At 40.1% G+C, this 111,124-nt stretch overlaps 1 protein-coding gene and 1 pseudogene across 1 annotated transcript; both read right to left on the minus strand.

The window, feature by feature from the left end:
- Positions 1-10,829: 10,829 nt before the first annotated feature.
- LOC132357059 (protein archease-like) lies at positions 10,830-15,008 on the minus strand (annotated as a pseudogene).
- ZNF41 (zinc finger protein 41) lies at positions 10,830-67,203 on the minus strand. Its single transcript, XM_059910892.1, has 5 exons — positions 67,115-67,203; positions 39,339-39,582; positions 25,233-25,353; positions 24,872-24,967; positions 10,830-17,093 (listed from the first exon to the last, which is right to left on the minus strand). Exons 2-5 carry the CDS (start codon positions 39,408-39,410, stop codon positions 15,040-15,042), a joined length of 2,343 nt encoding a protein of 780 aa, XP_059766875.1. The 5' UTR covers positions 39,411-39,582; positions 67,115-67,203; the 3' UTR covers positions 10,830-15,039.
- Between the last annotated feature and the right edge of the window lie 43,921 nt (positions 67,204-111,124).

A 111,124-nucleotide genomic window follows, 5' to 3' on the forward strand; every position in this document is an offset into this window, starting at 1 on the left:
AATGAGCCTTCACCTATATGATGTCAGTGGAAACCATACAGGGAGCCTATACTTCCTTTCTCACATATCAGCATCAAGGCACCCCTCCCTTTTCCCCTAGGGTGGTGTCATTGGAGGCCATGTGGAAAACAGTAGGGAGGCACTGCTACCCTTTCCAGCCAGGGAAATAGTGGAGCCCTACTTGGTTGTGGAACTCCCAGTCTTGCCCAGCAGTAGCAAGGAGCCTCCCAACTCTGTTATTAACAGAGGCTGAGTGGGGAAACTAGACTTCTCCCCATAGCTGGCATTAACAAACTGGCACCCTCCACTTCTTTTCCCTGCTGGAGTGGTGTCAGAAAAAGCCAGCTTAGAAAGAAGGTTTAGGGAATTCCCTGGTGGTCCAGTGGTTAGCACTCAGCACTTTTACTGCCGTGGGCCTGGGTTCAATCCCTGGTTGGAGAACTAAGATCCCACAAGCCCCGTGGTGTGGCCATAAATAAGAACCAGGATCTTACAACATAATATCGAAAATGTTCATCTTTCTTTTTTTTTGGCTGTGCAGCTTGTGGGATTTTAGTTCCCTGACCAGGGATTGAACCCAGGCCATGGCAGTGAGAACGTAAAGTCCTAACCACTGGACCCCCAGGGAATTCCATGAAAATGTTCATCTTTCAATTGAAAATCACTTACCACACCAAGAATCAGGAATACATGTGAACACCAAGATGACAGAGATGTTAGAATTATCTGACAAAGATTTTAAAGTAGCCATAATAAAAATGCTTCAATGATCAATTATGAACACACTTGAAACAGATGCCAAAATAGAGTCACAGAAGAGAAATAGAAGGTCTCAGCAAAGATATAGAAGATAGAAATAAAAACCAAATGGAAATTTAGAACTGAAAAATAGAATAACCATAATAAAAAACTCAAAAGATGAGCTCAGTGGAGAAACAGATGAAGGAATCAGTGGGTTGGAAGATAGAAGAACAGAAATTACCCAGTTTGAACAACAGAGAGGAAATAAAATTTTAAAATGAATGGGGGGCTTCCCTGGTGGAGCAGTGGTTAAGACTCCACACTCTCAATGCAGGGGGCCCGGGTTCTATCTCTGGTCAGGGAACTAGATCCCACATGCATGCGCAACCAAGAGTTTGCATGCCACAACTAAGGAGCCCGCATGCCACAACTAAGGAGTCCACCTGCTGCAACTAAAATCTGGTGCAACCAAATAAATAAAGAAACAAATATTTTCAAAAAATGAATGGATCCTCAGGGACTTGTGGGACTATAACAAAATATTTAATAGTCCTGGAGGAGAGGAGAAATAGGGCATGACTGAAGAACTGCTCAAAGAATTAATTGCTGAAGACTTCCTAAATTTGGTAAAAGACAAACCTACAGATTCAAGAAGCTGAGTGTTTATCTGGGAATGTGTTTATTCTTCCTTCATTTTTAAAAGATATTTTTGCTGGATATGAGATTCTTGGTTGGTAGGTTTTTTCTTTCAGTACTTTGGATATGTCATTCCATTGCCTTCTGGCCTCTGTTGTTTTTGAAGAGAAGTCAGTTGTGAATGTTATTGGGGTTCTCTTCTATATGATGAGTCATTTTTCTCTTGCTGCTTTCAAGATTTTCTCTTTGTAGTTGCCCTTCTGCATTTTTTTTCACACACACACTGTATTTTATTTTTACAAGAGATAAATAGCCTGACACCAAGCATTGTACATGGATGACCACAACAAAAGCAACAATGATTGCAATTACCAAACATGAAACACACTCATACTATGTCATAATATTGACATTCAGTCCAGTAATTCTCCACTGTAACAGCTCTTTTACTTTGCAGTGAAAATTGATTTGTATATTCTTTGCCTCTGAGTCCTTGTGGGATTTTTTTTTTAATTCAAACAGAAAGTCACAAAAATTATACTCATCCTCATCAGTTCACTCAGTCCCATGTAATTAATTTTTTTTCATCTTGATCTTTTGTTAGCACTTTTATGAGTTCATCAGTTTTTCATTAGAGTTCTGAAAATGCTTATTCATTCAGTTCAGCAGTACAGTCAGTTACCAGAAACCTGTACTTGTCAGAGTCTTTTCCATGAATTTCTTGAAGATGAAACCCTTTTATAGGAACATATTTGCAAAAGCATCAGAGTACACCCAGAACTGTCTGTAAATGACAAAAAGACTTAAAAATGACCACGGTTAAAGATTTGATGAAAGTTCATAATAATGCAGTTGACAAGAAAATTAGTTATTTCTGAGATATACATTTTAAAGTAATAACTAGGATTATGACTTATAACATTATACCAGAACATATAAGATTTTTAGAAATTTCATGTAATGTCTGAAACATTTATATTAACATATTTCCATACAAATAACCCAATGAAAGTTTAGTATTAGTTGTTTTGTTTGTTTTTTTATACTGCAGGTTCTTATTAGTCATCAATTTTATACACATCAGTGTATGCATGTCAATCCCAATCGCCCAATTCAGCACACCACCATCCCCACCCCACCGCAGTTTTCCCCCCTTGGTGTCCATATGTCTGTTCTCCACATCTGTGTCTCAACTTCTGCCCTGCAAACCGGCTCATCTGTACCATTTTTCTAGGTTCCACATACATGCGTTAATATATGATATTTGTTTTTCTCTTTCTGACTTACTTCACTCTGTATGACAGTCTCTAGATCCATCCACGTCTCAACAAATGACTCAATTTCGTTCCTTTTTATGGCAGAGAAATGTTCCATTGTTTATATGTACCACAACTTCTTTATCCATTCGTCTGTTGATGGGCATTTAGGTTGTTTCCATGACCTGGCTATTGTAAATAGTGCTGCAATGAACATTCAGGTGCATGTGTCTTTTTGAATTACAGTTTTCTCTGGGTATGTGCCCAGTAGTGGGATTGCTGGGTCATATGGTAATTCTATTTTTAGTTTCTTAAGGAACCGCCATATTGTTCTCCATAGTGGCTGTATCAATTTACATTCTTACCAACAGTGCAAGAGGGTTCCCTTTTCTCCACACCCTCTCCAGCATTTGTTGTTTGTAGATTTTCTGATGATGCCCATTCTAACTGGTGTGAGGTGATACCTCATTGTAGTTTTGATTTGCATTTCTCTAATAATTAGTGATGTTGAGCATATTTTCATGTGCTTCGTGGCTGTCTGTATGTCTTCTTTGGAGAAATGTCTATTTAGGTCTTCTGCCCATTTTTGGATTGGGGTGTTTGTTTCTTTAATATTGAGCTGAATGAGCTGTTTATATATTTTGGAGATTAATCCTTTGTCCATTGATTCGTCTGCAAATATTTTCTCCCATTCTGAGGGTTGTCTTTTCGTCTTGTTTATGGTTTCCTTTGCTGTGCAAAAGCTTTGAAGTTTCATTAGGTCCCATTTGTTTATTTTTGTTTTTATTTCCATTACTCTAGGAGGTGGATCAAAAAAGATCTTGCTGTGATTTATGTCAAAGAGTGTTCTTCCTATGTTTTCCTCTAAGAGTTTTATAGTGTCCAGTCTTACATTTAGGTCTCTAATCCATTTTGAGCTTATTTTTGTGTATGGTGTTAGGGAGTATTCTAATTTTATTCTTTTACATGTAGCTGTCCAGTTTTCCCAGCACCACTTATTGAAGAGACAGTCTTTTCTCCATTGTATATCTTTGTCTCCTTTGTCATAGATTAGTTGACCATAGATGCGTGGGTTTATCTCTGGGCTTTCTATCTTGTTCCGTTGATCTATGTTTCTGTTTTTGTGCCAGGACCATATTGTCTTGATTACTGTAGCTTTGCAGTATAGTCTGAAGTCAGGGAGTCTGATTCCTCCAGCTCCGTTTTTTTCCCTCAAGACTGCTTTGGCTATTCGGGGTCTTTTGTGTCTCCATACAAATTTTAAGATGATTTATTCTAGCTCTGTAAAAAATGCCATTGGTAATTTGATAGGGATTGCATTGAATCTGTAGATTGCTTTGGGTAGTATAGTCATTTTCACAATGTTGATTCTTCCAATCCTAGAACATGGTATATCTCTCCATCTGTTGGTATCATCTTTAATTTCTTCCATCAGTGTCTTATAGTTTTCTGCATACAGGTCTTTTGTCTCTCTAGGTAGGTTTATTCCTAGGTATTTTATTCTTTTTGTTGCAATGGTAAATGGGAGTGTTTCCTTAATTTTCCTTTCAGGGTTTTCATCATTAGTGTATAGGAATGCAAGAGATTTCTGTGCATTAATTTTGTATCCTGCAACTTTACCATATTCATTAATTAGCTCTAGCAGTTTTCTGGTGGCAGTTTTAGGATTCTCTATGTATAGTATCATGTCATCTGCAAACAGTGACAGTTTTACTTCTTCTTTTCCAATTTGTATCCCTTTTATTTCTTTTTCTTCTCTGATTGCCGTGGCTAGGACTTCCAGAACTATGTTGAATAATAGTGGCGAGAGTGGACATCCTCATCTCGTTCCTGATCTTAGAGGAAATGTTTTCAGTTTTTCACCGTTGAGAATGATGTTTGCTGTGGGTTTGTCATATATGGCCTTTATTATGTTGAGGTAGGTTCCCTCTATGCCCACTTTCTAGAGAGTTTTTATCATAAATGGGTGTTGAATTTTGTCAAAAGCTTTTTCTGCATCTATTGAGATGATCATATGGTTTTTATACTTCAATTTGTTAATATGGTGTATCACATTGATTGATTTGCATATATTGAAGAATCCTTGCATCCCTGTGATATATCCCACTTGATCGTGGTGTATGATCCTTTTAATGTGTTGTTGGATTCTGTTTGCTAGTATTTTGTTGAGGATTTTTGCATCTATATTCATCAGTGATATTGGTCTGTAATTTTCTTTTTTTGTAGTGTCTTTGTCTGGTTTTGGTATCAGGGTGATGGTGGCCTCATAGAATGAGTTTGGGAGTGTTCCTTCCTCTGCAATTATTTGGAAGAGTTTGAGAAGGATAGGTGTTAGCTCTTCTCTAAAAGTTTGATAGAATTCACCTGTGAAGCCATCTGGTCCTGGACTTTTGTCTGTTGGAAGATTTTTAATCACAGTTTCAATTTCATTACTTGTGATTGGTCTGTTCATATTTTCTATTTCTTCCTGGTTCAGTCTTGGAAGGTTATACCTTTCTAAGAATTTGTCCATTTCTTCCAGGTTGTCCATTTTATTGGCATAGAGTTGCTTGCAGTAGTCTCTTAGGATGCTTTTTATTTCTGCGGCGTCTGTTGTAACTTCTCCTTTTTCATTTCTGGTTTTATTGATTTGAGTCCTCTCCCTCTTTTTCTTGATGAGTCTGGCTAATGGCTTATCAATTTTGTTTATCTTCTCAAAGAACCAGCTTTTAGTCTTATTGACCTTTGCTATTGTTTTCTTTGTTTCTATTTCATTTATTTCTTCTCTGGTCTTTATGATTTCTTTCCTTCTGCTAACTTTGGGTTTTGTTTGTTCTTCTTTCTCTAGTTTCTCTAGGTGTAAGGTTAGATTGTTTACTTGAGATTTTTCTTGTTTCTTTAGGTAGGCTTGTATAGCTATAAACTTCCCTCTTAGAACTGCTTTTGCTGCATCCCATAGGTTTTGGGTCGTCGTGTTTTCATTGTCATTTGTCTCTCGGTATTTGTTGATTTCCTCTTTGATTTCTTCAGTGATCTCTTGGTTATTTAGTAACGTATTGTTTAGCCTCCATGTGTTTGTGTTTTTTACGTTTTTTTCCCTGTAATTCATTTCTAATCTCATAGCGTTGTGGCCAGAAAAGATGCTTGATATGATTTCAATTTTCTTAAATTTACTGAGGCTTGATTTGTGACCCAAGATGTGATCTATCCTGGAGAATGTTCCGTGCGCACTTGAGAAGAAAGTGTAATCTGCTGTTTTTGGGTGGAATGTCCTATAAATATCAATTAAATCTATCTGGTCTATTGTGTCATTTAAAGCTTCTGTTTCCTTATTTATTTTCATTTTGGATGATCTGTCCATTGGTGTAAGTGAGGTGTTAAAGTCCCCCACTATTATTGTGTTACTGTCGATTTCCTCTTTTATAGCTGTTAGCAGTTGCCTTATGTATTGAGGTGCTCCTATGTTGGGTGCATATATATTTATAATTGTTATATCTTCTTCTTGGATTGATCCCTTGATCATTATGTAGTGTCCTTCCTTGTCTCTTGTAACATTCTTTATTTTAAAGTCTATTTATCTGATATGTGTATAGCTACTCCAGCTTTCTTTTGATTTCCATTTGCATGGAATATCTTTTTCCATCCCCTCACTTTCAGTCTGTATGTGTCCCTAGGTCTAAAGTGGGTCTCTTGTAGACAGCATATATATGGGTCTTGTTTTTGTATCCATTCAGCAAGCCTGTGTCTTTTGGTTGGAGTATTTAATCCATTCACGTTTAAGGTAATTATCGATATGTATGTTCCTATGACCATTTTCTTAATTGTTTTGGGTTTGTTTTTGTAGGTCCTTTTCTTCTCTTGTGTTTCCCACTTAGAGAAGTTCCTTTAGCATTTGTTGTAGAGCTGGTTTGGTGGTGCTGAATTCTCTTAGCTTTTGCTTGTCTATAAAGCTTTTGATTTCTCCATCAAATCTAAATGAGATCCTTGCCGGGTAATCTTGGTTGTAGGTTCTTCCCTTTCATCAGTTTAAGTATATCATACCACTCCCTTCTGGCTTGAAGAGTTTCTGCTGAGAAATCAGCTGTTAACCTTATGGGAGTTCCCTTGTATGTTATTTGCCGTTTTTCCCTTGCTGCTTTCAATAATTTTTCTTTGTCTTTAATTTTTGCCACTTTGATTACTATGTGTCTCGGCGTGTTTCTCCTTGGGTTTATCCTGTATGGGACTCTCTGCGCTTCCTGGACTTGGGTGGCTATTTCCTTTCCCATGTTAGGGAAGTTTTCGACTATAATCTCTTCAAATATTTTCTCGGGTCCTTTCTCTCCCTCTTCTCCTTCTGGGACCCCTATAATGTGAATGTTGTTGCATTTAATGTTGTCCCAGAGGTCTCTTAGGCTGTCTTCATTTCTTTTCATTCTTTTTTCTTTATTCTGTTCCGCAGCAGTGAATTCCACCATTCTGTCTTCCAGGTCACTTATCCGTTCTTCTGCCTCAGTTATTCTGCTATTGATTCCTTCTAGTGTAGTTTTCATTTCAGTTATTGTATTGGTCATCTCTGTTTGTTTGTTCTTTAATTCTTCTAGGTCTTTGTTAATCATTTCTTGCATCTTCTCAATCTTTGCCTCCGTTCTTATTCCGAGGTCCTGGATCATCTTCACTATCATTATTCTGAATTCTTTTTCTGGAAGGTTGCCTATCTCCACTTCATTTAGTTGTTTTTCTGGGTTTTTTTCTTGTTCCTTCATGTGGTATGTAGCCCTCTGCCTTTTCATCTTGTCTATCTTTCTGTAAATGTGGTTTTTGTTCCCCAGGCTGCAGGATTGTAGTTTTTCTTGCTTCTGCTGTCTGCCCTCTGGTGGTTGAGGCTATCTAAGAGGCTTGATGGGAGGCTCTGGTGGTGGGTAGAGCTGACTGTTGCTGTGGTGGTCAGAGCTCCATAAAACTTTAATCCACTTGACTGTTGATGGGTGGGGCTGGGTTCCCTCCCTGTTGGTTGTTTTGCCTGAGGCAACCCAACACTGGAGCCTACCTGGGCTCTTTGGTGGGGCTAATGGCAGACTCTGGGAGGGCTCACGCCAATGAGTACTTCCCAGGACCTCCACTGCCAGTGTCCTTGTCCCCACGGTGAAACAGAGCCAGCCCCCACCTCTGCAGGAGACCCTCCAACACCAGCAGGTAGGTCTGGTTCAGTCTCCCCCAGGGTCACTGCTCCTTCCCCCGGGTCCTGATGTGCACACTATTCCATGTGTGCCCTCCAAGAGTGGGGTCTCTGTTTCCCCCAGTCCTGTCAAAGTCCTGCAATCAATTCCCACTAGGCTTCAAACTCTGATTCTCTAGGAATTCCTCCTCCCGTTGCCGGACCCCCAGGTTGGGAAGCCTGATGTGGGGCTCAGAACCTTCACTCCAGCGGGTGGACTTCTGTGGTATAAGTGTTCGCCAGTCTGTGAGTCACCCACCCAGCAGTTATGGGATTTGATTTTATTCTGATTGCACCCCTCCTACCGTCTCACTGTGGCTTCTCCTCTGTCCTTGGACTTGGGGTATCCTCCTTGGTGAAGTCCAGTGTCTTCCTGTCGATGATTGTCCAGCAGCCAGTTGTGATTCTGGTGCTCTCGCAAGAGGGAGTGAGAGCACGTCCTTCTACTCCACCATCTTGGTTAATCCCCACCCTTCTGCATTTTTACTATGATGTGTCTGGGTAATGATCTTTTTGAATTTATCCTGCTTGGAGTTTGTTGAGCTCCTGGATGTGTAGATTAATGTTTTTCAGCAAATTGGGAGAGGCTACAAATGGGTCCTGACAGGAATAGACACACTGAACTGAGCTGTGCATACCTGGAGGGAGATGCAAATGCTCAGAGTACTATAAAACGACCAGAACAGAAGACATTGTACCAATTTGGACCACCAAGTTACATTCTTCAGACCAAGGAACACACTTTACAACTGTATTGGTCTGCTTGGGCTACCATAACAAGATACCACAGACTGGGTGACTTAAACAACAGAAATTTATTTCTTCACAGTCTGGAGACTGAGAGTCCAAGATCAAGCTGCCAGTAGGGTTGGTTTCTGGTGAGACCTCTCTTCCCAATTTATAGATGACCACCTTCTCACTGTGTCCTCACATGGCATTTTCTCTGTGCATGCACACCACTGGTGTTGCTTCCTCTTTTCATAAGGATATTAGTCCTTTTGGATTAGGGCTCTACCCTTATGACCTCATTTAACTTTAATTACCTCCTCGAAGGACCCATCTCCAAATATAACCTCATTGAGGGTTAGGGCTTCCAAATATAAATTTTGAGGGAACACAATTCAGTCCACAATAACAATCTATAGTGTCCAACAATGAGCAAAGAGGTATCCTAGGAGTAGTGCTTTGATAGAGACTTAGAACAGGTAACTGAAATATTTGTTGTCTAAAACTGGGGGAGATAAGGGCATGCAGGGCTGACTTACACGTCTTCACAGTGTGTGCTCACACTCAACATGAGGGTGGCCAAGAGAGGGTCTCCAATAGATAGATTCCTTCACTTTTCAGAAGAATCTGGGGAAGAGGAAGTGGGAGAAGATGCTGGTACGACTATACAGTTTCTCCCCACAACACTTCAATGTTCTTTTATTCCTACCTGATTCAGTGGTCCCAGGACCAGGGCTGCAATTGCAGGGGCCAGAAGCAGGGATGATTCCTAGGCAAGAAACTTTAATTGTACTTTCAAACTTTTGCATCAGAATCCCTAAAGGCATAACGTGATTGATAGACTGTGCCTTCACCCAACTTGGCAAACTTGGGGTTGACAGTGAATACAGCTGTATTACCTAGTGGTTGAGATAGACCACTAGTTCTGTACTTGTGATGATACCCTACATAAATGGGAGTAGACTGAAGGGGAAGCATTTTCTAGACTGGTATTGCTGCTGGCAATCTGGACCAGCACAGTGGCCAAACCTATTGTCCCTTCCAAAGGTGGTAAAATTTGGGTCAAATTCAATGATAAATGGAGAGAAGAAGGAATATAGCTGAGAGTAAAAGAATGAATAAATAGGTTATGCAACAAGGGAAATCCATTACATTGGTGCCCGAAAGGCTCAGAGTCAGAGGTGATATTGCCTCTTAACTCAATTAAACCAAATGCCAGAAAGAACGAAGCCATATGTTGCCAAGACTACTCCTACTTTTGGAACCTGAGAAGGTCAAATAGAAGTCTGCAAACCTGAGTGATATTGTTCTGGGAGATGAATGTGCCAGTATCTTTTGAGTATTTTATTTTGGAAAGAACACTTAACAAGACATCTACTCTCTTGACAAATTTTAAATGTACAGTATATTATGTTGACTATACGTACGGTGTTGTATGCAGATTACATCTACTATCATGTTATGATATGGTGTAACACTGCCATTGTTGCTAAGACTATATTTATATTGATGGTCAAGTATATGGAGAAATTGAGTTAAAGACTTTTCAGGATATAACACTGATGGCAAATGACTAGCTTGAGGAAGAACTGGATTTAGCTAACCATCAGCTAATCTCTATGCTAAATAGTTCCGCACAAGTTTATCATAAGGTATAAATAGATGTAGATCAGAGAGGAAGAGTAATCAAATTGGTATAAAAATGTGAAAATGCATGTAATGGCTTTACAGGATGGATTTGAATTATTGAAACTGAGGGTGAACCCTTGAACTTGCAACTGGTGTCAGAAGTGAGGGCAGTCTTGTGTGGGGACTGTTCCAGCTTCTGCCCAAGATAAGCATACAAACATCAATTGCTTTTCTATATACTAGTAATTAACAATAAGTAATTGAAATGAAAAATGAATACTACACAATAAAGTGGAAATAAGACAACACCAAGTAAAATAGCATCAAAATGTGAAATACTTAGGGAATAATTTGTCAGATGTGAAAGACCTGTACACTGAAAATTACAAAATATTGTTGAGAGAAATTAAATGGAGAGATATACCTTATTTATGGGTCAGAAAACTCAATATTGTTAACATTTCAATTCTCCCCAAATTGATCTATAGATTCAAACCAACCTCGATAAAAATCACAGCACCTTTTTTTGTTGAAATGAACAAACTTATTCTACAATGTATATGGAAATGTAAAGGACCTAGAATAGTCAAAACAACTCTGAAAAAGAAACAACTTTATTGAGGTATAATTTAGGATCCATATTTAAATTGTACAGTTCAATGACCTTTTTGAAAAAAACAAAAGTTTATTCTTAAATGTACAACAGGCTCCAAGACAACACTTCATTCTAGATATGGGTGGCAATAGATGTTATGGCAGGGAACCCAGATGTTTAAACAGGAATGGAATTAAGGATCACCTCAATGACCTTTATTAAATTTACCTAGTTGTGCAACCATCATCACAATCAAGTTCTATAACATTTTAATCACCCCAATAAGATTCCTTGTACTAATTAACAGTTAATGACGATTCCCATTCTCACACCCAGACAACCACTAATCTACAGATCTCTGTAAATTTTACTTTTGCGGACATTTCATATAAATAGGCAAATACAATCCTAGATCTTTTGTGTCTCACTTCTTTCACTTAGCATATTTTTGAAGTTCATCCATAGTTGAACAGTTCATGCTGTAGTATTTATTAGTATTTGTTCTTTTTTATTGCTGAATATACCACATTTTGTTTATCTACTTGCTGGTTGATGGACATTTGGATTGTCTCCACTTTTTGTCTTGTATGAATAATGCTGTTATGAATATTCAAGTGTAAGTGTTTGCATGAAAACATTACATATCTTTTGGGTAGATAATGGGAATGGCAGTACTGGGTCCTCTGGTAAATTTATCATCAACTTTTTAAGAAACTGCCAAACTTCTCCAAAATGGCTATACCATTTTAATGCAGTCACACCAGAAATGTAGGAAAGTTCCTGATTCTCCATATCCTTGCCAACATTTGTTATAATTGTTTTTTTTTAATTTTAGCCATTTTAGTACATATAAAGTGGTATTTCATTGTGGTTTTAATTAGAATTTCTCTATTGACTAATGATGTTGGGCATCTCTTCATGTGCTTATTTGTATATATTTTTTGGTGAAATATCTCTTCAAATCTTCAGCCTAATTTTAAACTGGGTTGCTTGTCCTCTTTTTATTGAGTTGTAAGTGTTCTGTATATATTCTGGATACAAGTCCTTTATCAGGTAAATGATTTACAAGTGTTTTCTCCCTGTCTGTGCTTTGTCTTTTCATTTTCTTAATGGTACCTTTTGAAGTTTAAACCTTTTTCATTTTAATGAAGTCTAATTTATCATTTTTTCTTTATGGATCATGCTCTTGGTGTCCTACTTAAGAATTCCTTGCCTAATACAAGGTCACAGAGATTTTTCTCCTATGTTTTCTGCTAAAACTTTTATAGTTTTAGCTTTTATATTTACATATCTGATCCATTTTTTGGTTAATTTTTAGTATGGTGTGAAGTAAGATTTAAATTCATCTTTTTGCATGTGGATATGTAATTATTCTTGCATCAAATGTTGAAAAGACTTTTCTTTCCCCAATGAATTGCCTTCACACTTTTGTAAAAAATATTTTTACCATAAGTATCAGGGTTTATTCCTAGACTCTCTGTTCTGTTCCATTGATCTATGTCTCTATCCCCATGCCAGTACCATACTGTCATGATTACTGTAGTTTTATAGTTTTGAAATTGGGAGGTTACTGTCCTTCCACTTTGCTTTTTGGCAAATTCCTGTTTGCTAATCTTGGTCTTTTCTATTTCTATATAAATATTAGGATTAGCTTATCAATTTCTGGGGAAGAAAGTCTGCTGGAAATTTGATAAAGTTGTATTGAATTTGTAGATCATGTGATCTTTCTTCTTTACCTTGTATATATAATATGGTAGATTGCGTTGACTGATTTTTGAATGTTGAAGCAGCCTTATATCACTGGAATAAACCCCACTTGGTCATGATGTATAGTCCTTTCATATGTTGCTGGATTCAATTTGCTAATATTTTGTTGAAGATTTTTACATCTATGTTCATGAGGAATGTTGGTCTGTAGTTTTATTTTCTTGTGATGTGTTTGTATGGCTTAAGTATCAGGGTAATACTGGCCTCATAGAGTTGGGGAGTGTTCCTTCCTCCTCTATTTTCTGAAAGATTTTGTGGAGTGTTGATATTATTTCTCCTCAAATGTTTAATGCAATTAAGCAGTTAAACCATCAAGCTTTGGGCATTTTTGTGTGGAAAGATTTAAAGTTACTAATTGCTTACTATTGCTGGTGAGATGTAAAATGGTACAGTCACATGAGAGCCATGCCTGGGTTTCAGATCTGAGATATCAGTCAACTGTCTTGGGAAGATGGTGGGATTGGAGGATAAGGAAATAAAAATTAAATCACACTGAGATATCACTGTACATGCACCATAATGGCTACAGTAAAAATGATGGAAAATACCAAGTGTTGACAAGGATGTGGAGCAAATAGAACTCATATACTGTGCTGGTGGGAGTGTACATTGGCGAAACCACTTTGGAAAACTAGTTTTATAAACTAGCTGAGCATGGACACCATATAGCCTGGCAGTTCAACTCCTAGATATATACCTAACAGAAGTTCATAAATATGTTCACCAATAGATAGGTACTAAAGTATTTATAGTAGCACTATTCCCAATAGCCCCAAGCTGCAAACAACACAAATGTCCATTAACAATAGAATGGATAAATATATTGTAGAGTATTCACAGAATGGAATATAACATGACAATAAGAATGAATTATCCATAACTACATTTAACAATATGGACGAATCTCATATTTATAATGTGAATGAAAGAAGATAGACACTTGAGTATATTACCAACATATGAAATATAATTGTTTGACTCAATTTATATAATAAAATACCAACCAGACAAAGCTATTTAAGTCAGGGTAGTGTTTACCTGGCGGGGTAGGTGGACAGTAAGGCCTGGAAGGGAGCACAGGGAGTTTTTCTGGGGTGCTGGTCATGTTCTGTTTCTTGATCAGTGTTCAGTTTGTGAGAATTCATTGAGCTGTATGCTTATGATATATGCAATTTCTGTATGCATTATACTTTAATAAAAAGGTTTAAAAACAAAATAAAACTACATGCTAGAAAGAAAGCCCCTTTCTTATGAGTATTCCAAAAAACATTTAATTGAAAACAAGAAAGCGTTTATATATCAGTGCTTTAAAAAAAAGCAGTGTTCTCAGAGAAGTCTTCCAGTTATTCAACTATAATAAACTATAATCATATCTTAGGCTAAAAAACTACAATGCAACATGACTTTATCCCATAGCAATCTACACAAAATTACTCTTAATGTGCATGTAGAAAATAAATATATCAAATTAACTAAATTGGAAGAAAAACCACCAAAGTTTTATGTATTGAAATCCAATTTCTTAACCATTGTTTTTCAAACAGAAATCCCAAAGAAAGCAGAAGCTTCAGTGGATGAGACTGGAAGTCCAGAGTGCTGTGGCTCAGTTTCATTGTCTTAGGGGCAGTTACTAAGGGGATAAGAAGTTTATGGTCTGCAGCTTATATAATGATAGCTTTTGGGGTACAGGTTAGAAGGTATGCCTACCATTTTCGAGTGCGAATCACCTGCTGCCACAGCATAGAATTAATGAGGGAACAATTGCCACCTTTAGGTGTGTGTAACATTTAATAACTCTATTCCTGTAACATAGGCTAGAGCTATGCTTAATTTGCCAATGCATAAAGTCAGACTTTAAGTTTAAAAATTGTATTTAATTTTTAAAAAATATACCATGGTGACTTCTCAAAGGGAAGAGAAAGAACGGTTCCTCAGGGCAATATTTTCTGTGTCTTAAATGTCAATGATAACAAAAACTTCTGGCTTCTACTCATAGATCTATTATACATTCCCAAATTGGTTTTTGCCTTGACTTCAGTGCCCTGGAGGTGTTTGAACAATGAATACTCTTCTCCCCACCCTAGAAATTTGAAAAAAAAAATTGGCCAGTATTGAGGACTTTTACATCCCAAGGTATGAAGGACAAATCAGTGCTGAATTTATAAAGTCCTTTATCCAAAAAGTGAAACACAGGAGATTACAAGTCATCTCCTGGGGTCTCTATTTCTACCATTTGCAGGAGATTGAGAGTACCTGTGTGAATCATAAAACCAAACAGGGCTATTGCTCAAATGCTTTATCGAAGTATCTCCCTATGCATATAATTGCTTATCAACTTGTATTCCACCTGACTGAAGGATACTTGACTTTGTTTGCCCTCTGTTCACTTAGGCTGTTTGTAGTCTGTCATATCTACTCCCCCTGTACAATGATTGATGCATCAGGCACTCCTCGTCTCTCCACTATGAGACAGCTGATGCATATCCAGTTGTGATTTCCAGCTGAAGGCATTTTCAGTCACTGGCTTTATAGAGTTTTTCTCCACTATGAGTTTTCTGGTGTTTAATGAGATTTGACCTGTCAGTGAAGGCCTTCTGACATTCTGTACAAGCATAAGGTTTCTTCCCTGTATGAATTATCTGATGCATACTTAGTGTTGCTTTCTGGATGAAAGCTTTCCCACATTTACTGCATTCATAGTGTCTCTCTCCAGTATGAGATTTCTGATGGATAGTGAGGCGTGACTTCCAGGTGAAGGTTTTTCCACAGTCACTGCATTTATAGGGTTTCTCTCTAGTATGGATTTTCTGGTGTGTTATGAGATTTGACCTGTCAGTGAAGGCCTTTCCACATTCAGCACATATATTGGGTTTCTCTCCTGTGTGAATCTTCTGATGCACCCGGAGTTGTGACTTCTTCGTGAAGCATTTTCCACAGTCACTGCATTCATAAGGCTTCTCTCCAGTATGAATTCTATGATGTGCAATGAAGTGTGATTTCTGGATGAAGGCCTTCCCACATTCAGGACAAGCATAGGGTTTCTCTCCTGTATGGATTCTCTGATGCACACTGAGTGTTGATTTCTGGATAAAGGCTTTCCCGCATTCATTGCATTCATAGTGTCTCTCTCCAATATGAGATTTCTGATGTATTTTAAGGCGTGACTTCCATATGAAGGCCTTTCCACAGCCATTGCATTTATAGGGTTTCTCTCCAGTATGAGTTTTCTGGTGTTTAATGAGATTTGACTGATCACTGAAAGCCTTTCCACATTCGGCACACATATACGGTTTCTCTCCAGTATGAGTTTTCTGATGTGTAGTGAGATTTGTCCTATGAGTAAAGACCTTTCCACATTCTGTACATATATAAGGTTTTTCTCCTGTATGAATTCTTTGATGCACATGGAGTTGTGATTTCTTAATGAACGATTTCCCACAGTCACCGCATTCATAAGGTTTTTCTCCAGTATGAATTCTCTGATGTGTATTGAAATGGGATTTCTGGATGAAGGCCTTCCCACATTCAGTGCATACATAAGGTTTCTCTCCTGTGTGAATTCTTTGATGCATCCTGAGTGCTGATTTTCTTGTGAAGGCTTTCCCGCATTCACTGCATGCATAGTGTTTCTCTCCAGTATGAGTTTTCTGATGTATATTGAGGTCAGAATTCTGGGAGAAGCCTCTTCCACATTCACTGCATTCATAAGGTTTTTCTCCTGTATGAATTCTCATATGTCTAAAGAGATATGATCTGTGGAAAAAGGCTTTTCCACATTCACTGCATTTATAGGGTTTCTGCCCAGTATGAATTTTCTGATGTGTAATGAGGTTTGACCTGAGCGTAAAGGCCTTCCCACATTGAGTACATATAAAAGGTTTCTCTCTTGTGTAAACACTTTGAGGTACCTCAGTTTGCGGCTTCTGAGTGAAGACGTTCTCACGCTTGTTGCATTCATGGGATTTTTCTCCAGCATGAATTCTCTGATGCTCAAAAAGATGTGACTTTTGGGTGAACGTCTGTACGTATTGAGTACACACATAAAGTTTCTCTTCAGTATGAATTTTCTGACGGTGGGTGAGAACTTGTTTGTGGCCAAGATATTTTTCACATTGATTAAGTTCACAGGAGTTTGCTCCTGTATTAGCATTCTCATTCTTAGTAAAGGAAGAGCTATGGGCAAAATTGTTACCATTTCTAAAAATCTTATCAAAGTTCTTTGTTGCATTGCTTTTATTATGATTATGTAAATTTAAAGTATGCTTCAAACTCTTTCCAATTGTGTCATAGTTATGGAGTCTTTTAATGGAAGGAACAAGCCTGGTACTCACGTGAATTATTTTTTCAATGTTTTTACATTCATAGCCCCTCTCCTTAATCAATACTTTCACATGACTTAAAGGGTTATTTTGGTTTTCTTGATATCTCTCTAGCCGGTCATTATCTTGCCACAGTTCTTCTAAAATGGAACACAATGAATCTTTTCCTATGGATTGACCAAATTTCTCACAGTGTAATGAAACTTCTCCAGAAATTCTCTGTTGTTGGGTTTGCCCATTATCCTCATCTAAAAAGAAAGAGAAAAAAATGAAAATGACTCCAGAACAATTATCAGAGAATAGAGGGTACATGGAGTTTGGACAGGATGAACAGAGAAATGGAAGAGTCCTTATGACAATAATGAAAATAGTAATAATGTAGTAATATGAAATTCTTCTAGAACACTTACTCTATGCAAAACAATTATATATCACTTATGATGCACCAGGCACTTCCAAGTGCTTTACACAAAGTAGCTCATTTAATCTTCACTAAACCCTAAGAGGTAGCTATCATTATCAATCATGTTTCACAGATGCAAAAACAGAAGCACAGAGAAGTTATGTAACTTGCTGAAGATCAAATAGCTAAATAAATAAGAGATGGAATTTGAACCTGGGAATCCATATCCACTATGTAGGAAGTCAGGACAGTGAGTAGAGTAACCAGAAGAAGAAACTGAAGTCTGTTAAAGGTAAGCCTGCATGGAAGAAATATTTCAGAATGCATGTCCTTATTACATATTAGGTCTAAAACATTAATAATCTCTCTGCTTCCTCTTGCTTTTCCCTCTGAACCATTACGAGCATCTACGTTAAATTTATAGTCCTCAAATACCAATTCCTCTATATCTATAAGAAAAATATATGCTTTCAACAAGTGTCAAATAGGAGAGGGCAAACCATCTATGGTAGAAACTGCAAGCTGTCCACCAAAATCTATTCACCTCTTCTTTTATAGTAATAGAACATAGCTGGGCATTACGTTTACCAGTCTCACTTTGTCCTCACCAGTGGAATATGAGCAGAAATGATATGTACCACTCCTAGGCCAGGCTTTAAGACAGTGGGCAAATCTCCCCCATTCTCCCTTCCCCAGCCCAGAGGACTCAACAATGACCCAACATCAACCACCCAGCTGACAACAATACTCTAGGAGATGGCAGAGCAATAACTTGGAACATGGTCCTTGAATGACCCAACAAGATCAGAGTTGATTTGTTGAATGCACCCATTCACCTGAGAATGCTTATGTAAGAGAGGATACAGTTACATTAAGCTTGTTGCTTTGCTCCTCTGTGCATATTCAAAAGGTATTGTCCTTGATATCGGCTCTAATTTTAGTACACCTCTAGGGAGTTTATATCTGCTATGAATGTATAAAGCAGACACAGTACCACTCATATTGATACTAAATTTGGCACAGTTTTGTGTGATAACAGAGAGAATTAACACATAAAGCCTGAAATTATTAACATTTCATGCAATTATCTTCCCTTTCCAAATATAATCTATGGTCTTTTGAATTCCTCTGATCAGATATTTGAAGGATCCTTCTGAAAGAGAGCAAAATATCCTCCTCTGCCTATCTCCCCAAATTCAATAAATTTAAGTTTACTAAATATTTTCCATGCTTGGTTTCAGAAAACTGAAGAATAAGTGTTACAGTTATCAATTTTTTGTCTTTCAACCCCCAATTCACCCTTCCTTGCCCGCTCTACAAAAATGGATCTGAGTCTTTTTTCCTTTTCTATCTGGCATGATGTTGAACCTTGTCAATACAGGGTGATGGGGAAACACTGGAGGAAGGGGTTTTGCTTCCTGGTTCTAGTGAGCTCACCCAGCAGGCTCCTCCAGCAAGGGCAGCTTGTCTATTACCAGGCTTCAGCAGTGTGGTGGCTTCAGCAGCATCTGGCTCCTGATGCACATGCAGCTTCCGAGGCACCCAGCTTCTGCAGTGCATTGCAGCCAGCAGCACCCAGCACCCAGCAGTTTACCCTGGCACCCCTCTCAGATGGCTTGTAGTGGAATATTTGCAATGAGACACTTCCCTATGATCAGCTTTTTCTGGAACCGCAGAGGGCAGATTTCCAGTAAGTTCAACCAGTGTGGCACGACAGCTGCCTTGCCATGAGCCATGGATATGCCCTCCCTATAAGGTCTGGATTCATCCCTGGGAAGCAGGGGAGGCGCTTCCTTGGGTGTTCCTTCACAGCCTTAGAGATACTCTCCCACACTAATTTGCTATTCCTTTATTCTTTAGAGTTCTCTTTACTTTTACTGGCTAATCCCTTGTTACCTCAATCCCACAATAGCTAATAATTATTTTTTTTTAAATTTATTTATTTATTTTTGGCTGCATTGGGTCTTCGTTGCTGCACGTGGGCTTTCTCTAGTTGCAGCGAGCGGGGGCTACTCTTCGTTGCGATGTGTGGGCTTCTCATTGCAGTGGCACTAATAATTCTTTGTTAAACTTTCCATGTTCAAATTAGTATGTGGTTTCTCTCTCCTGATTAGGCCCCAAGTTATACAATAAGAAACAGGCTCTTTTTTTTCAGTGTAAGAATGGATCTTTTTTAAAATTCTTTTTCATTATGGTTTATCACAGAATACTGAATATAGTTCCCTGTGCTATACAGTTGGACCTTGTTGTTTATCCATTCTATATATAATAGTTTGCATCTGTTAATCCCAAACTCCCAGTCCACCCCTCCCTCACTTGGCAACCACAAGTATGTTCTCTATGTCTGTGAATCTGAGAAATAGGCTCTTAATTCTGGGAGCTTTCTAAAAACTTAGAGGTAAAAAAAAGCCTTAGTTACTACACAGTCTAAAATCCTATGTTTTTCTGGGAGTTCCTGTGGGATGGAGGATGAGAAAAAAGAAAGCCATATATTCTGGAGTAATTAAGAGCCATTTCATGAAATAGTGAAATCTGATCACAAGGTGAAAATGTATCATCTAAATAGATAGAGCACAGAATAAAGAGTCAGATTAGGGGAACACTATCACATATGGCAGACATCAAGAAAACATTAAAAATGCACAACAAAGGAAACAATCAACAAAATGAAAAGGCAACCTATGGAATGGGAGAAGATATTTACAAGTCATATATCTGATAAGGAGTTAATATGCAAAATATATAAGGAACATATACAGCTCAATAGCAAAAAACAAACCGATTAAAAAATGGGCAGAAGAATTGAACAGTTTTCCAAAGAAGACATACAAATGGCAAACAGGTACATGAAAAGGTGCTTGATATCAGTAATCCCCAGGGAAATGCAAGTCAAAACCACAACGAGATATCACCTCACACCTGTTAGAATGGCTTTCATCAAAAAGACAAGAGATAACAAATGCTGATGAGGGTGTGGAGAAAAGGGAACACTTGTGCACTGTTGGTGGGAGTGTAAATTGGTGCTGCTACTATGGAAAACAGTATGGAGTTTCCCCCCAAAATTCAAAAGAGACCTATCGTATGATCCAGCAATTCCACTTCTGGGTATATATCTAAAGGAATTGAAATCAGGATCTCTTAGAGATATCTGCACTCCCATGTTCATTGCAGCATTATTCACAATAGCAAGATATGAAAACATCCCAAGTGTCTGTCCACACTGAATGGATAAAGATGTGGTATATATACACAATGGAATATTATTCAGCCATGAGAAAGAAGGACATTGTGCCATTTGCTACAACTTGTCTGAAAGTTGAGGGCATCATGCTAAGTGAAATAAGTCAGAGAAAGACAAATACTGCATGGTATTATCACTTGTATGTGGAATCTAAGAAAGCCAAACTCAGAGAAACAGAGAGTAGAGTGGTGGTTCCCGGGGACTGGAGGGTGGAGGGAATGGAGAGCTACTGGTCAAAGGGTACAGACTTCCAGTTATAAGATGAACAAGTTCTGGGAATCTAATGTGCAGCATGGTGACTATAGATAATGATACTGTGTCATATACTTGAATGTTGCCTAGAGAGTAGACCTTAAATGTTCTCACCACAAAAAAGAAATGGTAACTATGTGATGGGATGGAGGTGTTGGCTAATGCTATGGTGGTAATCAGTTTGCAATATATAAATTATCAAATCATTTATATATTTGGATTGGAAGAGTTGATAATGTTAAGATGTTAATTCTCTCCAAACTGACTTATAGATTCAATGTAATCACAATCAAAATTCACTTTCATAGAAATTGAAAAATTGACTGTAAAATTCAAATGGATACACAAAGTACTTAGAATAGCCAAAACAATTTGAAAGAGAAGAACAAAGTTGGAGGACTAATATGACATGATTTCAAATTTATTACATAGCTACACTAATCAAGACAGTGTGGGAATGGTGTAAAGATACATGAATAGATCAGTGGAACAGAATGAAGAGTCCAGAAAGAGACCCACATACATATGACAACTGATCTTCAATAAAGGTGCAAAGGCAATTCAATTGAGAGGAGGATAGCTTTTTTTTTTAAAATAAATGATGCTGAAATGATTGGCTAGCCATGTGCAAAAACGAACAAACACAAAACTCTGATCCATACTTTAAATCATATATAAAAATTAATGCAAAATGCATCACAGAACTAAATGTAAGACCTAATTTTTGGGGAGACCTTGGATCAGGTAAAGATTTCTTAGATACAACACCAAAAGCACAATCCATAAAATAAGAAAAAAGATAAGTTAGACTTTGTCAAAATTTTAAATGCCTCGTGAAAGACACTGATAAGCAAATAAAAAAATTCACAAAACACATATCTGATAAATAACTTGTGTCCATAATATATAATGAACTTTCAAAACTCAACAATAAGAAAACAATGTTCCCTATAGAAAACTGGGCAAAAGATCTGTACAAACACTTCACCAAAGAAGATATATAGATGTCAAATATTAGATATTATGGAAATGCCAAATAAAACCACAGTAAGATACAACTATCTTACTATTAGAATGGCTAAAAGTTTTTAAAATGGACAATTCAAAGTGCTGGTGAGAATGAAAATCAACTGGAACTGTCATACATAGCTGGTTAGAATTTAAAATTGTATAACCACTTTGGAAAAGTTTGGCAGTTTCTAATAAAGTTAAACATATACTTACCATACAGCCCAGCAATCTGACTCCTAGGTATTTACCCAAGTGAATGAAATCTTATCATCACACAAAATATGGAAACAAATATATAAACATAGCACCTTTATTCATAAACACCAAAACTGGAAACCATCCAAATATCCTTCAGCTGGTGAATGGATAAACTGTGATACATCCATACTATGGAATACTACTCAGCAATAAAAAAGGAACAAACTATGGAAAACACAACAGTAGGAATGAGTTTTGAATGCTTTATGCTAAGTGAAAGAAGCCAGGCTCAAAAAGCTTCATACTGTATGATTCCATTTATATGACATTCTGGAAAAGGCAAAACTATAGAGACAGAAAAGAGATAAGTATTTTCCAGGTCTGGAAGTGGTGGGAAGAAGTGACAGTAAAGGGACCTGAGGTAATTTTTGTTCTATATCTTGATTGTGGTGGTGGTTACATGACTGTATGCATTTGTCAAAACTCATAGTGTTATTATTATTATTATTATTATTATTATTGCCACACCACGTGGCTTACAGGATTTTTGTTCCCTGACCAGGGATCAAACCCAGGCCCCGGCAGTGAAAGCGCTGGGTCCTAACCACTGGACCGCCAGGGAATTCCCCAAAACTCATAGGACTATTAACATAAATAAACCTCATAGAATCATAAAATATGTTAAAAATGGACTTGAGCATAGGTTATACAAAATATACAGATACACGTTTGAATTGGAAATACATGGCCATGTTGTTTGCCTCTCTGAATGAAGAGTTTGTCACATGCTAAGTCATGGGGAATAATTGTAGGTTTTTTCATAAAGCTAATGTCAAGATAAATAGAACATTTTAGGCAATGAAATTTATCGTTAGCTTTTGAAGTGAACTAATAAAAAGAATGGAATCAGCAAATACAATCAGTAATAGAAAAATTATAATCCAGGCATAAGAAAATATGGAGCTGGTTTTGGGTGATATTACTGGGAACTAAGAAGATGAACTGAGAACTGAAAATGATATTCTCAGAAATGGAAAAGCAGTAGGAACTGTAGAGTGATTAACTTAAAAATGACAGAAAGATTTAAGAAACACTGACAAATGTGAGAAAAGTTGGAAGGTGACAAGGGTTTCTGATACATGAGGTAATGATTCCAATTTCTGATGTAGTGAGGAGCAAGAGAAACATCTCAATGGAACTTTCTGGGTAGCTAAATGTAGTACTAAAGTACCAGGGAAGAACAGACTGGAGACATCAAAAACAGAGTCATCAGAATTTCAGGATGGATGAATCCTTGCATGTATATGAAGAAAATACTGGTGAACAGTAGACAGGGTCCGTAGGGCAACCTCATTTATGGGGATAATGAGGAGAAGGCTGGAAAAGGGGGCAAATAATAAATTGGATGCAAATCAGTACGAAACAGACAGGAAACAAATCAAAACTAGGGGAACATGAGCAAGGTCACTCATAGGAGAGAAACTCAAAGAGACCACAACAGGTCAATAATGAAATGCTCAAACTAGGTATTGGAGAAATAAGAAATAAAAAATGAGATGCCACTTTATACCCATAGTTAGCCCAAAAATGAGAAACTCTGGTAATACTAATTGTTGGCAGAAACTCGAGGAAAGCAAGAACCCTGTGCCCTATTGCTGGGAGAGTAGATTAGTGCAGCCAATTCAAGAAGAATACGGTGGTGCTCAAATTCAATATGAGAATATGCAATGATCAGGCAAACCCTCTCTTCTATATACATCCCTGAGAAATTCTCACACTCTGTAAGAGAACATTTGTGTAGAAATTCATTGTAGAGTTGTTTGTCTTAAATGGGAGTTAACAAAAACCTAGGTTCCACCACTGGGTGTATGGTTCAATAAGATGTGGCGCTAGCACACTGTGGAATACTATGCAGCAATTTGAAGGAATGAAGCCAGATGAGCACTGCAATATGGACAGACCTTAGGGGTGAGTAAAAAAAAGGAACATAATTAAGACATGTAGCACAGGGACTTCCCTGGTGGTCCAGTGGTAAAGAATCTGCCTTCCAATGCAGGGGATGCGGGTTCAATCCCTGGTCGGGGAACTAAGATCCCACATGGCCGTGGGGCAACTAAGCCCACGCACCACAACTACTGAGCCTGTGCACCCTGGACCCCATGTGCCACAACTAGAGAGAGAAAACCCAAACGTCACAACTAGAGAGAAGCCCACGAGCCACAGCTAGAAAGAAGCATGAGCGCTCCAACAAAGAGACCTTGGGCCGTAACAAAACATCCCGCATGCCTCAATGAAGATCCTGTGTGCTGCAACTAAGACCTGACACAGCCAAAAAAATAAGGAAAATAAATAAATTTAAAAAGTGTATAAACAAAGAGTGTTTAACAAAAAAGACATGTAGCACAATATAATTTATATACACTAAAAATACATACTTATAAACCAATACTTCAGGCTTTAAGAGAATATCATACAAATTCAAAGATCAAACACATTAGATCTGTTGCCTGTGGGAGGAGGCATAAGGGATGGATATGAGGAATTGGAATAAAAGGGAAGAAAATTTAAAATACCTAATGTACAAGGAAAGAACCTAAGATAAGGGGGTGGGAGTGAAGTAGGAAGAATAAAAAGTCCCTAGGTAAGACAGGGTGGTATGTATGTGATCCAGGGTACAGAGATTAGAGACAGCTTTCTTGTCAAAAAAGCCAAGCAAAGAAGACAATGGATATTGGCAAGGGTCATACTTGGAGATAGCATTCAGATATTGGAGGGGCTCTGTCAGCTCTCTCCAAGCAACTCCAAACGCTTAGAGCCTTCAAGATAGGATATCTTCAGAGCCTTTCAAAGGTATCAGCCTCTTCTAGAGAAACTGAGATCTATTTCCATGTCCCCCATCTGCCTAGGTCACACTCACTCACCTGAGCAGCTCTGATGTGGGGTTTCCTCCTCCAACGTCCATGGCCCCTCTCCTTGCTCCATCTTGAAGATGACCTCTGGTTTGGGAACTTGGTACCCTGTTAACAGGACATGATACAGGATTGGGTCCAGCTAATTGGGTTTCGGGGCCTTTCAATGACACTTCCATTTGCTCTTCAGGAAAGTAATCCCATTTCACTGGGAGTAGAGTAATAATCACAGACGTGAAAAAGGACTGAAGAATCTCGGGCAAATCAAGGATGACACCATCACACACTTCAGATGTCGCAGAGCACTCAGCAGCTGAGAATGGAAACAGCCTCTCTGAGGCCCCTGGCGGGCACATAGGATGGCTGTGCTTACCCACTGAGCACAGGTGGCTATAGTTCTCCAGTGTCACATCCCGGTACAGGCGCCTCTGAGCAGGGTCCAAGTGCTGCCACTCCTCCCTGCTGAAGTCCACAGTCACATCCTCGAATGACACCTGTAACAACACAGTCCTGTTCAAGGTGACATGGTCAGCACTGGAGTATGGAAGGAAGAGGAATAGGAGGTTGTTTTTAATGACTTTTACCATAATGTATCATGTAGGGTTTTCACCCAGCACCCAGTTTTGCATTTTATTTTGTGAGAGAAAAACACATGGAAGTATCTTGACATTCACTGTGTATTAAATTCATTCATTTATTCATTCAGTCCCTCTTTTTTCAAAAATGAGGATTAAAATAGGCTCTCTTTAAGTCCTCGAGTTAACGTAGGAACTACATACAATACATTTACTGGTTGATTATGTGCCAGGCAATGGCAATATAGAATTGACTAAAATATAAAACAACTTGGACAACCAACGTAAGAAGATACAGAGGGGGAAGGCATTTGGAAGAAATGTACTGGGGTAAAGGCCAAACAATAAAGCCTTTAAAAGATAACATAGAAAAAACCATAGTAGAGATGAATATCTTCATCATCTTGGATTATGAAAATAATTCTCAAACAGGATGCAAAAAACATTAACCATAAAGAAAAAGATTGATGTCTGTCTCCAATGAAGTTTAAAACTTCTATTCATTGAAAAGACAGCATTATAAAAGAAAAAAAAAGAAAAGCCACCAAATAGAAGATATCTGCAACACATTATTGACAAAGGGCTCATATCTAGAGAATGTAAAGAACACTTACAAACCATTTTTTTTTAAAAAGAGAGAGATCACCAGTAGAAAAGTGGGCAAAAGGTCTGAACAGGCATTTTACAAAAGAGGAAATCCAAGGCATTAATAAACACAAAAAGGGCTTAACTTCCTTAGTAACCAGGCAATGCATATTCAAACCATAATGAGTTACCATTACACAACCCCTACAATGTCTTCAATGAAAAACACTGGCAATATCAAGGATGTGGAGAAAAAGGTACCCTTGTACACTGTTGTTGGGAATGTAAATTGGTGCAGCCACTGTGGTAAACAGTTCCTCAAAACATTAAAAACAGAACTACCATATGATTCAGCAATTCCACCCCTGGGTATATATCCAAAGAAAACGAAAATGCTAATTTGAAAAGATACATGCACCCCAATGTTCAAAGCAGCACTATTTACAATAGCCAAGACATGGAAGCAACCTAAATGTCCATCAACAGATGAATGGATAAAGAAGATGTGGTATATATATACAATGGAATACTACTCAGCCATAAAAAGAATGGAATTCTGCCATTTGCAACAACATGGGTGGACTTGGAGGGTATTATGCTAAGTGAAATAAGTCAGATGGACAAAGCCAAATACTATATGATATCACTTATATGTGGAATCTAAAAAATAAAACAAACTAGTGAATATAACAAAAAACAGGAACAGACTCACAGACATAGAGAACAAACTAGTGGTTACCAGTGGGGAGAGGATAAGGGCGAGAGGCGAGGTAGGGGTAGGGGATTAAGAGGTACAAACTACTATGCATAAAATAAATAAGCAACAAGGACATATTGTACAGCACAGGGAATATAGCCAATATTTTATAATAACTATAAATGGAGTATAATCTTTAGAAACTGTGAATCACTATGTTGTACACCTGAAACTTATATAATATTATAAATCAACTATACCTCAATAAAAAATTTTTTTGAAGAATGGCAATATGAAGTGTTGAAGAGAACATGGTGCAATGAAAACTCTCATATGTCTAATGGAGCAGTAAATTGGACGACCATATTGGAAAACCTTTTCGCTTTACCTGGTAATGTTGAAACATGCACACACAAGGACACAGTGATTCCATCCATGGAAATATGCTCAATTGGAATCTGTGGTCATGCGCAACAAGAGGCATGTTCAAGAGTATTTACAGCAGCATTATTCAAAATGTGTGTAATATTTCATGATAAAAAAGTTTAAAATTAACAGTAATTTTAAAAATCAGTGTTCAGCATAACAGTAACAGTATCTACTATCTTTGTGGAAAAATATGAAGGATATTTTCTTAGTTGCTTTTATTTGCATAATCTATAAGCATATACCACCCATCCACCCACCCACCCACCAACTAATCAAGACTGGTTTCTTGGTTAGGGAAATCTGTGGGACTGGGGGAAAGAACCATGTGAATGTATTACCTATTAAAAAATTAAGTTTAAAAGTTACCAATGGGTTCAAGGTGGAATAGATACAATTCTCCCTATTTCTCCTGCTAAGTAGCTAGAAACCCTGGACATTATATATTAAAAAAAAAAGGATAAGAAGACTGTCAGTTGGAGAGAAGGAGGCTAACTGGCTAGGGACCTTGGAACCTGAGGAGTGACACAGCAGTGATTTCCCTGAGTTTCCTTTTCACCCCATATATCTTGGACTGGGTGGTGGAGAAGCTGGCAACCCAGAACGCCAACTGGTGCAGATAAAAACAATCCCAAGAAAGCCTGCTCTCTCTAGCCAAAATACCAGGAAAGGGCCAATGTAGCAAGAGAGAAAAATTTAGATAATTACTGCCCTACTCCAGCCAAGCATCACAGAAAAAAGCTGCAGCTCCCATCCCAATTCTCATCAGCAAAGGCTGAGTGGGGAGCCTAGGTTTTCATCCCTGCCTGGGGATAATGAGGCCCCTCCCACACAGTGTCAATTTAGGCTATGTGGGGATCTTGAACTTCTACCCCCAACACAGTAATGAGGTACCTTTTTGTCTCCCCACCAGGGTGGTGTCAGAGGTGGTCTGGTGGGGAGCATGAAATTCCACCTCCAGCCAGGATCAACAAGGTGCTTGTTCCCTCTGGGGTGTCAAAGGAGGCTAATTAGGGACCTGAACTTCCACCTCCACCTGGCAGTAAGAAGGAGATTCTCCTTTTTTAGCAGAACAGTGTTGGAGGGAGACTGCTAAACACAAGATTTAAATAATATCCAGAGTCCCCAAAATATCCAGGACATAACTGAAAATCAGGCATCATGTGAAGAAGCAAGAAAATCTTAACTGGAATGAGAAAAGACAATCAACTGACACTGACACTGAGATGACACAGATGTTAGAATTATCAAGGATTTTAAAGCAGCCATTATAAAAATGTTTCAGGGATTTCCCTGGTGGCACAGTGGTTAAGACTCCACGCTCCCAATGCAGGGGGCCTGGGTTTGATCTCTGGTCAGGGAACTAGATCTCACATGCATGCCACAACTAAGAGTTCACATGCCACAACTAAGGAGCTGGTGAGTCACAACTAAGGAGCATGTGAGCTGCAACAAAGGAGCTCACATGCTGCAACTAAGACCTGGAGCAACCAAACAAATAAATAAATATTAAAAAAAAAAAGCCTGGCTACACATTAGAGTCGTCAGGGGAACATTTTGTCCCTGTTCTAACAGTACTTTGTTATTATTTTTAAAAAATGCGGGGGCTTCCCTGGTGGCGCAGTGGTTGAGAATCTGCCTACCAATGCAGGGGACACGGGTTCGAGCCCTGGTCTGGGAAGATCCCACATGCCGCGGAGCAACTAAGCCCATGTGCCACAACTACTGAGCTTGCGCATCTGGAGCCTGTGCTCCGCAACAAGAGAGGCCGCGATGGTGAGAGGCCCGCGCACCGCGATGAAGAGTGGCCCCCACTTGCCGCAACTAGAGAAGGCCCTCGCACAGAAACGAAGACCCAACACAGCCATAAATAAATAAATAAATAAATAATTTTAAAAAATGCTTCAATATGCTTCAATGCAAAAATAGAAAGTCTCAGAAAAAAAGATATAAAGAAGAACAGAATGGAAATTTTAGAACTGAAAAATAGAATAACTAAAATTTTAATATCAGTGGAAGAGCTCAATAGCAGAATAGAGAGGACAGAGGAAAGAATTAGAGAACTTGATGATAGAACAATAGAAATGATCCAATCTGAACAACAGAAAGAAAATTGACTGGAAAAAAAATGAGCAGAGCCTCAGGGACCTCTGAGACTATAATAAAAGATCTGGCATTCGTGCCATCAGAGTTCCAGAAAGAGAGGAGAAAGTGTGGGGCTGAAAAGTATTTGAAGAAATTATAGCTGAAAATTTCTCAAATTTGGCAAAAGATATCAACTTAGAGTTTCAAGAAACTGAGCAAACCCCAAAAGGATAAACCAAAGAAATTATACGAAGACACATTATAGTCAAACTTCAGAAAACTAAAGACAAAGAAAAAATCTTGAAATCAGCAAGAGAGAAATGACACCTTACCTATAGGGGAAAAACAATTAAAGTGACAGCAGATTTCTCACCCAAAACCATGGTGGAGAGAAGGAAGTGGCACAACATTTTTCAAGTGCAGAAAGAAAAGAACTGTCAACCCTGAATTCCATATCTGGCAAAATTATCCTTAAGAAATGAAGCGGCCATGGCCATTAAGTACATGAAAAGATGCTTAACATCATTAATTATCTGGGAAATGAAAATCAAAACTACAATGAGATACTACCTCACACTCACTAGGATGGCTAGAATCAAAAAGTCAGATAATAACAAGTGCTGGTGAGGATTTGGAGAAATTGGAAACTTCATACATACACCGCTGGTGGGAATGTAAACTGGTGCAGCTGCTTTAGAAAACAGTCTGGCAGTTCCTCAAATTATTAAACATAGAGTTATCATTTGATCTAGCAATTCCACTCCTAGGTGTATATATATACTTGAGATAAATGAAAATATATATCTGCATAAAAACATGTACACAAATGTTTACAGCAGCATTACTTATAATAGCCAAAAGGTGGAAACAACCCAAATGTACATCAGCTGACAAATGAATAAACAAAATGTGATACACCTGCACAATGGAATATTATTCAGCCACGAAAAGGAAGGAAATACTGATACATGTTACTACATGTACATGCTACACTTCTTCCCTATCTATTTGCCTACCTACATATATACCTGCTGACCTATTATGGACTGGTGACTTCCTACTTTATTCAGTGGGTTATAACCTATTACTATCATTATTTCTTTTGCTACTCAAATTGCCCCAGGTTTGGCCAGAGGGAGCTCCTTAAAAACATTATGCTGAGTGAAAGAAGCCAGACAAAAAGATCACATGTTATGTGATTCCATTCATGTGAAATGTCCAGAATAGTAAAGTCTATAGAGACAGAAAGCATATTAATGTTTGCTTAGGGTTGGAGGAGGCAGGGAGGTGAGGCGGGGCAGAGTGATGGCTTAAGGGTATGGGGTTTCTTTTTGAGGTGATGAAAATGTTCTAAAATTGATTGTAGTGATGGTTGCACATATCCATAAACATACAAAAAACATTGAATTGGACACTTTATTTTAAAAATAAATTTATTTATTTATTTTTATATTTGGCTGCTTTGGGTCTTTGTTGGTGCACGTGGGCTTTCTCTTGTTGTGGAGCATGGGCTCTAGGCACATGGGCTTCAGTGGTTGTAGCACACGGGCTCAGCAGTTGTGGCTTGTGGGCTCCAGAGCGCAGGCTCAGTAGTTGTGGCTCATGTTGCTCGGCGGCACGTGGGATCTTCCTGGACCAGGGCTTGAACCCGTGTCCCCTGCATTGGCAGGCGGATTTTTAACCACTGCGCCACCAGGGAAGTCCCTGAATTGGACACTTTAAATGGGTAAACCATGGTATGTGAATTATATCTAAATAAAGCTGTTACTAAGAAAGAAGAAATGAAGGAGAAATCAAGATATTCTCAGAAGAAGGAGAACTAAGAAAATCTGTTGTCAGCAGACCTACCCTAAAAGAATGGCTTAAAGGAAGTTCTCTAAACAGAAAGGAGATGGTAAAAGAAGTCTTGGAATATCAGGAAAGAAGAAAAATGGAAAGAGAAAAAATATGGGTAAATACAATAGACTTTCCTTTTCCTCTTGAGTTTTCTAAATTATATTTGAAGGTCAAAGTAAAAAGTATAACATTTTTATGATGTGGATCTCCATGTATGTACAGGAAATATTTAAGACAATTGTAATTGGTGAGGGTAAAGGGACTTAAAGGGAGCTAAGTTTTCTACACTTCACTCTAACTGGTAAAATGTCAACACCAGTAGAGACCTATGTGGTGATGGAATAGTTCTGTATCTGGATTATTGTACAGGAATCTACACATGTGTAAAATGGCAGAGAACGACATGCACACCGCAGAAATGTCAATTTCCTGTTTGTGATAATTGTACTCTAGTGATGCAGGATGTAATCATTAGGGGAAACTGGGTAAAGAGTTACATGAGACCTCTCTGTACCATCTTTGCAACTTCCTATAAATTTATAATTATTTCCAAATAAAAAGTTTTAACAAACTACTAAATTATCCTCAGAAAGATCAGAGTAGGGGACACAGCAAAAAAGATCAAGATGCTATTAAAAAGGAGCACTCACAGGAGTTCCCTGGTGGTCCAGTGGTTAGGATTCGGCACTTTCACTGCTGTGGCCAGGGTTCAATCCCTGGTCAGGGAACTGAGACCCCGCAAGCCGTGCAGCACAGCCAAAAAAAAAAAAAAAAGAAAAAAGAAAAAAAAAGGGGGGCCATTCACTTCTTCCTCTCTATCTGCCTACCTATGTACCTACCTACCTATTATAGGGTCTGGTCACTTCCTACTTTATTCAGTAGATGATAATCTATTACTATTATGATTTCTTTTGCTACTCAAATTGTCCCAGATTTGACCAGAGGGAGCTCCTTCAAAGTGGCTCCTGTGTCATTTTGACATGTTCCCATCTTTTGAGTGCTTCATTACTTCCCAGCACAATGAGTTCTTCCAGAATCATTTTGTACTTTCTCTGTTCCAACCCTGGAGTCAGTCATATCTCCAAGAAGCTCTAGTTCCTATTAGTGACAAATGGTAAATCAAGGTGTGCTCATTGTGCCTGGCATATAATTGTCATTTCAGCAGTCAGAGAAAGGAATGTTTTTCCTTATAGGAGAATGCCAACTAATCAATATAGAAGAAATGATGGAATTAGAAAAACACCATTAGGGAAGTAGCACCGTAATTAATTGTTACAGGCAAGAATCATCGCTAGATGCTACAATCAGTGGACAAAAGCATGAGAAATAGTCTCAATGTATACATAGTCTCATTGTATCTCCCCACAACCTAGTTGTTAATTACAAAGAGAAATATAGTAACTTTACAGTACCTGACAGATGCCATCTTAGCCAGGCGATCAAAGTTAACATTATCAATAAAGGACAAATTGGTATTGAATGCTTGCCAACGTGAGGCACTGAGAAGAACACAGCATCATTTCTGTGATATTTGACAAAAATGAAAAACCTGAATCTAATTATGAGGAAGCAGGGAAAAAACCCAAATTGAGGGACATTCTTCCAAATGGTGTCATGAAAGTCAAGGAAAGTGTTTCAGATTAGACGGTAAAGGGACATGACAACTAAACATAATACATGAGCCTGGATTGGATCCTGGATCAGGGGGAAATGCTATAAAGGATGTTATCGTGACAACTGGGAAAACTATTTACAAATTGTATGTTAGTGAAACCGAGCAGGACCCTGTGGGGCTCCTGGGCATGGAAGCCTTTCTGTCCCCTGTTCTTTATTTGTAAGGTTTTTGTCTTTATTTACTTATTTATTTGGCTATGCTGCATGGCTTGTGGGATCTCAGTTCCCCGACCAGGGATTGAACCTGGGCCCTGGCAGTGAAAGCCTGGAATCCTAACCACTGGACCGCCAGGGAACTCCCTGTCCCCCAATTCTTGTTTGTAGGGAATAGATTCCAGCCTCCATGACCTTCCCTGACTTCCAAAGGGCAGATTTGAACAGTTGCTAATCAGGTAAGGGAGGGGATGCAGAGACAAGGGAGGAGCAGCCAAGAAACAATAGTGCAGCCTTGGGGCAGGGTCCTGGTTCCTCCTCAAGGGATACACATAACAGTATCTCTGAGCTCTTCTGAAGAACTAAAACCCCCAACAAATGGAAGGTGTTAGCATTCCTCATTCCAGAGAAGACCACATGAGGCCAGATTAAAGGAACCAGAGAAGCTCATCAAGAGACTACCTGAGGCCAAATTAAAGGAGTGCAGGCCCTGCACACACTCTAATACTTATCAGCAAGCCCGCCCTTGAACCATTGTTATAAAACTCCTCATCAAATCCTCCCGGGTTGGGACACACAGTTTTTTGGGGCAGGAGCCTACTGTGTCCCCATTTGTCTGGCAAAGCAATAAAGCTACTCTTCTCTGCTTCACCCAAAACTCTGTCTCTGAGATTCGATTTGGCACTGGTGCACAGAGGCCGAGTTTTTGGCCTCATTAGGTAATTAGATAATACACATCAAATATTAGATAGTACTAGATCAATGTGCAATTTCTTGATTTTGATAACTGTACTGTGATTATGTAAGAGAATGTCCTTGTTCTTAAGAGATACACATTAAGTATTTAAGGGTAAAGGGGAATTATGTCTGCAAACTACTCTCAAGTGGTTCAGAAAATAAAGTTTTAAATATATCTGTGTGTATACACATACATACATACATATATACATAAATTGGGAAGAGAAAGCAAATGTGGCAAAATGTTAACAGTTAGTGGATTTGGGTGAAGGGCAAAAGAATCAAACGTTTCAAAAGAATTAATGCTTTAAAACTCTTAGTAGAAAATATAGGTAAATATTTGTTTAGGCCTTGGGGTAGGTGAGGATTTCCTAAACAACACAGAAAATGCACTAAGTATCAAAGACAAGATCTAGTGATTCAACTGTGAGGAAATGAGGAACCTTTATTCATTGAAAGACCTTTGTTCTTTGGGGGCCCTTATTAGTGAGTGTTCAGGGGCACAGAGCAGGCATGGAACTCACAGTACCTGCTCCACCACCAGCAGCTCCGGGGGCAGATCCGCAAGCACTGGGCAGTGCCCAGCACTTCTCCATCCACCAGCTCTCCTGAGCACAGCCCCAAGGGTTGCTGAGAGCAGGACCTCCACCTGAGTCTCTAGCAGCATGTCTGACCTACTCCCCTTCACTGCGCAAGGGCACTCACCCAGGGAAAGCCCTGGGGTCAGGCTTGAGGGAAGCTCTCATTCTGCCTGCCCATCCTCCTGATCCTTGCTCTCTTGCCGGTGACCCCAGGACAGACCGGCCGGTGTGTAGGTGACACAGGGGAGGAGCCTCAGGTGGCGGGGAGGAGTGGCTATTTGCCAACCAGTATGGGAAAATTAAAATATTCTATCATTTGGCACTGGTAAACATTTTTTAAAAACTTTCTTTACCATTTTTAAAAATTGAAGCAGGCTTCCCTGGTGGCGCAGTGGTTAAGAATCTTCCTGTCAAAGCAGGGGACACGGGTTCGAGCCCTGATCTGGGAAGATCCCACATGCCGCAGAGCAACTAAGCCCATGCGCCACAACTACTGAGCCTGTGCTCTAGAGCCTGTGAGCCACAACTACTGAGCCCACGTGCTGAGAGCCCGTGCACCACAACAAAGAGTAGCTCCCGCTTGCCGCAACTAGAGAAAGCCCGCGCACAGCAACGAAGACCTAACACAGCCAAAAACAAATAAATAAGTAAATTTAAAAATAAAAATAAAAAATAAAATAAAAATAAAAATTGAAGCACAGTTAATTTACAATGTTGTGTTAGTTTCAGATGTACAGCAAAGTGATTCAGATATTATATATATATATATATATATATATATATATATATATATATATATATATATACTTTTTCAGACATTGTTAAACATTTTAACAACTCTGACAGCCCAAGCTGGTGGACAAAAGACCACCCTCATCTGTCTCTCCCTCCCTGGGAGTCACACAGGGAAAGGGTACAAAGACCATGCCAGGCACAGATGCCCCCTCTGATCCCTTTCCCCACCAAAACAGACACTTTGGACTCCACCCTGGCTGGGCAGGCTTATGTGATGTGATGGAGAGGGATTTTGGAGCTAGTGATTTGGATACAAAGTTGCTAATATAGAACCACCCAGATTCTAGCCTCAGCAGCCACGTACAAAAAGGTTTGGTTTTATGGCCCATTTCTACCATGGAGGATGGCCTGTGTCTCTGCCACGACCAGGACGCTTGCAAGGACTCCCTCATCCTAGGTGAGGATCCCCACTCCAGCTCTTGACGGCTCGCCAGTGAACCACACAGCAATGTCTCAGTCCCAAAACATTCTGCACTCTCACCCCCAGGGAACGCTGTGCTGCCAGGACTGGCCACTCACTGCCCATTCTGTCCCTGGCCATCTGCTCTGTCCCACCCTGCAGCTGGCTTGGGGCTCAGTCCCCAAGGGCTGCTCTCACTCCTGCTCCAGCACACTTCTCCATCACCTCCTGTGATATGACCCTGCCCTTCTAAACCCCATCCCAGCCTAGCAGGAGGGCTCCCAGGGCACTTACTAGGCTGTCTGAAAGTATGCAGTGTAGCTCACTGCGCCCTCGCCTGGGGCTGGGGGTACCCTAGTCTTTCCTGCTCCCATGCTCCTCCCTCTGGCTTTCCCTGCTTACCCTACCTACTCCTGTCCCCTAACTTCTCCCTGCTCCCTCTCCTGGTTCTTCTTCCCTCTGCATGGTCCCCATCTGACTCTTCCTTGGTCCCTCTGTTTACTGTTCCTTCTAAATGTTTCTTGTTATTTCTGACTGTCCCCTGGTCTGTTTCCTGATGCCTCTGTTTATTGCTTCCTCTGATTGTCCCTTGTTCCATTGTTTCATGCCTCCTGTTTCTTCTTCCCTCTGACTGATCCCTGATGTCTCTGACTGTCCCGTGTTCCCTTTGACAGCTATTCCTCTAGCTGATCCTTAGTCTGTGGCACCATTCTGGTTGCGCCCCAGTCCATCTGGCTGCTCCCTGGTCCTGATGAGGCTTTCTCATTCCTTCTAGTTGACACAGACTGACTGCCCTTTGACTCCTCTGACTTCTTTGTAGACCCAATTCTTCCCTGCTCCTTGGGCAGTCCTGGAATGCATTTCTAATATGCTCTCATCTGGTGCTCTGCATCTGGTCCATGGACCACTCTCTGTGAAGTGCTGGTCTACCTGGCTCCTAGCCTAGGCTCTTGATCATCAACATATACTACTTCTGTGTGCTTTGTGCCACAGCTGGGTTCTATACTTTCACCTCTCCATCACTTGCATTACATCTGACCTTTGACTGGCTCCTTTGGCTGTTTCTTGGGCAGGGTGACCAACTGTCCCAGTTTGCCTAGGACTTTCCCTGTTGTAGCAGTGAAGTTCCACATCCCATGAAGCCCCTATTGCCCTATCTCAGGGAACTATGGATGCTCCCCAGACTCTCTCTGGCTTCTGCAACTGTCCCTTAACCCCAGTGCCCACTACATGGGGCCTCTGGCTTCGGGAATGGATACTATGCCTTCCAGCTGTTCTCTAGTCCCTCTAGTTGTTCCCAGGTCAGACAGGCTGCTATCCAAACCAGATATACCTTTGATGTCCACTTTGCTTTTCCCTCTGGCTATTCCCCAACCTCAGCGACTGTTCCTTGTTGCCCCTGGTGCCCTTGGCTACTCCTCATCCTCAGAGGTCCTTTTGTCTCTCCAACTGTCCCATGGGTCTGTCCCCTTCCTGCCCCTCCAACCTGTTCTACAGCCTCAGCAGCTGGTCCCTGCTTCCTCTGGCTGCTGCCTATCCCAGGCTCATCTTTCCCATTTCCCATTTCTGTTCCCCAATATCTCCGCCTTTCCCCATCCCCTCAGATTCTCCTCTGACTCCTGGCACCTCTTGAAGTGGCTTGTCTGGCAGGCTTTTACCCAAGTGGCTTGTCTGGCAGGCTCTTACCCACCAAACCTTTTTGCTTTTTCCTTTTAGCTGAGTCTTCTGTTTCCTTGTCCCTCTGGATGGTCCCTGATCCCTTTGGTTGATATCTGGTTCCTCTATTTCCTGGTCCCTCCTCCCATTTTGAGATCCTTCTAATTGTTCTCATATCCTCTGGCTCTTCCTTGCTCCCCACTATTAACACTTCTCCAGCCCCGACTACTGTTTCTTGGTCTCTCTGCTGCTCCCTGGCCTCTGGCTCTTGTTTCCCATTTCCTCTGTTTGTTCCACTGATTTCCCACCTGTCCCCTGGGCCCCTTGGTTATCCTCTATTTCCAATAAGTGCAACATGGTCCCTCCAGCTGTTCCCTGTGGCTATTCCTCATCCCTCTTTCTCTTACTGACCCCTCTGCCTGTTTTCCAGCTTCAGCCACTATTTCTTAGCCCAACTGGCTGTTCCTCACCGCTGGGGACATTTTTATTGGTTCCTTGGTATCTCTGCCCATTCCCTGCTCTCTGACATCTAATGAAAAAACTAAGAACCTAACAAATAAATACGTGAATAAATAATATTTACCAGGGTCTTGGTCATTTCCATCTCTTCTTGCAAATGGGCAGAGGTCTATGGTTGGGAAGGAAGACATGAGTGGAGAAATGTGCCTTGCAGAGATCAGAATCATTCGTCTAGAAATTCCCACACATTGGCTGGGCAAGAGGCCATGTGCAGAAGGACTGGGGAGGACCACATTGTTGTGGCCCCAACCTGTGGGTCTGTGACTGATATGATGGAGAAGACCCTGGACAAGGACAATTTTCCAAGAGTGGAAGTGCCCTACTGTTAGGCAGCAATTCATTTACCATTCAATGTCCCTATACCTTTGACTCAAAATATAATTTCAGTGACTTGGGCAAAAAGATTTAAGTGTAAGAATTTCATCATAGCAGTTTTTATCACAACAGAAAACCTGGAACACCCTAAATTCACATATAGTGGATTGGTTAAATTAAATATAGTTTATCCAAAGGATATAAAGCTATGCATCATGTGTGTGTGAAGAAAAATATTTACTGCCTAGAAAATTATATTAAACTGCCAAGTTAAAAAGGAGACAACCAAATACTATGATTTCATTTTTAAACTTGAGCTATACAATGTATATGTGTGTGGTATGTATGTACACTCACAGGCCCACATGTATACCCACATACATGCACATACAAAGGGAAAAAAAACTGTAAGGAACTATAGCTAAATGTTAACAATGATTAACTTTGGCTAATGTTGGAATTATAAGTAATGTTTTAGTCTCTTGTATTTGCTTATCTGTATTTTCTAACATTATATTGTGAAATAATGAAATTATGAAATAGTAAACATCAAAATAATTTTTTAAAGTTTAATATTATCCTAATGACCACATGACCCTGAGCCCCTGTGACAACGAGCCTGTCCCCAGAGGTGACAGCATCCACAGGACAGTCGGAAAGAGGGAGCTGTGGGGCAAGGTCTGGCTCCCTCATCATGTTCCTCTGTTTACAGAATCTCAAGGGGAACTTTTAGTGGGAAACTTGGTCTTGGCTATTGTGTGGTGAGGGTGGAAGACACGGTCAGGAGACAAGCTTCCAGTCCACTGATGTCACTCACAATCCCAGAGGCCTGGACAAGTCATGTACCTTCTCAGGCCACTTTACTCATCTTTGAGAGGAGGAGGAAGAAGCAGAAGGGCCCTAGACACTGTGGTCACCCTACTACCCTGCCTTTCTCTAAGTTCCAAAGAAAAGGGATTTTTCTGCCCTAGATCAGGGTAGAGGAGAAATCAGCAAATCCCCAAGGATCAGGGGAAAGCAGGCTCTGGTAGGGATCAGCTGAGTGTGTGCACAGAGCCAGTGAGGACTGAAGGGCCTGTGCTGGGCGTCAGGGGGTAGCGTCTCCCTGGCTGGGGCCGGTGGTCACCCCGACCCAGACCTCGCTTGCAGACACCCTGCAGGGAGCTGCCTCCCCCTCCTCTAGGCTGTGGGGCTGACCCTCCCATCCCACCTTTCCTCCATTGGCTGCATCACATTTTCCACTGAAACAGGAAGGGCTCTGGATGTGGGACACCAGCCACGTGGTGCTCACGCAGCAGGAGGATGGTGACCTGTCTCAGGGACTCCAAGTCTGGAATTTGCCCCTCCTCTGACACACTTGCCCCTGCCCTGAGTCCCTACTGACAGGTCGGGGCCATCTCCTCACTGAATAAACTCCTGCCCCTTGAGCCCTGTCCCTCCTCACCTCACACACACTGCCACGTCCCTCTGCAGCCAGGGCTGGGGACCACTGGGGAGAGCTCCGGTTGGCTGGCATTGTCCCGCTGAGCCTCAACCCTCAGGCTCTCCTGCTGACAACTCCGCTCTTCCCAGTACCCTGAGGCCAGGCGGGTCCGTGGACTCAACCAGAGCTTCTGGGGCTGGAAGGAAGATCCTGCAGCCTTCACTACGGGGTCTGGCCCAGGGGCTCTGCAGAGACTCCAAGAAACCTGGAAAGACAGTGTCCACGTGGTCAGTCATTCAGCATTCACCCCAAAAATGCTTCCTGGGGGCACCAAAGTACAGTTTACAGCACTGGATACTGTGGAAGAGAAAAGTTCAGTAATCAACACCAAGTATTAGCATACAATATGGAAAAAAACTCATGAGATTTGGTGTAAAACGAATGAGAGCTTGAATTCCAGCCCTTCTGCATTCTAGCTGGAATCTGGCAAAGTCACTTTAGTCTGAGTTTCTTCACCTTAACACTGAGGATGAAAACACCCATTTCAGGGCTGTTAGAGTTAAATGACATGATGCTTCAAAAGCACTCCTATTTGGCACCAGGAGCACGCTCCATTGATATTAAATATTGCTGTTATTATAAGGTGCAAGGAATGTTTTATTCGGTACCTCATTTAATTTTCACATTCATCCTATGAACTAGGTATTACTTTTGCTATTATTCCCATTTACCATCAGATAGAACTGTTCATAAATATTAAGAAATTTGCCCCAAGATCTCTTAGATTAGGGGGAAGGACAGGGATTCAAACCCAGGTCTGCCTAGCTCCAAAGTACATTTTCTTAACTACTGTGCCATATGGTATTCTATATGTGGGAGAATCACAATAAACATTATTTCTGTTTCTTGCTGCCTTTAAAGTGCTCTGGCTGAAGGGTGACATGTCACATGTGATAAATCAAGTGTCTGTATAATTCAGTGTACATTCTGGGCAACTTATAGAGCCCGCCCACCCTCTTCTGCCAAAGATGAAAACATAAACACTTTGTCCCCTCTCTCCCAATTCCCATCTGGCCCTGAAAGTCAGCATGTCTGCACAGGCTCCTAAATCGGTAACCTACACTGCTTGACAAAAACTGTGTCCCAAATGGTGCCATCAACTGGTTTCCATAGGTTCCTCAAATAATCACCAACACAGGCAACACAACCCCAATAGAAAATCAACTATTAATCTGCTCAATGCCCCCTGGATCCAAACCTGACCTCCTATAGGACTCCATAACTCACAGCCCATATGTAGAGGCAATGTCTCCCATAAACCCCTCAAATATAGACCTTCCGGTCCATCACATACTAACTCACACAGTCCTGCAATTACCGATGTCTACAGGTCCCAATCAATGACTCCTATAGGGCTCCTAAAACTGTCTCCCAAAGACTTAAAATCCCAGGCTTGCAATCAATCTTTCACCACCTCAGTGTCCCAATCAATAACTCTCATGGACTGACTGATGACTTCAGATACTTTAGATGACTTCAGACCTCCAACTCTTATAAAACCTCAAGAATTTCTACAGAGGTCTCAATCACTTACCAACATATGTCTCTAATTATGTTTCTTCAAGGATTTCCCAAGATTATCACTCACTGACCCAACATGAATAGCATCTATAGGCCCTGGATTATCTAATCCTATTGGACTCTAACTCCGTGATGCACCCCCACAGAAATCCTCCGAATCCTTTGCTCCCAGAGGAACCAAGTCAATCCCAAATCTGGTTTGGTATTGAATTTAAAGAATAAAAAGAAAACTTAAAATGCTTCCCGGCAGAAACAACATGTTATTTACAATGGAAAGGGATCACAATGGCACTAGATTTATTTGCAACAATAGGAGCCATATTAGAAGAAAACATCTACAAATTATTGAAAGGGACTGCAATCCAAGAATTTTAAACCCACTCTAGCTGAATACCATGCTTCCATTAGAGCAAAAGACAATTTTAGACATACAAGCACTTATAACATTATATGCCAATATTAGAATCTCAGGAGAATACTCAAGGGGATAGTCTAACCAACTGTAGTAACAAATAGTCAATAGTAACAGAAGCCTCAAAATTGGAGGAAAGCAATTTTGAGAAATGATTATTGCAATTGATATATAGTTATAACTGAGTAAAGAAAAATGTATGTAATTGGGCATCTGGAACAAATAATATTATTACTATTAATAAGTGGAAAAAAATTTAATACCCTGGGGGAATTTACTGAGTGAAATGAGGAGGAGGAAAATTATGCATCTCTTTTACTAGATCCAAATAATATTACAACATTATTTGGATTTAGAAATAGAGAAAATATAGACAATCACATTTGTAAGGAAGGTGAAGGCAACTACTAGCAGAAATTGATAAAGATAAAACTCCAAACTATAATTCCAAAATAATAAGAAATTAGAGGGGAATTAAGAGAAACATGACCAAACCAGCAAAAGAGAAAGTGAGGAAATATCAACCACATAAAATAAATAGTAAACATAAGATAATAGGAGGCATAAAATCAAATATATTAGAATTCAACTAAATTGAATGAGCTGAATTCTGATGTAAAAGATAAAGACTATGGGATTGGGTTAAAAAAAATACAGTTGCCACACATCTAAAACAAAAAAACAAAGATGTGAAATGAAGCACTGGACAGAAGTACGCCATGTTATTTACTACTCTTTCCATTATGGTCAGCATTAGTTATGCCTTGTTAGGAAATCGTTGCCTACCTCAGGGTCATAAAGATGTTTAATGTTTTCTTCTAAAAGTTTTACTGTTTTATCTTTCACATTTAGATCTATAGTCTTCCCAGGAAGGATTTGGTGTGTGGTATGTGTTAGGGTCAAGATTCATTTCTTCCATATTGGTATCAAGATGATCCAGTACCACTTATTAAAAAGATTACCCTTTTTCCATGTCGCCTTGTGACCATATATCTGGGAGTTCATTCCCAAACTCTGTATTTCCATTGGTCTATTTGTCTATTCTTGGACCAGTACTACACTGTCCTAATTAATGTGCTTCATATTAAGCTTTGATATCTGGTAGAGTAAAAGATTATTAAGTTGGATTGCATTAAAAGTAAGGACCTCTGTTCATGAGAAGACAAAATTAAGAGCATAAAGGCAAATCCCACAGTGGGAGAAGATAATTGCAATACCTGTATCTGACAAACAACTCATATCTCAAATATATTAAGAATTCCTAGAAATCAATAAGAACGATAGAAGAAGAACACAAGGATCAGAAACTTCACAAAGAAGATATCCAAATGGCAAATAAGCATAGGAAAAGATGCTCAAATTCATAAGTTAGCAAGAAAATATAAGCTACAGATACTCCTCCACATCCACCAGAAATGGCTTAAATGAAAAGGATTGAAAATAACCAAGAGCTGGCGAGGTTGTAGAGCAACTGAAACTCATAAATTGTTTTTTAGGAGCATAAAATACTACAAACACTTTGGAAAACTGTTTGGTAGTATTTGTTAAAGCTGAACATATGCTTTATATCCTATGACCCAGCTATTCCATCGAAGCATTTACTCAAGAGAAATGCGAACATATGTTTACCAAAAGACAGGTACGATGATGGTCACAGTGGCTTTATTCAAAACTGAAAAGTATGCAAATGCCCATCAGCATTAGAATGGATAAACAACTTGTCCTTTATTAATACAAGGAATTAATACACAGCAACGAGAATCAACAACTGCTATACACAACATGCACAAATCTCATCTCATGAACATTATATTGGCCAAAGAAGCCAGACCTGAAAGAGCAATGAATCAATACTGTATGATTACATTTCTATAAATTTCAAAAACATGTAAAACTAATCCATACTGTTAAAAGTTAGGATATTGATACCCCTTGGGAGGAAGTTAGTGATTGGAAAGGAACACAGGAGGGCTTCTTGAGTGTTAGGAGTGTTTTATTTCTTGATCTAGGTGGCTGGTTGGGCAGGTTTGTTCAGTCTGTTAAAATATCAACAAGCTAAACATGCATAATGTGTGCACTTTTCTGTATTATAATTCAATAAAGATTTTAAAAATATATAATACACCAGACAAATGCAAGAAAATGAAAGTAGGTCTAGAAATATAATTATTGAGGTGGAAATTAAGGTCCAAGGTGCTCAATAGATTAACAAAAAGGGGGTCTCTTTTAATATAAAATATACAATAAAGAAGTGATAACTTGCATAAACCTTTAGGGTCATTCAACATATACAAATAAAGCCAGCACAAATGCATGGAACAACGTGAAGTCTTAAAAATCATAATTATGGGGACTTCCTCTTCTGGAGATGAAGTAGATATAATTTTATCTATTCTTCCTGCTAAATACAACTGAAAACTCTGGACATTATCTAGAAAACATAGGAAAACTCTGAAAGGTGGAATGAAGAAGGCAGACTGGCTAAGGATCCTGAGACCTAAAAATATGACATGGCAGTGAGTTCTCTGGGTTATCCCTTAGCCTCATATATCCTAGACTAGGTGCTGGAGAAGCTACAACCCAGAAAGGCCAATGGGTACAGACAAAAACTGCCCCAAGAAAGCCTGCTCTCTCTAGTCAAAGGACCAGGAAAGGGGCAGTCTAGCAAGATAGAAAACTTTCAGACAATGATGGCTCTACTCAAGCCAAACACAGAAAACACTGCAGCCCCAGCCCCACGACTAACAGCAAGGCCAAGTGGATCCAAGCCTACACTTCTACCCTTGTCAGACTGTAAGAAGGCACCCCCAGGCCCCAGCCCCCTGCCAGGGTGGTGTCAGAGAAAGCCTAATAGGGTGCTGTATCTTTCTTTCCTTGCTGGGAAATAACAGCTGCCTTCTCTTCCCCTACCTGTTGGTAACAGTGGATACCATGGGAAGCAGTGATGAGGTGCCTACCTCCTCCCAGCCAGGGTGGTATCAGCAGAAGCCTAGTGGGGAGCTGGAACCCCCACCCTCACTGAACAATAACAAGGAGCCCCCTGGCAAAAAAAAAAAAAAAAAGTGCAAGCGAGAACCTGGACTTCCACCCCACCTGTCAGTAACAAATGTCACATGTGATGTGACATTTTCCTTCACCAAACAGAGCTCTGTCAGAGAAAGCCTGATAAAACATAAGAGTCAAATAAATTCTAGAGCCTCATAATATAATACCCAAAATGTCCTGGACATACTAAAAAAAATCAAGTGTCATTAGAGAAATGCAAATCAAAACTACAATGAGATATCACCTCACACCAGTCAGAATGGCCATCATCAAAAAGTCTACAAACAATAAATGCTGAAGAGGGTGTGGAGAAAAGGAACCCTCCTACACTGTTGGTGGGACTGTAAATTGGTACAGCTACTATGGAGAACAGTACGGAGGTTCCTTAAAAAACTAAAAATAGAACTACCATATGACCCAGCAATTCCACTACTGGGCATATACCCTGGGAAAACCATAATTCAAAAAGATACAGGCACCCCAATGTTCATTGCAGCACTATTTACAATAGCCAAGACATGGAAGCAACCTAAATGCCCATGGACAGATGAATCGATAAAGAAGATGTGGTACATATATACAATGGAATATTACTCAGCCATAAAAAAGAATGAAATAATGTCATTTGCAACAACATGGATGGACCTAGAGATTATCATACTAAGTGAAGTAAGTCAGACGGAGAAAGACAAATAACATATGATATCACTTACATGTGGAATCTAAAAATTAATTGAAATGACTCTGTATACAAAACAGAAACAGACTCACAGACATAGAAAACGAACTTATGGTTACGAAAGGGGAAAGGTGGGGGGAGGGATAAATTAGGAGGTTGGGATTAACATATACACACTACTATACATAAAATAGATAATCAACAAGGACCTACTGTATAGCACAGGGAACTCTACTTAATACTCTGTAATAACCTATATGGGAAAAGAATCTGAAAAAGAGTAGACATATGTAAATTATAACTGAATCACTTTGCTGTACAAATGAAATTAACACAACATTGTAAATCAACTATACTCCAATATAAAATTAAAAAATTTTTAAAAAGAAAGAAAAACATCAAAGCTAAGAAAAGGGGAAGAATACATATGAGCTTCACTTGTATTCAGGAAAAAAAAAATCAGGTGTCATACTAAGAACCAGGAAAATCTCAACTTGAATGAGAAAAGACAATGAGGATGGCAGAAGAGTAAGACGTGGAGATCACCCTCCTCCCCACAAATACATCAGAAATACATCTACATGTGGAACAACTCCTACAGAACACCTACTGAACGCTGGCAGAAGACCTCAGACCTCCCAAAAGGCAAGAAACTCCCCACGTACCTGGGTAGGGCAAAAGAAAAAAGAAATAACAGAGACAAAAGAATAGGGACGGGACCTGCACCAGTGGGAGGGAGCTGTGAAGGAGGAAAGGTTTCCACACACTAGGAAGTCACTTCGCGGGTGGGCGGAGACTGCGGGTGGCAGAGGGGGGAGCTTCGGAGCCGCGGAGGAGAGCGCAGCAACGGGGGTGCAAAGGGCAAAGCAGAGAGATCCCCGCACAGAGGACCGGTGCCAACCAGCACTCACCAGCCCGAGAGGCTTGTCTGCTGCCCCGCCGGGGCGGGCGGGGGCTGGGAGCTGAGGCTCGGGCTTCGGAGGTCGGATCCCAGGGAGAGGACTGGGGTTGGTGGTGTGAACACAGCCTGAAGGGGGCTAGTGCGCCACGGCTAGCCGGGAGGGAGTTCAGGAAAAAGTCTGGAGCTGCCGAAGAGGCAAGAGACTTTTTCTTGCCTCTTTGTTTCCTGGTGCTCGAGGAGAGGGGATTCAGAGTGCCTCTTAAAGGAGCTCCAGAGACGGGCGCGAGCTGTGGCTATCAGCACGGACCCCAGAGACGGGCATGAGATGCTAAGGCTGCTGCTGCTGCCACCAAGAAGCCTGTGTGCAAGCACAGGTCACTCTCCACACCTCCCCTCCCGGGAGCCTGTGCAGCCTGCCACTGCCAGGGTCCCGTGATCCAGGGACAACTTCCCCGGGAGAACGCACAGCGCGCTCAGGCTGGTGCAACGTCATGCTGGCCTCTGCCACCGCAGGCTCGCCCCGCCTCCGTACCCCACCCTCCCCCCAGCCTGAGTGAGCCAGAGTCCCCGAATCAGCTGCTCCTTTAACCCTGTCCTGTCTGAGCGAAGAACAGACGCCCTCAGGCGACCTGCACACAGAGGTGGGTCCAAATCCAAAGCTGAACCCCGGGAGCTGTGCAAACAAAGGAGAGAAAGGGAAATTTCTCCCAGCAGCCTCAGAAGCAGCGGATTAAATCTCCACAATCAACTTGATGTACCCTGCATCTGTGGAATACCTGAATAGACAATGAATCATGCCACAATTGAGGCAGTGGACTTTGAGATCTGTAGCCTTGGGGTTTGCTGGCCTATACTACGAAGCTACAGTAATCAAGACAGTATGGTCCTGGCACAAAAACAGAAATATAGATCAATGGAACAGGATAGAAAGCCCAGAGATAAACCCATGCACATATGGTCACCTTATTTTTGATAAAGGAGGCAAGAATATACAATGGAGAAAAGACAGCCTCTTCAATAAGTGGTGCTGGGAAAACTGGATAGCTACATGTAAAAGAATGAAATTTGAACACTCCCTAACACCATACACAAAAATAAACTCAAAATGGATTATAGACCTAAATGTAAGGCCAGACACTATCAAACTCTTAGAGGAAAACATAGGCAGAACACTCTATGACATAAATCACAGCAAGATCCTTTTAGACCCACCTCTTAGAGAAATTGGAAAAAAAACCCAAAAATAAACAAATGGAACCTAATGAAACTTAAAAGCTTTTGCACAGCAAAGGAAACCATAAACAAGACGAAAAGACAATTCTCAGAATGGGAGAAAATATTTGAAAATGAAGCAACTGACAAAGGATTAATCTCGAAAATATACAAGCAGCTCATGCAGCTCAATATCAAAAAAACAAACAACCCAAACCAAAAATGGGCAGAAAACCTAAATAGGCACTTCTCCAAAGAAGATATACAGATTGCAAACAAACACATGAAAGAATGCTCAACATCATTAATCATTAGAGAAATGCAAATCAAAACTACAATGATATCATCTCACACTGGTCAGAATGGCCATCATCAAAAAATCTACAAACAATAAATGCTGGAGAGGGTGTGGAGAAAAGGGAACCCTCTTGCACTGTTGGTGGGAATGTAAATTGATACAGCCACTATGGAGAACAGTATGGAGGCTCCTTAAAAAACTAAAAATAGAACTACCATATGACTGTTGGTGGGAATGTAAATTGATACAGCCACTATGGAGAACAGTATGGAGGTTCCTTAAAAAACTAAAAATAGAACTACCATATGACCCAGCAATCCCACTACTGGGCATATACCCTGAGAAAACCATAATTCAAAAAGAGTCATGTACCACAATGTTCACTGCAGCTCTATTTACAATAGCCAGGACATGGAAGCAACCTAAGTGTCCATCGACAGATGAATGGATAAAGAAGATGTGGCACATATATACAATGGAATATTACTCTGCCATAAAAAGAAACAAAACTGAGTTATTTGTAGTGAGGTGGATGAACCTAGAGTCTGTCATACAGAGTGAAGTAAGTCAGAAAGAGAAAAACAAATACTTTATGCTAACACATATATATGGAATCTAAGAAAGAAAAAATGGTCATGAAGAACCTAGGGGCAAGACGGGAATAAAGACGCAGACCTACTAGAGAATGGACTTGAGGACATGGGGAGGGAGAAGGGTAAGCTGGGACAAAGTAAGAGAGTGGCATGGACATATATACACTACCAAATGTAAAACCGATAGCTAGTGGGAAGCAGCCACATCACACAGGGAGATCAGCTCGGTGCTTTGTGACCACCTAGAGGCGTGGGATAGGGAGGGTGGGAGGGAGGGAGACGCAAGAGGGAAGAGATATGGGGATATATGCGTATGTATAACTGATTCACTTTGTTATAAAGCAGAAACTAACACAGCATTGTAAAGCAATTATACTCCAATAAAGATGTTAAAAATAATAATAAAATTAAAAAAAAAAAAGAAAAGACAATGAACAGATGCCAACATTGAGATAATATAGATGTTGGAATTATCTGACAAGGATTTTAGAGCAGCCATCATAAAAATGCTTCATTGTGCAATTATGAAAAAATACAACACAAATGAGACAATAGAAAATCTCAGCAAAGAAATAGAGGATGTAAAGTAGAACTAAATGGAAATTTTAGAACTAAAAAATATAGTAACTGAAATAAGAAACTCAGTGGATGGACTCAATGACAGAATGGAGAGGACAAAAGAAACAGTGTACTTGAAGACAGAATAGAAACAAACCAATCTGAACAACTACAGAGAGAAAATTAACTGGAAAAAAAATGAAGACAGCTGAGGGACATGTGAGACTATAACAAAAGATTTGACATTCGAATCATTGGTGCCTAAGAGGAGAGGAAAGAGTATGGGGCTGAAAAAGTATTTGAAGAAGTAATGGCTGAAAATATTGCAAATTTGGCAAAAGACATCAACTTACATATTCCAGAAGCTGAATGAAACACAAACAGGATAAAACAACAGCAACAAACAACAATAAAAATCCATGCCAAGACACATCATAGTCAAACTTATGAAAACTAAAGAGAAAGAAAAAATCCTGAAAGCAGCTGGAGAGAAATGATGCATTATCTATAAAAGAAAAACAATTTGAATGATAGCAAATTTCTCATCGGAAACCAGAAGGAAGTGGTACAACATTTTCCAAATGCTGAACTTTCAGCCCAGGATCCTATCTCCACTGAAAATATCCTTCAGGAATGAAGAAGACATCAAGACATCCTCAGATAAAGGAAAACTAAGAGAATTTTTTGCCAGCAGACCTACCATAAAACAATGGCTAAAGGAAGTTCCTTAAACAGAAAGGAAATTCTAAAGGAAGAAAACTTGGGACATCAGTAAGGAAAAAAGGATATGGAAAGAGCAAATACGTAGGTATATACTTTCTTTCTCCTAAGTTTTCTAAATTATGTTTGACAGGTGAAGCAAAAATTATAACACTATCTAATATGGTGCTCAATGCATGTAAAGGAAATATTTAAACACGGGAGGATAAAGGGACATAAGGTAATTAAGGTTCCACGCTTCCCTGGAAGTGGTAAAATGATACCAGTAGATTTTGATAAGTTGTGTTTATATTACATGATACATAGAACATCCAGTTAAAAAGCTATATAAAGTGACCCCCCTGAAAACACTATGAATAAATCAAAATGGAATTCTTTAAAATGTTCAAATACTCCAAAGAAGGGCAGGAAAAAGAAAAGAGAAAAACAAAAATAGAGAGAATAAACAGAAAACACAAAATATGACAGACTTAAACCTTAACATATAATTACATAAAGTATAAATGTAAATATACCAATTGTAAGACAGAGATGGACAGATTAGATTTAAAAAATCATGACCCAACTATATACTGTCTATAAGAAATTTACTATAAATATAATGATATATGTAGGTTGAAAGTAAAAGAATAGAAATGATATATCATGTAAACATTAATTAAAAGGAAGCAGGATTGGATTTATTGGATAGAGTAGGCTTCAGAATAAAGAAAATTACCAGGGACAGATAGGGACATTGCATAATGATAAAAGGGTCAATCTACCAAGAAGATATAGCAATCCACACAGACCTACTAGAGAATGGACTTGAGGATATGGGGAGGGGGAAGGGTAAGATGTGACAAAGTGAGAGAGTGGCACGGACATATATACACTACCAAACGTAAAATAGATAGCTAGTGGGAAGCAACCGCATAGCACAGGGAGATCAACTCTGTGCTTTGTGACCACCTAGAGGGGTGGGATAGGGAGGGTGGGAGGGAGGGAGATGCAAGAGGGAAGAGATATGGGAACATATGTATATGTATAACGGATTCACTTTGTTATAAAGCAGAAACTAACAGACCATTGTAAAGCAATTATACTCCAATAAAGATGTTAAAAAAAATAGATATAGCAATCCTGAATGTATATGCACCAAGCAACTGAATGGCAAAATATGTGAAGAAAAATTTGATAGAACTGAAAGGAGAAATAGACAAATTCACTAGTTGGAAACTTCAATACCCTTCCTTCAACAATTGATAGAACAACTAGACAGAAAATCAGCAAGGTTATAAAAGAAATCAAGAGCACCATCAACCAACAGGATCTAAGCAACATTTATAGAGCATTCTACCCAACAATAGCAGAATACACATTCTTTTCAAGTGCCCATGGAACATATACCATATAGACCATATCCTAGATCATACAACAAACCTCAACAAATGTAAAAGAGTTGATATCATATGTAGTGTGTTCTCTAACCACAATGGAATCAAACTAGTAATTAATAACAAAAAGACAGGAGAATCTCCAAACACTTGGAAACTTAACAACATACTTCTAAATAATCCAAGAATCAAAGAGGAAGTCTCAAGGGAAATTTTAAAAATACATTGAACTGAACAAAAATGAAAATACAACATATCAAAATTTGTGGGATACTGTTATGTTGTGAAAGGCAGTCTTGTGCATGCAGTCTTTCAACTCCCACTTGTCTATATAAGAATGGGCCTTGGGCCTGGAACACTTCCTTACCAAGGATAAAGAGCCCACACAGCCTGTGTTGGGCTTATCGCTTTGTGTGGGAATATATTTCCCTATTTCAGACTCAATGTGTGCTATTTTGTTCTGTTGAAGCTTGTACATCAGTGACCCCTAGGCACAGCCCCAGCTTTCAATTTTTCAGCCTCCATGGGGGAGGGGTGGGAGTCCTTCCTCTGTGGCATGAGAGAGGTGTGAGGAGTATCTTACTTTAGTTTATATTCCTTTGCTAACTAATGAAGTTGAGCATCTTTTCCAATGCTAATTTGCCATTTGGCTGATGGAGGACCTGCTAGCCATGAGGAACTGATGCACACTATTGAAACTGATCTTGCTCTGTCTCTTCTCTGTGTGAGTAAAGTGTTGTTCCATCCAGTGCTTGACTGTGTTGTGCTTTCCTTGGTAACACTGATACCAAGATGCCGTGGGCAGAAGTGTTCAGAGTCCTCCCCTGGGATTGATAAGCAGTGTACAAGCTAAAGCAGTGTTGTGAGGAAAATTTATAGCACTAAAGGTATACATTTGAAAGGAGAAAAAGCCTTAAATCAATAATCTAAACTCATTTCAAAACACTAAAAAAGAAGGGCAATGTAAACCCAAAGCCAGCAGAAGAAAGGAAATAATAAAAGTAGAAGCAGAAATCAATGAAATTGAAAACAGGGAAACAATAGAGAAAACCAATGAAACAAAGAGCTGGTTCTCCAAAAAAAGAACAATAAAATAAACAAACCTCTAGTAAGACTGACAAAGGAAAAATCAAAGAAGACATAAATGACTAATCTCAAAAATGAAATAGGGGATATCATTACAGACCCTGCAGACATCAAAAGAATAACTTGAAAAATACAATGAACAACTTTACACACATAAATTTGACAAGTTAGATGAAATGGTCTAATTCCTCAAAAAGTACAAACTACCACAACTCTTCCAATATGAAATAGTTCATTTGAATAGCTTCATAATTGTTAAGGAAATTGAATTTGCAATTAAAAAAACAACCGAAATAGAAGTCTCTAGGCCCAAATGGTTTCAATGGAGATTTCCACAAACTTTTCAAAAAGAATTAACACCAACTCCACACTATCTCACCCAGAAAATAGAAGAGGGAATTCTTCCTAACTCATTCCATAAAACCTGATAGCAAAACTAGACAAAGAGTACAAAAAATACATTATTGATGTGCTAATGTTTTCCTGCTGGGTTTATATGTAGTTTGCACAGCAAATTTTGCACATTTTGTCATCACCTGTATTTGAAAATAGGATGTGTCTTGATGAATTATCTCATTATCTAACCCTACCCCCCAAAAAGTCCAACTGGAGACCTTCATGAACATAGATGCAAAAATTCTAAACAAAATATCAGCAAATATAATTCAACAATATATAAAAAGAATTATACACCATGACCAAGTGGAGTTTATTCCAAGAACACAAGACTAGTTCAATACTTGAAAATCAATGTAATCCACCATATTATCAGCTTAAACAAGAAAAATCATATGATCATATCAATTGATGCAGAAAAAGGTTTTGACAAAATCCAACACCCATTCATGATAAAAACTCTCAGAAAACTTGAAATAGAGGGAAACTTTGTCAACTAGATTTTTAAAAATCTACAAAAAACCCCACAAAACACAAAAACTACAAGAAACATCATACTCAATAGTCAGAGACTGAATGTTTGCCCCCTAAGATCAGGAACAAGGCATGACATCAACTATCACCACTCTTATTCAACACAGTAATAAAAGTTCTATCCAGTGCAATGAGGCAAGAAAACCAAATAAAAGCCATACAGATAGAAAAAGAAGAAATAAAACTGTCCCTATTTGCAGATGATATGATGGTCTACACAGAAAATCCCAAGGAACCTACACAAAAACTTCTAGAAGTAATAAGTGGCTTCAGCAAGGTTACAGTTACAAGAACAACACACAAAAATCAGTTGCATTTTCTTGTAATGGCTTGCAGAATCATAAGGTGTCCCCAGAGTCGGTCTGTCAATGTGTTCTGAAGGAAACCTGGGACACAGCCAAATGCAAGCAAAGTCATCCTCAGACAGAAATATTCCTAAAGAAGAGTGCAAAATAATCACACTGGAACGAAACTACATGAAATCATGGTGAAGTACTAGGAGGATGGTGTTCCGTGTGGGGTATGTTATAATTAAATAATTTTAATTAATTAATTTATTATCTGCCTTCTTTCAAAATCGATTTAAGAAGATTGCTTGTAATCTAAAATAGGGAAAATGGACAGAGTCTATGTTTTTGTTAAAGTTGATGCAGAACTTTCAATGTAAACAGCCATTGTATCTGGTGGATATGACTTTTCCAACAATATAAAGACATACTCTGTCCTGGAAACAAACAAACAAAAAATCAGGTGTATTTTTACACACTGTAAATGAACATAATGAAACAAGTTAAAAATACAATACTTTAGGGACTTCCCTGGCAGTCCAGTGGTTAAGACTCCACACTTCCACTGCAGGGGGCACGGGTTCAATCCCTGGTCTGGGAACTAAGATCCCGCGGCCAAAAAAACAAACCAAAACCAAAACTAAACCAAAACCAAAACCAAAACAAAAAACAATACTTTACATCACTCAGAAAACGAAATATTTAGGTGTAAATGTAACAAAACATGTAGAGGGCTTGCATGCTGAAAACTACAAAACGTTGATGAAAGAAATCAACAAAGATCTAAATAAATGGAGAGAGATACTGTGTTTATGGCTTGGTAGCCTCAACTTAGTAAAAATACCAATTCTCCACAAGTTGATATACAGACTTAATATAATTTCTATCAAAATCTCAGCAAGAATTTTTTGTAGATATAGGCAAAATTATTCTAAAATCTATGTGGAAAGACAATGGATCTAGAATAGCTGAAACAATTCTGACAAAGAATAAAGTGGGAGAAATAAATCTACCTGATTTCAATACTTTTTATTTAACTATGGGAATCAAGACAATGTGGTATAGATGAAGGGATAGGCACATAGATTAACGGAACAGAATAGAGGACCCAGAAACAAGCATAGTCAACTAATTTTTTTACAAAGGTACAAAAACAATGCAACGTCTTTTCAACAAATGGTGCTAGAGTAATAGGACACTCATAAGCAAAAAACAAACAAACAAAAATGAAACAAAAACCAAAAACGAATCTCATTCTTAATATCACATTTTATAAAAAATTAACCCAAAATGGATCATAGATTTATATGTAAAATGTAAAACTATAAAACTGTTGGAAGACAACAGAAGAGAAAATCATCAGGACTTAGGGCTTAGTGAAGAGTTCTTAGATATGACACCAAAAACATAATCTTTTAAAAGAAAAAATAGATAAATTTGACTTCATCAAAATTAAAAATTGTGGCTCTACAAAAGACACTCTTAAGAGGATGAAATGACAAGCTGCAGACTGAGAGAAAATATTCACAAACCCCTTATTTGACAAAAGACTCATATCTATAACATAATAAGAACTCTCAAAATTCAACATTGAAGAAACAAACAACCCAATTAGAAAATGGGCAAAAGACATGAAGAGACAGTTCACCAAAGAGAATATATGGAGGGCAAATAAGCACATGAGAATATGTTCAACATCCACAGACAAGCATATTCTAACATCTATATGGAAAGGCACAGCTCCTAAACCAGTCTTGAAGAAGAATAAAGTGGGAGAATCACTCTAATAGATATTAAAGCTTACTGCATGGGTACAGTAATCAAGACTGTGGTTTTGGCAGAGGGACAGACACAGATCAATGGAACGGAATAGAGGATCCAGAAATAGCCCCACATAAGTATGGCCAACTGATATTTTTACAAAGATGCAAAACAAGTAAGTGGTGCTAGAACAACTGTACATTCAGGGCAAAAAGAACCTCAACCTAAACCTCACTCCTTACACAAAAATTAACTCAAAATGGATCACAGACTTAAATGTAAAATGTAAAACTATAAAAATTTTTAGAAAAAACATAGGAGAAAATCTTCAGGATTTAGGGCTAGACAGAGTGTGGTATGATAAGAAATATATATTTGGTTTTTGTTCCTGGCACAGATCTCTTAAAAGCCCTGAGATTTCTTAAGTGATAGGAGTGATAAGAGCATCTTTTGTTAGTTTGTTATTCCTTACAAGCCCCTTCCAACGATGCCTGAGTTTATGCTGATGAAGGGACTCTTGGTGGGTTCTTAGATAACTTTAGGGTGGGGGCTGGTTGCCAAAGGAACCAATCATTTGGTTATAGGGCTTGATTAGAGGGTTGAAACTTTCAGTCCCACTCCCCCACCACCACCTCCCTCCTAGGGAGGGGAGAGGAGCTGGAGATTGAGTTCAATCACCAATGGCCAATGATTTAATCAATGGGGTCTACATGATGGAACCTCCATATAAACCCCTCCAGAAAAATCCCTAAATGATGAGGTTTGGAGAGCTTCCAGGTTGAACACAGATGTGCTGGGAGGAAGGCATGTCCAGAGAGGGCATGGAAGCTCTGTGCCTCTCCCCCAATACCTTGCCCTGTGTATCTCTTCCATCTGGCTGTTCCTGAGTTGTGTCCTTTACAATAAACTGGTAAACATAGTGTTTTCCTGATCTCTGTGAGCTATTCTAGCAAATTATTGAACCTGAAGAAGAGGCCCTGGGAACCCCCAATTTATAGCCGGTAAATCAGAAGTATGGGTGGCCTGGGACTTGCAGTGACTGGCATCTGAAGTGGGGGCAGTCTTGTGGGATTGAGCCCTTTAACTTATGGGATCTGATGCTAACTCCAGGTAGGTAGTGTCAAAATTGAATTGAATTGTTGGACATTCAGTTGCTGTCAGAGAATCAGAGAATGACAAAGTTTTTAGACTGGACACCAAAAGCATAATCCATAAAAGGAAACACTGATAAACCGGGTCTTGCCAAAAATTTAAAAACTTTTGCTCTGAAAAAGACCAGAGGATGGAAAGGATGAAGAGGATGAAAAGCCAAGCTACTGACTGGGAAAAATACTTGAAGACAACATATCTGACAAAAGACTGGTATCTAGAATATGTAAAGAACTCTCAAAACTCAACAGTAAAATCATCCAAACAATTCAATTAGAAAATAGGCAAAATGCATGAACAAACATTTCACCAGAGGATATACAGATGGCAAATAAGCATATGAAAAGGGGTTCCGTATTATTTATCAGGGAAATGAAAATGAAAACTACAATGAGATATCACTATACATATATCAGAATGGCTAAAATAAAAAATAGTGACAACACAAAATGCTGGTGAGGTTGCAGAAAAACTGGATCTCTCCTACACTGCCGGTGGGAAACGGTTTGGTAGTTTCTTATAAAACTAAGCACGCAATTACCACACGGCCCAGCAATAGTACTCTTGAGCATTTATCCCAGAGACATGAAAGCTTATATTTACACAAAAAATCTGTACATGAATGTTCATAGCAGCTTTACTGGTAATAGCTCAAAACTGGAATCAGTCCAGATGTCCTTCAACAAGCGACTGGTTAAACAAACTGTGGTACATCCACCCCAAGGAGTGCTATTCAACAAGAAAAAGGAATGAACTGTTGATACTCACGCTACTTGGATGGTTTTTAAGAACATGATGCTAAGTGAAAAAAGCCAACCTCAAAAGTTTATACACTGTATGATTTGATTAATATAACAATTTTGAAATGACAAAATTTTAGACATGGAGCACAGGTTAGTGGTTTCCAAGGGTAGTGGAGACAGGAGGGAAATAGGTGTGGTTATAAAAGGGCAACACTAGGGATCCTTGTGATGTTGGAACTGCTCAGTATTTTGACTATGGTGATGGATACACAAACCTACACAGGTGATAAAATTGTATAAAACTTGGTACACGCATATACACATACATGTATGAGTAAAACGGGAAATCTGGATAAGATGGTTGAATTGTATCAAGGTCAAAATTCTGGTTGGCATATTATACTTTAATTTTGTAAAATGTCACCATTGGAGGAAACTGGGCAAAGTGCACAAGGGATCACTTTGTACCATTTTTTACAACTGCATGTGAATCTATATCTCAAAATATATTTTAAGTAAAAAAAATTTTTAAAGGATGTTCAATGTCAATGTTTAAAAAGATGTTCAAAGCTTTTGTACAGTAAAGGAAGCCATCGACAAAACAAAAAGATAACCTACTGAATGGGAGAAAATATTTGCAAATGAGGTGACCGATAAGGTATTAATATCCAACATATATAAACAGCTCGTACAACTCAACATCAAAAAAACAAAAAAAACAATTAAAAAATGAGCAGAAGAACTGAATAAACATTTTTCCAAAGAAGAAATGCAGATGGCCAACAGGCACATGAAAAGATGCTCAGCATCACTAATCATCAGGGAAATGCAAATCAAAACCACAATGAGATATCACCTCACACCTGTCAGAAGAGCTATTATCAAAAAGTCTACAAATAACAAATGTTGGCAAGTTTGTGGAGAAAAAGGAACCCTTGTACACTGTTGGTGGGAATGTAAACTGGTGTAGCCACTGTGGAAAATGGTACAGAGGTTTCTCAGAAAACTAAAAATAGAACTACCATATGACCCAGCAATTCCACTCCTGGATATATATCTGAAAAAAACAAAAACACTAATTCGAAAAGATACATAAACCCCAATGTTCATAGCAGCACTATTCACAGTAGCCAAAACATGGAAACCACCTGTGTCCATCAACAGATGAATAGATAAAGAAGATGTGATATATATATATATAATGGAATACTACTCAGCCATAAAAAATAATGAAATTTTGCCATTGCAGCAACATGGATGAACTTGGAGGGCATTATGCTAAGTGAAATAAGTCAGACAGAGAAAGATAAATACTGTATGATATTGCTTATATGTGGAATCTAAAATATACAACGAACTAATGAATAAAACAAAAAAGCAGTGGACTCACAGATATAGAGAACAAACTAGTGGTTACCAGTGTGGGGAAGAGGGGCAATATAGGGGTCTGAGAGTGGGAGGTACAAACTATTGGGTGTAAGATAGGCTCAAAGGTGTATTGTACAACACGGGGAATATAGCCAATATTTTGTAATAACTGTAAGTGGAAAGTAAACTTTTAAAAGTGTATAAAAATAAAAAAAATTTTAAAAAGATGTTCAATGTCATTAGCCATTAAGGAAATGCAAATTAAGACAATGATGATATAATCACTGCACACCTATTAAAACAGCTAAAAATGTTTTAAATAGCGACAATACCAAATTCTGGAGAAAATGCAGAGAAATGATCTCTCATGTGTTGTCAGTGGGAATGTAAAGTGGTACAGACACTCTGGAAAACAGTTTGGCAGTTTCTTTAAAAAAGTGACCCAGCAATTGCACTTCTGGGCATTCATTCTAGAGAAATGAAATCTTACATGTACACAAAAATATGTACAATTGTTCATAGCAATTTTATTTGTAATAGCCTCAAACTGGGGACAACCAAAATGTCCCTCAGTAGATGAATAGTTAAACAAACTGTAGTACATCTATAATATGGAATAATACTCAGCAATAAAAAGAAATGAACTATCATTACAACGATAGTTGTAAGGATGGTTTTCAAGGACATTATGCTGAGTGAAAAAAAAAATCTCAAAGGCCACATACTGCATGGTTCCATTTATATAACATTCTCAAAATAACAAAATTATAGAGATGGAAGACAGATTATTGGTGGCCAAAGGTTAGGGATGATGGTGGGGGTGAAAAGTATAAAAAGGGTAATAGCTCTGTATCTTGATTGTGGTGGTTATTACACGAATCTACACACATGGCAAAATGACAAGGAATTAGGCACACACATTGTACCAATGTTAAATTTTTATACTGTATTATGATTTTATAAGATGTAACTATTGGGGGGAACTGGGTAAAGGGTACATGGGATTTCTCTGTCTTATGTTTGCAACTTCGTATGAATCTATAATTATTTCATAAAAAAGAGTTTTTAAAAATCACAATTACCCTGGGAGATTTTATTATAATATAATGGGTCAAGTAGACCAAAAAAGAAGTAAAGAGGATTTGAAAAATATAATCAATGCTAGATTTAATTCTGTCCAATTAGTATACTCTTCTTTTAAACTCATGGCACAGTTAAAAAAAACTTTTTAAATTGTGTAACTTGGACTCAAAGAAAAAAAATTGATATTTCTTAAAAATTAGAGTTTTGGCAGGCTATATTGACAACAATCCTACAAAAATCAGAAATATAGAATCAAAATTGCTAAGAGACTATGTCTTAAACATCCTCACCACAGAAAAGAAATGATAATTATGTGACAGGATGGAGGTGTTAGCTAAAGCTACTGTGGTAATCATGTCGTAATTTATAAATTTATAAACATACCAAATCAAAACACTGTATACCTTAAACTTACACAATGTTATATGACAATTATATTTCAATAAAAAAGAAATATAGAATAAAAAGATAACCAAATGACCAAAACTAGTTTGCAATTAAGAACTAGTCTCTACAGATACAAACTACTACACATAAAATAGATAATAAGAATTTACTGTATAGCACAGGGAACTATATACAATATCTTGTAATAACCTATAATGGAAAATAATCTGAAAAAATATATATATAACTGAATCACTTTGCTGTACACCTGAAACTAACACAACATTGTAAATCAACTATACTTCAATTAAAAAAAAGAAAGAAAGAAATATTCTCTAAGTAGAGTGATGATTACTAGGGGCTGGGGGGTGGGGGAAATGGGGAGATGTTGGTCAAAGGGTACAAACTTCCAGTTATAAGATGAACAAGTTCTGAAAATCTAAGGTACAACATGGTGATTTTTGCTAATGATACTGTATCATATGCTCGAATATTGTCTAGAGAGTAGATCTTAAATGTTCTTATCACACACACACACAAAGTGGTAATTATGTGACATGATGGAAGTGTTAGCTAACACTATGGTGATAATCATTTTGCAATATACAAATGTATCAAATCAACACACTGTACACCTTAAACTTATACAATGTTATATGTCAAGTATGTCTCAATAAAGCTGGGGGAAAAAGAAATATTCTCTAAACATGGCAGGATTGGGACTTCCCTGGCGGTCCAGTGGTTAAGACTCCACGTTTCCATTGTAGGGGGCGTGGGTTCGATCCCTGGTCAGTGAACTAAGATCTCACATGCCACATGGTGCAGCCAATAAATAATTAAACAAACAAACAAACAAACATGGCAGAATTGAAGATAAATTCAATAATAAAATTATAAACTTCATACCTACTTTTGAGACATGGCTAAAGTTATATTTAAGGGATATTTTAGCCTAAAATGTTTTTAATATTTAAAAAGAAAAGCCAAAGATAAATGAATTAAGTGCTAAACTTAAGAAATTAGAAAAAGAAAATAAAATATTCATGAGAAACCTGATAAAGGTAAAAGAGAAGGAAATATACATGTACACACACACACACTTACATATCACACATATATTCACACAATTTTAGGAATGAAAAAGGAACTACTACCACAGATGTGGAAATGACCAGAATAATTTAAGCATTATATGTGGCTCTATGAAAATATAAAATCCCTAGCAAACATAAACCACCAAAATTAAACCCCCCAAAAGAAGAAATCTGTAAAGACCAGTAATCAGAGAAAATAAAATAATTAAAATTTACCATTTTAAAAGGCACCAGTTCTAAGTGTGTTTATAGCTGAACTTTAAAAAGAAGATAATTTCTATGCCATTTTAACATATAAAAAGATAGAGGGCTTCCCTGGTGGCGCAGTGGTTGAGAATCTGCCTGCTAATGCAGGGGACACGGGTTCGAGCCCTGGTCTGGGAAGATCCCACATGCCGCGGAGCGACTAAGCCCGTGAGCCACAACTACTGAGCCTGCGCGTCTGGAGCCTGTGCTCCGCAACAAGAGAGGCCACGATAGTGAGAGGCCCGTGCATCTCGATGAAGAGTGGCCCCCGCTTGCCACAATTAGAGAAAGCCCTCGCACAGAAACGAAGACCCAACACAGCCATAAAAATAAATAAATAAATAAATATTAAAAAAAAAAAGATAGAAATCTCCTGAATTCCTTTTAAAAACTGCCATAACCTTAATACCAACACATGTTAAATATAGTACAAAAAAAGAAAAAAGAAAAGAAAACTATAAGCAGTTTTCTTATAGTGGCAAAAATTTTAAATAAAATATTACTAATTCAAATCCAAATGTATCTTATAAGAAAAATTCCCCTTGACCAAACAGAATTCTTCCAGGAAGGCAAAGATGCGGCCACATTACACGTCAATGTAATTCATTACAACAACCAATTAAAGAGAATAATACCATAAGGCTGTTAATATCAAAAAGCACCTGACACAATTCAGGAGCTATCCCTAATAAAAATACAAATTAAAATAGGAACATTAAAGAACTGTGTAAATATTACAACAACTACCCCCAAAATCACCAGAAAACATTATGCTAAAAAAAATGCCCAGATAAAAAGACTTAATATCATTAAAATGGCAATATTCCCCTAAATGTTGTACAGGTTCAACACAATCTCTATCAAAATCCCAGTGGCATTTTTGCAGAGGGTAACGAGCTGATCCTAAAATTCAGATAGAAATGCAAGGAACCTTCACTAACCTATTCACTATTCAGTGAATAGCCAAAATACTGAATAAGAACATAGTTGGAGGACACACGTTTCTCTATTTCAAAACTTGCTACAAAGCTACATAAATCAACACAGTATGGTACTGGCATAAAGGAGGCATATAGATGAATGAAATAGAATTGAGAGTTCAGAAATAAGCCTTTACACTCATGGTCAGTTGATTTTAGATAAGGGTTTCAGTACAATTCAATGGGGAAAGGAACATCTATGACATCAAAAGCACAAGCAACTGGGATGAAGTGAGAGAGTGTCATGGACATATATACACTACCAAATGTAAAATCGATAGCTAGTGGGAAGCAGCCAAATAGCATAGGGAGACCAGCTTGGTGCTTTGTGTCCACCTAGAGGGGTGGGATAGGGAGGATGGGAGGGAGACGTAAGAGGGAGGGGATATGGGGATATATGTATATGTATAGCTGATTCACTTTGTTATACAGCAGAAACTAACACAATAATGTAAAGCAATTATACTCCAATAAAGATGTTTTTAAAAAAGCACAATCAACAATAACAAAAATAGATAAATTAAACTTCATAAAAATTAAAAACTTTTGTGCTACAAGGTCACCACCAAGAAAGTGAAAAGACACCCATAAAATGGGAGAAAATATATGCAAATCACATATCTGACCAGGGACTTGTATCCAGAATATATAAAGGATGCTTACAACTCAATGATACAAAGACAAATAATCCAATTAAAAAATAGGCAAAGAATTTGAACCGACATTTCTCCAGAGAAGACATACAAATGGTCAATTAAACACATTGTCTTAGTGTGTTCAGGCTGCTGTAATGAACTACGATAAACTGGGTGGCTTAAACAGCAAACATTTATTTCTTACAGTTCTGGAGGCTGGGAAATCCAAGCTCAAACGTCAGCAGGTTGGGTGTCTGGTGAGAACCTGCCTCCCAATTCATAGATGGTTATCTTCTTGTTGTGTCCTCACATGGCAAAAGGTGGAAGGGGGCTCTCTGAGGTCTCTTTTATAAGGGTACTAATCCCATTCATGAGGGCTCCACCCTCATGACCTAATCACCTCCCAAAGGCCTCACCTCCTTATACCATCACACTGAGGTTTAGGATTTCAACATAGAATGGGAGGGGCACATAAACATTTAGTCCATTGCAAACGTGAAAAGTTGCTCAACATTCATTAGGGAAATAGAAATCAAAACCACAGTGAGATACCACTTCACACCCACTAAGATGGCTAGAATAAAAAAAAAGACTTGTTAAGTGTTGATGAGGATATGATACATTGGAACCTTCATATATTGCTGTGGGATGTAAAATGGTGCAGGTTTTTTGAAAAACAGTTTGGCAGTTCTTCAAAGGTACCATACGATCTAGCAATTCCACTTCTGAGAGAAATGAAAACATACGTCTACACAAAAACTTGTACACAAATGTTCACATCAACATTATTCATAGTAGCCAGAAAGTGAAAACAGCCCAAATGTCCATCAGCTGATGAATGGATAAACAAACTGTGGTATATCCATACAAAGGAATATTATTCAGTAATAAAGAATGAAGTACTGATACATGCTATAGCATGGATGAATCTTAAAAACATGCTAAGTGAAAGAAGATAGTCACCAAAGATCATATATTGTTTGATTCCATGTGTATGAAAGGTCTAGAATAGGCAAATTTATAGAAACAGAAAGTAAATTAGTGGCTGTCTGCAGCTTGAGGTATGGGGTGGGAATGAGGAATGAGGACGATGTTTCCTTTTGGGGTGATGAAATGTTCTAAAATTGGATTATGATGGTGGTTTGCACAACTCCTTGAATATACTAACAACCATTGAATTGTAAGCTTTAAATGGTGAAGTTTATGGTAGCTGAATTATATCAATAAAGCTGTTAGGAAAAAAAAAGATCATGTAGCTAATAAGTGGCCATGCAGGATTTCAAACCCCGTATCTGGAAAGGTGAAGGTATTCAACAAATGTTTGTTGAATGAATGAATGAATACCCTTCACTTTCAAATTAGCAACAAGATAGGGATACTCTCTATCAAGTATCACTCAACATTGTTCTGAAAGCTCTAGCTAATGCAATAGGAGAAGATGAAGTAATCAGAATAAATATTTGAAAGGAAGAGAGAGTATCATCGTTAATTGGATGTGACATGATATTATATCTAGGAAAACTAAGAGACCATAAAAGGCAACTGGAATTCACATGAGAATGTGATAGCTGGATTGGATAAGAAATAAAATACAAAAAAGAAATAAAAATTAAAAAATTTATATATTTTTTTCTATGGAAATAGAGAAATGTGCTATTCACTGTGATGATATCAAATTTAAAATATCTAAGAATGAACTTTTCAAAAAAGGTTCTGAATCTATAAGAAGAAAATTTAAAAATATAGTTTTAATGGTTGCTTTTGAAGTGAAATAAAATGGTTTTAACATTCATATAGAAGAATAAATGCTAAAAAAGATTAAAGAAAACAACCAAAAAAAAAAAAAAAAGGAACAGTGAGGGGATTAGCACTATTCAATATTAAAAGTATTTCTAAAGTCAAAACAATTTTTTGAAAGGGAGTATATACATATATCAGAAGAAAAAATAGAGTTCAGAAATAGAACGATATACATTTGGGAATTTATGTGACAAAAGTGGCATTTAACTGAGTTAGAAAAGGGTGTTTATTTAATGATTGGTGCTGGCAAATTTTCTATCCAAATGGAAAATAGAAACTTTGATCTCATCTCACACCACACACCAGAATTTTCCAGTTGGATTACAATTTAACTTTAAAACAATAAAAATTTAAATTTAAGGCATGTATTTATTTAAGCACAAAGCAGGAAGAACCCACTAGGCAAGACACGATATTCAGAACTCGTTAAGGAAAAATTACCTAATCAGATAATTATTTTTTCTAATTATATGTGAATACACCTTTCAAAAATCAAGATAAAAGAGAGATAAAGGGAAAAAATTACAATAAATGACAGAAGGTTAATATCCACAAATTAGTAAGACAAACTACATAAAGAAAAAAAAGAGCAAAGGATATGAAAATGTTTAAAAATACATTTCAAAGGCCAATAAATATGAGAAGATATTCAGCCACCAGTTGTCAGGAAAATGCACATCAAGGTAAGCTACATACTGTTGTGTTTGGCCCTCAGAATGGCAGAAATTAAAAAGTGCAGCAACATTCAGTGTGGGAGATGATTTTGGAATGAGCCCTTTTATATGTTGCTGGTGGGAGTTGCAATTTTACAAAAGTTTTGGACTTAAATTTCAGTACATACCATCCACTTCAAGGAACATCCATTCCTGCACCTAATAATCACTCAGATGACAGTCTCTGGCTATAATTTAGAAATCAATAACAAAAATTACAACTTTTTGGGAAATCAAAATCTCATAACTGAATAACTAAGGGATCAGAGAGAAAACCACAACAAAAATTAGAAAACATTATTAATAAACTATGGTGGAAATGTTACATATCAACACTTGTGACATGGAGCTAAAGTGTTCTTAGAGAAAAATTCATGAACTTAATGCTTATACTGTAAAAGAAAATGATTGAATATTAATGAGATAAGCATTCAATTTAGGAATTTAAGAATAAGAATAAAAGAAAAAACCCAAAGAAAAGAAAGAATGAAATCAAGGGCAGAAACTAATGACACAGAAAACAAAGATACAGGAGGACCAAGAAGGTCAAAGGTAGGTTTTTGAAACAATCCCATCTCAATCCTAAGACCACCTATCACTGACCCCATGAAGCAGGATATCTGATTCCACAGGCCCCTCTATCACTATCACTAGTCCCAAAGAAACGTTATCATTCATCCCACAGAGCTCCATCACTCACACCACAGAAACCTTGACCATCCACCCAATAAACCCCATCATATACCTCATAGACTCTGCAACACTAATCCCGCGGCCCTCATCACTCACCTCAAAAATTCTCCATCACTCACTCACTCATTCACTCTCCATTACTCACTCCACAAGCTCTCCATCATTCACTCCACAGACCACCCATTACTCTCCTCAAAGACCCTCATCACTTACCGCACTGAACTCCCATCATTCATCTCACAGACCCCTCCATCACTTACCCCACTAACCCCCTATGACACCCCACAGAACCCCCATCATTCGCCCCACAGGAACTCCAGCACTAGCCCCAAAGAGCACACATCACACCTCCGAGACTGTATCACTCACACCACAGTCCCCATTCCTCACTGCACTTACGCCTGACCACTCACCCCACAAACCTCCATCGCTTATCCCACAGACTCAGTCACTTACCCCACATCCATCAGTGGCCTCCGAGGGTCCTCATCACTCACCCCACAGACTCCTCATCGCTCACCTCACCGATGCCCCCTGCTCACCCTATAGACCCTGCATCACTATGACCCCACAGACCCCCCAATACTCACCCCACAGACTACCTATTACTTTCCCTACTGCCCCCACCATTCACCCACAAACCCCTGTCACTCTACGCACCTCCTCATAAGTGACTCCAGAGACGCTCCATCACTCACCCCACAGAGTACCATCACTGAGCCCAAAAGCCATGTCGTAACACCCCCATAATTATGTCAACGTTCTACTGGCCCTAAATCGCCGCCTCTGTTAAACTCAGTCCTGGAACCAGAAGTATTGAAACTGCCTCAGTGGGACTCCCACGTTTCTGGACTTCGCACTGCACATGCTCAGTGTCGGCGCGGAAGCGGCCGTTAGCCCCCAATTACACTGGGTGCACTCACGAGGTGTCAGTGCGTGGGCGTGTCTGTGTGTGTCGGAGGAGAGGCGGGCTTTCCGATTTTCTTTAGTGACTTTGTCAGGCCACTAACATGGCTGTCCCCTTGGGAGTGTCTCTCCGGGAGTCGCCATCTTGGGAGGGTGGGCATCTCTGCTGCGCCGGAGCCGGCGGTCCCCCGCCCGACCTTCCCCGGTGGGGTTTCCCGGGAGCCGATCGGGCCCAGCAGATCCGCCTGCGGATCCCGGACTCCTCCCTCCTGCGCCGCATGCTCCACCATTACCCCGAGGCGCGGGCCTGGCGCCTTCCCTTCTCTGCGCTCGGGGCCCCGCCCTCAGGCCGTATCCCCGGGGAGTCGCGGCATCTTCGCGCGTTGCAACCCCCCTTGCCCCTCTCCCCCATCCTAGCCAGAAAGACACCTCCAAGGCACCGGCCCAGACACTGGCCGGCCCCCGCCCCAGCCGCCGCTCCACTTCTCGGGGTGCGGAACGGCCCCCGATCGGCGCAGGCGGCTCGCGGCGGCAGGGCCCGGGGCGCCGCTACGTGCCCACCTGACGGCGCCTCTGTCCACCCGTCGGCTGGGGGCATCGCCCGGCTCTGGCTGTCACCGACCCTGGGCAGTTGCCACGGGGGGAATAGTACGTGTCAGATTTAGGCCAGGAAGCGGAAGTCGCCCGCAGCGAGAGTTTAACCACTCTGGGCGCAGGGAGCTGAGGTGATTGAGCGCCAGAAACCAAGCATCTGTGCAGGGAGCCATTGAGCTGGGCGGGGGGGCCGGGGGGGGGCTTGTGACATCAGTGGTGGGGCACGTCATCCAATTTTTTAAAAACTCGAGTAATCAGCCTTCCCAGTTTCCTTATAGAAGCATGAAGTTTAAACTTCTTTTCTAAAGATCCAAGTTTTGATTTGTTGCATTTTCATTAGTGTTCACTTTCAAGTGCTAATTTGTAATTTTCCCCCGTTTGACCCAAGAATTATTTAGAAGTCCAGTGCAGTCGAACATGCAAAAATTCTCCGAGACTCAAATGTCAAGGGAATGGTGACTTTATTCAGGCTGCTGCGACAAGAACAGCCCTGCGCAGTGTCTCCTGGAGCATGGAGAGTTTTATATGGGATAGGAATTTTATAGAAGGAAATCAAAGCAGCCAAGTGCCAGCTGCAAGTTTGGTGGGCTTTGGTCCGCAGGTGGAATGCTGCTGAAGGGAGCTGTTTTTGATTTGGCCCATCTCATTCTTTAGTATCCTGTTCTCATACTTAATGATTAAAGAAGGAACTTAGAGGGAGTGCAGAAAATTCTACAGTTCCTAACACCATTTTTCATTTCCTCAAACACAAAGTTAATCTCGATGTTAGTGATTTCTAACTTAATTGCACTGTGATCTGAGAATGTTGTCTGAATGATGTGGAGTTGAAATTTGTTGAAATTTGCCTTAAGGTTCAAGTACAGGCCCAGTTTTCAAAAATGTTTCATCTCTTGATTGAAAAAACCATATATTTTCCAGTAGTTGGGTTTAGTGTATATGTTATTGGTTCAAGCTTGTTAGTTGGGCTGTTTAAAATGTGTATGTTGTTCCTCTTTGCTATACACTTGAAACTAACACAACACTGTAAATCAACTATACTCCAATAAAAAATTTTTTTAAATGTGTATATCATTCCTGATGATTTTCTTCTGCTTGCTCCCTGAGTTACTGAGAGAGATTTCCCACTGTATTGATAAATCAGGGTTTCATTTCACCAGTCAATTTTTGCTTCCTATATTTTTAAGTTTTATTATTAAATACAAGTAAGACTATTGTGTTGCTGAATAGATACAGCCAAATAACTTCCCCAAAAGATTTTTAACATTTCCTACTCCCACTAGCAAAATATGAGTCCATCAAGGCAAATCTTCTCTAGCACTGAATGTTGATGCTCTAATTTTTGCCAATCAGAGGGCTAATTTAACTGCTTTAATTTGCATTTTCTTGACCACTTGTACAACTGAAGATCTTTTTCTGTTTGTTGACCATTTAGATTTTCTCTTCTGCAAATCTTCATATCCTTTGTCCAATTTTCTTTGGAGTGATTTGTCTTTTTCTTATCAATTTGTAGGAGCTCTTTGTACACTAGGGATATTATTAAGTCTTTGTTAGTTAGTGGCATTGCAATATTTTCCCCCTAACTCTTTTTGCCCTTTGCATTTGTAGTTGTCCTTTGATCTGTAATTAGAAAAATGTATTCTTTCATCAAAAATAAGTTTTCTTTTCTGGCTTCTGTATTTCCTATCTTGTATGGTCCCCCTTCCCCATTCCAGGTAGTCCTAAAAAGATAGTCTTAACATTTATTTCATTTTTATTGTTTTAAATTTTTCTACTTTAACCTTTAATCTAGTTGAAATTTACTCTGGTATATGGTATGAGATCAAGGTCAAGCTTCACTGTTGCTGCATCAAATAAAAACAAATCTAGAATTAGATAGGGAGAGACTAATTAGAAAGAAAGACTATTGCAATAGGGAGAAGATTCCCATCTCAGAAATCTGCAAGCATCTCAAAACCAAACAGAAAAAGGCTTTTTTTTAGATAGGGTAAGGAGGAGGCAAGCCAAGATAAGCAGAATCTGTGCAGGAGAAGCTGCACAAGCAGGGGAATGACCCGTGGGGTCTGACAGGAAAGTGCCCACTGTGGTCAGCTGATTCCCAGGACAAGCTGAGAAGAGGGGCACATTCCACATTTTTTGTGCTTGCTCAGGCTTGGGGGCAAGCAGAGTTCAAGAACCTGTAGGAAGGAGAGAAGCTTGGCTAAATTTTGGCTAACAAGCATTTTGTTGAGATTAATCAATGTTTATAAGGAAAAGAATGAGAATTTGGGGGGTCTGTGTCTGGCCATGTCACAGGTAAACAAGGGGCGTCTGTGAGTCCAAAGTCGTATAGGGAAGGGAGGTTCTTTGCAGTAAGCAAAGAGTAACACACAAGAACACAAAAGAGTAAGGGAGGATTTCCCTGGTGGAGCAGTGGTTAAGAGTCTGCCTGACAATGCAGGGGACACAGGTTCAATCCCTGGTCCAGGAAGATCCCACACATGCCATGGAGCAACTAAGCCCGTGCGCCACAACTACCGAGCCTGTTCTCTAGAGCCCGCGAGCTACAACTACTGAGCCCGAGTGCCACAACTACTGAAGCCCATGTGCCTAGAGCCCGTGCTCCGCAACAAGAGGAGCCACCACAATGAGAAGCTCGCGCACCACAACGAAGAGTAGCCCCCACTTGCCGCAACTAGAGAAAGCCCTCACACAGCAACGAAGACCCAACGCAGCCAAAACTAAATAAATTCAAAAAAAAAGAGTAAGGGAATTTCTTAACCTTCACTATTTACCAGAATCACAGGATTCAGGTAAAATCCAACATTATCAGCTGGCACGGTTTATGGAAGTTACTGCCCTATAGGCACTGAATTAAATGTCACTTCTGTCATATAAGGTCACAAATATATTTAGCTTGATCTGAACTCTGTGTCTCTATATATGATTTCAAAGGATTTTTGTTCTTGCAGATCTATTTTTCTAGGAACTCTGAAGTTCCTAGAATCATTTAATGAAGTTTCAAAATGAATGCTACGCACCCCCACAAAACCCTCCACAAAACAAAACTATTGTTATTCTGATTGGAATTGTATTATTGGGTAACCCGAACGAACTTTTTGGCCAGCCCAATATATTAATAGTTTGGAGAGAGTTAATGCTCTTTATTATAATAAGCCTTTGTATCTAGGGATTTGATCTGTCTCTGATTATGTCTTGTATTATATGCTTCAATGATATTTCATAGTTTTCTTCTTATAAAAGTCCATCATCTTTTTTGGTTAAATTGATTCTTAGATATTTATAATATTTTTATTGTTATTGTTCAGACTTATTTTTGCTAATCCTGTCTGCTAACTGCTAGTATAGTAAGGAAAGACCTATTTTTAAAATTTTATCTTATATTCAGCTCCTTATCAAAACTCCCTACCAATGCTGGTAGCTTCTTAGTATAGTCTCTTAGGTTTTCTAATTGTATAATCATATTAGATTTAGATAATATTCTCTTTTATCTGCTATTTGATGTCATTAGTTCTTTTTCCACTGAATTAGCTATCCAATATGGTAGCCACTAAACTTACATGGCTATTTAAATTTAAATTTATTAAAGCTACATAAAATTTAAAATTCAGTTTCTTAGTCACCTAGCCACATTTCACGTGCTCAGTGGCAGCATATGGTTAGTTGCTACTGTATTAGGCAGCTCTCTCTATATAGAACACGTCATCATTGTGGAAAGTTGTATCAGACAATGCTGAGATAGAACCTTCAAAATAATATTGAGTAATAGATGTGATAGAGAGCATCCCTATGGTGTTGTCACTTTTAATGGAAGTCATTTTATCCATTTTACCATTTAGTATAAAGTTTTCTGGCAATTTTTGGAAAATGGTTTTGTCAATTTTAAGTCATTTCCTTCTATTTCTATTTTGAGTTTTTATTATTAATATAATGGCTAATGAATTGTATCACATACTTTTTTATATCAATTAACAGTGTTACATGGCTTTTCTAAAGTGTTGGTGTAATGAAGTATATCGATTGATTTACAAATATTAAACCATACTAGCATTCCTGGATCATCTTAATGGTTATGGTGTATTTTTTTTCCCAAGACATATCTGGATTTATTTGATATGCAGATATTTTATTTAGAAAAGTTTAGCCATATTCATGAAATACTGTCTCTAGTTACCTTCTTTTTCGAGCAATATATTTCAGTTTTGGTATTAACATTATTCTCTTTTAAAAAATAAATTGGGAAACTTCCATCTTTCTCTACGAACTGGACTCTATAGACCCATTTAGTCCTGATTTATTTTGGAAAGTGTTTCTTAATTTTCAACTGGTTAAGGTGTTATGGTAATATTTAATTTATTTCTGTTTTTGTTGGCTCTTATCAGAGAATGTGATCTGCCAAAGCCCTACTTTTAAAACATATATCAATCATTTCTCTGAGGCAAAGTTAAACAATTAAATGTTTTTTTAATGTTGCAAGGACATAGGAGTAGAGTGTCTGCTTGTAAGATACAAATTTCTTTTTATGTCTTTTAAATGTAGTTTATTGATTATAATTTTCATATCTTTCTTACCTTTAATTATTTTTGTTAGCTTGATCTATCATATTCTGAACGAGGTATAACCTCCCACTATAAATTATGAATTTAAAGTTTATAAATTATGGATTCTTAACCATGGTGGTTAAGAATCCGTCTTGCAACGCAGAGGACGCCGGTTCGATCCCTCGTCGGGTAGCTAAAATCCCACATGCCGCGGGGCAACTAAGCCCGCGCACTGTAACTACTGAGCCGATGCAGCCAAAAAATAAACAAAATAAATAAAATTTTGTTCCTTTTCTATGAATTTTTTCTGGTGTTATTGGTGTTTGTATAAATGTTTATACATATTATATCTTCATCTAATGTATACTTTATTATTACATAATGTCTCTTTTTAAAAATCTGTTGAATGCTTTTGGCCTTGGAGTTTAACCTGATAATTATATCATCTGGCCTCCTTTATTCTGCTTGCATTTACCTGATGTATCTTTACATAGTGTTTAATTTTGCCTCTTTATTTCAAATGTACAATTAGGAAACAATGCATAACTCTTGTTTTTAAACCCTATTTCACAGTCTTGTATAGGAGAACCCAATCGATTTCATTTGTTAATGATATGCTCAATTTTGTGTCTTCAATCAGACTGTTTCCCTTTTCTACTTTGTTGTTGATACTCCTTTTCAATTTCCTTACATTTGCCATCTCTGTCAAGTTTCTGTTCATTCTTCTTCCTCTCCTAGTAATTTGGAAGTTCAACTCTGCTTATCAATTCTGCTGGTGATTATCCTTCTATTACTTATAAACATGATTCAAATTTTCTCTATTGGTCCATGACACACACACACACACACACACACACACACACACACACACACACAGATGTGTTACTTTCATTTACTCCTAATTTCTTAGGAGAATGTACCATTTACTCACCCAAAATTTCTATTCTTTTCTAAGATGATTTTTAAAAAATTAGAATGGATGCTGGGAACCCGGTGGCAGCTGAGCAGTTTTTAAATCTCTCTTCATGCCAACATGCAAACAGCAACCAGATAGCAGCATCAAAACCCACAGATAACATTCACAACAAAACTAGGGGACACAGTATCCCCAGCATGGTAGATTTTCTGCAGGTATGACTGCCAACAATATTTCCATCCCTGTTAGTGCTTACCACTCCTCCCATTGAGATATGGAATATATTTTTTCATTCTTTGTGTCTGGGCTGGCCTTATGTTCTGTTTCAGCAATAAAATGCAGTAGAAATGACATTCTGGGGCTTCTGAGCATAGGCATTAAGAGGCCTTGAACTTCTGCTTTAGTGAGAGGGGAACCTAGACACCCTGTAAAAAAGTCCTATCTTTCTGAAGACCAAGGCTCTGAGACACCATTTTAAAAAAGAGTCCATGTGCATAAGAACTGAGGCCCCAACTGAAAACTAGCACCAAGGTCCCAATCATGTGTTGAAAGCATCTTGGATCCTCCAACCCCATTCTAGCTGCCTCAGACATCATATGGGGAAGAAATGGAGCCATCCTCACTGAGCCCTGCCCAAGTTTTTAACTGATAGAATCGTGAGCAATAAAATGGTTATTATTTTAAGCCACTAAGTTTTGGTGCAGTTTAGTTCCACAGCAATAAATAGCCAAAATATCCATGAATTTCAAAATATGTGTGGGTGAGGACAGGTCACCAGTAGCCACAAGAACTGCATGGTATAGTTACCTGTGTAGGAAAAAGCAGAGAGAATTAAGGGGCATTTGACAGGCCTGAGAAAAGGAGAATGCCAAAACAGTCAACAGGGATGGTATGCCAACTTGAATTCAGTAGCTGAAACTGAGAGGCGTTTTACCCTATCCAGTAACAAGTGAACGTAAGGGGTCTGCAGTAAAGTCTGAGGGGGCTGGAGCAGCCTAATTCCTGTGAACTCTTAAGACTGACTGTGCTTGGGGGTTCCCAAGACCACCCTCAAGTTCAATGATTCGCCAAAAGAACACAGAGAACTTAGCAGAGTGGTTATACTCATTGTTATAGTTTATTACAACAAAAGGATAGAGATTTAAATCAGCAATGGAAAAGAGCACATGGGGCAGAGTCCAGGAGGGACCAGGAACAAGCTTCCAATTCTCCTCTCCCGGAGGAGTCATCTAGCCAGTGCTTAATTCTCCCAACAAGATGTGGAGTAACACACAGAAATATTGCCAACCAGGGAAGCTCACCTGAGTCTTGGTGTCAGAGTTTTTATTTGGAGTCAATCACATGGGTAGAGCTGACCTTAGTTACTCGGTCCCTCCAAAGTTCGAGCTGATTCTGGATGGCCCAAGACCTCCACCATAAATTACAGTTTTAGAGTAAACTCTATGGCATGGCTCATGGACTCAGGTAAACAAAGATATTCTTAACAGGCGGGCTATGTCAAGGGCTTAGAGGTTGTCTACCAGGAGCTGGGCAAAGGCCAAACCTTTCTTTGAGACATGCAAGGTTTGGACAACCCAGACCTGCTGAGTTAATCCTTTATTGTACATTGATCCACTAGGGCTCTCTTCCAGGATAAGGATCTACACTGAGGAGAAACTTCTGAAGGTGAAATCAAAATTGAACAGGTTAGGACAATGGAGAGTAAGTGTATTCATTTCCTATGGCTGCTGTAACAAATTGCCTCAAACTTGGTGGTTTAAAACAACAGTAACTTATTCTCTCACAGTTCTGAAGGTAAGTAGTCTGAAATCAGCATCACGACCAAAATCAAGGTTTCAGCAAGGTCCTGCTCTATCCACAGGTTGCCGGCATTCCTCACCTCTTCTGAGCCTTCACCAGCAGTGCCTTCAGCATCTATATTTCAACCAGCAGTTTGTTTTAGGCAATCGAGACTTTTTCTGTCATGTTCCTTAACATTCTTCCAGCCTCTACATATTATTCAACTACACTATTCCAAAGCCACTTCCACATTTTTAGGTATTTGTTACAGCAACACCCCTCTTCTGTTACCAAACTCTGCATTCGTTTCCTATTGCTGCTGGAACAAGTTACCACAAACTTAGTGGCTTAAAACAACAGAAATTTATTCTCTCACAGTTTGGGCAGCCAGAATTTCCAAATCAGTATCACTGGGCCAAGACCAAGGCGTTGGCAGGGTCATGCTCCCTCTGGAAGCTTTAAGGGAGAATCCATTCCTTTCCTCTTCCAGCTTCTGGTGGCTGCTGGCATTCCTTGGCTTATGGCCCCATCACTCCAATCTCTGCCTCCATGGTCATATCTCCTTCTTTTCAAATTGTGTAATCTCCCTTTGCCTCCCTTATAAGATACTTGTCATAGGGCCCGCCTGGAGAATACAGGATAATTTCATCTCAAAATCCTTAATCACATCTGCAAAGTCCTTTTTTTTTTTTTTGCCATATGGTAACATTCACAGGTTTCAGGGATTAGGACATGGATTTCTTTTAGGGAGCCATTATTCGGTCTACCTCAATAAGGAAAGAGAATGTCCAGGTAAAAGTAGGGGAATAGAGTCAAGAAATCTCAGAAACAAGTTGCCATAATCTTCAGCACTATGCAAAAACAACAGAAGAGGGAGCTCTGACATTTGAGAAGTTACCCTGAACCCCACCTCCTTCCAAAAGTTCAGGAAAACTAATTTCTTATAAAGAAGAGCAACAAAAATGTACAGAAGGCAAATCCCATACAATGTTGCTATAAGGATAAAAGAATAAGCGGTAGAATATCAACCTTAGAGACAATGAAAGCATGATTGAAACTCACGCTTACAGAACACATCAAAGCTATAGCCAGTTTTTTTTTTTTTTTTTTTTGCCTCACCTCTTGTGAGCCCCAACCAGGGATTGAACCCAGGCCCTCGGCAGTGAGAGTGCAGAGCCCAAACCATTGGACTGCCAGGGAATTCCTGAGCCAGCTATTTTTTTTAAAATTTTATTTATTTTTGGCTGCGTTGGGTCTTCATTGCTCTGTGCAGGCTTTCTCTAGTTGAGGCAAACAGGGGTTACTCTTCGTTGCAGTACGCGGGCTTCTCATTGTGGTGGCTTCTCTTGTTGCCGAGCACAGGTTCTAGGTACGTGGGCTCAGTAGTTGCAGCGCGCGGGCTCTAGAGTGCAGGCTCCGTAGTTGTGGCACACGGGCTTAGTTGCTCCACGGCATGTGGGATCTTCCCAGACCAGGGATCGAACCCGTGTCCCCTGCATTGGCAGCCGTATTCTTAACCACTGCACCACCAGGGAAGTCGGAGCCAGCTATTTTGAACAAGCTAAAAGACATTAAGAAAATGGTGCAAGGCAATAAAAGAATAACATAAATAAGTACTAGAAAAATTCAGAAATAACATGATGGATCTCAGGAAATATTTGGAGAAAAAAGAAAAAGTCATTTCAGAATAGAAGATTAAACTATAGGGAACATGAAGCAAATAAACATAACACATGATGGCTTAAGGGAAATAGAAGGCAAAAAGGAGGAAAATGTTTCTTAAGAAAGAAAGAAAGAAAGAAAGGAAAGAAAAAGATTTGAGAACAAGTGACAAATATTGAAGGTAGAAAAAGAAGATCCAATTCATATACCATTAGAAGTCCCTGAAAAAGAAAACCAGACCAAGCGAACAAAACAAATACGAAAAACTATAGTTCTGGAAAACTTCCTAGAATAATTTTTAAAAAGTTAAAACTGCATACTAAGAGAGAACACCAGACTTCCTTCTGCTTCTGGCCAAGATGGAATAACAGGGACCAGATTTACCATCCCATCTGAAACAACTAAAATAATGAGAAAAAGTGTATGAAACAATGGTCTTCAAGATATTGGACATCTGGCAATGAAGAACAGTGATCCTTGAGAAAGGGGAAACAAATGAAGTGAGCTCTACAAACGCCTCAGCCTGGATAGAGTTTCCAGTCATAACACTGACAGGGGGAATTCAGGCAGAGCCCAGTACTCTTCCTGAGTTAAGGAGATGGACCTGGGAGTTCAAGGAGACCAAGGAAGCTAGAGTTCACAAGTCAGCTCGCTGGAGAGAAGAGAGCTACATAGAGATGAAAAGAGCTACAGAGATCTGCAGAGGGTCCCGCTTGAGTTTTTGACTAAGTACTCCTCAGCTCATGGATATGAGGAAACTACACAAGGCTGGGTAAAGAACCACCAGAAAGGATTAGCGAGAATAATCCTTGGAGTTCACAGAGGACTGGGAATAGTTCCTGATCTCACCAGATAGAGTGGAAAACCTCATAATTCACAGAGAATCAAGTAGAGTACTTAGAAGGTCAGTAGTGGGGACAAAATTCGCCCTAGACTAGATGTTGCTCTGGCCCTGCCTAATAAAGCTTAAAAGCAAGACCTGAAAAAATCCAACTATTCCCAGATAAATTAACTGTGACCCAGAATAAACCTTAACAATATTTATAAGAAATACAAAAATATCCAGCCCCAAGCAAGGTAAAATTCACAGTGTCTTTCATCGAGTAAAAAATAACCAGGCATGGGGAATTCCCTGGTGGTCCAGTGGTTAGGGCTCCGCACTCCCACTGCAAGGGGCACAGGTTCGATCCCTGGTTTGGGAGCTAAGATCCCGCATGCCGCATGGCCAAAAGTAAATAAATAAATAAATAAATACAAATTATTTTAAAAAATAACAAGGCATGCAGTGAACCAGGCAAACATAGGACACATGATTTGGAGAAAAATAAATCAAATTGACACAGAAATGACACAGATTATGAATCAGTAGTGAAGAACATTAAAACAGTCATTATAACTCTATTCCAATGTTCAAAATCCTAGATTATGCATATTAAGCAGAGACATGGAAGTTTTTTTTCTTTTTTTAATCATGGTCTGGTGGGATTTATTCTAAGAATGCAAGGTCAGTTACACATCCAAAGTCCAATTAATATAATATAATTCACCATATTAACAGAATAAAGAATGAAAACCATGATCATATCAAAAGATATATTAAAAAAGACTTTACAAAATCACACATTTATGATATAAAAACACCCAGTAAACTAAAAATGATGAAAGCTCACTCAACTTGCTAATGGGCATCCACAGAAAAATCTATCCATAATGTGATACTAAATGGTGAATGCTTTCCTCCTCAAGCTGGTAAGGAGGCAGGAATGCTCATTCTTACTGCTTTTATGGAAGGTTTTTTTAAAGGTCCAAATAAAACTTACGGAGATGAAAAACTACAGTATCTGAAATGAAAAATGAATGGCTAGAATTAACATCAGATTAGACATTGCAGAAGAAAAAAAGATTAGTGAATCTGAAGGCATAGTGATAGAAACTATCCAAACTGAAATGTAGAAGGAAAAAAGACTGAAAAATGAACAGAGTATCAGCTGTGGGATAAAATCAAGCTGCCTAATATATACATAGTTGGTGTCTCTGGGGGGTGGGAGGTACAGACAAAATTATTTGAAAGAGTATACCGTGTACCTGAGAATATCCACCCAGAACGACCACCACCAAGTCATATTCTCGTAAATTATTTGACTTTAAAGATAAAGATCTTTGGAGCATCTAGACAAAAAGAGCAAGTGACTTATGAGGGTAAGAAGATTAAATAGTCATCAGACTTTGATAGCAACCCTTTATGCCAGAAAAAAGTGGAGTAACGTTTAAGATAGAACAAGGAAAGAAAATGTGAGCCAAGGGGCTTCCCTGGGGGCACAGTGGTTAAGAATCTGCCTGCCAATGCAGGGGACACGGGTTCAAGCCCTAGTCCAGGAGGATCCCACATGCAGTGGAGCAACTCAGCTCGTGCACCACAACTACCGAGCCTGTGCTCTAGAACCCGTGAGCCACAACTACTGAGCCCGTGAGCCACAACTACTGAGCCTGCATGCCACAACTACTGAAGCTCGCGCACCTAGAGCCCATGCTCTGCAACAAGAGAAGCCACCGCAACGAGAAGCCCACGCACCGCAACAAAGAGTAGCCGCGGCTTGCCACAACTAGAGAAAGCCTGCATGCAGCAACGAACACCCAATGCAGCCAAAAATTAATTAATTAAATAAATAAATTTTTAAAAAAAAAGAAAATGTGAGCCAAGAATTTTTACCAAGAAAAACTGTCTTTCAACCATAAAGGACATGGACAAAATGTTATCGACATGCGAGAACTCAAGGAATATTGTCCTCATATGTTCTTCCCAAGAAATCTATTAAAGAACAAACTTCAGAAAACCAAAATGATTAGAGTCTTTGACCTAAGGACCGGTGGTAAACACTGAACTAAGAATTAAGAGCAAATAAGGGACCTCCCTGGTGGCCCAGTGGTAAAGAATCTGCCTTGCAATACTGGGGATTGGGGAACTAAGATCCCATATGCCATGGGGCAACTAAGCCCGTATGCCACAACTGCTGAGCTCGAGTGCCTCAACAAGAGAGCCCGTGTGCCGAAAACTACTGAGCCCGTGTGCCCTGGAGCCCACGTGCCACACACCACAACTAGACAGAGAAAAAACCCGCATGCCACAACTAGAGAGAAGCCTGCATGCTGCAAGAGCCCGTGCACCGCAAGGAAAGATCCCACGTCCGCAACGAAGAAAAACACAGCCAAATAAATAAATATTAAAAAAAAAAAGAATTAAGACCAAGTAACAGTTCAAAGGGAGAGTTTAGAATGGAATGGCTGGACTTCCTTGGTGGCGCAGTGGTTGGGAAGCCGCCTGCCAATGCAGGGGACACGGGTTCAATCCCTGGTCCAGGAAGATCCCACCTGCTGCAGAGCAACTAAGCCCATGCTCCACAACTACTGAGCCTGCACTCTGGATCCCGCGAGCCACAACTACTGAGCCCATGTGCCACAACTACTGAAGCCGGTGCGCCTAGAGCCCATGCTCTGCAACAAGAGAAGCCACTGCAATGAGAAGCCCGCGCACCGCAACGAAGAGTAGTCCCTGCTCGCCACGACTAGAGAAAGCCCGTGTGCAGCAACAAAGACCCAATTCAGCCAAAAATAAATAAATTAATTAATTTTAAAAAAAGAATGTAATGGCTCAGGTAATGTAGATATAGTACAACCATGAAAATATTGGGAGAGAATAGTGAGAATATATTCATGTTTTTAAACTATTCTTGGGGGGAAAGGGGGTGGGATGAACGGGGAGATTGGGATTGACAAGTACACTACATATAAAATAGGTAATTAATGAGAACCTACTGTATAGCACAGGAAACTCTACTCAATGCTCTGTGGTGACCTAAATGGAAGGAAATCCAAAAAAGAAGGGATATATGTATATGTATAGCTGATTCACTTTGCTGTACAGTAGAAACTAACACAACATTGTAAAGCAACTATACTCCAATAAAATTTTTTTTAATTAAATAAACTATTCTTGGTAATTATATCAGTGGTAGTGGTATTAGTCTTGTTATTCTGAGACTGAATAACGCCTGTGTGCCCAGAGAGGGGTTAACATCACAGGCTTGAGACTGCTCTCCCTCCAAAGACCTGCTCACAAGGTTTGCCCTTAGCTGGAGTCTGGGAACTTGGATTTCAGGAAAGTTTCCACTATTCCCTAACTGAAAAGTGTGGCCCACTATGCCTAGACTGTTTGTACAAACAGTGTGGTTTATGTCAAACATCTACTTTCCTTCTGGGGATCTGGAATTTTCGTACATACTCAGCTGAGGGTGCCTGGTGACTAAGTCCCAGTAAAGATCTTGGGCTGTGAGTCTCTAATTGGCTTCTCTGGGCAGAACCATCACGCACACACGTATTGCTTGTTTTTGTTGCTGAGGGAAGAGCAAGATCTGTGTGACCCCTTGTGGGAGAGAGACAGCATAAGGAAACCTGTGCATGGCATCTTCCTGTGTCTTTTTCCTTTGCTGATTCTACCACATATCTATTTGCTGTTGTAAACCTTAGCTGCAAATACAACTATATCCCCAGTCCTATGAGTTCTTGCAGCGAATCATCGGATGTGGTGGCAGTAGTGGGACTCAATTAGAACAACACTGACTCACTGAAATATGGCTACAGCATTACTTAGGAAGGAGAAAGAAAAAGGGATGGGGGGGGTGACAAAATCCTGGTGACTGGATGGCTATGGGGTTACCTGCAGCAACTGAGCTGCCATCTCTTGTGAGAGGCAAATTCCCTCTGGAATTTGAAGAATGATAAATCCAGCCATAGGAGTTGGCTTGCTCCATCCCCTGGCTGTTCTTGGCTACGCTGGCTAAAAGGAGGAAAAAGAGCAGCTCAGCTGATGGCTTTGGTTTTTGTTCTCTCCTCCAAGCGGGAGGAGAAAGGGCCCTAATATTCTCCCCAAATGAGCTTTGTATAAGCTAAAGACAATAAAAATCAGTTTGTAGTTGCTGTCTCCTCCAGGTAGGAGGGGAAGTGTCCCCAAATTCCTGAAGGCGGGCCTTGGGCGTACCAAAAATGTTAAAAGTTTGTGTTGCTCTCTCTTCCAAGTGGAAGGAAAATAGCTAAATCAGGTCCCAGGGCTGGAGCAAGGCTTTAGATAAACCAGGAGAAAAAAAATAACCGAGTGAAATAAACAATAAAAAGCTACTCTAGTTTTTCTTCAGCTTAGCAGCTGCCTCAGCTCCGCTGCAGCCCCTCCTTAAGTTGCAGCCTGGCTCTCTAGGCAGCTGTAATGTTAACCACATAAATGCTGATTTTACAGTTTGAAGGAAAAAGGGGATTTTTGTGTGTGTGTGGTCTGATCATTTCCTTTTCCCACTTTTTAAAAAACTGAGGTATAGTTGATTTACAGTATTATATTAGTTTCAGGGGTACAACATAGTGATTCAAAATTTTTATAGGGCTTCCCTGGTGGCGCAGTGGTTGAGAGTCTGCCTGCCAATGCAGGGGACACGGGTTCGAGCCCTGGTCTGGGAAGATCCCACATGCCGCGGAGCAACTAGGCCCGTGAGCCACAATTACTGAGCCTGCGCGTCTGGAGCCTGTGCTCTGCAACAGGAGAGGCCGCGATAGTGAGAGGCCCGCGCACCGCGATGAAGAGTGGCCCCCGCTTGCCGCAACTGGAGAAAGCCCTCGCACAGAAACGAAGACTCAACACAGCCATAAATAAATAAATAAATAAAATTAAAAATAAATTTTTTATAGATTATTCTCCATTTAAAGTTATTATAAGATATTGGCTATATTTCCTGTGTTGTACAATATATCCTTGTAGCTTATTTATTTTATACATAGTAATTTGTGCCTCTTAATCCCCTACCCCTATCTTGCCCCTCCTCCCTTCCTTCTTCCCACTGGTAATCACGAGTTTCTTCTTCATATCTGTGAGTCTGCTTCTTTTTTGTTCTATTGACGTTTGTTTTATTCTTTAGATTCCACATATAAGTGATAATATATAGCATTTGTCTTTTTTTGTCTGACTTATTTCACTAAGCATAATACATTCCAGGTTCAAGAGGGGAATTTTTAAAAGACTTTGTATTTATGGCTATCGCATCCAGACATATGATAAAAGTTAATATAAAATGTTATATGCTTCATTTCATCAGTGCTAGACAGATCATCCTGACAGGGAAAGCTGCAAAGGAAAAACAAAAAGTGTTAGTGGATCATAGTTCCCTTGCTTTTTGTGATTGCAATTTAAACTATTTGACTATTGAAAAGAGAACAAGACCCCGTAATGAATGATTTTTACCTATTGGAGCCTCTGGGAAAAGGGAGACAACATGAAAATAGATGCAATCTCCAGATGGAAATGTACTTTTGGAGATTTGAAATCCAGCTTTTAGTTTGCTAGTGTACTCTTGTGGAAATGAACTGTCTGGCCTGTAGAGGCCGCTGGTTTTCCAGCCCAGTATGCATATTTTTGAGTGAGTCTAGACTCTAAAACTGACAAGATAAAAAAGGCTTTTAGAAATAATAGGAATGAATCTATATATAAAACAGAAACAGACCCACAGACATAGAAAACAAACTTATGGTTACCAAAGGGGAAAAGGGGTGGGGGAGGGATAAATTAGGAGTTTGGGATTAGCAGATACACACTACTATATATAAAATAGATAAACAACAAGGACCTACTGTATAGCACAGGGAACTATATTCAATAAATTGTAATAATCTATAATGGAAAATAATCTGAGAAATATGTATACGTATAACTGAATCGCTTTGCTGTACACCTGAAACTAACACAATATTGTAAATCAACTATACTTCAAGTTTTAAAAAGGGCTTTTAAGACTCACAGATATAGAGAACAAATTAGTGGTTACCAGTGGGGAGAGGGAAGGGGGGAGGGGCAGTACAGAGGTAGGGGAATAAGAGATAAAAACTATTAGGTGTAAATTAGCTACAAGGATATATTGTACAACACAGGGAATATAGCCAATATTTTATAATAACTATAAATGGAGTATAACCTTTAAAAATTGTCAATCGCTATACTGTACAACTGTAACATATAATACTGTACATCTACTATACTTCAATTTAAAATTTAAAAAAAGATAATGATGTTCATCCTAACCACTTCTACTAAAAAAAAAGGTGTGTGGGGGGGTGCTTTTAAGAAAGACTTGTTTGCCACTTAGATTGAGAACACAGTTGTCTGGCCCTTCCTCATCTCGGTTTTGCTGCTACTGAAGAAAAGCCGCTGGCTTCTATAAAGTCCTGGATTCACAGATCCTAATTCCCCAGGCCTGACTCTAAGCTGAAACCTGAAACTGTCTTCTGCAGCTGTTTCAGCCTCACTGTGAGCTGTGCTGAACTGAAAGCGCATCTCGAAGAACAGAACTCAGATTCTGGAATGGTTGTCTATTTCAGACAGCCTCCGTGGGTGTCTATCTACTAAAATATCATGGATGCTGAGTGAATATGATATTTGATCATCATACAAATGCTGACGGGAAAGGGCTTGTTCTCTGAAACTGAGCTGCCCATGGGCTCCATATCTCTGGTACAGAGAATAATTGTGGGACTAACTTGTGGTTACTGTTGAAAGCTGCAAGGACAGCACAGGGAGTGTGACCCCTCCCCCCAACTCCCCACAGATGGGACTCGCGCCCCCGCTTGGCGATGTCTCACTGCTGTTGAGTTGCTGTATTCCACTTTCCGAAAGATTTGCAGTTTGTACCAATGAACTGATAGCCTGACTCTACTTCCTTCATCTGTCTCTTGCTACACACACTTTAGAAGGCGTTTGATTATTAAATGCAGCTGTTCCCAACAAGGGATTGTTTTTTATCTAGGTTACTCACTGGGGAAATGTTTAAGGTTAAAGGAGTGGGAGGTTATGTGAACCCATTTTGAAAAACAATGGAAAGTTAAGGATTCTTCCTGAGGGATTCCTGAAAGTGATGTGTCTTTCTGGTTAAATTGTATAAAAATGTTTCCCTGGGGAAATGGGTTTTCTTCTTGCATAGAACCCTTCCAGACAAAAGGTCTGGAGGAGAGTGAGTGGGAAATGTCAGATTATGATTACTGAATGAGACACACTGATGTCACAACTGTGGAGAAATATAGAAAAAGCCTGGGAGTAGAGAGGGCGTTAATGAGCTTTGTTTTTCTGAACTGCTCCTGGAAGCTTTCCCTTCTTCCTGAAGAAAGATGCCCCATGGTGTTTCCTTTCCAAGCTGCTGTGAGCACTTTGAATGCAGACTGTCTGCTGAGTCTCCTCTTCACACCTGACAGAGCTCAGACTATGGGACGGCAGGGGTGGCCCCAGCTCCTGCACTTTACCCGCAGGGCACCTCCAGCTGTAGTCCACAAGAGGGATGAACAGGATAGGCCAAATGATGGAAGCCGGCTGCCTTCAGGCAGTCCCTCTAACCAAGGACTAAACTGGGTTATCTGGATTGGACTGGGCGAGAGACTCCAAGTTGGGAGTCCACACTGGGGACCCTGTTAGCTCATTCTGTCTTACTAATGTCTGTCCTGAGACCAAGACCTCAAATGAATTATTCAAATTGGACAGGGAGTTCTAGATGGAAGGTCCCTGGGTGGGAGGCCCCATTGGGACCCCGGGGAGCTGCACTGCCTCCCTGATGTATATCCTGTTCGGAGTGACCTAACAATTGTGAGCTCTTTGTTTCCAGGGGTGTGACGTGTGCCCTCTGGGAGTGCAGTTCCTGCATGAGAGCCCTGAATATCCCTACACAACCTCAGCCTGGAAAACTTTCAGGTCAGCTTCAGCTTATTGAGCACAGGGTGCTGTGCCTGAATCATTGCCACGAGCCAGGCCAGAAAAAGTTCATATAGAAATTTAAGGACTTCCCTGGTGGCGCAGTGGTTAAGAATCTGCCTGCCAATGCAGGGGACATGGGTTTGATCCCTGGTCCGGGAAGATCCCACATGCCGCGGAGCAACTAAGCCCCGTGCGCCACAACTACTGAGCCTGCGCTCTAGAGCCACGAGCCACAACTACTAAGCCCGTGCGCCGCAACTGCTGAAGCCCGCACGCTCTAAGGCCCACATGCTGCAACTACTGAAGCTCGCGCGCCTAGAGCCCTTGCTCTGCAACAAGAGAAGCCACCGCAATGAGAAGCCCATGCACTGCAACGAAGAGTAGCCCCTGCTCGCCACAACTAGAGAAAGCCCGTGCGCAGCAACGAAGACCCAACGCAGCCCCCCCCCCCAAAAAAAAAAGAGAGAAAGAGATTTAGGAAGCCACTTGGCTTTCTAAGATAGATCTTTTTGGTTAATGGGATTTATTTTAACTGGTGAAATCTAAGACCTCTAGAAGGTATCACTGAGGCTATACCACAGGTTGGCCTTATGCTGCTGCATGCGGTCCTACTGATAATTTTGCTGTACAGTTGTCTTGGTCAAGGGCCAAAGGGTGCACTAGCCAGAAAGGAGTTAACAGAGCAGGCCTGAGACCGCTATCCTTTGAAAGGCCTGCTTGCAAAGTTGGCCCTTGGCTGGGAACTTGCATTTGGGGAGCATTCCCACTGTTCCTGAATTGATAAGGATGGCTCACTTGCCCAGTCTGTTATGCAAACAGCATGGTTTACATCATCTGCTTTCCTTCTAAGAGGCTGGCATTTTGATGCATGCTAGGTAGAGAGTGCCTAGCGACAGCCTCCAGTAAAAACCTTGGGCACTGAATCTCTAATGGCCTCCTGGGCAGAAACAACACACATGTGTGGCTGTGTTTTTGTTGCTAGGGAACAGCGAGCTCTATACGACCCACAGAGGGAGGGAGACAGCATAAGGAAGCCTGCGCATGGCATCCTTCAGACTCTGCCTGTGTCTTTTCCCCTTGCCCATTTATTCTGTCACATATCCTTTTGCTGTAATAAAACTTAACTGTGAATACAATTATATGCTCAACCCTGTCAGTCCTTTTAGCAAGTCATCAAATGTGAGGTGACCCTGGGAACCCCTAACACAGTGGGATAGAGTACATGAATAACTATGAGATATTCTAGTTCTATCATCCTCTTTATCTTTGAGAACCTATATTTTTGGTGTGGAAGAAAGGAGAGACAGATACAATAGAAGAGCTTAAGTAAAAACAAACAAAAAACAACCAAGAAACCAACCTATATTCCTGAATTTAAATTGCAAATATCAGTATGATCTCACAAGATGGTTTATTTTTAAAAAAATGTGTGTGTGTGTGTGTGTGTGTGTGTGTGTGTGTGTATGTGTGTGTGCCCTTTCTAGCATCTGTCTGCTGAAGAGGCCTAGAAACAGTGACCAACTCAGTAGTAATGAGCAACCCTGGCACCCAGATTGTGGCCTTGAAACAACATTTCTCATGAAAAGAAACCAGCATTTCTTGGAGAAATAGCTGGGACTGGAAATGTAGAAGATGACCCTGGAATCTTGTCATCATAACAGATGGTGAGGAAGTGTTCAAGGCCTACTAGGGTCACGGTCAAAGGACCCGGGAGCCAGCTTCAGGAGTCTCCCACTGGCCACAGACGAGACAATTTGAGCTTCGAGAAGATAATAATTGCAGTTTGACCGAAACCCATCTAATCTGTTTAAATTAGTGAATTCAGAATGATCTTTTTTTTTCTTCACATCTTTATTGGAGTATAAATGCTTTACAATGGTGTTAGTTTCTGCTGTATAACAAAGTGAATCAGCTATACATATACATGTATCACCATATCCCCTCCCTCTTGAGCCTCCCCCCCACCCTCCCTATCCCACCCCTCTAGGTGGTCACAAAGCACCGAGCTGATCTCCCTGTGCTATGTGGCTGCTTCCCACTAGCCATCCATTTTACATTTGGTAGTGCATATATGTCAGTGATGCTCTCTCACTTCATCCCAGCTTCCCCTTCCCCGCCCCTCGTGCCCTCAAGTCCGTTCTCTAGGTCTGCGTCTTTATTCCTGCCCTGCCACTAGTTTCATCAGAACCACTTTTTAAAATTTCATATATATGTGTTAGCATACGGTATTTGTTTTTCTCTTTCTGACTTACTTCACTCTGTATGACAGATTCTAGGTCCATCCACCTCACTACAAATAACTTAATTTCATTCCTTTTTATGGCTGAGTAATATTCCATTGTATACATGTGCCACGTCTTTTTTTTAAATTTAATTTTATTTTTATACATCAGGTTCTTATTCGTTATCTATTTTATACATATTAGTGTATATATGTCAATCCCAATCTCCCAATTCATCACACCACCACCCCTACCCCGCCACTTTCCCCCCTTGGTGTCCATACGTTTGTTCTCTACATCTGTGTCTCTATGTCTGCCTTGCAAACTGGTTCATCTGTACCATTTTTCTAGATTCCACATACATGTGTTAATATACGATATTTGTTTTTCTCTTTCTGACTTACTTCACTCTGTATGACAGTCTCTAGGTCCATCCACGTCTCTACAAATGACCCAATTTCATTCCTTTTTATGGCTGAGTAATATTCCATTGTATATATGTGCCACATCTTCTTTATCCATTCCTCTGTTGATGGACATTTAGGTTGCTTCCTTGTCCTGGCTATTGTAAATAGTGCTGCAATGAACATTGGGGTGCATGTGTCTTTTTGAATTATGGTTTTCTCAGGGTATATGCCCAGCAGTGGGATTGCTGGGTCATATGGTAGTTCTATTTTTTGTTTTTTAAGGAACCTCCATACTGTTCTCCATAGTGGCTGTATCAATTTACATTCCCACCAACAGTGCAGGAGGGTTCCCTTTTCTCCACACCCTCTCCAGCATTTATTGTTTGTAGACTTTTTGTTGATGGCCATTCTGACTCATGTGAGGTGAAACCTCATTGTAGTTTTGATTTGCATTTCTCTAATGATTAGTGATGTTGAGCATCCTTTCATGTGTTTGTTGCCCATCTGTATGTCTTATTTGGAGAAATGTCTATTTAGGTTTTCTGCCCATTTTTGGATTGGGTTGTTTGTTTTTGTGATGTTGAACTGCATGAGCTGCTTGTATATTTTGGAGATTAATTCTTTGTCTCACCTCCTAGAATAAGGGAAAGAAAAACAAAAATAAACAAATGGGACAGAATGATCTTTAATAAAGTAGTAACCTTTCGAGGATGATAGGGAACCAAGTCATTTTCTTGAAAACTGGTAAATAAAAGGAAAAGAATAAAGCATTTGTCCTGCCTTTCCTATATGAACTGTAGCATCAGTAACCAAATGACAGGTGAGTGAAAGCATCTCTATAAAATGTATTGCAACTAATAAATGAAAAAGAATTGTTATAATTTGAATATCACCATTTTGCAACCACCATTGAATGGATCTAGGCTTTGAGCATCTCAGCTGCTAACATCACAAAAAGAATGACAATCAGACATTATGTGCCCCCGATGAGAGGACACGCCGCTACCTGAAGTCTTGCTAAAGAGATCAAACTCGAACCAGTCTGGCCTCCACATTCAACTGTCAGTTTGCAGGAAACAGAATACAGAGAAATATGCTGAACTGCATGTGAAATAACAGAAAAAAATATATATTGGTCTCTGTCCCCAGTTTCTGGCACAGAGTTCCAAAAACCCTTGTAATTTCCTATGTGATAAGAGCGCTAGGATCATCTTATGTTCTAATATTTGGTCTTTGACCCTGGTTCCTGACACAGAGCTCCTAAATCCTTTGGAATTTCCTCGGTGACAGCAGTATCTTTTGTTCTAATAAGGTGACTCTAAGTAGGCTCCCGGATGGGAGCTGGTCACCAGAAAGACCAAGTCATGATTAGAAGCTTGGAATTTTCAGCCCTACCCTGCATTCCCCAGAGAGGGGAAAGGGACTGGAAATGGAGTTAATGATTAATCATGCCTATGTTATGAAGCCTCCATAAAAATCCCAAAAGTACGGGGTTCAGAGAGCTTCCAGGCTGGTGAACGTGTGTAGGTGCTGGGAGAGGGCAGGGAAGCGCCCCTTGACACATACCTTGCCCTACACATCTCTTCCATCTGGCTGTTCATCTGTATCTTTTATCATATCCTTTTAAAATAAACTGGTAAGCAGTGAGTAAACTGGTTTCCTGTGAGCTGCTCTAGCAAATTAATCGAATCCGAGGAGGGGGTCATTGGAACCTCCAATCCATAGCTGGTTGGTCAGAGGCACAGCAGCTTGGACATGCGACTGGCATCTGAAGTCTCCTGGGACTGAGCCCTTAACCTGTGGGATCTGACACTATCTCCAGGTAGATAGTGTCAGAATTGAGTTAAATTATAGGACATCTGGCTGGTGTTGCAGAGAATTGCTTGGTGTGGGAAAAAAACCCCACATATCTGGGGTCAGAAGTGTGAGTGTGGCAGTAGTGTGAGAGTACAGGAGACATATGTAGGAGGAGTAATGTAGGTTTTCTATACACCGCACCACATGTGTGCAACTACTCAAATCTAGACTGTGGAAAATCCAGACTTGAGTGAGAAACTTGAGAGTAAAAGAGATGTTAAAAACCTAACAATTTGGGACTTCCCTGGTGGTCCAGTGGGTGTGACTCCATGCTCCCAATGCAGGGGGTCCGGGTTTGATCCCTGGTCGGGGAACTAGATCCCACATGCATGCCACAACTAAGAAGCCCACATGCCGCAACTAAGACCCGGCGCGGCCAAAATAAATAAATATTTTTAAAAACCTAACAATTTTTTTAACGGGCAAGACTAAACTACAATATTTAGGATGTGCACTTGTGTGATATAATGATAAAGAAATGCAAGAAAGTAATTGTTATAAAGTCAGGGTAATGGTTGGTGGGTTGAAATTGGTTGGGGCTTCTGGGATGAGTGACAAAGTTCTTGAATTCAGTAGCAGTTACAAGGGTGTTTGCCTTGTAACCCATTAAGCTATACTTTTGTGTCATATGGCCTTCTGTATCTATATTTTATTTTACTTTAAAAAATATGCAAGCCCTGGGCTTTTTATTGGTTTTTCCCTTATAGTAGAGAATATTTATCCTAAATGCCCAGTCATCTTCCATTTTATGCTTATGTTGCAAAAGTCATTGCTTGATACTGTTTTCCTCCTATTCTGAGATTTCTAGTCTAAGGTTAGAGAATTTTGTTGAATATTTTCCTCAAGTCCAGAACATTGATGGTAAATTCTCTGTACTCTTTGTCTAAAAATATCTTTGATTTACCGAGAAGAATTTTCATACTTATCTTTAAGGTAAGGTAAGTGAAAATGAAATAACTTCTTTCTATTCTCACACATAAAAAGAGGAAGAACTGGAATTGCAATTTATTAATTTTACTCAGAATTTCATGCTATTTCCAGAATTGCATACTGACTAAAATGTAGAGTCGATATTCACTGAGTTTTGCATATTTTATCTAGAGTAAATTTAATAAATTTCAATTCTAGGCCTAGATCAAGTGCCCCCACAATATAGTTGCCCAGTAAATCAAAAAATGCTTAAAAATTTAATTGTGGTAAAATACACACAACATTTACCATCTTAACCATTTGTAAATGTACAGTTCAGTAGTGTTAAGTATTTTCACATCATTGTGCAGCCAATCTCCAGAACTTTTTCATCTTGCAAAACTAAAACTCTGTACCCATTAAACACCAATGCCTCAACTCCCCCCCACAACCAACCCCTGGCAACCACCTTTCTACTGTCTGTCTCTATGAATTTGACTACTCTAGGTATCTCATATAAGTGGAATCACACAGTATTTTTCTTTTTGACTGGATTATTTCACTTAGCATAATGTCCTCAAGTTTCATCCCAGTAAAATTTTGTAAAATCCTGGTAATTTGGAAAGTATCAAACATACACAAAATAAGAGAGAATGGCATAATGAGCACCTATGAACTGTTACACAGCTCTAACAATTATCATCAATTTGCCATTTTTGTTTCATATATTCTGTGAACTCTTTTTTGTTAGAGTTTTTCCCCCAACATTTTATTATGAAAAATTTCAAACATCCAGAAAAGTTCAAAGAAGTGTACAATGAATACCCATGAACCTACTGTCTAGATCCTACAATTGACATTTTGCTATATTTACTTTTCAGTAGCTTGCTTTATCTGTATAACATTTTGTTATATTAGTTAACATCTCTCCATCCCTCTATCCACCAATCCATCTTTTTCTTTTGAGAGTGGATGGGAATTTAATACTTGTAAACATTACAAATTGTAGATGTAAGCTGTAAAGGACCCCGCATCATTGGGAATGGGAGAAGAGACCCGAGTCAGATGTCTCAGCAGACAGCGGCAGCAGCAAACACACACTGAAGGCACACCCGGGAATGCCAAGTGCTATGGGAGTTGGCTCATTTCATCCTCGGGGCAGCCCCAATAGGTAGGTGTGTTATGTCATCTTACACATGGGGAGATAGACCCAGAGACATCAGCACAGCGAGGAGCTCACACAGTGGCCAACTGGCAGAGCCACGATTCGAACCCAAGCCCTGCTGTGTGCACTGATCCCCTGGGCCCAGCTCTATTCTGCTCACAGGGTCCTGTGAGGGTGAGGCTCACAGTCGCTGCCCTGGGTTGAGCACCAGAACCACCTGGAGAGCCTGGTAAGAGACCCCACCCTCTGCTCAGGATGGAGGCACCCCAAGCTCTGAGAGGACAACAGGAAGGCGGCAGGATGAGCAGGTGGAAGGAGCCAAGAAGCCAGGTCATGGGGCCTCCAAGCCACAAGTCCTGAACTTTGCATCCCCACGCCCAGGTGTGGCCTTCAGACCCACACCTGCCAGCGTCAGACATCACCAGATGGCAGGTTTTGATGGTGACATGGGAGAGTGCCTGTGCACCCCCAGGCACAGCCTCACTGAGCCACCCTTCCTGAGCCTGGTCGGTGGGCTGCTCCTGATAGGGTCCACGGTGGGGTGAGTGGAGGGGGAGGCCTGCCCCGCAGACCCCAGCTCTCTGCTCCCTCTCCTCCAGGAGCCTCCCATCCCCGAGGGCTGGGTGGAACCTGCAGCTGTGCTCCCATCACAGCACTGTCCTGTCGCCTTGATCATCTCTCTCACTAGTCCACAAGCTTCGCTGGGGCTCAGGGCACATCTTACTCCTCTTTGCAGTCCTAGTGTTAGGGCTCAACATGTCTCTCTTAACCAGGGCACAACCTGAAACTCCTGCGCTCCAGCCCAGCCAGAATCCAGAGAACCACTAGGTGGCAAAGCTGGTGGTCCAACAGGTGCTCTGACCGTCCTTGCTGGCACCACATCTACCTGCCCCAGGTAGACCTGGATTCTGCCAAAGGTCCTGCTCAGTCAGGGGGATGCAGGGTGTATAAATGAGGTGGGTCATTCACAACCTGGGACAAGGAAGGCACAGGCTCATTTTCATCCACTCTGAAGCTGCTCCCGAAGATCTATCTGGAAGGAGCGTGAAGAAATAGCACCCTTGCAGAATGCCAGCTGGCCTCTTGATGCGTCTGCTCTGAAGGGGCCACACTTGCAGGTGGGTCGAGATGCACTTTCTTTAAAAAGGATTCATCACTCCTCCTTTGTTGGGCTTCGTCTGGGATCTGCTGGAAGCCTGGGAAAGCTGCCGAAGTTTGGGGGTGGGGAATGCTCCAGAACTCATCTGCTTTCACCACCTCAATTTTGGCCGAGGAGACCAAGGAGACCAAAGAGAAGGGACAGGCCCAAAGTCTGAGGCAGTAAAAGGCAGAGCCCGGCACTACTCACCCACCTGCCCCAGCTGCCCACTTTTCAGAGCAACACATGGACTCTGGATCGTGCCAGTGGTTACACTGGCCTTCACGCCGGTTAGGGAGTACAGATCTAATACTACCTTTTGGTACCCACAGGGAAGACTGTTGGGGAATGAGATGGACCGTGACCATCACCACCACCCCAGAAGCCTGCCCTTGGCACATGGCATCAGGGCCAGGGACAAACAAACCACAGGCGCACTTAGTTTCTCAAATTTGTTGAAGGCTGAGTGGGGTATACATTTGGGGAGATGCCCCAAACTTGGCTTTGAAGGCTCTAGCTCTCAGCTGCTTGCTCCTTCTGAGGTCCAAGCCCCAGGCCCATCCATCTTCTCTATTGAGGCACTGCAACGTGAGTTGCAGACACCAATACACCTTGCCCTTGCTTAAGTATTTTTAAGGAAAATCCCAGGCATTATTATTTCACCCATAAATACTTTAGTATATATCTTTAATAGATAAATATTATTTGCTTTAGCATAACCACAAAACCATTATGACACCTAACAAAGTTAGTAATTCCTTGACACCATCTGCTATCCAGTCCATGGTTAAATTCTGTGGGGTGAATGCTGAATGACTGACCACGTGGACCCTGTCCTTCCAGGTTTCTCAGAGTCTCTGTGGAGCCCCTGGGCCAGACCCTGTAGTGAAGCCTGCAGGATCTTCCTTCTGGCCCCAGAAGCTCTGGTTGAGTCCACAAGCCTGCCTGGCCTCAGGCTCCTGGGAAGAACGGAGCTGTCAGCAAGAGAGCCTGGGGACTGAAGCCCAGCAGGAAGATGCCAGACAACTGGAGGTCTCCCCAGTGGTCCCCAGCCCTGGCTGCAGAGGGATATGGCAGCGTGTGTGAGGTGAGGAGGGAGAGGTCTCCAGGGGCAGGAATTCAGTGAGGAGATGGCCCTAACCTGTCACCAGGGCCTCAGGGCAGGGGCAGATGGGTCACAGAAGCAGCAGATTCCGGAATCACTGCCCCTGAGACAGATCACCATCCTCCTGCTGCGTGAGCACCATGTGGCTGGTGTCACATGACATGGACAGAAATGAACAAGTTCCTGTGATTTATCACTTCTTCATCGATTTATTATTGCCTTTCTTTTTTTTTTGAATTTTAGGATTTTTCTAAGATTCTGTATAGCAAAATGGCAAAAATAACAATAAAATTTAGGATCAGGGAAAATATGGAGAGGGTAGAATATCAACACCAGGACAAGTTCAAACTGTAAATTTGTCTTTGATCTAACTAGAAGACTTAGCAAAAAATGAAATTAAATCAGCTACAGATTTACAGAAATTAGTTATATGTTATATCAAAGTTACACTTGCGTTTAGTAAAACTTTCTACAAGGCCGGTTACCAGGAAAAAAAAGAAAAGCATTTCCTTGACTCCTCTGCCCTTTTCCAGCTCCTCAAAGGGGAGACTACTTTGAATTCATTTATTGATTCTTTTGCATTACCTCCCCATCTCTAAATTACACACCTATATTGCTAGTTCTTTCTCTTACAGGCATTATCTTTTGTCTTTCCACCATGGAAGATAAGGATCTAGCCATCTTTCATGCATTTCACTTCCCAAGTTCCACACTCCTAAATTGGTTGTGTCATTTGTTTAGATCTATGGTCAGTATTTATTATTTCGACTATTAAACTATTCACAGCTGAGCCATGTTGTAGTTTGATTATTTTTATTTCCTGATCATCTTTTGGTTTTTCCTACAGCTAATAATTGTCTGGCTTAGTGTTCTGTATGCTTACCAGTGATTGAACTCAGAATCCTTTCCAGCTGTGTAAATTTTATCAGCATATTCCACATATTATGTGATAATAATAACAGCAAAAACTTATGTAACCAGCACTGCTCTGGGTACTCCACACATACCCCACAATCACCTGATGAGAAAGGTAACCTGAGTTTCCCCATTTTGATACTTGGGGAGACTGAAGCACAGAAAATTTAAGTAAAGTCACCTATATAGGTAAAACCTACAGTCTCCCTCATGTGTGTCCCCTTTACTCTCACGCAGCACACTTCACCCTTCAGATTCATTTGGCACTTAGTTCTACCACTTACCGACTGTGTTAGAAAAACCACCCAGTCGTCCCTCTTCTGTGAAGGGAAAAACCCCGTCCTCTTCCTCCCACGTGTCTCCTTTATTCTCACACAGAACACTTCACTTCTGACACCTCTGGTCACCAAATGTGTGGAGGTTTTCCCCCCGCAAAACAATCCTCTGTGACACCAGCTGGGTGTCCTACAATTTAACCCAATTCTAATACTATCTACCTGAAGGTAGTGTCGGATCCCACAGGTTAAGGGCTCAGTCCCACAAGACTGCCCCCCACCCCCTGCCCCACTTTAGATGCCAGTCAAAATCCCCATGTTGTCACATGTGCTTCTGACCCATCGGCTATAAATCACAGATTCCCATAACCACCTCCTTGAGTTCGATTAATTTGCTAGAGTGACTCACAGAACTCAGAAAAACAGTTTACTTACTGTTTACTAATTGATTATAAAAGGATACAAATGAACATCTAGATGGAAGAGATGTGTAGGACAAGGTATGTGGGAAGGGCACAGAGCTTTCATGCCCTCTCAGGGCCCATCACTCTCCCCAAATCTCCATGTGTTCAACAACCAAGAAGCTCTCTGAACCCCATACTATTGGGATTTTATGGCAGCTTTATCACATAGACATGATTGATCATTAATTCCATTTCCAGCCCTTCTCTTTTCTCATGAGAATGGGGGGTTAGGGCTGAAAATTCCAAGCTTTTAATCATGGTTTGGTCTTTCTGGTGACCAGTCCCCATCCAGGAGCCCACCTAGAGTCACCTCATTAGAACAAAAGACCTTCCTATCACCCAGGAAATTACAAGGGTTTCAGGAGCCCTGTGCCAGGAACCGGGGTCAGAGACCAACACATATTTTCTGTTATCTCACATCACCCCAAAGCACAGGCAAGTAAGTGGTGGCAGTGAGATTCAAATCCAGATCGTCTGGCTAGAGTCCATTCTTTCAAATAATAAAAGTAGGTTATTCATTCCATCTGTTTGAAGAAATCTCTCCTACAGCTTTCTGACCTGCTCCAATCAGGAATGACTCTCCTACACTTGACCACCTACTCCAATCCTAGAATCCATGCCAGAGGTCACTGCCATGGATCAGTTTACTGGATATCCCTCCAGACTATTTTCTATGCATTTACATATACATTGTACATAGAAAAATATATAGTTTAGTTGTGCTTTTCCTTTTATAGGAATATTCTTATTTTTCTGCAAATTGCTTTTCCATTAAAAATGTAGCTTGAAATAAATATGGCTTACAGAGATCTCCAATTGATATGATATGGAAACCTCTCTAAGCCATATTTATCTCAAGCTATCAGTGAATTTATAGTTCACTTCTCATTTTTCACTGGAACACTCAGCAAATTCCCTGGTACATAATTCTATGGGTACACATGTGGATATTTTATTAGGAGAATGAATCTCTGGGAATAGAATTCCTAGGACAAAGGGGCAGTATTAATTTTAATAAAACTTCCAAATTATCCTCCAAAAAACCAGAACCAGTTTATGTTTATGAGTGGATGACCCTGCCAATTACACACTCTGTCTTCATTGTTGGATACTATCGACCTTTAGATCAAGCAAAACCAAAAGTTATATTTGTTTAAATTTGCATGTCTCTAAATACTATTGCATCTCTCTAAGGTTGAGCATAAATTTCCTAAGCTTATTGGACATTTGTGTGTCTTTTTCTGTAAACTGCCTATTCATATAACTTACCCATTTTTCTATTGGGTTTTCAAAAAATTTTTCCTATTGATTGGTTGGAATTCTTTATTCTGGATATTAATCTTCATTATTCTTTGGTTGCTTATCTTTCAGTGTTATTTATGATCTTTTATTGTGCAGGAATTTTAAACTTAAGTGTAGTAATATTTGTCAATATTCCCTTTATGGTATATGTATTTTATATCTAAGATCTGAGATTATTTAATAATGTTCTATATTATCTTCTAACATTTTTATAGTCAGCACTTTAGTCTTTCTGGAATCTATTTTTATTTCCACATGGAAGAATATTAATTTAAAATTTGCATAAATGGTTTGTTTTAGTGTATAGTTCAGTGGGTTTTAACATATATATCGATTCATGTAACCACCACAGAAATCGGTATACAGAACAGTTTCAAGACCCAAAAAACTCCCTCATGCTGTTCCTTTATAATCAAACCTCCCCCTCATCCCAACCGCTGGCAACCACTGATCTGTTCTCTGTCCCTATAGTTATGTTTTTACCAAAATGCCATATAAATGGAATCACCAGGAAAATTTGCTCAGGTTATAGCATGTAATCTTTGAGTCTGGCTTCTTTCACTCAGTGTAATACTTGGAGAATCATTCATGTTGATACACGTATCAATGGTCCATTCTTTTTTATTGCTGAGTAGCAATACTCAGCATAGTTTGTATATTCCCTTGTATGAATGTATCACAGTTTGTTTATACATTCACTCATTGAAGGACATTTGGGCTGTTTCCAGTTTGGGGCAATTATGAATAGAACTGCTATAAACATTCGTGGACAGGTTTTGCTGTGCACATAAGTTTTCCTTCCTCTATGGCAGAGGCCAGCAAACTACAGCCCATGATCCAAAACCCACCAACTGCCTGTTTTTGTAAATAAAGTTTTATTCAAACCAGCCACACTCGTTTGTTCATGCATTGGTTGATTTCCTGCTATAATGGCTGAGTTGGGTAGTTGCGACAGAGACTGTGTGGTATAGAAAGTCTAGAATATTTACTGCCTGGCCCTTTCCAGGAAAAGTTTACTGACCCCTGGAGTTCATAAATTATTTTTGGGGGTCGCTTTACCCAGTTCTTCCCTCTAGGGAGGGAGGGAGGCCCCACCCTCCTGGGACCACAGCTCCACCTACTGGAGAGGAAGGTTCCCCTCCCTTAGTTTTGGCTCTTCAGAGGTCTTTGGCCACTGCTGATGCCACCGTGAAAGTGCTTAGGGGCCTGGACACAGGAGACCAGAGAAAATAAAATAAAAATAAAAATAGTGGGGGATTTCCACACTCTCTGAGCATTACGCTCAAGCCAACACTAAGGGACTTCTCCTGCCTCTCTCTCTGCTGTGCAGTGCTCACTTCCGGTTTCAACCTGCATTTAATTCAGGCTGGAGAATACTGGAAGAAGAAAAATGGTAAACTCACCACCACTTCAGTGGTACCTCAGATTCTGGTCTTCTCCCCAGTCCTCCTGCCTCTCTTTTCAGAGCCCTCAAATAGCTGGTCCATGCATTTTGTCCACTTTTTATAGCTGAGCTAAATCTGTGAAGTCTGTCTTCTCCGCAGTTGTGCAGCCACTGATGTCTCTGCTCAGATTTTTTTTTTTATAATTAAGACTGGTTTTCTAGGGGTCACCCCCCCCCATGTCTGTACAGCTCAGTATTCAGCAAAAGATTGATCAGAGGTTGTGCAAAAACATGTCAAGCCATGTTTGACTTGCTTTGCTGCCAGAGCGTACATTCAAACATCAGGCCTTTTACAAGTCTGCCCTGGCTTTTATTTCCCTCTGGGCTTGCTCGTGTCTCCTCCGTGCATACACAGGCTCAGTAACCTAGAGATAAGTGGATAGGGTTGGGGTCTTTTCTGATATCTGCTGCACAGGTGCAAAGGCTCCAGTCTGCCTAAGATAGTTTGTCAAGCCCCCTGTAGATGTCTCATCACCCAGATGTTGCTAAATTCCCAGCAGACCAGTCCATTACTTGCCCCAGACAGGCTGTAAGGTCCTACTAATGGCTCTGCTGGCCCCCTAGGTTTGCTTGCTGCTGAGATAGCCACTTAAACTGACCATGCTCCAAATCCTGTTAGCCATCTCCAGCAGCTGCAATGAAGCTTGCTGTTTTCCTGGGCTGCCCTGCCCTGGTTGAACTACTGCGCCAACAGTGCCAGAGGAGGGAGCCACAATGGAAAAAACCACCCAAACTGCACTGTGTTGAGCAGTTTTGATGCATAAAACAATTTACAGAATGCGTTCGGTAGAATTCTAGAGTACTGAAATGGTTGTTTTGACCATTTTTTCCCCCAGCTTTTAGAGTTGCTTTTGGGGGAGAAGATTTGTCAACCTCCTTACTCCATCCTGACAGAAGCAAAAGTCTGCCTTAAGTTTTATATAAGCAAAAATAATAGAAGAAAGCAGGCTACCTACCACCAGCCCAAAACCTCCCTGGGGCAGGGATGCTTGTCTCTTCACAGACATCCTCAAACCATCTGCTAAAAGACTCCACACTTTCCCATCAACCACACATTCATTCTGAATCAACTATGCCCCACCGTTAGCTTCCTCTGTAGTTCAGAACTGAATTCCCATGACCTTTAACCTCTAGAAATCCAGTCACCTCCCCAAATTGGGATGTGCAGGGCAACAGTGAACTGTATAACCAGACCCAGTGTGCTTACAAAACAAACAAACAAACAACCTTCTTCCATTTTTTCTTTTTTTAGAAATTTATTTATTTATTTATTTTAGGCTGCTTTGGGTCTTCATTGCTGCAAGCGAGCTTTCTCCAGTTGCGGCGAGTGTGGGCTACTCTTCCCTGCGGTGCGCGGGCTTCTCATTGCGGTGGCTTCTCTTGTTGTGGAGCACAGGCTCTAGGCGTGTGGGCTTCAGTAGTTGTGGCACGTGGGCTCAGTAGTTGTGGCTTGCAGGCTCTAGAGCGCAGGCTCAGTAGTTGTGGCGCACGGGCTTAGTTGCTCTGCAGCATGTGGGATCTTCCCGGACCAGGGCTCGAACCTGTGTCCCGCGCATTGGCAGGCGGATTCTTAACCACCGCGCCACCAGGGAAGTCCCCCATTTTTTTATTTTCAAGCTTTCCATTTCATATTAAGTGTCTCCGCTCTCAATTGGACATAGCTGTATTTTGTTCGTCTATCCAATCTGAGATTCTCTATCATTATTAGGTGAGTTTAATCTTTTATATGCAGTGCCATTCTTTGGCCTTATTTCTAGACCAGTGACTCTCAACAGGGGGCAATTTTGCTTCCCCCAACACCACCAAGGGCCATTCGGCAAATGTCTGGCAATACTTTTTGGTTTTTACAATGAGAGAGTGATGGCGCTATTGGCATCTAATGGGTGAGGAGGCCAGGGATTCTGCTAAACACCTACAACGCACAGTATGGTCCCCCACAGCAGAGAAGCTGTTCTAGATGTTTGGGGGTGTCGGGGAGGGGGAAATTCTCCCCCTATACCTCTTGAGTTTTTGTGGCTGGACTAATAATAAAATGGACATAAGACAGATTAACAGGAGAAAAAGAAACAACTTTTAATTCACGTACTCAGAGGTCTTATAGAAATAGGACCTAAGAAGTGGCTGAAATAGGCAGCTTTTACACTTTTTAGACAAATAAACAAATTTCTCTGAGGAATTTCTGGGATGAATTGACAAGACAAAGAAACTTAGGTTTGGGGTGCTTAATTAGTAAGGAATCTAAATAGAGTCTGGTCTTGGGGTAGTAAACTAAAGAAGTAACGAGGTTTGTTTGTATAGATTTCTTGGCCCAAATTCCCTGTCTCTGGTGATAAGGGGGTTCTTCTACCTCCAGATGCAGGGAATGTACCTTTCACATGGGAGATTTATTTCCTGCTTTCAGGGAAACAAAAAGAAGGGTCAGAGTATCCCTCTTGCATCAGCCATTTCTCAAGTAACTTTGATTCAGAGTAATCAGTATGCCATTGAGGCATATCTTGGGGCAGCTTGCCCTTGGCCCCAACAGGGGTTACACATTCTATTTCTCAATAACTAAATCCTAGGGATGTAATCATTGACATTGTTGGGCTGTGAATCACTGACTCACTATACACCCAGTAAATAACCACCAAAAAATGTTCCATCTGCTGATTTCCAAAGGCTCCTAATCACTGCATCACATGCTTAGCAATACCAGAAACTGCTGTTGATTAACAAATACTGATCCAGAATTGCCTCCATCTATGTCCCACAGGAAACCCACTTGCTTGACCCTCAAACCCCTTAATTACTGACAAGGAATCACTAAGAGGCGTGAATTTCATAAGACTAAGGCCCCACACAGACCATAGAGAGCATAAGTCACCTTGCAGTCACTAGGCATATAGGCCCTAACCATTGACACCCAGAGCATCCACAACCCAGACACCACCCCCTAATCACTACCTTGCAGACAACCACAATCACTGACTTCCGTAGGCCTCCCAATCATTCACCTACACATTTCCCTCAATCAGCAACGCTCACAGGCCCTCAGTTGCTTTAAGAGAACTCCATGTTCCTACCCCTTACAGACCCCCCAACCCCTGACATCAACAGATCCCAAATCATCGACCCAGTAGGCACCTAAAACCTGATATCCAAGGACTCCTACCTCTGACCTGACAGACAGCAAATAGCTGCATAGATTCTTGCACAGTGAAGTCTAAAGTACATTAATCATTGACCACCCCCTACATATTCCCATCACTGATTCCTCCCCAGAATATTAATCACCAAAGAAGATATACAGATGGCAAATACACATATGAAAAGATGCTCAACATCATAGGGAATTACAAATTAAAGCAACAGTGGGATACCATTACATACCTATCAGGAAGGCTAACATGCAAAATACTGACAATATCAAATGCTGGTGCGGATATGGAGCAACAGGAACTCTCATTTGCTGGTGGGAATGCAAAATGGTACAGCCACATTGGAAGATTTTGGCAGTTTCTTGCAAACCTAAATATAGTGCTACCATATGGCCCAGGAATTGTGCTCTTAGGTATTAATATTAACCCAAATGAGCTGAAAACTTATGTCCACACTGAAACTTAGACAGGGATGTTTACAATAACTTTATTCATAATTGCTGAAAACTGGAAGCAACCAAGATGTCCTTCAAAAGGTGAATGGATAAATAAACTATGGTACATCCACACAATAGAATATCATTCAGCAATAAAAGGAAATGAGCTATCAAGCCATGAAAAGACACGGAGGAACCTTAAATGCATATTGCTTAGTGGAAGAAGCCAGTCTGAAAAGGCTACATACTGTATGATTACAACTATATGACATTCTGGAAAAGGCAAAACAACAAAGACATGTACACCCGTGTTCAGAGCAGCACTATTCACAATAGCTACGCAGTAGAACCAATCCACATGTCCACTGATGGATGAATGGATCAACAAAATGTGCAAAGACAAATACTGCCTGATTCCACTTTTATGAGGTATCTTAACTAGTCAAATTCATAGAAACAGAAAGTAGAAATGTGGTTAACCAGAGGCTGGGGGAGGGGGAAATAGGAAGTTGCTGTTTAATGGGTACAGAGTTTCAAATTTGCAAGATGGAAAAGTTCTTGACAGTTGTTGTGCAACAATGTGAATGTACTTGACACTACTGAGCTGTACACTTAAAATGGTTAAGATGGTAAATTTTATGTTTTTTTATCACAATAAAAAATGTTAAGAATTATAGAGATAGTAAAAAGATCTGTGGTTGCCAGAGTTTCATGTGGTGGCGGAAGGACGAATAGGTGGAGCACAGGGGATTTTTAGGGCTGTGAAACTATTCTGTATGACACTGTAATGCTGGATACATCATCATACATTTGTCCAAATCCATAGAACTTCACAAAACAAAGGGTAAACCCTAAAGTAAACCAGGTAACTTTAGTTAATAATGTATCAGCCTTAGCTCATGAATCGTAACAAATGTAACACGCTAATGCAAGATGTTAATAACAGGGGTGATGAAATTAAATTGATACTTTAAAGGCAGGACAAGAAAACTTAAACATCAAATTCCCTCTGTGTGTTGTTTGGGCCTCCTCCCTCCCTCCCTAATGTGCAGTGTACATCTGCGTTACACATTAACCAGAACACCTAAAAGATGGGAGTGCCTGCTTGACCGCAAAGATCCATTTTTTTCCCCTTTCTTCTGAAGCTAGCAATGTAACTTCTTAAAAGAATAGCATTCTTTCCCGACTCTATAAGGGGTCATGGTGACTTGCTGCTCGCTTTGTACTTGCTTACCTGGACTATGTAACCTTGGTGAACTTTATGTAAAATATTAATATCTCATTTTGATGTACAATCCTTTGTCTCAAAAATGTGTATGACTATGCCTTCAACTTCTAACAGGCAGAAGAGTCCTCAGAGCTTTCTGAGAATCTGCTTCCCGGGTTTTAATCTTCAGCTTGGCTTGAATAAAATTCCCACTTTTTTCTTTTATTTATTTATTTATTTATTTATTTATTTATGGCTGTGTTGGGTCTTCGTTTCTGTGCGAGGGCTTTCTCTAGTTGTGGCGAGCGGGGGCCACTCCTCATAGCGGTGCGCGGGCCCCTCACTGTCGCGGCCTCTCTTGTTGCGGAGCACAGGCTCCAGACGCGCAGGCTCAGTAATTGTGGCTCACGGGCCCAGTTGCTCCGCGGCATGTGGGATCTTCCCAGACCAGGGCTCGAACCCGTGTCCCCTGCATTGGCAGGCAGACTCTCAACCACTGCGCCACCAGGGAAGCCCCTTTTTTCTTTTTAACTTAGCTGTTAATTGAATTTTTGTCGACAGGGGAAACCGTGAGCCACGGAGAGACAGGGTATATGGGAACTCTGTATGATGTGATCAATTTTCTACAAACGTAAAACTGCAAAAAAAAAGTTTATTAATTAAAAGATTAATGCAAATGGTGTTGGTCATACAGTTAGTTGGACTCTTTCTGTTTTGTGAAGCGTGTGTTTTCAAGATCCATCCATACTACCTAGTCTTTCACAGTGTTTGTCCACTAGTGTCAGACACTCAGGCTGCCTCCAAACAAATAGAGGTCCTCATCTATATTCACTGTGAGGACAAGATTTGCTCAGGGATATTTGCCTAGGATTCAGATTTCTAAGTCATAGGATTAACTTATACTTAAATAAGGAGTGCCACATGGCACTCAAAGGGCTGCTGTCACCCACTGGGCATGGAGTTCCTCTGTCCTCTCTCATGCCTGCCAAAACTTGGCATGACCTAGCTCTCCAGTGTATGATAATCTCGTGGGTATAAATAATATATCAGCGTTGTTTTAACTTGCATTTCTGTAAATATTAGTAAGTTCAAATATCTCTTCATATGTTTCTTATCATCTCGCTTGTGAACTGCCTATCATGTTCCTTGCCTATTTTGCTATTGGAGTTCCCTTATTGAATTTTCCCCCTCTTTACCATTTCAAAGGTTTGCACTAAATATCCTTGGGAATATATCTTAATTTGCTTCTTTTGATATTTCTAATGATAAAAATTAATATCCAATCATTGCAAACAATTAAAATACAGGAAAGACCATTTACATAAAGCAACCTCCCAGACTCTATCACTGTTGATGTTATTTGCACATATCTTCCCAGCCTACAGTTTTGCCAAAACACCCAATATTTTCCAAAAATGTCTAGTATTATGCATTATTTTTTTTAAGTCTTTACTGGAGTAAAATTGCTTTACAATATTGTGTTAGTTTCTGCTGTACAATAAAGTGAATCAGCTATTATGCATTATCTTCAAACCTTCTTTCAAACATGTTTATTATTTTATTAATAAATAAGTAAATATTTTTATTATAGAGATTTTCAATCCAATATAAAAGAAAAATACTAGTAAAATGGCCATGATGTTTCTATCACCCAGCTTCAACAATTATCAACACACAACTAAATTTGTTTTGTCTGTAATTCAACTCCCCCAATGGAATATTCAAAAGTAAGTCCCAGACACTGTATCATTTTATAGATAGATACTATATTATGTGTCTTTAAAGCATAAAAACTCTCTTTTAATAACATAACCACAATACCATTATTGTGGTTAAATATTTTAAAATTTACCAAAGTCCCTTAATATTATCAATGTTCAAATTTCTCTGATTGTCTCATAAGTCTCTATTTACAACTGGATTATTCAAATGAGAATCCTACGTAGTCTCCGTAGCATTTGGTTGATATGACTCTTAAGTATCTTTCCATCAATATCACTTCCCCTCCCTCTTTTTTATTCTTATATTTTACTTGTCAAAGCATCCTTGTCACTTGTCCTAGAATTTCACATTGTGGATTTAGCTCACTGTATCTCCATTGTGTCCTACAATATATACCTCTATCCTCTGAATTTCCTGTAAACAGGTATTAGAGGTTTGATCAGATTCCAGTGTGATATTTTGATAAGAATATTTTATCGGAGATGCTGTGCATTTTTAACTGCATCTGTTCATACACACATGATATTGCATTGTATCTCTTTTTGTGATGCTAATATTGGCCAGTGGCCTTGGGTATTGGAACGTTTTTGTTTTGTTTTCCTTATCAATATATTGTACATACCTTTCAATGTCAGAATCTACCAGCTTATCTAGTCAGTCTGTAAGGAAGACATACTGGAGTTCTCTTCTGGGTACTCATACAGTACAAACTGCCAGTACAGTTGTGGTTTGTAACAAGAGGCTGCACATTTTTGCATTGTTCCCTGCCACCCATAAGTTTCACAGTTATATTAATGAACTTTCTCAAATCTCTAAGATGCAAGTTATCTATATGTTCAAGAATGAACTGTCTGAAATTTATTTTGGAAAGATCTTATTATGCCTTTTAGACATCTAAGAATAAATATTCAACTGCAATGTTTTGTCTTTAGTTTATTGTTTGGTTCCAAAGTAGTTGGACATTTACTCTGACATCCCAAATGCTTGACAAGCCAGCCTTCTTCTACAAAAAAAGACAAAGAAAAGGAAGCAAAGAAGATTGTATGCTGATTATATTCATGAGAATATTTTTAAAACATATTTTAAAAATCACTTGTGGGCTTCCCTGGTGGCGCAGTGGTTAGGAATCTGCCTTCCAATGCAGGCGACACGGGTTCGAGCCCTGGTCCGGGAAGATCCCACATGCCGCGGAGCAACTGGGCCCGTGAGCCACAACTACTGAGCCTGCGCGTCTGGAGTCTGTGCCCCGCAACAAGAGAGGCCGCGACAGTGAAAGGCCCACGCACCGCGATGAAGAGTGGCCCCCGCTTGCCACAACTAGAGAAAGCCCTCGCACAGAACCGAAGACACAACACAGCCATAAAATAAATTAATTAATTAATTTAAAAAAAAAGAATTACTCAATATCAGGACTTCCCTGGTGGTGCAGTCGTTAAGAATCCACCTGCCAATGCAGGGTTCTATCCCTGGTCCAGGAAGATCCCACATGCTGTGGAGCAACTAAGCCCGTGTGCCACAACTACTGAGCCTGTGTTCTAGGGCCTGTGAGCCACAACTACTGAGCTCGCGTGCTGCAACTACTGAAGCCTGCGTGCCTACAGCCCGTGCTCCACAACAAAAGAAGCCACCTCAATGGCACTGCAACGAAGAGTAGCCCCCGCTCGCTGCAACTAGAGAAAGCCCGCGCACAGCAATGAAGACCCAATGCAGCCAAAAAAAAAAAAAATTACTCAATATTACTAAAAACTATAGGTATAAAATTTAATGAAAATATTATTCGCAATAGACCCCTAAGTATGGAAAACCCTGTATATACAGTTCTGTTTAAGTAAGTTATGTTATAGCAACATACTCTAATACTGTTTAGCTAAAAGGAACAATATATTTATTTTTTCAAAATTCCTCAAATTTTTATTGAGTGACTACCATAAGTGTTGACTGTACAGGAGTAAAACAACAAACAAACAAAACAAAGACCCTGCCCTCTGGGCCTTACATCCTAGTAGCTAGATGAGGTTAATGTTGCTGTAAAAGCAGCAAAATATTTAAATAACAGTATCAAGGACACTGAAGCTGAGAAAAAAAGGAATGGGCTGAAAACATAAATCTTGTGATGGCTGGTATAGAGATGCCAATTAAAACATGGAAGCTGATGACGTCACCTCATTCTCACACTGAAATTCTCAAAGCTAGTCTGAACACAAGAGGCCATAATCTTTTTTTCTTTTTTTTTTGGCCACACCACGTGACATGTGAGATCTTAGTTCCCCAACCAGGCATTAAACCGGCACCCCCTGCAGTGGAAGCGAGGAGTCTTAACCACTGGACCACCAGGAAATTCCCAAGAGACCATAATCTTGTGGTTCCCCTATGAGATGTCCTGATACACTGTCTTAAGATGTCGGAGTAGAAGGATGTGAGCTCACCCCTTCTTACGAAAACACCAAAATCACAGCTAACTGCTGAACAACCATTGACAAAAAAACGCTGGAAACTACCAAAAAAGATACCTGACATCCGTAGACAAAGAAGCCACAACGAGACAGTAGGAGGGTACAGTCAAATCCCATACCCAACGGGTGGGCTACCCAAAAACTGGAAAATAATTATACCACAGAAGTGCTCCCACAGGAGTGAAAGTCCTGAGCCCCACATCAGGCTTCCCAGCCTGGGGGTCCAGCAAAGGGAAGAGGAGCGTCCAGAGAATCTGGCTTTGAAGGCCAGCGGGGTTTGATTGCAGGAACTCCACAGGACTGGGGGAAACAGAAACTCCTATGAGATGTCCCAGCAAAAGGCCCTCTCCTCATGCCAGCTGCTCTCACATGCAGGACTTGGGTACTTCCTCCAAGGCCAAGGCCATGAGGATGGTACTCTCCAGAGCACCTTGGGACAGTACACGTCATTGACACAGGGCACACTTCCAGGACACATATGTTAAATAGTGCAGTAGAAAATGTAGAACCTGAAAAAAGAGTTGCATCATGACAACACAATATACTAAAATAGATATGCACATGCGAAGGGAATGTGAATAAGAAAAATACTTTTAGGATATTTCTATCCTGCCAGTCAGGGTCCTGGCAGAGCACAGATGGCACCCTCAAACTGGGTACTTCAAGAGGACTAAGAAAATGGCAAAAGTGTGGGCAGGGGTAGAAAAGCCACAGAAGGTGTATAGTACCATGGGTCTGAAAACCTGGATCCCTCAAGCACTAGCCAATAGCTTAGAGTGGGGAGGGGAGAGAGACAGATTGAACCAAGGGCTGCCTGCCAGGAACTCGGAATGTGAACACATGAAACACAGGTGACTTCACAGGGACCTGATGTCCCCAGACAGCAAGTGCATGTGGGGATCTCAGGTGTCACTTGCTCCCCAGCCAGACCCAGACTAGCCCAGTCCCTCCCAATGGCCTCTGCAGTGCATCTTCCAGCCTTGCCCCCTCTTCCCACGGGCTGCCCACCCCAGGCTCATCCCATAGCCCTGAGCATCCGCTGCCACTTAATCGAACTCCAAACCTGGTCAAGTCAGAGAAGGGCCGACCACGACACACAGGAAGGCAGTTTCCAGAATCCTCTGGTCCAGATATTTAAATATCTACACACACACACACAATCTCTTCAGTTCCATCCCTATATGTACCCTCTCTCTCGGTCTATTTCCCTGTTGTCAGTCTGCAAAGTCTGGTGATTTTTATCAGGGTAATGAGAATACAGATGCCTTTTAAAAATGCTATATGCTGTTCTGTTTACTCTGACTATTTATAATCAATAGACATCAATTTATGAATGAACAGAAAAAGTTATACAGCCATTCACATTTTTAAAAAAATGTTTCAAAAGTCCTGCCAATAAAAATTACTTAAAATTGTTCTATTTAATTTCTGGAGTCATTTGGTCACCAAAGGTTCTGCAATTACGTATTTATCTTCAGTTTTTATATTAAAACCTTGTAAGAAGCCTCTATTGAATGGATCCCAAATGATACGTAACTAATTCCTTAGTTATGTAGCTCATGAGGAGAATTGAGATGAGGGTGTAACATGGGAGTTAAAACCCTGGATTCTGGGTCAGGGTAACAGAGGTTTAAAAACCAATTTCATTGTCTAATAGCCTCTATAGCCTTGGAAAAGCTACCTAATCCTAGTTTCCTCATTTCTCAAATAGAAGTAATAATACCTACCTGATGTGGTTGTCATAAGGACTGAGTAGGATAGTAATAGTAGCAGGTGAACATGCATTGAAGGGCTGTCTGAGTGAGGCAATGGGGTGAGGGCTTGATAAGGATTACCTCATTTAATCCTCACAACGACCATGCAGTGGGCATTATTATTGTGCCCATATTACAAGTGAGAAAATGGAATTAGAGTGGTCAATGTCCTTATTCAAAGTTACACAAGTAAGTGATCGAATCGAAATTAATCCACAGTGACAGATGAATAAAGAAGATGTGGCACATATATACAATGGAATATTACTCAGCCATAAAAAAGAATGAAATAATGCCATTTGCAGAGACGTGGATGGACCTAGAGATTATCATACTAAGTGAAGTAAGTCAAACAGAGGAAGACAAATATCATATGATATAGCTTATATGTGGAATCTGAAAAAAAAAGATACAAATGAACTTATTTACAAAACAGAAACAGACCCACAGACATAGAAAACAAACTAATGGTTACCAAAGGGGAAAGGGGGGGAGGGATAAATTAGGAGTTTGGGATTAACACATAAACACTACTATATATAAAATAGAAAATCAACAAGGATCTACTGTATAGCACAGGGAACTATACTCAATATTTTGTAATAACCTATAAGGGAAAAGAATCTGAAAAAGAATGTGTGTATATATATATATATATATAACTGAATCACTTTGCTGTACACTCAAAACTAACACGACATTGTAAATCAACTACACTTCAATAAAAAAAATTAATCCACAGGCAGTCTGTCTCCAGAGCCACATGTTCTTAACAATGTGCTTCCAGAAGGCCCATAAAACACACATAAGCTGGCATGAGGCGAATGCTTAATAAGTGGTCATTGTTATTAAGATGAGTAATACGACAATTAGATATAGTCGACTTAGTTCATATACAGTGGCTATTCTTTTTGTTTCGAAACACTGTATGAAAGAAAAATTGTGACTCTTTTGACTCTATGACTAGACATGCTTATTCTCCAAGATGACACAGTTGAAAACGATATGCCAGTGCTTCATCTTCCCATTACATTACTGCAAGATTCCTCATCCTGCCTACGAAAGAATGGGGAATTCATAGACTTGCACTGTCTTATACAGTAGCCACTAGTCACAGGAATTGAGAAGTGTAAAATACATGCGGGATTTCAATAATTTTAGTATGAAAAAAGAATGTACAATATCTCATTAATAACTTCCAATTGTTTACGTGTTGAAATGATATAATTTAGGATATATTGGGTTAAATGAAATGTATTCTTAAAATTAATTTCACTCGTTTCTTTTTACTTTTTATAAAGTGGCTACAAGAAAATTTATTTATGTGGCTTGCAAAATCTTTCTACTGAAGAGTGCTGGTCCTGGCAGAGCCTGGCAATGAGGCCTGAAGCAGGTTAGACATAATCATGGTTTATAAAATTCTAAATCCAGTTATAAAACCAAATATCAAAATATGATTATTATATAAATTTATTATATAGTATATTGATAACTGTATGAACCATAAACCCTACATTATATTAAAAATGATAAGAAACAGGGATGGGAAAGGACATAACAATGATCAGATGTATGTTAGATTCCTTCTGTTAAACAGATGGGCCTCAAAAATGCCATTTCAATCTTAACTTTAACAATTAGAGAAATGCCATGTGTTCTAGGTTCTGAGATACATGTTTCACATCCTAATAATATTCTGGATCAGAATTTGGCATGCAGTGGATAGGGTGGGGACAGAGGTCCTGGTGGGGCTGGGACATTGGAACTGAGTGTCAGGTCAACCTGGGACAGAGGGCAAAAATATCAGCCAAAGAAAGTTGGGGGGAGGAGAAAAAATGACCGCTGTTGACTCTTGACCACTCGGTCCCCTCCTCCCAGCCACCTGTCTAGCAGTTGAAGTCAGGGATCGAATTTGTTACAGGAAGTGTTAGCGCCGGAGACGCAGTCCCTCCCTTCCAGCTCCTCCGGCACTGCCAGGTCCTGACTCATGCCTCCATTTATTCCAGTCACAGTGACAAGTTGGAAGAGAAGGACGTGTCAGGTGCAGAGAACACAGGAGGAGAGGATCTGACTAGGGAGAAGGGGAGTGAGGGCAATCGAATAGGAATGGCTTCTGTTTCTCACCGCCACTCCCCCAGTTTATTTTGCGGCTGCTTCCGCCCCATCCCCCAGGAAGCGCAGGACCAGGAGGCAAGTGTGCTTTGGGGAAAAAGGCGACTATTCCAGAAGCTCAGTCAGGAGCTCTGGCTCAGCCCCACTGCAGCCAGAGCTGTAGGTCCCGGGCACAGCACGAGACCCCTCTTTGCCTGACCCAGTGGTTTAGAAGGGTGAGACTGAGCACCCCTTCATATTTGGACAGGAGATGCTAAGTTTGTCTTCCTGCACCAGCGTGGGGAGCA

This window comes from Balaenoptera ricei, chromosome X (genome assembly GCF_028023285.1).
Source record: "Balaenoptera ricei isolate mBalRic1 chromosome X, mBalRic1.hap2, whole genome shotgun sequence".
NCBI lineage: Eukaryota > Metazoa > Chordata > Mammalia > Artiodactyla > Balaenopteridae > Balaenoptera > Balaenoptera ricei.

Bases quoted from the DNA above. Each gene is read 5' to 3' on its own strand.
- ZNF41 (XM_059910892.1), bottom strand. From the start codon at position 39,410: ATGCCAGCCAACCGGAGCTCTCCCCAGTGGTCCCCAGCCCTGGCTGCA. The intron at 25,354-39,338 runs GTGAGGAGGGAC...GTGTTGTTACAG, and splicing joins GACGTGGCAGTGTGTGTGAG to GTGTCATTCGAGGATGTGAC. The intron at 24,968-25,232 runs GTAAGCACAGCC...TCCTGTTAACAG, and splicing joins TAGCCACCTGTGCTCAGTGG to GGTACCAAGTTCCCAAACCA.